The 144179-nt window shown below is 40.6% G+C and overlaps 2 protein-coding genes, 1 long non-coding RNA gene and 1 pseudogene across 5 annotated transcripts; 1 reads left to right on the top strand and 3 right to left on the bottom strand.

Moving 5' to 3' along the window:
* Positions 1-11544: 11544 nt before the first annotated feature.
* LOC120884243 (uncharacterized) lies at positions 11545-13071 on the bottom strand. Its single transcript, XR_005726580.2, has 2 exons — positions 12959-13071; positions 11545-11815 (listed from the first exon to the last, which is right to left on the bottom strand). It is a non-coding gene; the product is annotated as an uncharacterized LOC120884243 (long non-coding RNA).
* A 21871-nt stretch (positions 13072-34942) lies between these two features.
* Positions 34943-112341, bottom strand: LOC110599559 (uncharacterized). The gene is made up of 5 exons (XM_078041103.1): positions 111899-112341; positions 107643-107818; positions 36808-36903; positions 35463-35891; positions 34943-35221 (listed from the first exon to the last, which is right to left on the bottom strand). The coding sequence occupies exons 1-4, from the start codon at positions 112339-112341 to the stop codon at positions 35767-35769; spliced, it is 840 nt and encodes a 279-aa protein (XP_077897229.1). The 3' UTR covers positions 34943-35221; positions 35463-35766.
* On the top strand, positions 35886-57827 carry LOC120884239 (uncharacterized). 3 transcript variants are annotated; one of them, XM_078043001.1, is made up of 9 exons: positions 35886-41797; positions 42333-42406; positions 47318-47545; positions 53023-53238; positions 54131-54352; positions 55710-55908; positions 56896-57017; positions 57244-57338; positions 57579-57827. In XM_078043001.1, the coding sequence occupies exons 6-9, from the start codon at positions 55783-55785 to the stop codon at positions 57797-57799; spliced, it is 564 nt and encodes a 187-aa protein (XP_077899127.1). In that variant the 5' UTR covers positions 35886-41797; positions 42333-42406; positions 47318-47545; positions 53023-53238; positions 54131-54352; positions 55710-55782; the 3' UTR covers positions 57800-57827. The 3 variants fall into 3 exon arrangements, with proteins under 3 accessions (XP_077899127.1, XP_077899126.1, XP_077899125.1); XM_078043000.1 differs by having other exon boundaries at positions 55710-57017; XM_078042999.1 differs by having other exon boundaries at positions 54131-57017.
* On the bottom strand, positions 43084-54403 carry LOC144376198 (UBX domain-containing protein 2A pseudogene; annotated as a pseudogene).
* Positions 112342-144179: the final 31838 nt, after the last annotated feature.

Below are 144179 nucleotides of genomic sequence, written 5' to 3'. Positions count from 1 at the left end.
TGATACCAATTCATGTCTTCATACATGTACTTTGAATAATGATGTCCGTCACATTTTACCATTCTTGCCAATCCCCTGCCTCCTCCCTTTCCCTCCTACCCCTCTGCCCTATCTAGAATTCATCTATTCCTCCCATATTTCCCTTCCACACCCACTATGTGTCAGCCTCCTTATATCAGAGAAAATATTCAACATTTGTTTTTTGGGGATTGGCTAACTTCACTTAGCATTATCTTCTCCAATGACATCCATTTACCTGCAAAGGCCATGATTTTCTTTTTTGTTGCTGAGTAAAATTTCATTGTGTATATATGCCATATTTTTTTATCCATTCATCCACTGGAGGGCATCTAGGTTGGCTCCACAGTTTAGCTATTGTGAATTGTGCTGCTATAAACATTGATGTGGCTGTGTCCCTGTAGTATGCTGTTTTTAAGTCCTTTGGGTGTAGTCCGAGGAGAGGGATAGCTGGGTCAAATCATGACTCCATGTCCAGATTTCCAAGGAATCTCCATACTGCTTTCCATATTGGTTTCGCCAATTTGTAGTTCCACCAGCAGTGTATGAGTGCACTTTTTCCCTCATATCCTGCCAACACTTATCATTTGCCTTCATAATAGCTGCCATTCTGACTGGAGTGAGATGATCTTAGAGTAGTTTTGATTTGCATTTCTCTAATTGCTAGAGATGATGAACATTTTTCATATATTTGTTGACTGATTGTGTATCCTCTTCTGAGAAGTGTCTGTTCAGGTCCTTGGCCATTTGTTGATTGGGTTATTTGTTTTTTCGGTGTTTAGCTTTTTGCATTCATACCCTAGAGATTAGTGCTCTTTCTGATGTGTTAGGAGTAAAGATTTGCTCCCAGGAGTTAGGCTCTCTGTTCGCCTCACAGATTATTATTATTATTTTTTTTGTTGAGAAGACATTTTTAGTTTGATTCCATCCCATTTATTGATTCTTGGTTTTAATTCTTGTGCTATAGGAGTCTTATTAAGGAAGTTGGGGCCTAATCCCACATGATGAAGATTAGGGCCTACTTTTTCTTCTGTTAGATGCTGAGTCTCTGGTTTAATTCCTGGGTCCTTGATCCAGTTTGAGTTGAATTTTGTGCATGGTGAGAGATAGGGGTTTAATTTTATTTTGTTGCATATGGATTTCCAGTTTTCCTAGCACCATTTGTTGAAGAGAGGCTGTCTTTTCTCCTATGTATGTTTTTGGCACCTTTCTCTAATATAACTATATTTATGTGGGTTAGTTTCTGTGTCCTCTATTTTTTACCATTGGTCTACCAGTCTATTTTGGTGCCAATAACATGCTGTTTTTGTTACCATTGTTCTGTAGTATAGTTTCAGGTCTGGTATAGTGATGCCACCTCCTTCAGTCTTTCTGCTAAGGATTGTTTTAGCTATTCTGAATCTCTTATTTTTCCAGATGAATTTCATGACTGGCGTTTCTATTTCTATGCAGAATGTCATCAGGATTTCGATCAGAATTTCATTAAGTCTGTATAGTGCTTTTGGTGGTATGGTCATTTTGTTAATACTAATTCTGCCTATCCAAGAGCAAGGTAGACCTTTCCGTATTCTAAGGTCTTCTTTGATTCCTTTCTTTAAGGTTCTGTAGTTTTCATTGTATAGATCTTTTACCTCTTTTGTTAAGTTGATTCCATGTATCTTGTTTTTTTGAGGTTATTGTGAATGGGATAGTTTTCCTCATTCCCTTCTCAGAGGCTTTGTCACTGATATGAAGAAATGCCTTTAATTTATGGGTGTTGGTTTTATATCCTGCTACTTTGCTGAATTCATTTAGTAGTTCTAGAAGTTTTCTGGTAGATTTTTTTGGGTCTTCTAGGTATATAATCATATCATCAGCAAATAGTGCCAATTTAAGTTCTTTCCCTATACATATCCATTGATAGCTCTCCTCTGTCTACATGCTCTGGCTAGTGTTTCAAGAACTTTGTTGAATAAAAGTGGTGAAAGAGGGCATCCCTGTCTTGTTCATGTTTTCAGAGGGAATGCCTTCAATTTTTCTCCATTTAGAATGATGTTGGCCTGAGGCTTAGTGTAGATTGCCTTTACGATGTTGAGATATGTTCCTTTTACCCCTCATTTTTTCTAATGATTCGAACACAAAGGGGTGCTGTATTTTGTCAAATGCTTTTTCTGCATCTATTGTGATGATCATATGATTCTTATCTTTAAGACCATTGATGAGATTAGTTACATTTTTTGATTTCAGTATGTTGAACCAACCTTGCATCCCTGGATGAATCCCACTTGATCATGGTGCATAATTTTTTGATATGTTTTTGTATTCAATTTGCCAGAATTTTATTGAGAATTTTTGCATCTATGTTCATTAGAGATATTGGTCTGAAGTTTTCCTTCTTTGAAGTGTCTTTGCTTGGTTTTGGGATCAGGATGATATTGGACTCATAGAATGAGTTGGGAATTACTGTCTCTTTTTCTATTTCCTGAAATAAATTGAAGAGTATTGGTATTAGTTCTTCTTTGAAGATCTTGTAGAACTTGGCTGGTGTATCCATCTGGTTCTGGGCTTTTCTTTGTTGGTAGGCTTTTGATGGCTTCCTCTATTTCTTCACTTGATATTGTTCTGTTTAAGTTGTGTGTATCTTCCTGACTCAACCTGGGCAAATCGTATGACTTAAGGAATTATCGATGCCTTCAATGTCTTCTATTTTATTGGAGTGTAAGATTTCAAAATAATTTCTAATTATCTTCTGTATTTCTGTAGTGTCTGTTGTGACATTACCTAGTTCATCACATATGCTGGTAATTTGAGGTTACTCTCTCCTTCTTTTCGTTAGCATGGCTGAATATCTGTTAATTTTATTTATTTTTTCAAAGAACCAACTTTTTGTTTTGTTAATTTTTTAAAATTGTTTCTTTTGTTTCAATTTCATTGATTTCAGCTCTAATTTTAATTATTTCTTGACTTATGCTTTTGCTGCTGAATTGTTCTTTTTTTCCTAGGGCTTTGAGATGTAGTGTGAGGTCATTTATTTGTTGAGTTTTTCTTCTTTTAAGGAATGAACTCCATGCAATGAATTTTCTGTTAGTACTGCTTTCATATAGTTATAGATATTTCGATATGTTTTGTCTATGGTCTGATTTACCTCTAAGAATTTTTTAATCTCCTCCTTGATGTCTTGTGCAACCTATTGTTCATTCAGTAGCATATTGTTCAATGATGAATAAATTTTTATTTTTTATTTTGTCATTGATTTCCAATTTCATTACAGTATGATCTGATAAAATGCATGGTAGTATCTCTACTTTTTTGTATTTGCTAAGTGTTGCTTTGTGGCATTGTATATGGTCTGTTTTATAGAAGGATCCATGTGCTGCTGAGAAGAAAGTGTATCCGCTTGATGCAGGTTGAAGTATTCTATATATGTCAGTTAAGTCTAAGTTATTGATTGTGTTATTGATTTCTGTAGTTTCTTTATCCAGCTTTTTTTGGAAGATCTATCCAGTGGTGAGAGAGGTGTGTTAAAGTCACCCAAGAGTATTGTGTTGTGGTCAGTTTGACTCTTGAACTTGAGAAGAGTTTGTTTGAACATAGCTGGTATAGTGATCTGATCTGCCTTAGATGTGTGGAGGTAACTTTAGCCAAACTTTAGCCTAAAAATGTCCCTAGTATGCTTCTTCTGCTTCCCTGTAAGGGACCAAAAGTCAGTTTCTCCTTGACTAGAAATGCCAGATTTTCTGTTCTCACCTCTTGCCTTAGACCTCTCAAAATTATCTAAACAGCCTATTACCAAAAGGTTTACTCCCCCTGAGTTATGAGCAGGCTTTAGCACAAGATTCATCCTGTTTGTCACTGGAAAAAAAAAAAGAGAAAAACCTAAGAATGGCCACACAAAGAAGTGGACCTGCTCGACAGCAAATGGCTGATCTTAGTAAGGAACTTAATGTCATAGCTTTTGTTCCCAAAGTTAATAAAAAGTAAGTCTCTTCATTATAGACATCCAAACCTGTCCAACTATGGACTAAAAATGGTTAAAACGTCTTAGGCATGAGGTTTCTGCTCAGAATAGCAGTTTTCCCTGTTTTTTTTAAGACCTCAGCCAGACTTACATTAAAATACAAATAAAAAAGCCTGTAAGCTCAGTAGGAAACTGATCTGAGGCCCAAGGGGAGAAAAAAAGTAAAAGTGTCTTTTATCTGAACTCAAACTAGACTAACCAAAGAGTAAATTGTATGGTACTTTACTAATTACCAGCCAGCTATTTTTTTTTCTAAGACTCTTGCTTTTTCTTAAACTCTGTATTTTGTTTGAACTCATGATTTTGATCCTACAGACCTAAGTTAATGTTTTTCTGATCAGTTCTATTTTTATGGAGATTTCACCTGTGAAAAGCTATAAGGCCTTTACTATTGTGTTATGTGTTGTATGTCTGTATATGCATATGTTCATATATCATGCATGTGTGTATGTCCATATATCATGTACATGATATAAAAATTAACAAATATATAAGGAGTGCTCATAAAAAAGTTAAAAAATGGATCCAAATACCTTCAATTCACATGATTTAAATGGTTCAATTCAAGTTGGGTAAACAGATAAAGATGTCTTTAAAATTAAACTTACAAGTTTTTCTAGGTGTTCAAAAGATGTTGATGTCTGTAAAATGTCTGATATGCCTTGGTTCTAGGACTTTTCTTCAACAAGTAAAAAATGGCTAACACTGTTCAATACACTTGTCTGATATTTTGGTAAAATAAATAAAGTAAATTTGACATGAGATTACTCATTTATGAATACTTTTGTTAGATATCTGATTAATTTATAAGGTTAAAAAGCTAAATATTAAAAATACCATCAAGTACTCTTAATTCCTTAAATTCGATTGGGTAACATTATTGATGTTTTCATAAATTGGTAAATAAAAAAAGATTTAAAGTTGCCTTTGTCATCACTAGAAAATGTTACTAAAAATTTAAAATCCCAACAGGTTCTATATACCTAATCATTGTGTTTTCGTAAAATGGTAAACAGATGTAATTCTATATAAAAAAGGGATATTAAAAATTTTTATGTGCAAAGGCCCAAAAGTTATAAATGTTACAATTAAAAGTACTGTAAACAACAAAGTATTTCTTTCTATTAAAATAAAATAATTTGCCTAAATTCAAAACTTTCCAAGGATTGTTTCAAAATGTGGACAAAAAAGGTTAAAAATGAAAATAATTAAAATATTCTAGATATGAAGACCATATTTAATAAAAAATGTTTCTAGATAAAAAATCTTTATGTGGTAAAGTAAATAAGGGGATTTAAATAAGTGATAAATAAGTCTGTGTAAATTTGTTTTTACAATCAGTTATATGTTAAAAGGACAAAGATTTCTTAAGACATAAGTTTACCCAAAACATTGTATTTTATTAAGTTTTGTTTCTTTTGTCTAGAGCAAGTAACCTTAAAAAAATTAAATAACTAGTTAAACAAAAACTGTTATTTTAGAGCATTGTACTGTGATTTCTTTAAAAGCTAAAGTTGGTTAATATAAAAACATCAATATAATTATGGTGCTGTTACTCTTCCTTGTATATTAAATGTGTTCATATCTTCCAGGTAGACAAGTCTTTAAGATAAAAGCTTTAAAAGAACAATGGTGTTCTCCAAACTAAAGTTGTATGGTAATTTTAGGCTTAAAAATCATTGGGAATTTATTTATATCATTTAATGTTTTATAACTGGACCTGTTATCAATAAAATATGTAAAGTTTTATGTTACTTTTTACACTGGGTACACTTTAGTATTTAATCTATATAAAGATTAATATTGTAAAACACGAAATATTTTGCTACTTTTCCACAGAAGGTTAAAAGCTTTCAGCTTTTCTTTAATTCATATTTTAAATGTGATATCATATTGTGTTATATAATATTCAGGTAACCTCAAACAATTTATGTAAACTTTGTAAAATAATGTTTAAAAAACAAAGATCAGCTTTGTTTTTTTCTTTTTCAAAACTAGAACACTTTACTTAAGATTTATAAAGAGCCCTGCCTTACCTGAGATAAGGCTCTGTGTCCCATCTTACTATATGTCAGAATAACTCCACATGAGGCCAGATTTCAGTTCATTTAAAGTTGTGTTCAAAAGTTGTTTTTTGTCAAGATTACTAGGATCTCAGGGGATATAAATGTATATAACTCAGCCAATATTCAAGATAACCATTACACAAACTAAATGTGTTTTTACTCTTGTTAATTTCATTTTGTAGTTTCCTTATAAATGGTCTAAAAATTGCCTGTTAATGTTTTACAGAGGTATTGCTTTAAGAACATACAAGCTGGGTTAATTTAAGATAATAAACCATCACTTATAGGACAGATAGGATAATACAGACCCCAACTAATAAAAAAGATAAATGATTGTAAAGTTGTAGACATTAAAACCCAATACTTTTTAAAAAAATATTTATTTATGTATTTTAGTTTTAGGTGGATACAATATCTTCATTTTATTTTTATGTGGTGTTGAGGATCGAACCCAGTGCCTCATGCATGCTAGGTGAGTGCTCTACCACTGAGACACAGCCCCAGCCCTAGCCCAAAGCCCAGTACTTTTAAGACTGGTAAAACTGATTTCCTAGATGTTTAAGATCAAGACTTAAAAAAATTAAAATTAAATTAAAAAGGCCAAAAAACCCCAACCCAATATTTGGCCCTTGCCCTTTGAGTCAGTCTAAATCCAGGGAACAGGGGACTTCTGTAAAGAGCTTTGCAACTCTGGGCCACATAACTTCCTGATCAGGAAGATTAATGAGACCCCTAGAGAACAAAAAGCCAGTCAGTGCATTTGCTCTAAAGAGGAGGATCATTGGAGAAGGAAGACATCCCTGATGCTTCCAAGGGAAGCCACACGATCAGCAAGACCTGGACCCATCCCAGAGCAAATGGCACTAGCAGAACTAAAAGGCTGCTCTCAAGTTCCCCCAGGAGTGACTCCCATGGAAACTCAGCTGACTGTTAACAATAGATAGAAACAAAAGTCAGTTTGACTGCTTCATCTTAAATACTTAGCAAAAACAGTTAAAGCCAAGACACAGCCGTTCCTGGACATTTTAATAATAATAATAATATAACTTAAGGTATATTCCTTGTGTCAACTCCCCGAAATAAGTAAGACTAGTTGGAAGATGTACCTGTGTCAAAGATTCTCAGGCAGAAATGCCTGATAACTATCAAAAATATTATCAAGAGAAACTGCCAGAGTAAAAAGTTTTTAGTTAATTTAAGGCCTACAGATATTCCTAACTTACACAGGTAGGCTTGATGTTTGCTAGTACAGTTATCCAGCCTTAAGTAACAAAATTAAAGGTTTCTCTATTAGACACAGAGGTCATACTAGTAAAAAATTTTGTAAGATCAGATGACATTAAATTATTAACTATATCTTATGGGAAAGGACATCTGTAACATTAAAAGTTAAATGTTATGTTTACATTCCTGATAACTGGGGATGTTAAAGCCTGGTGAAGAAACTTCCATTATACAGCTGCTGCAACATTTATTCAGTACTCATGGTTTTTGTTTCTCTCATTGAAGCACCCATTCCCAGATGACTTTACAACCTGTTCTTCCCCAACCAGACTTCAAACTGAACTGACTTCTAAAAAGGAACTCATGTCCCTCATGTTGCCCCCCCCATCTCAAAAGAAGCAAAAATGAGCACTGCCCCTCTTCTTACAACAATGGAGCCAAAAATAGATAGACAGTCAATATAAATGGGTAAATTAAGTAGGTCAGATCAGGGAGACTGGTTTTGGGTGAGTTCAAAAAGTTGGAGACTGTTACCTGAGGGATTAAAATTCTCTTAGCACTCTTCCCCTACCCTATCAAAGATTTGAAAGGGACACATAAGAAAAGGGGAGACTAATAAACCCAGCCTAATTCCCTCTTAAGATTGGGAGCCATCTTACCACAAAGGGAAATTTTGTCAAAATTTTGTTATCTGTAAGTTCTCAAACCCGCTTTGTGTAACTTTCTGTGCTATAACGCTGTGCTCCAAGAGAGCTGTGGGGCTGTCTTTTGTTCCCGCAGTTTTTGTTGGGAGATTATTAGGTTGCAGTAATTTGATTTCAATTGGAGTTGGTGGTCTTTTCTTTGCATCGTGGTCTAACAGATGCTTCCTGTCTGCTTTCTTGGTTTCATGCCACAGAGCAGCCCAAAATGGTAAGACTGGTAAAATTGATTGGCTAGATGTTTAAGAACAAGACCTAAAAAAATTAAAATTAAATTTAAAAGGCCAAAGTAAAACCCCCACCCAATATTTGGCTCCTCTATTCCATCATCTTGGATCCAACTAATGTATTTTTTAAACCACCAGAATTAAAGACCTCTGAAGAAGTCTGAGTGTGCTTGTGTATTTTTGCTGACAATCCAGGAGCTCTGCACTCTCATGTCATTTTCTCATGTGGCCACCAGGGGGTAGTGCCTGACTTCCTGCCTTCATGACACTGCCCATTGGAGAAGGTTTGCAATTTTTGTCATCTACAGAACACATTTAATAGTGTAGATCATTTGTTTAACATATACTTACTTGATTTTATTCTTCATTATGATTTGGAAGCTGATGAAAATTCTCTACAAGAAACAAACACATGGTTATCCACTAGTTGGAAGATGTACCTGTGTCACATGAAGACATGAAAAATGATGGGTCCACCCCACATCTCTGTCGCATCTCCCTTCTTTCTCCATCCATCATGTACCAACATCCATGTAAAACATCTCGTCACAGTTAGATGTTGAGTATCACACATTTCTTCTGTCGTGTTATTCTTTTTTTATGATGGGAATCTTCAGTGCAATGTGATCTATCCTCAGAGACGGAATGTAACAGAAATGATGAGGTCTTACCATGGGTCCTCTGCAAGAGTTCTCATTGGATCTTTGTCAAATGGTAGATCTCATGGTTAGCATGGTTGAGGTGTGGCACACACTGTCCACTATCCCCAAAGCTCTGAACTTTCTTTTCCCTGGGAAAGTTTTACTAAAATCCTTTATGTTCTGAAAGAACGTCAGGTCAGAATAATGAGATTGGTGATAACTATTTGAGAGAGAGAGAGAGAGAAAGTTATGATTTTAATCACTTTTTATACAAGAGTTTATCACTCTCCATTGTATTATGATCCTTGGTGTCCCTTTCAGACAGTGACCTCAGAGCAGAGTCTATGCCTTAGTTCTAATTTTATCTCAAGAGTAGTTGCTGAATACTGATGAATGAATACACTTACTTGAGATCCATGGTCTGACAGGTTGGAGAACCTTATTTGAATTTGGTTAGTGAAATTATCCTGTGGGATACTCTAATGGTGGATATGTGTTTCTTACACATTTGTCCAAACCCATATAATATTAAGATCGAGTCCTATGTAAAAGAATTTACACTAGAGATAGTGGTTTTTCCATTCACCAATTATAATAAATACATCAAATTTGGTGAGAGGTGTTGATAATGGGCCAATTGTGTATATGTGGGGTAGCTGGTTTATGGGATATCTTTTTGCCTTCTGCTCAGTTTTACTATGATCCCAAAACTTTTCTAAGAAAGAAAATCTATTTAAAAAGATCCTATGGCACAACTAAATTTAAAAGCTAGATGAATAAAACATAAACATCATAAGGAAGCTAAAATTAGAATTACCAAGTTGTAGTAATAAAGAACAAAACTGAAATTGCAAAAAAAAAAATACTTCCAAGACAGTGGACACGTCTGAGAAGGGGCCCCCAAAATGCAGAGAAAACATGTAACAGAGAAAAGAATGTGAAAGGAGGTTATAGATGCACAGCAGATACACTCCTCCTTCTCCTCCTCCATCCAGTGATAAATATGCATCACATATAAGGATGTCATTTCAGCAGAACTCTGCAACAAAAACCATGCTGAGAAATACACTAGAAAACACTCCTAAACTGGGTAAAGCAAAACTATGCTTTTATCATTATTTTGATTTCCTCTGTTCACCTTCATTTAGTGTGAACTTTTTGATCATGCCAACATCTTAGTGTAAACAAAACTCATTGGGGGGTTGAGGTAGGGTTCAGTGACAGAGTTCTTGCCTCTCATTGCAAAGCCCTGGGTTGGCTTCCTGGTACTTCATAGATAGATAGATAGAATTTCATTGTACCTTGGTTTTCTCTTGTGATATATAACAAATTAAAGTAAAAAAATGAAAACAAAGTAAGCTAAATAAAAAAGCAGCAAGATGATTGAAAGCATGGGGAAAGGCACTGGTGGTGAAGAAATCTGTGATCTTGTAACAGGGCCCTTTGCTGTAACAGGGGTCTACTTCATACACTTTGAATATAACCTTGCTGCTCAAACACAGGTGGCTTATTTTAAAATTGACATGTTTTTCCCCTTCCTCTTCTCCCTTATCCCCTCCCGAGAAAAGGGGAAGCAAGAGGAATGTTCTTTATGTCCTAAGCTGAGTTATCTTCCCTTCCTTCCATTCAATGAATAAGGAAACTGGAGACCTACTAATTGCTCTTCCAATGATAGAAGTTAAACATTAATTACTTCCACAGAGAGAGATAACTTGGAGAACAGCCCTTGTATCCCCCTTTAAAAGCCCTCTATTCCTCCTTTGGCATGAGTCTTCTTTCTCTTGCTAGCAAAACAATAAAACTTCTTTTTCCCTTTTCTTGAAACTTAGTCTTCATTATTGAATGAAATTCAGAGAAGAGGATTGAGTTTCCTTGTCACCAACATGAGTGACCATTTTCAGTTGAGGAAACTGAAGTCTCAGAGAATTGCTGGTATCTGTAGGAGCTCATTTCTGTAAGAGGAGAGACAGGATGCTGACCCTGGTCCTACTGGGTCAGCCTTGTGCCTGTTCTTTTCATTGCAACAATCATTTGAAGGAAAACAATCATTCTGTTTCATTACACTGCTGAAAAGCTTGTATCCAACTACAGCAAAGATTCTTCTTTTTTATTTTGAGACAGGATCTCTCTGAGTTGCTTTGGGCCTCAGTAAGTTGCTGAGGCTGGCTTTGAACTCATGATCCTCCTGCCTCAGCCTCTAGAGGTACTGGGATTACAGGTGTGTGCCACCATGCCTGGCCCTTTATTATTATTATTTTAAATTTTGAGACAAGGTCTGGCTAAATTTCCCTGGCTGGTCTCAAACTTTTGATCCCCCTGCTTTAATTTACCAACCAGCTGGGATTTTAGTCTGGACCACATGCCATTTCTTTGTGTTTTGAAGGCATTTCCTAGGGAACTTTACTTTTTACTTGGAGACTTGGACCTGTCTCGGATGTTCCCTTCTAGCAGAAATTAAACTTGGTTTGTCCCTTCCAATATTATATGGACAAACTGAAATATGATGCAATGATGTGATAAATCCACAGTAGGCAAACCACAGGATAGAATAATGAGTGGTTGCTGGGGATGGGGAGAAAGTGTGGGGGAGGGGTGAGACTGGGGGACATGTTCTGGAATCAGTGGTGATGGCTGTACAACAGCAAAAATGCAATTAACTACTGAAAAACATTTCAAAATAAGTACAATATTCACTTTTATTCAAAATTAATAGTAAAAACAAAATCCAACAATGAAAATAGGAAAACTAGTGAAACAGTAAGGGAGCACAGGGGCCTCCCTTGGGCATTAGCAGGTCCAAGGTGGCGCTCAGGAGCTGGCATTGGCTATGGGGCCACTAGGAGCTCTAGAGCTGGAGGTGATAGTGAAGGAGTTTGGGGTCCTGGCTCTCCCTCTGGGGCTTGAGGTGAGGATGGATGTGCCACAAGTCCCAGAGGTGACCCTGCAGTTGCAAGAAGAGAAACAATCACCAAATGACCATCTTCTTTTCAGGGGCAAATTATTTCTCACTGCCTTTCAGAGGAAACTCTATATACAAAGCCACCACTGGAATTACAAACAGAGCAAACCTAGAGAGTTTGTTCTGTTTGTAATTATCCTGCCCCTTTCAGCTTCTGGAAGCTCTGCTCTGCATACCCAGCTCCATCTCATTTCCAGTGCTCACAGACCCCAACCCCAGTCCTCCTTCCCTTAAAACTCAGTGGGTTTCAGGGGCTTCCACAGGGCCCTGAGTAGGGACCTCAGTGTTCCAGGTGGAGCCGGGGGTGTTGGACTTCACCCAGATTAACACATTGGGGAAGGGCCACCTGGACCTGGTCCACAGGGTTTACTACAGGAGCCGGTGATGGAGGAGGTGGTACTGAAGTAGGACAGAAGAGGACCTAAGGAATGTTCAGAAAGCAGGTTTATTGACTGCAGAATTCAGAGGTGGTTCTCGCCTAAGCATTCTTCCTCTAAAAAATGAGTATATATATATATTTATACCCAGGGTGTGGGGGGAGGGGATTAGGAGGTTCATACAACAAGTGTGTTTCATTCTGCCCTCTAGACTAATATGGGTTTCACAAGTTTTTTTCTGCAAACCTAGCATTTATGAACAAAGGGGGAGCTACAAACCACAATGTCTTCTGCAGATTTTGCTGATAGCTGATGTCCTATGAAAAAACTCTGATAAAAAGAGGAATTATATGCCACAAATACAGTGGGGGTTTCTGCTTAATGATGGTAAGGGTCCTCTGGGTGGGGGTCCCTGGCCTGCTTCATTGCTGGGCAAAGGAGGGTCAGCACCTGAGTGAGAGGCCTGGCCTTGTTTCCCATGCTGCCCTTGAAGGGTGACCCTGCATGGCTGAGCTCCTGGGCCTGCTTCCCCTGCCTGTCAAGAGGTCAGGCCCATCATATGCCAACCCCAACATGGCACCCTTGACCCAGATAGCTCTGGTCACTGAAGAGATGCTGATAAAATGTCCCAATGGGTGGAAGTCCTGGATCAATGGTATAATCACCTCATCCTTCTTCAGGGAAGCTTGACACTGTCTGCTCCTTCCCCACCTGACCTCCCAACCCCAGGAGGAAAGGGAAGGGGTACCTTCTGTGTGCGTTGCTCTCACTGTCTCAGGCTGGTGCTCCATAAATATGTGATTAAGGAGGAAACAATGGGAGTCTGTCATGCCAGCCTTCCCTGGGTCTTCTAGCTCACATAATGGCATCTGCCAGGTCTCCTTTTACCTTGTCCCACTGATATGTGTGCATGTCAACAGGAAGCCAGGAGGGTGCCCTAGCTGCTGTAATGAAGGGGTCTGTGAAGATCCCACCTCGGTCCCAAAGAGTAGAAGAGCTGAGGAAAGCCCTGATCATGGGACCTTCCCTGAACTCTCCCCTTCCTCCCTGGCTCTGCTCTGGCCTGAGAAGTCGCGCGCATCCGCGCTCCACGCCCACAATTTTGAATGGGGAGCAAAAGGAACTGCTATTGGTCCAGCCGGTGGGGCTGAGCGCTGATTGGCTGAGGCTGGCAACGGACCTGCACGCGCGCAGAGAGCCGTTGAGGACTCGCTGTGTGGCAGTTCCCCAGCCCTGGGCTCAGTCAGCGCCTTGTCAGCACCTGGTGAGCACCACAGGAGCGCCCTGGAGCCAGGTGCTGCTGTCCAGCCCCAGTGAGTGCCAGAGGTCTTGCAGGAGGCTGGGGAGGGGACCCTCCCTCTTAGTGCCTGGTCACTCAGGCTTGCCCAATTCACCTCTTGTCCCCGTCGGGTCTGGCTCCTCCTCTGTCCTCAGAGTCAGGTTCCTCAGTCCAGGGTTTCCTGAATTCTCCTGAAACACCCTCACTGATCCGTTGCACCCTGATTTCAGGCCTCTGGGTTCTGTTTTGAGTTGATGGTTTTCTATTTAGACTACCCCGGCCCCAGCCCCTGAGCATTTCCAGAGAAATGATTTACCAGTGGATCTACTTCTTTGAAGGCAGAACTGGGGATCTAGGGTCCTCAGCACCTTCTGTGACATCCTTCCTTTTCCCCATATCCTGAGAAGCCTCTCCAGAGACTCTTAGAAACAGAAGGGGCAAAGCGTAGCGTGGCCCTGCGGTGTCCCATCTATCTTCGTGACTTTGCAGATCTGAACATGTCATCTCTGTGAGAACATTGTCCCCACACCTTGTGCATGAGTTAACAATATCAAGCTTGGTTCTCATGATCACAGTGGCTGGACCCCACTGGATGTGTGCCGGGTAGTGCAGGGTCAGTCCATACACAGAGCAATCTTTCCAGTGGGAATAGCCACTGCACCCTTGAGGGGAGTTGCTGGCCTGCAGAGGAGAGCTCCTCTGGGGGCCTTTCCTGGCTCTGGCTCCTCTCTCTTGACAGCCTGGTGCACCAAGTGGGGGCTTGTTCTCATCTCCCTCTGTGGACCTGCTCTAGCCCTTGATCCATGGCTCTGACCAAGAACTTTTTCTCTGAAATGAACCTTTTTTTAATGTGGCCAAGGCTGCTTCTCACTTGTTAGGTTCAGCTCAGTTCTTACTACATTGAATAACTGTATTCCTCAATTTCCCTGGCAAAATTCATCATCCTGCATTGAAATCTCATTCTGATTTCATACATCCTGTGCAGCCCTGCAGACAAAACCAAAACCAAACCAAAGAACATGACTGTGTTTAACACCACTTTGGTGTAGTCCTCATAGCAGTCAGGAAAATAGCAGGGGGACACAGGGATCACTTTTGGTAAGGAGCCTTACAAAGATTTAGAGCTTGAGGGACATTTTAAGGAGAGAGGGGCTCTTTTTAAAGAGTGGACACTGTCAGGAAGCAGAGAATTCTATTGGTGGTAGTCTTACATCTTATCCAGAAAAGGGAAGACTGGAGGGAGGTGAATATTAATTGGGAGTGAAGCAGCAGTCCCTTAAGTTCACCAGATAGGGAATGTTTAGTCACATCTGTGAATTAATCTATGTTCACCTTTCATCTGTGTTCAGATGAAAGGTGAACATAGAGAATAGACTTCATTTTTGGTCCTGATTACTCATTTCACATTGAATTTGGTGCATGTTGATGCTCCATGAATTGCTTAGGCTTCACTAGGATTTCAGGGCCAGGCTGTGAGTGTCAAACCTGGTCCTGGCAACAGTAGGCCCCACTGATAGGCCAACTGCTGGAGGTCCAGGCTGCTTTCTTCTTTCTCACAGGATCTCAGGGGCAGGTCCTGAAAGATGCCTCCTAGGAGGCATACCAATACATCTTTTTCAGTTATAAGGATTGTCAATACTTCCAAACAGGAAAAGGATAAATGAACAAAAATAATAACCAAATGTGTCTGTCAGTCAATCAATGTTCCCAAGTCCAGTGGATCAGTAAGAAACAACTGTGCCTGACACTGAAAGTAGAGGAGTCCAATGCCAGTTTCCTCCCATTCTTTTTCAGAGCTGCAGCAGTGAGACACCTTCAGTCCTCAGATGTTCAAGACTTGTAGCTTCTTGATAGTGCACCAAAGATGCCAGTCTGGGAGTGGACTGAAGCCATCCAGCTCCTGGGGTAAGTTAGCAGTGGAAATCTCATGAGTTGTTAGAAGTCTCACAGAACACAAGTGGCAGGTAAGGCCAGAACAGGGGCTTCCAGAAAAATGTAACTTGAAATAGTAAGGTGCAGTTGAGAAGAACCCAGCATTCCCCTTGGCCTCCTCCTTGCCTTAGCAAAGAATGAGCTTCCTGAGCTGAGGTTCATCATGAGGGCTTGGCCAGGGCTTGGATCTGTGATGGCAGAGAGCTGATGGAGGGTTATTCCAAGTTGAATATTCTGAGAGGAGGAATCACAACCCTCTTTCTTTTCCTTATTTTCTTAGGCTTGTTCACATACTCAGATCTCTTGCCTGAGGCAGAGTGTCTCCAGGTACCTCATGGGACCTCCAGAAAAAGGAGACATGTTTCCTCTTACTCTCAAAGGCACTGCAGATTTCTGGCTGCAGGTTCTGGTGCTTTTATGATGAATTTTGCAACTGTAGAAAAGTCAGGGCTCAACCCTGTCTCTCCAACTCACCACCAAAAATTTGATCTCCCAAGATGAAACCTTGGAACTGGGTCAAAATGTAAGCAGAGGTTAATAGTTAAGGTGCAAAACTGTCTTGAATAGGGGGAACATTAGTCAGCCCTAGACATTTAGCAGCACTGATTCTGGTTTTTGCTTTGGAGGTGCTGAGAATGGAACCCAGGGCCATGCACATGATAGCTAAGCATTCCAGCACACAGCAACAGTACTTCTGTCTTTAAAATTCATGTGGAATTGTTAGACTTAGTGTGTTAGTAATCTGATTTTCATTTCAAACTTAATTTGATTTGTTTGCATGCAAATCTATGCATGAGTAGAAGTAGATATCATTGATATCATAGTACTGAGAAAATGAAAGATCTTTGGGGCTAATTATTGTTTCAGTGTTACATTTGTTACATAGATATGTATAAATAAATTACTATATTTCATAGTAAATTAACAAATACTAAACTTCTAAATACATGCTTGTTGTATTTAAAGTAGGATTTGCTGTAGACTAGTCTATCCACCAAGAGAAATCAAGGGAACTTCTGTATTTAGGATAAACACACCAGATTCTAAATTGTTGTTTGTGTTCTAACAACAGCAACAACAACAAAATGAAGAAATAATGACTTTAAGCAAACTACTGCAGGGCTAGACATAGGTCCTGGTGCGTTCCTCTCTTTGAGAAGTTCCTAAGGCATAATAGAAAACAGTATAATTTTTTTTCAAAAACTTGAAAGAACGACTACCATATAATTGATCTAGCAACCCCCCCATTTGTTTGTGGATGAATAAAGAATATGTGAAGAGTGTGTGTGTGTGTGTGTGTGTGTGTGTGTGTGTGTGTGTGTGTATGTGTGTATGATGGGGGTGGGTATTGAGAGAGTAATAAGAATATTATTCATTCTTTATTTTTCCTTTATAGTGGGGATTTATCCCAAAGGCATTTAACCCATTAGCCACTTCCTCAGCTCTTATTAAATATTTTATTTAGAGACAAAGACTCCCTAAGTCATTTAGCATCTTGCTAAGTTGCTGAGGCTGGCTTTGAATTCATGATCCTCCTGCCTCAGCCTTCAAAGCTTATGGGATTATAAGAGTGAGCAAGCACACTTGGTTATTATTGAATCTTAAAAAAGAAAATCCTCTCTTTGTAACAGCATGGATTCCTGAGGACAACATGCTAGTGAGATCAGCAGACACAGAAAGAGAGATACTGTTTGAGCTCACTTCTGTGTGAACCTAAAAGGGTCAAACTCATAGAAGCAGAGAGTCCATGGTGGGCATGAGGGCTATTGAGAGGGGAAAAGGGATAGGTGATGTTGGTTAAGGTTATAAAGATTATACATGACGGAGAATTTCTAAAGATCTAATGAATAGCATGGTGAATACAATTAATAATATGGGCTCTTTAAAATTTGCTAAGGGGTTAGATCTTAGGTATTCTCAACACACACACACACACACACACACACACACACACACACTCAGAAGAAAATGGTGACTGAGTTGATAGATCTAAGTTTATTAGTTTGTGGTGATCATTTCAAAGTGTATCCAAACATCATGTTTTGTACATCAATGTGTACAAATTTAATTTCACAGTTACACCTCAACAACAGTGTTAACAAAAACAGTAGCCAAGAGTCTGAATGGTGTGGACACCTGTGCTGGAGGAGGGAACAAGGTCAGTCATTCTCAGGGGATGCACCCAAAGAGCCATTCAGCTGGAGGACAGTGCCTTCTCACTGCTGAGAAGCAATCTGTCTCTTTAGGAGGTCTTGGGGATTGTTTCTAGGGAATATCACCACTCTCTAGATCAAAAAGCACTGGTGGATTTGCAGCAGGAATTACCTCACTGCTGCCCACAAAGCTCCTATCATCAGCATGAAAGGTTTATGTTTAAGTAGGATCAAAGCTATAGCTACTTGTTTTCCTTATTAATTGTTGTGTGTTTGAAGATTTTAAGTTAGTAAATTATAATTTCCTCTACTGTTCACAGTAGGTCTCTATTTAATCCTTCCATAGATAAATAGCTTTTGACAAATCCAACACCTGAGGTTGGCCTGCTGGATGCATAAGGAAATACAAAGGAACAAGAGTTAAATATAAAGTGCTTTGGTTATTGATACTTGTCATGTCTTCAGTGGAAGAAAGGGATGGACCAAGCTTATATGATGACCCATGCAAACTCTAGCCTTTAACTGAGAACCCCTACCAAAGGAGAGTGTGGGGAAAGATGCTCACAGTGGGCCGTTTCTCTTCCAGAAAACTTTATATGAAACTCTTAGCTTCAGAATCCTTTCCAAAGGGGAAACTATGCTGAAACTTCACAGACAGAAGAAGGCTAGGCAAATTCCCAAGAGAATAAGCAAGGACAGAGGAGACTCAAGGGGCTTATCTCAGCAGGCTTTAAACAATTCTTAATAAATGGGATGAACAAATCAGATATTGATGGAGTAAATACCAAAGCTTAGTACAAGACTCCCAGAAGTTGTGTGGCCTCATAAGATATCCCAGAGTGTCCCAAGAAATAATCTACTTTGTCCATCCTAGTTGATTTGAATCCAGAAAACTTAACCCTAAGTCTCCTGGGAAAATAGTCCCACAAATCTGATCAGCAGAAGGCCTAATACAAAGGAAAAAGTCTCTTATATACACAAAAGAATGAAAAACGGTCCAAAGATTGAGAATAGATATTTCTGGGACTCTTTCACACAGGATCCACATGACCCATGTTACCAAACCCACTGAGGAATAACTAATTAGAATATAGTTAGCTTGAGAGGATAGAGATCTGCAAGGCTTGATAGAATTAAAGGAAAGTTGTGGATGAAAACAAATGTTTTAAATTCTTCATGAAAATATTGTGTTTCATTGAACAGTGTTTTATGGAGCTGGATACTGTTTGAGGAATGTTTTTCTTAACTAGTATGTACAACAGAAGCTGCTAAGTGTGCAAACTTATTTAAAATTTTTCATTCTAATTTCTTATAAATGACAGCAGAATGCATTACAATTCAAGTTACACATATAGAGCACATTTTTTCATATTTATGGTTGTATACAAAGTATATTCACACCATTCATGTCTTCATACATGTATTTAGGGTAATGATGTCCATCTCATTCCACTGTCTTTTCGACCCCTGTGCCTTCTCCCTTTCCTTCCTACTCCTTTGCCCTATCTAGAGTTCATCTAATCCTCCCATGTTCCCCTTCCTAACCCTGACATTAATCAGCCTCCCTATGTCAGAGAAAATATTTGGCATTTGTTTTTTGGGATGTGCTAAATTCACTTAGCATTATAATCTCCAATTTCATTCATTTGACTCCAAATGCCAGGATTTTGTTCTCTTACTGATGAGTAATATCCCATTGGATATATATACCACATTTTCTTTGTCCATTCATCTACTGAAGGCTGTCTGGGATTATCCCACAATTTAGCTATTGTGAATTGTGCTGCTATAAACATTGATGTGGCTTTGTTCATGTAATATGCAGTTTTCAAGTCCTTTGGGTATAGACCAAGGACTGGGATAGCTGGGTCAAATGGTGGTTCCATTCCTAGTTTTCCAAGTAATCTCTATATTGCTTTCCAGATTGGCTGCACCAATTTGATCTCCCACGAGCGATGTATGAGTGCCTTTTCCCTCACATCCTCGCCAACACTTATTGTTGTTTGTATTCTTAATAGCTGCCATTCTGACTGGAGTGAGATAAAATATTATAGTAGTTTTGATTTGCATTTCTCTAATTGCTAGAGATGCTGAACTTTTTTGTATTCTTATTGATTGATTGTCTATACTCTTCTAAGAATTGTCTGTTCAGTTCCTTGGGCCATTTACTGTTTGGGTTATTTGTTTTTTCCGTGTTTAGCTTTTAGAGTTCTTTAAGTATCCTAGAGATTAGAGCTCTATCTTATGTGTGTGGTAAAGATTTTCTCCCAAGATATAGGCTCTGTATTCACCTCACTGATTTATTTCTTTTGCTGAGAAGTACCTTTTTAGTTTCAATTCATCCAATTTTTGATTCTTGATTTTAATTCTTGTGCTATAGGAGTGTTATTAAGGAAGTCAGGGCCTAATCCAACATGATAGAGATTTGGGTCTACTTTTTCTTCTGTTAGATGCAGGTTTCTGGCTTAATTCCTAGGTCCTTGACCCACTTTGAGTTGAGTTTTGAGCATGGTGAGAGATGGGGGTTTAATTTCATTTTGTTGCATATGGATTTCCAGTTTTTCCAGCATCATTTGTTGAAGAGGCTATCTTTCCTCCAATGTATTTTTTGGCACCTTTCTCTAATATAAGAAAATTATGTGGGTTAGTTTCTGTATCCTCTATTTTTTTTTTTTTACCATTGGTCTACCAGTCTATTTTGGTGCCAATACCATGCTGCTTTTGTTACTGTTGCTCTGAAGTATAGTTTCAGGTCTGGTATAGTGATGCCACCTGCATCACTCTTCTTGCTAAGGTGCTTTAACTATTCTAGGTCTCTTATTTTTCCAGATGAATTTCATGACTGCTTTTTCAATTTCTATGGGGAATGCCATTGGGAGTTTGATTGGAATTGCATTAAGTTTGTAAAGTGCTTTTGGTAGTATGGTCATTTTGACAATATTAATTCTGGCTATCCAGGAAGAAGGAAGATCTTTCTGTCTTCTAAGGTCTTATTTAATTTTTTTTGTAAGCATTCTGTAATTTTCATTGTAGAGGTTGATTGCCAAGTATTTTAAAATTTTGAGGCTATTGTAAATGGTATAGTTTTCCTCATTTCCCTTTCAGAGGATTTGTCACAAATGTACAGAAATCCCTTTGAGTTATGGGTGTTTATTTTGTATCCTGCTATTTTGCCTAATTCATTTATTAATTCTAGAAGTTTTCTGGTGGAATTTTTGGATCTTCTAGGTATAGAATCATATTGTTGAGAAATAGAGCTAATTTGAGTTCTGTATCCCTTAATTTCTTTGGTATGTCTAATTGTTCTGGCCAGAGTTTAAAGAACTATGTTAAATAGAAGTGGTGGAAGAGGGCATCCTTTTCTTCTTCCAGTTTTTAGAACAAATGCTTTCAATTTTTCTGCATTTAGAATGATGCTGGCCTGGAGCTTAGCAAAGATAGCTTTCATGATTTTAAGGTATGTTCCTGTTATCTCTAGAAATGTGCAATATTAATTAGATGTTCTAAATTTGTTTGATTTTTTAATAATCTCTATATCCTGATAAAGATGCTTATTTGCTTCTTTTATTTATTTGCTTATTTATTCTTTTATCTGTTTATGTAATTCATTTTCAATGTGTTCTAGGGCCTTTTGTTGTGTCTAGTCATTTCCCCACTTTTCCTCCAGCCAGGCCCCGCTCACCGGTGATGCTCACCACAATACTGGCTACACGCCTGGGAGCCCTATTTTCTTAAACGACTGGGCACACTCTCCCTGTTTGCCATTCCCTCAGACCCTAAGTTTGTGGAGCTTGGGGCTGAGAACCCTCAGCATATTTTGCTTGCTCTCGGTAGCCACACCCCTGTAGCTGGTGCAAGAGACCTCAGTTGTCAGCACTGGTGGGAGCAGTAGCTGGGGTCCCGCGCCACTGGTCCTGTGCCACTCCTAATTCCTTCGGTCTGACTATCGCGCTCACAGGAGAACTGGGAGGGGCCCTTGAGGTTTCCCTGCTGTGTAGAGAGGGAAGGCTAGGGGGTTACACACCTGCTGCTGCCGGTTTCAATGAAGTTATCTCCTCCCCCGCATTCTGGTGATGTCAGATCTCTGCGATGGTGGTATCCCATGCAAATGGCGACAGTTTGTTCCCTTTGCCGGGTGACCAATGCAACGGGTGGGTCCTGACTGGCTCTCCCAAGCCCCGTCTCAATCCTGTAGGCCACTGCCTATGAAGGCTCGGTTGGTATTAACCTCCGCAGGTTCAGAAGGGCCGACCAGTTGTTTCAGCGGGATCCTTTAGTACTGAGTCACAGCAGTTTGTTTGTGAGACGCAGGCGAACGGGAGCTTGAATTCAGATGATCTGGGCTCAGTGTGTGTTCTGAGAGGCACAGACTATTCGCCCCAGATCCACATCAGCTCAGCATTGCCTAGTGATCCTGAGCATACAGCATTTAGATGGTTTAAGACTCCCTATGCCCGAGCAGCTGAAGAGGTCAGAGACTTGATCTCTTCGTGCCCGCCACCATGTTGGATCTCTCATATATTTTCTCAAATGTTCTAAATTTGAACAAGATGATTGCTTGAGCCCACACAGGGAATGGGATTTAAAGAGCATAGGCTCAACGCTGGAGTACTGGAATGGACAGATCCTTTATAAGATTGTGCTGGGTACAGTGTAACCAGGTGCTTGCACAAAAACCTATGAGCACCTCCCAATGATAACTGATAGAACTTTGATCAAGAGAATTTTCATTCAAAGAACAAATTACTCCATTGCTATTAGTTGAAAATGCCCTTGTAACTGAAGAACAGAAAATATCCCTGAAACACAAAATATGCATGATGCCTTAGGTGATGTTGGAGAAATGCTGTAATGGGGAGGGCTGGTAATAAATGAAAAGCCTTGTGCAGAAACCTACTCTCAGGAGATGCAGAGTTAGTTGACATTCCTGAGCAGTTTGGTCTTTTCCCTAGGGCTGACTTCAGAGCAACCTGTGGAACTGCTGGATTCTATCCCCACTTGGACTCTTCCCTTTGAACAACTAATGATTGACAAAGAGGTGGTTGGTTTCTGGGTAGCTGTGGCAAGCATGCAGTGAAATCAAGAAAAGGTAAAAGCAGATCAACTTTGGGGGTTTAATTCCATGATGTTTGCTCTATATTTGGTTTTCATCCTGACTGATGGGAGTCTGGCTCCGTTGCCTGCCCTAATCGTGAGGCAGAGGGGCAAAGGAAAGCTGGTCTATTTAGGGAGTGCCTCTATGGGGCACAACCCATAGAAATCACTAGGAATATGAAAGGTGCATTGAAGTAGGAGTTGCCATTGTTTACCAGAAGACCCTCCGTCCAGGATTGGGATATAATTTGAATTGACAAGTAGGTTTTCCAGTGTGCTTGCTTGAGTTGGTCACCTGGGTGCAAGGTAGGGGGGGCTGTAGCAATACACAGATGGGCTGTCTCCAGACATGTTGAATTTGCACCCTGTGAGGTGCAAGGATACTATAAGAACTGTCCTGTCTGTGAGGGAGGGAAGAGGATTGTGCCTCTGGCTATGGGGCAGATTCCCAGAGAAGAAGGTCTTGCCTAGAGCTGGAAATTCTGTATCCCTGGGACACTATGGTCTGTACCCACAGAAAGAGAAACAGACTCTAGACTGGCTCATGTGGTCTTGAAAGGTGATGAGTTCCAAGATCTATAGTCCTCAGGCTGGTGTCTCAGGAGAACCAATGGTGGAATTCCAGCCTGATCCTAAAGGCCTGAACACAAGAAAGCCAATAGTGTAGTTGAGGTGTGAAGGTGGTTGGTTGATACCCAGGAAGTGATGTTCCAGTTCACATCTGAAGGCAGATAAAACCCACTGTCATGGCTCAAAGGCAGTTGGGCAGGAGCAGAGCAGTTCACCCTTACTCAGTGTTTTGCTCTATCTAAGCCTTCAACTGATTGGATGAGGCCACTCCTGATGGGCAGGACAACCTGCTTTTCTTGGTCTACTGATTCTCATGTTTCTTTCATCCAAAACAACTTTACAATAACACTCCAAATCAGGTTTTCTAAATATGTGAGACCCCTGTGGCCCACTTATGTTGACCCTTGAAGTAAACTGATAACAATCACTTATGCTTCAGTTAGTAATAAAAAACTGATACATGAACTGTTAGATGCTTCTCACTTCATGACAATAATACTTCAATGCGTTTCCAAAATGGTTAGAAATTACCCCATAAATTCATAAGCCCATTTATAATTAGGAACAACAAAAGAAATACAGAATTTATTTTGGTCATGAAGCCTAATTTTTCCCTAGTAAATATACAAGCTACTTAGATTAAATGAGATATAAAAATCTATAAACACATCCAAGTTGTATGTAAAAATTGATTAGAATGTGAACAGATACACAGTATATGTTACCTGATATATGACATTCATCAAATGCAAAAATATAGGGACAAGGAAAGGACCAGTGATTTCCAGGGATTAGGCTGAGGATTGAATCTGTGAGGCAAAGGATTTTTAGGGCTGTTAAACTATTTTGTAGGATACAATAATAATGGATACATATCATCGTACATTTGTCCAAACTCATTGAATGTAGGATAGCAAGAATAAAATGTTTGTTGTAAGAAACATCACTTTAGTGGGGGATGTGGACAACTGGGAGCCTGTGGTAGACAGGAGATATACAGGAAATCTCTTCCCAATTTTGATGTGCACCTAAAACTTCTCCAACAAATGAAGCCTATTAAAAACAGCAACAGTATTACCCTATGTGCATATATGATTACAGAACTGAACTGGTGTAGCTCTGTGTCATGTACAACTGGAAGAATGAGAAGTTTCACTCCATCCATGTATGATGTGTCAAAATGCATTCTACTGGGCTGGGGATATGGCTCAAGCGGTAGCATCCTCGCCTGGCATGCATGGGGCACTGGGTTCAATCCTTAACACCACATAAAAGTAAAGATGTTGTGTCCACTGAAAACTAAAAAATAAATATTAAAAAATTCTCTCTCTCTAAAAAAATGCATTCTACCATCATGTATAAAAATTAGAACAAATTTAAAAATAACATATTACATCCCCCCAAAGAGAAGAGAGCCATGTAAATTAAAATTCTATATAATAGATAGAAATGAGAGAATGCTTAATAGTTAGAGGACATGGACATATAGATTATTGAATATTATTAAATAATCAAAATATGTTTGAAACCAGATGCTAAATAACCATTAATAAGTACCCATTTTCATTTTTAACTGTATTGTATCCTAGCATTTCCAAGGCATATTTATAACAAATATCTGTCAATGCAATTAACAAGTAAATGAATATGAAGTTCCTGGAATGTTGATCCAGCACAACAAAACATCAGTTTTTAAGAAACTATATTATTTTTATAAAGAAAAGCTAATATGCAAATACATATCATATCCTTCATATGCATGCAAATTAAAACCTCTCTAGGAAAAAAATACTCTGAAATCTAACGTATTATGAAAGATTTAATTCACATCAAGATTTTTTTTTCTGTTTTTCAGTAGATGTTCTTAGTGGATTCAACAGCAAGACAGTGGAATTTGGGCTCTACTTTAGGGGCCAGAAGATTGTGACCTATGGAACTAAACATTGTCAGGACCACATAAGCACAATAAATTTTGTGGCAGACAAAAATCTCACCCTTGCATATGCAAGAGAAAAGGGACTTTCTATTTTCTATGGAAGCACTTCTTGCTCCATTGTACTTTTAACCTTTACATCAGGAGTTGTTAAAATGCCAACAAATGATGTGGAAGAAGAAATTTAATACATGTATATTGGGTCATTTATTTCAAAGCATACCTTGAGAGCTTATTTAAAGGAATTTGATAATTTATTCCACTTCAATGTATGGTTATAGTACAATAATTTATAGCATACAAATATTTACAAAGGGATTTGGTTCACATTTTGAAGTTTCAATGCTATTATTTGCTATTCCAATTTTTATGATGATATATAAGGAATAAATTAATCTATTAATGTTCTACCAAATTTCACTGAAGAATTTTGTTAGAGCCTAGCATTTTTAAAATATCACAACTCTGAATGCATACTGAGTAGGCATATAAATGAAGCAATTTCCAAATCTAGTGAACCAAAATTGTTTTTCAAAAGATCAACAAAAGTGAAAGTCCTTTATCTGGGTATATAATAAAAAGGAAGATTCAAATTACTAAAATCAGAGATGAAAGTGAGAACATTACTATTCACTTTACATTTGTAAAAAATTTTATCTGTGCACAATTGGGATGCTTGTAGTCATAGCTACTCAGGAATCTAAGGCAGACAGATAATTTGAACCTAGTAGGTCAGTGTCATCATGTTCAACATAGACCCTCACTCAAAAAACATACTGTTAGAGAAAAGTATGTGAAAGTTATTCCAATAAATTGAATAACTGGTAGTAAAATTGAAATTCCAAGAAGCATACCACCTTCTAAAGACGAAATCATGAGAAATCATAAAAAATGAGAATACACATAAAAATCACAAGGAGATTAAACTAGTAATCCAAAACAACTTTCCAATGAAAAGTTCTAGACCAGAATTTCAAATGAACCACATGGATGGTTCTGAACCAGATGACTTCACTAAAGAAGTCTATCAGGGTTGGGGTTGTGGCTCAGAGGCAGAGCAATCACCTAGCATGCATGAGGCACTAAGTTTGATCCTCAGCACCACATAAAGTAAAATAAATACATTGTGTCCACATATAACTAAAAAATATTTTAAAAACTATCAAATGTTTAAATAAGGACTGGGATTGTGGCTCAGTGGCAGAGTGCTTAGCTAGCATGTGTGAGGCACTGTGTTCTATCCTCAACACCACATAAAAATAAAAGTATTGTGTCCTATATAAAACTAATAAAATTATAAAAAATGTTTAAATAAGCATTACCAGCTTTATTTTCCAAAATTCAAAGAAGAAAAAAATACACCTTATGCATTCTGAGAGGCCAGCAATAACTTGGCCTCTTGACAAGAGAAGGAAATTCTAAATCATTATCCCTTATGAATCCTGGTGTAGAGATGTTTACAATGCTATCAAGTGCAATTCAGCAGCTTATTAAAGTGACTGTATAATGTGACCAAGTATAATTTATTCTAGGAACACAGGAATAGCTCAACATGTGACCATCAATCAGTATACGACATTAGCAGACTGAAGTAAAGGAAGCATTTGAAAAGATTCAACACTATCTTAAGAAGAAAAAAAATTACAGTTAACAGAGTTGGACTAGAAGGAAACTACCTCAACAGAGATATTACATGAAAAGCCACAGCTAACATCATATTTAATAGTAAAAGCTTGTTTGGTAAAATTGGCAAAATGTTCAGGACACATGCTTTCCCCTTCCATTCAATATAATAGTGAAAGTTCTGGGCCAGAAGCATAAGGAAAGAAAATGAAATTAAGGCATCCAAATGGGGAAGAAAGAAAGTATATCCTTTCACAGAAGACATAACACATATGTAGAAAATCCTGAAGATGTCACACAGAAAATTGTCAGAACATATAATTTTAGTAATAATTGTAGAATGTGAAGGTAACACCCCAAAGGAAATTGAGAACACAATTCCAAGGCATCACATTTGCTGATTTCAACTATGAAAAGCTAGGATATCAAGACAGCATGGGACTTGCATGAAAACAGGCACATAGTCCAGCAGAGCCAAGCTGAGAGCCCAGACTTCAACCCACACATGGGGTCAAGTCATGTTTGACAAGGGGGCCAGAAGTGCATGAGAGGGAAAGGACAGTCTCCTTAGTACATGGTGCTGCAGAGACTGGGCACCTACACACAGAAGGATGAAATTGGACCCTTATTTTATGTTCCATACACAGAAAGGATCTTGAAATGGAAAACAGACTTAAATGTAAGTCCTGAAACTCTCAGAAGAAAACCGAGGGGAAATCTCTTGATATGGGATTTAGCAATGATTTTTTGGACATGAGACCAACAGGATGGGCAACAGAAGAAAACTAAACAAGCAGGGCTACAAAAAGCAAAGGAATCCATCCATAAAATGAAAGGCCAATGTCCAAAGTGGGGGAAATATTTACAAAACACATCTGACAGGGGTTAAGATGACTCTAATAGTGGGGAAAAGGCCTGCCTTGGCGTTTTCCCAAAGGAAATGACAGGTTACCAACAGGTATGAAAAGGTGCTCAGCATCACTAATGGCTGGGAATGCAGATTCAAAACCAAAATGAGGTGTCACTGAGCACCTGTTAGGCTGGCTCTTGGCAAGAAGTCTAAAGAACAAGTGTTGGCATGGCTATGGATCAGTGGGGACCCTTGTACACTGTTGGTTCAGAATTTCACCTTTACAAGTGGAAAGAGTTCTGGAGGTGGACAGAGGTGGTTATTGAGCAATAATGTATTTAATATTATTGAACAGTACACTTAGAAATGGTAAAGATGGTCAAATTTTATGATACATGCCTTTCCCACAGTTTAAAAAATAAAAATTAAAAATTTATGTTGAATAAAAGTCTAGAATACAGATTTTATCCTGAAAGCTCTGCAGTTTTAGAGTTGATCCTGAGTATTTGGTTTTTGTATCAGAACATTATAACAGCTTGGTACTTGGCATCAGTGCTACCTAATGATTGCTGTTATTTTCATTATGCCAAAAGATCCCCATGTCTTCTGTACAGTGGTTGATTTGTTGGGTTTTAGCAACACCTCTTTCCTTCCCACGGAGTTAGTCTTTTGAGAGCCTCTTCTGTTACCTCCATATGCAGCCAGCTTGATGGGAGCCTTGAGAAGCCAGGAGACTTGGAAATCAGGGGCTGCCTGCAGCCCAGATGTTTGTAATGAGGGGAGTTTTATGTATATAAAATTATGTCATCTGCAAACAGGGATATTTAGACCTCCTTCATTTTTATTTTGATGCCTTATATTTTCTTGTCACCTCTTATTTCTATGGCTAGTACTTTCAGTAGAATATTGAATACACATATTCTTTTGTTCCTAATTTATAGGAAATAATTTCAGCTCTTCTCTAATTAGTGTGATGTTTCTTTGGTCATGGTCTCTGAACATTCTGTCTTCATGGTCCACTTTATTTTCAAGATACTTTGTCTATGAGACCTCAAATCTGTCTTCAAAGTGGTCTATAGTCTGCTGGTGGTGTTTTCCATTGAGTTTTTAATGTGCTTATTGAGTCTTTCACTTCCAGGATTTCCATTCAGCTTTTTTTTCAGAATCCCTCTTTATTCAAGTGAACCTTTACTACCCATATTTTCTCTTTATTTTCACTCATATCTTCTTTTAGCTTGTACAACATTTTAACTATGAACTCTCTAATTCTTCTGACATTTCCTCCACTGCAGTGTTGATGGGATCAATTGTTAAAATTATAGGCTTTTGGGATGCTTTGTTCCCTTGCCTTTTCATATTGTTTGTATGTCTATCCACCTGTTGTGATAGCTGTTGTTTTTTTAAAAAGGGACTACTTTGTGAGCTTCTTTCTTTTAAGAGCTCCGAGTTGAGTGAATATCCAGATATAGGTACTTTAAGTCAAAATGAGACTTTTGTTGATCTCAATATCAGCAAAAGTTTGAGAAATGCCACCGAATCCTGAATATTACAATCACTCAGAACCAAGCCTCCTGCTATTCAACCTTATGAGAAACACAATGATGACATTGTTGTCCGCAGTTCCTCAAATCCAGGTCTAAGCTGTAGTGAAGTTCTGGAATAGGTCAAGATTAGTTCTTCAATTTACTAAAATTGGTATAATCTTACATGAGGGCTAAAATTGGGGAAGAGGAAAGATTGGGGAAAGAAATGAGAGGGAGGAAGGAAGGAAAAGGAAGGAAGGAAGAAGAAGGAAGGAAGGAAAAAGAAGGAAAAGGAAGGAAGGAAGGAAGGATGATTTGGAAAGTATTTATGCTTGAGGTAGTAGCAGATAACTGAAGAAGATCACTATAAAGGGTAAGAAGAGCAGCTATAAACTAGAGCCTCTAAAATAAGGATATGAAGATTGATTTCAGTTAAACCAGTAGATAAAACACAGTCACATGTGTTGAATCTTGACTATTAGCATAACCACTATTATTCAAGTGAAAAAGTTATAAAATTCTTTTTGGATCTTGGTTTAGGTTTCATTGGGGTTTAGACCCAAATGAAAGATGTGCATCTTTGTCTGTGGGTCTCTCCATCGTTGCTGGGGCACAGGAGCCACTTCCCTTTTGCTGTGAACCTCCCACCAGCTGCCACCACCTGGCAATCAGTTAAGTTATATCACTGGATATTCAGACAGCTTCCCTCTGGTATGGACTATCAAGGGGATGGTCCCTGGGCTTCTTAACAGTGCTTCCCCTCAATGTCATGGTTGGTGCTGCTGTGGTCCTCAGGGATCCATTTTCCTCTGCTCAGGGCCACAGTTGCTTTGCTGCTTTGTCATTGTCTGGGTCAGTGGATGCTGCACAGAGATTTTTTTTTTTTTGTTCTTGTTGCTGTATTGTTTTGTTTTGTTTTTTTTCTCCCTGCCTTTGCCTGGGTTGCAGAGTGGTGGGCTAGGTGCACTTCCCAGCACAGGCCACTCAGCCCCACCCACTCTTTTGTGGGGAGGGGAGGAAGAGGGAGTTTCAGTGATTTGGGGGCTACTAATGGTTCCTCTAGAACTTCTTTCTTGCTCTATTCCTATGAGGTCCCACTACAGGGGACTTCCCTCTGGTTTCATTTGCAGCTGTCTGGACATAGGAAGATGTCCTGTCATGAGATGGCTGTGAAGCCCTGGCTCAGCTTTCCTTTCACAATTTGGTTTTAATCTTTGATATGTTATAAGGACCCTGCTGTTCCCATAACACTTAAATTTTTATCTGCCTTTCCAAATGTTTTTAGTGGGTGAGTTTAAGTAAATTTCTACTCCCTCTCTCTTTCTATTGCCCCTTACCCCTTACCCCTCACCCCACCCTAGTCTGGCTTTGGGTTCAGGGAACTGTGTGCTGATTTTCTACTGTGATAACCAGTCTGCAAATCTCTCCAGGTCTTAAGACTTTGTTATACTGAGTCTTAGAACATTTAAGTTTTCACCTATCTCTCAATTCTGGTTTTCCTTCACTGCCTCCTTTCTGTTCATTGAGACTGGAAATCATTGGTTTGCCCTCTTCTACCATCTTCCCAGTCTCTTTATTGATTTTCTTTTAATTGGTGCAATATAGTTATATATAAAATTGGACTGCATTGAGATATATCCACACATGCAAATGGTATAATCTGATCAAATTTATTCCCTAGTTCTTCCCATTTTCCTCTTGTCCTCTCTCACCCTTGATTTTCTATTTTTACTTTCCCTTCTATTTTTGGAAGATCCCCTCTTCTTATTTCTTGTCCCACCCTAATTTCCGTTTATGAGAGAAGGTATTTGGCCCTGACTTTGAGTCTGACTTATTTTACTTGGCATGATGTTCTCCTGTTCCATTTATTTACCAGAAAATGACATAATTTCATTTTTCTTTATGGCTGAATTTCTACCCTTTATCCATTTGTCTATTGGTGGGCACTTGGCTGGTTCTGTAACTTGGCTATTGTGCTGTTGTAAACATTGGTATGCAACTGTAATATGTAACTGTAGTATGCTGATTTTGTATTTTTATGTAACTACCAAGAAGTGGGAAAGCTGGGCCGTACGGTGGTTCCATTTAGAGGAATCACCATACCGCTTTCCAAAGTGGTCGTACTAATTTGCAGTCCCCTCAACAATGTATAAACATGCTTTTTCTTCCACATCTTCAATAATTATCCTTATTTGTATTTTTGATGATTGCCATTCTAATTGTGGTAGTATGAAATCTCAGTGTAGTTTTGACTTTTATCTCCCTAATTATACTAAGGATGTTGAACATATTTTCATAAATGTGGTGGCCATTTGAATTTCTTCTTTTGTAAAATGTCCCTTTAGATATTTTGCCCATTTACTAAGTGGGTTATCAGGTGGGGTTCTTTTTTTAGTTCTTTATATATTGTGGTGATTAATCCTCTGTTGAAAGAGTATCTGGCAAACATATTCTCCCATTCTGTAGGCTGTCTTCACACTCTTAATTTTTTTTGTTACTGTGAAGAAGCTTTGTAATTTAATGCTGTCACATGTATTGGTTCTTGCTTTTATTTCTTGAGTTTTCAGGGTCATATTAAGTAAGTCAGTGCTCTTGCCAGTGTGTTGGAATGGTGCCCCCATGTTTTCTTGTATCACTTTTGCTGTTTCTGGACCAGTTCCTAAGTCTTTGATCCACTTTGAGTTTATTTTTATGCAGAGTAAAAGTCAAGGATGTAGTTTCACTCTTCTACATATGGCTGTTCAGTTTTCCCCACAGCATTTGCTAAAGGGACTGTTGTTTCTACAGTGTGTGCTTTTGGCACCTTGGTCAGGAATCAGATTTATGTGGATTGGTCTCTGTGATTTTAATCCATTTTTAGTTTACTTTTATGTACTGCTTAAGATACAGGTCCACTTCACTCCTTTGCATGTAAATATCCTCTTTTCCCAGCACCATACGTGGATGAGAGAGTCACTTCCCTATCGATTGTTTTGGTGTCTTTTCAGTAATTGACTCTGTGTGCATGGGTTTATATCTGAGCCCTCTCCTGTGTTCCATATTCATGTGGTATTCTCTCTTCTCTTCTTTGTGTCAGCTTTCATGTTGATGTCTGACTACATTTAGAGTCTTACAATATACTTGTAATCACATGCTGTAATGCCCCTCATTTGTCCTTTTTTCTCAGGAGGAAAAAACTATGACCATTTTTGGTGCCATGTGAATTAAAGGATTTTCTTTTCATATCAAAAAGAATTGCCTTTGACAGATTAACAGAAATGTCACTGAATCTCTTGTTTTGAGTAGCCTGGACATTTTAACAACATTTATTCTTCTAATCCATATGCACACTATACCTTTTTATCCATATATGCCTTCAGTTTTTCTCATCATTGTTTTATAATTTTTAAAAAATATTAGTTATTGATGGGTCTTTATTTATTTATATGTGGTGCTGAGACTTGAACCCAGTGCCTCGCACATGTTAGGCAAGTGCTCACTGAGCCACAACCCCAGCCCAGAGTTTTATAATTTTTATGTTAAGTGGTAGTACTAATTCACTTTCTTTGAATACATTTGTGTCACTTTGTTTCTAAGTATTTTGTTTCTTTTGCTGCCATTGTAAATGGAATATTATTATTTGGGTCTTTTTTTGACAGTTGATTATTAAGGATATGAAAATGCATCTGATTTATTCTGGTGGATCATGTCTCCTGAACTTTGGCTGAAATTAGTTCTAACAGATTTATTGGAGAAGGTTGTAGCATCTTCTATGAAATGGTCTTGTCCTCTGCCAACAGAGGAGGCCCTTCCTTCTTCTTTCCTGGTTAGGGTTCCTGTGATTTCTTTTTCCTCCCTGATTCTGCTGGCTGCCAAATGATTCTGAGAGGAGTCCCCATGGCCACATCTCCTAAGGGATCTGCCCAGGCCTCTGTATTCTCACCAGGGCTGTTCAGCACCAGCCTGAAAACCTGCCCACTCAATGGGGACAAACAGCATCTCAGTAGTATATGTGTTGACATTCAGATATTCAGACCATCTTAAACAGTTATTATGGGTAGTAATTCCCCTTTGAATTGTGAGAATTTGTCCTTTGTTCCACTAGAAAAATGATCAACTCATGGGGTTCTATGTGTCTCTGGGATAGTAACCATTTATCAGCCTAGACTTTTTAGGAACACTTTGCTAGTTGTGATTTGTCTTTCTAAGTATCTATGGTCTTCTTGTTTTTCCATAAGGAGTCAGTCATTTCCTTTGTGACTTGTGACCCTTCAGTCAGAAAAAAAAACCTTTCAACTTCAATGTTATGAAAGTCTTTCCTAAGAATTTTTCTTTTTGCATATAAATGTAGATCTGCTGGATGTGTGGCATATAACTATATCCAAATGACATAGGAGGCTGAGGATTGAAAGTTGGAGACCAGTTTCCTGAACTTGGGGAGATCCTCTGGAAATTAGTGAGACTGCATCTCAGAAAACAAAAGGACTGTGAATGTGGCACTGTGTTAATATCTCTCTGGGTTCAATACTAGTACTTATTAAACAAAGAAATAAAACAAAAATAAATAATACAAAAATGGAAAAAATCTTAGATCTCTATGGGATTTACCATTCAATGGAAATTCAAGCATAAACAGTCCCTAAACATATTATGTGGTCAAACAGAAGTCAGACTGCACTGATGTGAAAAACCCAGAAGAGGAAAATCACAGGGAGAGAATGATGAGTGTTCCCTGGAGACTAGCAGGAGGGAGGAGGGGAGGGAGTGGGTATGGATATCAGATACAGGACAACCAGATGCACCTAAAGACACTAAGCTGAATGTTTTTAAAAACAATCTTAATTTTTAAAATAAAATAGTTTGAATAATAATAATAATTATATATATATATATAAGTGAAGAAAATAAAAGGGTGGAGAGGGAAATGGCAACTCTGGTATTGGAACAGGTGTAAGGGGGTGTGCAGTGGGTAATGCTGGCTATGGGGCCACTAGGAGCCACAGGCCTGAAGCTGCTGTTGAAGGTGTTTCTGACCCTGGTGCTCTCTCAGGTGGTTCAGGTGGTTATGGAAGTTGAGCTGGGGTTTCTTTTCTTTTCTTAACTTACTTATCATTACAGACTACTGTGACACATAAGGTTTAAGTGCTTTATTATTTTGTTGGCTTGTTATTACCATAAATGATGTCTCTGCATACTGTTTTGTTCAGCACTGGTGTTGAGATTTACCTCCCTCATGACATGGAGCTGGACGTTGTTGCTTTTCCCTGCTGGATGTGATACCTAGTGTAACTGGTACAAAGGGGTTTTTCTTTTCTCCAGGCATTTTGTTTTCTTCTTCTTTTTTTCTACTTATCTACTTCCAAACAACACTGCTTTGAGCAAATGGGTTTAAATTTAGGGTAGCCTCAGCAATGGAGCAAGAGCCTGTCTCAAAATAAAAAAGGAAAAGGACCATGGATGTAGCTCAGTGGTAAAGTGCTGCTGGTTTCAAGCCCAGTAACAAAAAACAAACAAACAAAAAGAAACCCCAAACAAACAAAACAACAACAAAAAAGCAGACCTGAATGGCATTTACCCATCTAAGAAACTTAAATAGTCCCTTCCAACGTTATGTGGCCCAGGAGAAATTAGACTGCACTGGTTTGAAAAATGCAGGCTAGGCATATCACAGGACTAGAAAGCTGAGGTGTGGCTGAGGACAACAACAAAAATGGGGAGGGAGTGGTCATGGATACCAAATTCAGGAAAATGTGGTAATTAGTGCACAGTTTAGAGAATGCACTTAATGCCAATAAATTGAATATTTTAAAAAATGAATAAAATCTTTAATTTTAAAAGAAGCTAATTATACTAGAAACATAAACATAGAAAATAAAAATAAGGAATAAATAAATGGCAGGGGAGAGGAAGGGAGACTCTGGGTTGGTCTCAGTAAGTGGTGCTGGCTGAGGGGTCAGCAGGGCTTGTTGGTCTGGAGGTGCCATTGCAGGTGTTTTAGCACCAGCTCTCTCTCAGGTAGTGGACGTGGTGAAACTTGAGCTGGAGTTTCCACAAGCAGCAGAGGTTGCCCTGCAGCTGCAAGAGGAGTACAGATCAAGAGACTATCCCTGTTCCTTCCAGGGATAATATATTTCCCACTGCCTTTTACACAGTTCCACACACAAACCACCCTGGCAGTGCTCCTAGAATGCACACAGACAGTGACAGCCCTTCTGCTCATTGCTCCTGCCCCGCCCATTCCGGGATGATATGCTCTGTATGACCATCCCTGTCCCACTGTAACACACTCATATTCCCCCACCTCAGTTTTTCTTACCTTCTGCTGATCCTCCGTGGACTCCAGGTTTTTCTCTCAATGCTGGGCCTGGTGGCCTTGGTCCTCCATGTTGGGCCCTGTCATAGTGACTTGGCTGTGGATACTACCAAGTGGATAGTGAGGCAAGTCAAGGAGTGAGGGTACCACCCAAAAAGTAAGGGAGGGAAGCAGTATGAGAGGCCTGGCTTTTCTTACCATGATGTTGGTTTTATTGGCACCTCACTGTTCAGAGAAGCAGGCTGAAGCACAGAGAGGTTCAGTTCCAGGACTTAGCTTTATGTGACCCTGTCACCCTGGGCAGGGCCTACCTTCCCAATATTAGGTCCATCTCCTGTTGGGTGGAGGAACTCGATGGTGGAGGCCAAAGAGGATGAATCATAGAGGAAGGCAAGCTCCAGGGTCTCCCACCAGGCTCCCCAGGGAATATGCCTGGAACACACATACCGTGCAGGTATCATAAACCTTTGGAGCCACCTGTGCCTTCTTGGTTGGGACATAGAGGAAACATAAGAGTCAGTGCCAAACTGACTCACCAGAAGTGTCTGGGGATGGAGTTTAGTGCAATATCCAAAGCACATAGAGTCTTGTCCCACAGAGGGACAGGAGAGCCCCAGTAGAAGAATGGCTGGAGTTCAAAGTGGGATTGCCAAGGGGATAGTTAGAAACACAGCAGCTTCAGGTGGAAGCTCCATGCAATAAGAGCATTGTCCTATATGTCCCACCAGCACATCACCTTCTGGAGGTGAGAAAACAGGATCATCCCAGACAGGAGGGTGCCTGTGTGATGACAGCCAAGACTTCATTCTCTGTGGTGCTGTTGAAATGGCTTCAGGAGGAATGAGGTCCAGGTCCTAGAGACCTGAAAGTCTGAATGACTGTCGAAACCAGGTCCCCCTGGAAGGTGGTGAGGCCCTGGGACCCCAGCACCTGCTTTCACAGTCTGGGGTGTGTTTTTTGAGACACAAGTACCAGAGAAATGGACCAATTGGCCCATGTTCCTGGTGTTTTGGGTAAATGCAGCCCTACTAATCCTGATGATGTGTAAGACTTTGAGAGTTTGTGAAAGGACAGTCAGGTCACTATCACCTGGACACCTGGGTCTATAGGAGTTTTAATTAGTTGGATGACAGAATGCAAATTGAATTGAAGTGTAATAGTGTTTGTGTCCAAGGCTAAGGTTGCAGAGGGTGCGGATGGGTGAGGAGTTGGTGCTCAGATTCCCCATGGTGTAGGATTATGCCCTACATCTCCCGGCCCTACCAGGAAAGTGGTCCTGGTGGTGTCTGTGCTCTAAGTCTGTTCTGCTATAGCTCTGTCAGTGAAGTCCCCTGTGTCCCATACTTACCCTGAGGCCCAGCTCCTGCCCAGTGGTGCTTGGCCCTGGCTCTTCCTCTCTTGATATAGAACTTATGCTGCAGCTCCAGCGCTTGTGGAGGATAATCTGTGGAAAGCATGGAAGACAGTGCCTGGTAGCTGGCAGAGAGCCCCAGCTCCTGCTGGCCTCCATTTCTTCCCCTTGTGACCTTCTGAACCCAGACCTCATACAGACTCTTTGTTCCAGGCTTTTATCCTGGGAGGACAGTATATGACCCTGGGGGCCCAGGATGTACCCTGGACACTCACATACCCCACCTCCAACCCTGTCCTGGGAGTGACCATGACAGGACACCAGGCTCACAATCTCTCTACCCCAGCTACTCCTGCCTTAGACCTCTTCCCCCATACTGAGTGGGAAGGTAGTGGGGCTCTACAGGGCCACTCATAGTGATGGTTTCTCCTGGACATATCTCACCAAGGCTACCAGGTTTGGGCCTTTAGCTACTTTGAGGAGTATCACTTGGAGGAGTATCACCAGAGCAGCACTGAGAGTGTGATTGAAAGCAAATAGCCATGTCTTGGGGTCCCTGACTTGACCCCTCCTCCAGATATGCTGACATTTCTCCCTCTGGGTGACTATTGGCCCTCCTCCAGCCCCATGACACTTCCATATGTGTACACAGCCAACCTCAACATGTCCCCACATCCCTTGACAGGCCTGGGTGCAGCCAGGGTCCCAGCTCTGAGGAGACCCAGCTAGGTTTCAACCCAGCTCCTCCTCCTGTCCTCACTTGTGACCTTGGAGAAGTCATCATGTCTCTAAGGCTTGTTCTGCCTTCCCCTGCCCAGTGGCATCATCTTAGCATCTGCTTCCTAGCAGCACCATCATAACACTTAGAAGCCACGTTGTCACATCTCTGTAATGCACAAAAGTAGAGATAAAATGTGAAAACAGGTGGGACTTCATATAGAGTAGAGCTAAAAACAAGCCTAGCCTCTTGCCTTGTGACCTTGAAAATGCCATTTTCCTTCCTGGCAGCCTTTCTTCATCTGCATCTTGAGGGGGTTGAAATGAAATTAATGGGAATATCCTCCCCTCCCAGAGCCACCCACCTTGTTTTCTTTGGGATGACTGAGTAAGCAGATCCCTGGGCACCTTAGAGACTTCCCAACAGTGAAATTCTGGCCCTTTCCCAAAACCTTTCCATTCTCAGAGTTGAGTCATGGTACTTGGAGATGGGCTTTCTCTGTTCCATAGAAGTGCTGTCTCCAGCCTCTTTCTTCTTTCTTCTTCTGGTCTCATTGAGTGATCCCAGGTGTGCATAATCACCAGCCACAACTCTGCTTTGTTTTGAACCAGGTTCTCACAGTGTTGCTGAGGTTAACTTTGAACTTGCAATCTTCCTCAGCCTCCCAAGATGCTGATATTATAGCTGTGTACCACCATGGCTGGCATCTTTGTCCTTTTCTGTGTCACCTCCTGGGACCTCCATTTTCTCTGCCCTACACTCTGATCTTCACATGTGGTTTCTGTGTATAAATCTCTGGGTTTGTATCTATTGAGAGGCTGAAAATAAATATTATTACATGGCAAAGGCAGGCAGGTGTCCCTAGGATCATGGATGTTTTTTTTTCCAAAGGAAATCCTATGGGAGATGGATGAATCCTGAGCTAGGAAGTCATGATCCTGCCTTTTCCTCTGGAGTCTGCCTTTGTCCTGTTCTTTGGGCCAGTCCCTCCCTGACACTGGGCCTTGGTTTCCCAAATGTGCAGTGAATGGTTAGAGAGGAACTTACACATAGTCCCTTCTGGTAGATGCTACATAGTTTTCCAGGCCGGGTAGGGTTGGTCAGGGTGGTGCTTCAGGGTTCCATGTTACTGTCTGCACAGGATGGGTGCAGATGTACTCTGCTTGGTGCAGCCTGGCCTTGTGTTCATAGCATGTGTGTGTTATCATTGGCACAGGCATAGAAACAGTGCCTCACAATACATGCCCAGGTCTCCCATCCTTCCTCAAATGTGTGGTCCTTTTGTCCCATCTCCCCAAAGCCAGAGAGTATTATCAGCTTCTCTCAGCTGCATGGATGTGGGGGCAGGGCTGAATCCCCAAAGTATCTGTGAGGTGCTGTGTCTATTAGAGGTGGGCTTGAATGGGAGCCTGGTGAAGGCACCAGATCCACAGAAATAGACATGGCATTCTTGGCCCTGCCTCCTGATCAGACAGGAATATATATGTTCTAGAGGAGGGAAGGGTCTGGCCTGAGTTCATGCAGTGAAGAAGCAGGGGCTTCAGTTGCAATTAGATTTGCCCATCCACTACAGAAATACCACCATCATAGGAGGACAGAAGATACGGAGAGAGGGATAGTTCTTCTTTCTCTATAAAAGAATTGGAGGTGGTGCTCAATGTTGACCTGGATGGCACCTGTGCAGTCAACTCACTGTCTTTCTGCCCCAGGCTCTCTGGAGCTGATTTCCATCTCTGAGTCTGTCCCTGGCCCTAGATGCTGAATTTCAGAAGATTTTTAAGGGAAAGGGAAAGAGAGTGCCACACAGCTTGGTTGGCTCCATGCAAGCTGATCCCCTCATCCTCACATTCCTTCTGCTCTTGTCTCATCAGCTTTATCAGGTGACTCTTAGCTGCAAGAGCGGTGAGGAATGACAACCTTTTAGTTAGAGAGTAACTTGCCCTAGAAACCAGTCTTAGTTCTGAAGAAATGGCCAAAGTGAAAACATGTTCAAGAGCAGACTCTTTCCTTCGCTAAACCCCAAGATAAAGGGGTGAAAGAGAGTCTTCTGGGGGTCTAGGCAGGGGTTTGTGTGTTATAAAACCAGGCCTATTACAAAACCATGCCTTCCTCACAGTGTGATTTTCCCAGAATCTGCAAGTTGCTCAAAAGAGAGTTTATTCATAAGATGGCCAAGGTTGGTAGGGAGAGACTGCAGATTCAAAACCACCTCCCTGAGGTTTAGGGGCATTAATGTGACAAGAAAGTCAATGAAAGGTAATTTGAGGAAAGGGATTCAGTTGTCTGTGTGAATAGGCAATCTACAAAGCACTTTTGGGAGTTCAAAAAATGTTCACAGTAGCATGATCTGAGGGTGGAGTTTTTGGCCTTTTGACTTCAAAAGCTTGCCATAGGACTTCTGTGCAGGCCCAAGTGAAAGAATTGGGGTTTTCAGCTGCTTTGATCTAAAAAATACACTGCCAGTTTTTGAAAAGCAACTTAAGCACACATTAACTTTGTGACCTGCAAGTTGAACAGTTATAGCAAAGATACTGGGATTGTAATATTTTTATTTATAGGAGGTATAGAATTGGGGATACAAAGAGATATCTAAAAGCATGTGAAGTCAGAGTACTCATTAGATTTTTCTTCAGGTTCATTGGAAGAGCAGAGATGAAAGATGCAATAGACCAGGGAAAGGGCTGGGCAAATTAGCAAGGAAACAAACAAATAGTAACTTGTGAGGCAATGACCAAGGCAAAGTACATAGTTAAGCAAAAGGAAATGGAAAGAATATCTCCCTTTGCACAGAGAGAGTGTCAGCATGCTATGTAAAAATGAATGCCAGCCACGTTTTATTTACAAAAAAAATGTATGTGAACCAACATGGTGAATAAGAGCTGGCAGTAATTAAGTTTTCAGAGAGTTACAAATTAAAGCAAGGCAGGCTGGGCAATATCACCATCAGACAGGTGGACTCTACAGTCCCAACATGTGGTGTGATGCAGTGGTGGAAAGCAAAGCTGCAGCAGACGTAAAGCAGTGAGGAGCCTGCATGGAGTAAGCCAGATGATGGCCAAATTCCCAAAGCCAAAGCTGTTAGAAAGGTCAGGAAGTTCAACACACACACACACACACACACACACACACACACACACACACACACACCACATTGATAGGGAGGTGTTTCAATTTGTTTCTCTAAGAATTAGATCAAATTAAAAGAAAATAAATACCTTGGATTTAGTAAGTAGATTGTTACTTGAATAAACAGAAAACAACATGTTATTTGCATGTTCATGGAACCACTGAAAAAATTAATTATATATTTGGCCACAAACATACCTTAACAGGACACAGCGAATTAGAGGAAAAAGCTCTGTTTTGACAAAGATCTAATAGAATTAGTATAAATAATAACATGACCAGTAAATTTTCATTTAGAATTCAAGAAACACTCATCTCAAAAACATATGGATTAAAGAGGACTGACTGTCGAGGCAGATTTAAAATCTGTTGAGAAAGCTCTGAAAGAAAAGCCGTTTGTTCTCAAACTCCTGGGACATAAAACAAAACTGTATTTAGTGGACAAAGTAGACTTACATGAATTTTATATTGAAATAGCAAGACAAATTAAGAGGACCTACATGGTTTAAGTACCAAAGGAAACTGGGAGGAGGTAACTGATCAAAACAAAATGAATGACCTGGAAAACCAGCATGTATTTATATTCATATTTTAGCAGAAACCTGAGCAAAATCTCCCCATGGGTTCATTCAACAGCAAAAACTTACTCATCACAAGTTGCACTTTCCTTGCAAAGGAAGAAGGAGTAGCAGACATATAGGAGATGACGCATGGGAAGGAAGACCTAAGTACAGATCCAGATCATGGATGGGTAAGACTCCAGTTCCCCCAGGCAGGAAAGGATATTTAAAGACATACCAGACAGTATCATGCACCTGCCCAGCCGTCTGCACCCATGACAGCCTAGCAGGACCAGCCTTGGTGGAAAGCCATGTGGCAGTACCCAGGAAAATGAAAAATGCAAATATTCCCCAGAAACTCTTACTTGAACTTATTGGTGTTTTTATTTTTATGTGTGTTTTTGGAGCATTATGTCAAAAACTGGCAGCACATTGCTATATGAGCAAGAAGCATTGTGGTCATGTCCATCTTGCACATTATTAATGTTGATATCAGCCAGGAGAAGGAATGGAGTCAAGTTGAGGAGCTGCCTTGAAGGGACTGTCCCCCTCACCTTGGAGTAGGAACAGAAGATTCAGAAAAGTGAGTGTGATAAGACTCCATTTGTTGTATTTTTCCCCTGGCATCTGCTGATCCATTGGCATTATTGGCGTTGTTAATTTTCCATCACTGTTAGAAATACCTGGGATAGATCAACTTACAAAGAAAGAAAGTTATTTTGGTTCATTATTTCAGAGGTTTCAGTCCATGTTCAGTTGGCCCTGAGAATTTTGCAGTCCATCATGGCAGGAACAAGGACAGAGGAAGCTGCTGACATTCTGATAGCCAGGAAGCCAAGGGGAAGGAGGCAGGAGTCATAATATCCCCTTCCTTTGCATGCTCCTACTGACCTGTTTCCAGTAAGGACTCCCTGGGAGTGAGTCCACCAAGTCCAGATAGTACCTCAGACTGAAAGAGTTAAAAACTTGAGTCTTTGGGGGCACTTATCATAGGCTTGGCACTGTCTACAGTGGCATCCATAGACCACCATGAGAGGAACATGACCTGCTAGACCCCTTTTCCATCCTCATGAGAATATAAAATATGTATGATTTTATCTATTTTTTGAATATTATAGAAGCAGTGAGAAAAATACCAGAAAACATGGAGGAATATTCATGAGATGCTGATGCTGAGGAAGGAACACATCAAGTAAGTATGAAAAACGCTTGAGCTAAAATGTCTATGTCTTTTCTGCTTCTGTGCTAATTGACATCTAGGTGATTGTGGAAGAGAAATAAATGTTTCATTTTTTTAGTGCATGTTTCTTTGAGTTATGAGGATGCAGTTGGTTATTGTGATCCAGGGTGAGGCTGCTCCACCCCAGGGAGATCAGTGACAAACAAAGTATGCTGTGTTCTGACCTGCTTGGCTGTCCCTGTCCCACTCCCAAGGATCATGGGCTAGTGGGTTGAGGGGTCTCCAGCTGGATGTGGCCAGGCAGACCTCGGGTGGGTTCTGCCTGGATTAGGTTGGCTGGGCATTCCTGCTGCCAGGTGGCTGGTGCCTAACTCGTGGACATGTGCACTTTGCCACACCCTTCCCAGCAGGCTGACTCTGTTGAGACAGTCCTGGCACTGCCTACTCCCTGCTTTCGGCCCCAATAGGCTGCCCATAATCTCTTCTATAATTTGTTCTTTTTAGGTATAAATGTCAGGAGAGTGTATTTTTAGATACCATCCATACCTGAAGCATAACTTATTCTAATTAGGATCCTTTTCTTTTGGTTATACATGATGTGGAGCTACACATCATATATAAGGAGAGGAAAGTTATGCCTAATTCATTGCACTGGCTTTCCTATTTCCATTCCCTTCCCTTTCTTCTCCTTTGTCAAACTGAATGAACTTCTTTACTTCCCATCTGCACCCTGCCTTGTGGTTTAGCATCCACATATCAGAGAGAATATCCAGCCTTGGTTGTTGGGATTGACTTATTTCACTTGGCATGACAGTCTCCAGTTCCATCCATTTACCAGCAAGTGCCATAATTTCATTCCTCTTTATGGTTGAAGAATATCCATTGTGTATACAGACCACATTTTCTTTATCCATTCATCTGTTGAGGGGCAGCTAGGTTGGTTCCATAGCTTGGCTATTGTAAATTTAGCTGGTGTAATTATTGATGTGATTTTTGAAGGTGGATTCTGTCTCCTGAATCTTGACTGAACTTGTTAATTAGTCCTGACAATTTTTAGTTGAGGTTGTAGCATTTTCTGTGAATAGAACTTATCATCTGCCAACAGAGACAACTTTTTCTTCCTGGTTTGGATGCCTATCGTTTCTTTTTCCTGACTGACTCCTCCAGCTGGAACATCTAGCACTATTTGGAATTGATGTCATTGAATTGTGGGCATCCTCACCTTTGTCCTGATCTTAAAGGAAAAGCTTTCATTTTTCCATCAGTTTCATCTGTTTGACCTTTGTTATCTTGTGCTACATCCCTTTTTTTGCCAGATTTTTGGAGGATATTCATCATAAAGAATGTTGAATCTTTTCAGAATAATTTTTCTATACCTACTGACATAATATGATTTAATCATTTATTTGGTCATTGTGGTTTATCTCATTAAATTGTGTTTTTTGAAGCATTTTTGCATCCCTGGGATAAATCCCCTTGATCCTAGTATATGATTAATTGAATGTGCTATGAGTTAGTTTATTTGTATTTTGTTATTTATATGTATGGAGATGACAGATATTGGCTTGTAGGTACTGCTGTTGTTTTGTACTAACTGCATTTGTCTTTGGCATCAAGTTTGGAAGTGCTTACTGCAGTTCAGTTCCTCTAAGATTTTAAAGAGTACCCTTCTCTTTTTTTCAATGATTAAAGCAGATAATATATTTGTTTATACCATATTAATATTCTTAATGATATAGATACTTAACATATTGTATGTTGATGAACTGTTTTTTAAAAATATTTTTAGATGTAGATGAACACACAATATCTTTATTTATTTTTATGTGGTGCTGAGGATCAAACTCAGTGCCTCACACATGTTAGGTGAATGCTCTGCCACTGAGCCACAACCTCAGCCCTGATGAAAATATTTTTGAAAGTATATTTTTTTGAGTAGCCTTCTGGAAAAAGTACACTAAATATAGCTTCTAGTCATGTTACTTCCTTAACTTGAAATTATTTAAAACTCTTTTCTTCAGAAGAGGGTTAAATAGCACTCATACCAAAAGTCTAGTGAATCTGACATGTTCTTTCTCCCATTTTTGCATGTTCACTTACAACCATCATTTTGCTGCAAAATTTTTACTGTGTCTCTCAAAAATCAATACTATGAAAATTCTGAAAGGTTTGGCAATTTTTTTGAGTCTCTGAATAATCACAGCATTCTGTAAATCTGCTTCTTCCACTGTGAGTGTCTCATCTCGCAAGTTGAAGAAAGTGCTGTTGCCAGGGAAAAGTGAGGACTTCTTTGAGATCCTTGGTATTTTTCAATGAAGTCTCTTATGTGGCTCATCCTATGAGATGTATTGAATTTCTGAACAATCCTTTTCCCATTGGCTAAGTAAGATATGTGTATTATCGATAGGCTCCAAGTTGTTCAGTGACACGGTAGACAGATTATTTTTATTTTCAACTTCAATACTCTTTGCTTTAGAAACAAATTTTGGTGTGGCACTTCCCACAGTCTGTGACCCTGTCCTGAGAAGGGCTGGAACACAGGCTTAGTAGACACACAAAGTTCAGTTTTCTTATCTTAAACATCCACCTCTTCTTTATCAAAAATTCCTTGTAATTCTGATGGTAATTCCCCTTTTTTGATCGATTCAGAAACTGCTGACTTGCACCATCAGAATAACTTCTAAAATCATCATTGACTGTGAATCCATTTTTCCATAATTTTATTCTTATCATCTTATTATCTACTTCTGTTCAGTGGGGGACAAGCATTTGGCACTAACCTTCTGAGCTTCCTCAAAAAGGCTATCAACAAAATATTCACAATTTTTTGTTGATTATCACTAAGAGGTTGATTGTTGGATCCTGTTTCAGAAACCCACTTCTCTTTTATACTTTCAAGATTATCTTCTTCTTTCATTCTCTTTGTGTTACTTTAATTCCAGCAACTGGGGAGGCTGAGGCAGAAGGATCACAAATTCAAGGCTCACCTTGGCAATTTAACAAGACTCTCTGAGCCTGGGTCATGGCCGGGTCCTTAATTGCCCCCAACTCGGGGGCACCACCCCTGCCCCTAGGCTGGAACCCCTCCGGGCCACGCTTAGCTGCCCCAACAACCTTTCAGACTCTGTGGCCCCACCACACCAATGTAGCCCTACTCCCTTGGTGTCCGAGGGGTGCCTTGTGGGTGCCAGAGCCAGCTCTGTGCAGACTGAAGAGTGTACTGTGGTGTGGGGCCAAGGGTATCCTTCTTAATTTTTCCTTAAGTGCTTGATAAAATTTACCAGTGAAGCCATGTGGTTTTGGACTTTTCTTTTTGGAGAGTTTTTTGATTATTAATTAATGTCTTTATTCATTATTGGTCTGTATACCTGTTCTCTTTTTTTAATGATTCAGTCATGATAGAGGTGTCTAAAGGAAACATTTTGCCCTTCAATACCTATCGTCAAATTCCTATGCCTAGGAAAATTTTCATCTGTTTCGATCTCTTTCAATTGACATATTCTGAGGATTTCATATAGATGCAAACATATAAAATATTTTTGGCATAATTTTTTCAGATTGGAAGAAGTTTTAAGGCAGGGGTATATCCCTGGTGGAGTAGCACAGGGGTGGTTTGAGGTTGTGCCTTTCATTTCAAGCATAAGGCTCTGAACTTGTAGCAGCTTCCATGAGCAACTGATATGCTTTGTAAAGTCCTCTCTTGCTCACAAAGGCTGAATGTGTCCTGCTGTTGCAGCTGAGAACTGCACCTGGCTTCTTCCCATTCAAGGTGGTCTCTGATTCCTGACCTTCCCATGAAGGAACTTCCCTGAGTGAAAAGGGGCTCCATGGATGGAATCATTGCCACTAAGCTGGGACCAATTCCTGTAATTTTCTTTAATTCATGAAGATCCAGGTTGCTTTTCTGTGAAGCTGAATTATGGAGCTGGAGGGGCTGATACAGTTGTTCCCTGACCCTTGGTTCCTTACCAGGGACCACAGTGGCCTCCAGAACTGTGTGATCTAATCTTAACTTACCTCTGCCCTTCTGTTCTGCCAGCCCTGCCTTCCTCATGAAGGCGCCAACTCCACAAAGAGACTTGAGTTGTGAAAACTGTGGCCAAGATACTAAAACATGCACAATTTACTAGTCTTATAACATTATAGTGTCCTTTATTACCATGTTGTTATAATTATTATAACAATAGTAAAGAATACACCGACCTGCACAGGATGGAGAGAACAGGAATGATGAATATCTCATGGGGAGGGCATAGTTACATGACAGGAAGACTGTGTCTTTCATATTCTTAGTTCATGTTGAATTCTGCACTTTCTTCTTTTGTATTGTTTCATTTTTTGCTGCTGGTGATTGAATCTAAAGGTACTGTACCAAAGAGACAAACCTCCAGCACATTTTCTTTGTAATTTTTGAGTCAGGGTCTCACTGAGTTGCTTTTGGCCTAGCTACTGTGCTGGGGCTGGCCCTGAACCAGCCATCATCTTGCCTTAGCCTCTGGAGTTGCTGGGATCACAGGTGTGCAACACCAATACAGGCCTGCAGTTTACTCTTAAGAAATATTACTTTTTTTTTAGTAAATGCCCTTAACAATGAAACTCCAGAGTTTACTTTGTGTGTGTGTAGAAAGGGATAAAATTTCATAAATGCAGTTTTATATGATTGAATATTATTTTATAATAAAATTATTTATCAATTAATTAAGAAAAAATTCCCCACTTCTTGCCCATGAGAGCATCATTGATGACTGGGCAGATCACTCAAGGTCCCTCTCATGAGTCTCTCTGTGGCCCTTTCAGTCTGTCTCACATTCTCCTACACAGGTTCATTTACATATATTTCTGGGGATGTTTAAATTATAGAAACATCCTTTTAAAACTGGTGATCTCAGTACAGACATCATGAATGCATCATTTTTTTTTCAGGTAACAGATTCCTTGCCCCTTTGCCTGTGGGCACAGGCAGACCCACCTCAGCAGCTGCACAGGTTTCTCTGCAGCAGATTTCTCCACCAAAGACTTCCACATGGGTGATAGTGGGGGCTTCAGTTCCTTGCTGTTCCAATGTCTTCTGTGAAGGAGTCTTCCAAAGAAGTCTTGAAAAATGGTGCCAAGTCCATAGGTGGAATTAATCCCCAGCATTAGCCATGCTAGGTAAAGGTATACTCTTGTAGAAATTTGTTGGTTGTTGACAAAGAGTTCTGTGTCCATGGCCCCATCTCCCAGGGGATGCCTCCCACATATTCACCAGTGCTGGCCATGAACCAGTCAGTGTGAAGGAGGCAAATGCTACCTCAGTATCGTGTGTTTTGTATGGGTTCACTGGGAGGTTGAATGTGTCTGACATTCTCTGCCCAATATGGTGATTTCATTTTGAATTCTAGGAGTTTGTCTTTTGTCCTAGAAGGAAAGTTTACTCAGGAGGTTTGGGTATCCCTAGGAGCAGTAGTCATTTCCTTTGTGGCACCTGACACTTATGTCACAGAAAAGATGTTCCCAGCCCAATGTTATTAAAATATTTACTGTGGGGCTTTACTTTTTACATATAACTTTGACATATCTGGTTTTTCGACTTCTAACCAAACAAAAATGTAATCAACACCTTCAATATTATTTGGCCAATAGAAATCTTAGTGCACTGATGTGAAACAAACAAACAAAAAATCCGGGATAAGAATCTCACAGAAAGATGACCAGAGGAAGGGAGAGGGACTTCCTATGGGTAGAGGATGAGGAAATGTCTCTGCACCTAGACGGGTGATGGCTGTATGACATGAAAATGTACTTCACTGCACTGAACTAAGCATTTCAAAATGAGTAAAATGTTAAATTTTGATTAAAATTAAAACAAACTACTAAAATAAAAAGGAAAACAAGTAAAATGGTAAGAGAGCGGAAGGGTCACTCTGAGAGAATGTTCAAGTAGCTCAGAAACTGGCACTAGCTGTGGATCCACTTGGAGCTCCAGTCCTGGTGCTGCTCCAGAAGTTTCTGCCCTGACTCTCTCTCTGATGGTCAAGGTGGTAATGGGACTGGAGCTTAAGCTTAAGGGGCTTTACCTAAGGTTTTCTCTAATAATTCCAATATTATTGATCTTGAGTTATCCATCCAGGAGGTAACCGTACCAGCATTTCCATACCCACTCTGCCTATTTGTTTCTCCGTAGTAGATAATGAGACCTATAATCCAGGCAGTCCCTTCTGTTTTGCTCTTGCTAATGAAACTATTGTAGATAACTCTAAGAAGTCCTATGTTGGGCTATTTCTCACTGACCTTAGAGTGATAGTTAATGCCACCTATAGCCATAGACACCCCATGGCAAATGCAAGAAACCCTTGCTGCCAACATACCCAATAACACTTTTTGGAAAGCCCCCCCTCAGGTAATGATGTCATCCCATAGAATCAATGTGTCACTGCCGTACCTTGTCTCCTTGATAAGAGGAATTTCTCTGGGGAAGAACAACATCTATGGGTCCTGGTAACCACCATCGTTGCTACAGCGACTGTGCTGCTCCATAGTATCCAGACTGCTCAGACTCAAACAATTTGTCTACTGCCATGGCAGAAGCCTTTGCCATTTAAAAATGACTTAAATAAACTCTCCTGAGCCGCTATTGTAGTCATTTAGCAAGAACTAGGCCTCCACCAGGAACAACTAGATTTTCTGTTTATGTTGCAAAGGCTCATTTGTGACCCTGAATTCCATAGTATTTGTGTCACCAATATGCTGTGTCTAAAAATGTAACCTTACACTTCTCCAAATTTTCTCAGTATATTAAGAGTTCTTGGGAGGCAAACTATATTATGACTATGCATAATAACCTTACTAAGGCAATTGCCAAAATCAATGAGACTAAGGTGTCTATCTTGACAACCTCTTCTTCTAGGGATTGACTGAACATTGGAAAAATGTTAATATTAATCTGATAGCCAAATTAACTAATCCTCATAATGCTATTACCCTGGTATTACTGTTTATAATAGTGATAATATTTTCTTGTGTTGTGAGATGCTTATGTACCCATGTAAAGGTCACTGAACAACAACAACAACAACAACAAAACAGCAATGCTAGGCTGAAGTCATTGCAGCATACTCAGGGGGGAGATGTGGGGACAAGTGCATGGACTACTGTATACGTGGCATACACTAAAAGGGTGTCTGAGTGGCAGGCAACTCCCCTGGTGCTAGGCACGTGAGTGGCAAACCACTTACCCTGAAGGCACAGCCCTGGGCATGAGGCCATGGGTTGCAGTCCCTGTGCTTGCTCCACAGCCCACTCCTCAATTGGTTGCTGCAAGGGTAATTAGCAGAAATTGCATTGGTGGCTGCTTGTAACCTGTTTAGCTACTGCCTGAGTATATATACATGGTAACTGCAATAAAATCAGATTTGCTTCCTGCTTGGTCTCCAGAGGTCTTGATTAGTGACTCTGTAGCCACACTCTTTCTCTACCCTGTTCTGTGGACCTCCTTGCTGGATGAGAGCTCACACAGGGAGGCTGAGGCAGGAGGATAATGAGTTCCAGGACAGCCTGAAACATTCAGCAAGATCCTGTCTTAAAAGAATAAAAATTGAAAAGAACTGGGATGTAGCTCAATGGTAAATCACCCATGGTTTCAATTCCCAATAGCACACTCATGCAAAAAAATCATATAGAATTATAATTTGTACATCATAAAATGTTATCATTTTACATGGAACATTGCCATGCTTTATGAGAAATAGAATTTTTCCATAATTGTGAAAAGTTCTCTCCCTCATTTTCACAGGTCCCAGGCAAACCATCGATTGGCTTTCTGTCACTATACACTGATTTTAATTTTACTTTTATGAGAATCTCACAGAAAGGGTCTCATACAGTTTTTCAGTCTTTCCTGTCTCACACAATCTTTCATGTATTATGTCACTCTATTTTCTTTGAATGCTGGTGATCAAATCCCAGGCCTTGAGCTTTCTATGCAAGCACCTACCACTGAACAACATCCCCAATCCAGTCCTCACACAAATGTTTCTCAGAAGCACCCACAATCAGGATTTCATTTTATGAATATATCACACTTTGTTTATTCATTCCCTGATCAAGGGACATTTTAAATACTTGAAAATCACACAAGAGACATATGTGCTATTTTCAATCGTGGAGACTATGTTTAAAGCTGCTATGAACATACACATATAAGCTTCATGATGCACGTTTTCTTTTCTCTTGGATAAGAACGTAAAAGAGGGATTGCTGGGTCTTAATGTTTGTATGATTTTATAGGAAACCAAGACACTGCTTTACAAAACATTGAACCATTTTAGATCCCTGCTAGCCATGTATGAGGAGTCCCCCCACAGCCTCACCAACAGGATTGTCAGTGTTTGTGGCAGTCAGCTATCTGTCACTGTCATAAAATACCTGAGACATAAAGATCACCGAGATAGAACTTGAAAGAAGAAAGATTTGTTTTGGCTCAAGGTTTCAAAGGTTTCAGTGCATAGCTGCTTGGCCCTATTGCTTGGGCCTGTGACAACACAGCATGTCACAGTGGGAGGACATGGTCAGGAAGCAGTTCACCTCACAGCAGCCAGGAATCCAAATGACAGACAGGAAGGGCTGGTTTCCCAATGTCCATTTTTAGGGCACACTCCTGATAACCTAACCCAACCTAACCTCCTCCCACTAGGGCTCATACACTGAAGATCCCATTCCTCCAGTAGCACCAGGGATTGGGGACCAAGGCTTTGACACATGGGCCATCAGGGGAGGCTTCAGGTCCAAACTACAGCAGTCTAATTCTTAAGCATTCTGTTGCTCAATTGTGTGTCATTGTGTTTTAAATTTACATTTGTCTTAAGACTACTGACCCTGAGCATCTTTTTATGACACTCATATATCTTATTTATGTTGGTTTGTCTCTGTGTCTTCTATTTTTGTACCATTGGTCTACATGTCTATTTTGGTGCTAACACCATGCCATTTTTGTTACTATTGCTCTGTAATATAGTTTAAGGGTCTTATATTGTGGTGGCTCCTGCTTGAGTTTTCTTGCTAATGATTGCTTTGTCTACCCTGGGTATCTTATTTTTCAATAGTGAATGTCATGATATATTTTTTTCATCATTAATTTTAGTAATTTGTGTTTTCCCACTTCTTCCCTTCATTAGCATGGTTAAGGATTTATTAGTTTCATTCATACTGTCAAGGAACCAACTTTTCATTTTGTCTTTTTTTTTTTGCAATTGTTTCTTTTGTTTCAATTTCATAGATTTCAATTCTGATTTTAATTATTTCCTGTCTTCTATTTTTGGTGTTGATTTCTTCTTTTTCTAGGGCTTTGAGATGTAATGTTAGGTCATTTATTTGTTGATTTTTTTATTCTTTTAGGGAATTGCCACAGTCTGGCTGGGCACAAAATAACCAAGCCACCACGAGGCACTTGTAGGTTCAAAATAGGAACTCCTTTATTCTCCGAACTCCTGCGAAGGCCACCCACGGGGTCCTTCCAGGAAAACCCACCAACTGGAAATACCTCCTCCAGCACTTCCCCAACCAACTCGAACTCTCCAGGAATCCCTGTGAGAACTCCAAAGTAGCTCCAGAACTCCAAAGCAGCACATGAACTCCAAAGGAGCAGGGCCAACACGGACTGCAGGGGTCTAATATACAATTGAATACACACCTTAACATAACCATCTTCATCTCAATGGCTGGCATCACCTCTCAACCACTTCCTTCTGGAAAAAATGCCATGCCTCATTCTAACTTGGCTGTGGCTCTCAGCATCTCCCCACTTCTGTTTAATTAAACACCAAGCATGTGGTTTAGGGACTGTGCCTGTCTTAGGTTGTCCAATTCCACATATGGTCCTTACCCATCATCCGATGAGGTGACCTCAAGGCATCAGCCTCCTGTCTTAGGTTGGTACCATTGCAATTGGATCATACCCGTCAATGACTACTGGTTCAGCATACAGCCATACTTGTGGATAGGCCAGTGGAGGAGGTGAGGTTCTTTGCCTCACCTCTGTTGGCCCCCAAATTTGGCCTTTGCAACAGTGGGGGTGTGAGGTTCTTTGCCTCACCTCTGTTGGCCCCCAAATTTGGCCTTTGTACCAGTGTGTGTGGGGGGTGACGTTCTTTGCCTCACCTCTGTTGGCCCCCAAATTTGGCCATGGTACCAGTGGGGGGGTGAGATCTTTGCCTCACCTCTGTTGGCCCCCAAGTATTAGCTGAACGAAAATCACTAGCAGAAGGGAGGAGGATACAGAAATGCCATGACACCAAGGCAATTGACGGCTCCTTTGGGAAAATTGTACCACCGATGACACCATCAGCAAAGATACGCCAGCACTACAACAATTCACTGCACCAACAGATAGTTCACAATGCATACAAGTGATACATAGTCCAGGCAAGTTCTGGACCAGATGCACGCGCGTGCGTGTGCGCGTGCACACACACACACACAAAAACTAAAAATGGATTAAAGACACAGAAACAGATCCACATAAATCTGATTTATGACAAAGGTGCCAAAAGCACACATTGGAAAAACAAGAGTCTCTTTATAATTGGGGCTGGGAAAATTCAATAGCAATGTGTACAAGGATGAAAATAAATCCCTATCTTTCACTTTCCTAGGAATTAGAACAGAAACACCAAATTGCTACAGGAATGTGGAAAAGATTCCAACACATTGGAAGGGGTACTGACTTCCTTGATAAGATCCTTAAAACTCATGAAATAAAAGTGAGAACAAGTGTGAAAGCATCAAAGTAAAAAGATTCTGTACAGGAGAGAAAACAGTGAAAAGAGAGCCGACAGAATCAGAGAAAATGTAAGATACCCTTCCACAAGGTATGAATAATCAGAAATATTATATAAATATTGTACACTAACAATCGGAAAACCTTAATGAGCCAAATAAATGGGCAAAAAAAAAATCTAAAAGGAGATTTCTTACAAGAAAAAAAATAGAATGGCCAACTAACATGATGCTGAGTATTCTGCAGTGGAGGAGCAAATCGACTCCAACTGAGGCCACAGCATCTACTTAACTCACCATGTGGACTCAGGCCAGACCCTTCCCTCCTCTAAGACATACCTAATCCTGTTTGATCAGGAGGCAGGACCAAGAGTGTCACAGACATTTGTGTGGATCTGGTTCCTTCGCCAGACTCCCATCTAAGCCCACTTCTATTAGTCACGGCACCTCACATTCGCTTTGGGGATCCACTCCTCCCCCCACACCCATGCAGTGAAGAGAGGCTTACACTTTCTGACTCTGGGGAGATGAGACAAAAAGGATCTCACATTGGAAGGATGAGAGACCCAGGAGTGTGTTGTGTGGCACTGTCTCCATGCCTGTGACAATGGTAGAATATACATGCTGGGAACACAAGGCAAGCTGCATCAAGCAGGGCACACCTGCACCTACGCTGGGAAGACAGTAACCTGGGACTCTGCAGCCACCCTTTGCAACCCTGCCCAGCCTGGGAAACTATGCAGCAGAAGGCCTATGTGTCACTTCCTCTCTAACCCTTCACTGCACAAGTGGGAAACTGAGGCCCAGTGTCACATAGGGACTGGCCCAGAAAATAGGACAAGGATAGAATCCAGAAGAAAAGGCAGAGTCCTCACTTTGTAGCTCAGGCCTAAGTCATCTCCCATAGTGTTTCCTTTGGATAAAGAACTTCTGTGATCCTGGGGACTCCTGCCTGCTTTTACCATGTGACAATATTTTTTTCAGCCTCCAAATAGGTACAAAAAAGAGGCATACACGTGAAGATCAGAGAGTAGGATAGAGAAAATGGAGGCCCCAGGAGGTGACATGGAAAAGGAGAGGCCAGGCATGGTGGTGCACATCTGTGATACCAGCAGCTTGGGAGGCTGAGGAAGGAGGATCAGAAGTTCAAAGTTAACCTCAGCAACACTGTGACAACCTGCCTCAAAATAAAACACAGAAAACCAGGTTGGTGATGAGGCTTGGGGGTTAATCGCCCCTGGGATCACTCCCTGAGACCAAAAAACAAAAAGAAGAAAGAGGAGAGAGACAGCACTTCCATGGAATAAGGGCAGCCTGTCTCCATGTACCCTGACTGGGATGCAGAGAATGGAAAGGGGGAAAAGGCCAGAATTTCATTGTTGGGGGTCCCTAAGGTGCCTAGGCTTGTGCTTACTCTCAGTCATGCCAAAGAGAACAAGGTAACAAGGTGGGTGGCTCTGGGAGGTGAGGATATCCCCACTAATTGCATTTCAACCCCCTCAAGATGCAGATGGAGAAAGAAGGCCAGGAAGGAAAATGGCATTTTCAGTCATGAGGCGAGAGACAATGCCTGTTCTTAGCTCTACTCTATGTGACAGTTTACCTGTTTCCATATTTTACCTCTACTTTTGTGCATTATAGACATGTGACAACCTGGTTTGTGTCATCTCACACATGTCTGGTGACTTTGCTAGGAAGTAGATTCTAGGATGACGCCCCTGTGCAGGGGAACACTGGTTAAGCCTTACAGGCATGATGACTTGTCCACAGACCCATGAGAGGACAGGAGGAGGAGCTGGGTTGAAACCTAGCTGTGTCTCCTCAGAGCTGGGCCCTGGCTGCACCCTGGCCTGTCAAGGGATGTGGGGCCAGTGTTCGGGTTGGCTGTGTACACACATAAAAAGTCATGGGGCTGGAGGAGAGCCAACAGAGGGACACACATGGGCTTATGTGGAGGATGGGTTAGGCCAGGAACCCCCAAGACATGGCCTCCCTTCCTTGGTCATAGAGCCAAACAGAACTTGGAACCCAGTAACCAGGCACCCACATTCTAGCAACCGCCTCCTCCCAGCTCATTTGGTGAAGAACTTTGAAAGCCAAAACATGTTTTCCTGCTTCCCCTGTGGAGGCCTACCCTTTAGGAGGCCCCGCCGCCAGAGCTCCCCCTAGGGCTGCACGGCCCTTCCCCAGACCCAATCCACTGGACACCCGAGAGAAGGAACTTTTGGAAACGACTGCGATGATGCTTTAGATCCTCCTGCAAGTGCCTCGCTGGTCGTACACCTCCAATTGGCACTCCTGCAAGTGGGAGGAGGAGCTTTAGGTCCACACCTGATAGCCCTGGTGAGGTACATCCAGGAGAGACCATCACTGTGAGTAGCCCTGCAGAGCCCCACCACCTTGCTCCTCAGTAGGGGAGAACAGGGACCTGAGGCAGGAATAGGTGGTGGGAGATTGTAAGCCTCCTGTCCTATCATGGTCACCCCCAGGACAGGGATAAAGGTGGGCAATGAAAGTGTCCACAGTACATCCTGGGCACCCAGTGTCATTTTCTGTCCTACAGGGTAGAAGCCTGAGACACAGGATCTGTATGAGGTCGAGGGAGCAGAAGGTCACAAGAGATACAAACACCCTGAATGGAGGCGAGCAGGGGCTGGGGCTCCCGGCCAGCTACCAGGCACTGTCTTCCATTCTTTCCACAGTTTATCCTCAACAAGGAATATCAAGAGCCATGCACCACTGGGCAGGAGCTGGGCCTCAGGGTGAGTGCGGGAGGGGACTGTACGTGCAGGGTACAGAGCAGAATAAAAGTGAATAAGAGGAAAGACACCACCAGGACCACCTTCCTGGTAGGGTTGGGAGGTGGAGGGCAGGGTCCCCATCGTGGGGAATCTGAACAACAAATGCTCACCCATCCTCCCCACCCTCTATGCCTGTCTCATTCTTGGACTCATCCAAGGTCACTGTTCCCATAATTTTGACATCATCAGAACAATGACATGGACATTATTTCATTTCAATTCTCTGATGATTTGTACTCTGCCATCCAACTGACTATAACTCCAACACCCAGGTGTCTAGGTGACAATGGCCTGACGGTCCTTCCACACACTCTCCAAGTCTTACACAGGATCAGGATTACTAGGGCTGCGTTTAGCTGAAACATCACAAGGATCCTGCCAATTGGTCCATTTCTCTGGTACTTGTGTCTCAAGGAACACAGACTGGGAAAGCAGGATCTGGGCCCCCAGGACCTCACCACCTTCCAGGGGGACCCAGGTTCCACAGCCATTCAGCCTTTCAGGGCTGTGGGACCTGGACCTCATTCCCTCCTGGGGCCATTTCAACAGCACCACAGACAATGATGTCCTGGGTGTCCTCATACAGGGACCCTCCTGTCTGGGGTGAGTCTGTTTTCCCATCTCCAGAAGGTGATGTGCTGGTGGGACTCAGAGGATAAGCTCCTAATGCAGGGAGCTGCCACCTCTGCTCAGCTAACAAACTGGCCTGAAGCTGCTGTGTTTCTAACTATCCCCTCAGGAATTCCACTGTGAGCTCTGCCAGCCATTGCTCTGATGGGGCTCTCCTGTCCCTCTGTGGGACAAGCCCCTATGAGCTTTGGCTATTGCACTGGACTCCATCCCCAGACACTTCTGGTGGTCAGTTTGGCACTGACTCTGTTTCCTCAATGTCCCAACCAAGAAGGTGGCTACAGAGGGGAGGATACCAGCATTGGATATGTGTTCCAGGCGTACTCCCTGGGGGACCTGGAGGACACCCTGGAGCCCATCTTCTTCTTTGACTCATCCTCTTCGGCCTCAAACATCTCGAGTTCCTCCACCCAACAAGAGATGGGCCAAATGTTGGGAAGGTAAGCCCTGCCCAGGGTGACAGGGTCACATACAGCTGTGAGTCCTCGAACTGGCCCTGGGCCTCTCTGAGCTTCAGCCCTCTCCTCTGAACTGTGGGGTGCCAAGATCACTGACCTCATGGTAGGAAAGGCCAGGACTCTCATACTGCTGGACCCATCTGTCTTGGGTGGTCTCCTGCCTCTCTCACTTGCATTTGCCTCACTACCCACTTGGTAATGTCTACAGCCAGGTCACTGTCACAGGCCCCGAGGAGGAGGACAAAGGACACCAGGTCCCAGCCTTGACAGGAAACCTGGAGCCCATGGAGGAACAGGCGGAAGGTGAGGAGGACTGAGGTGGGGTATGAGTATGTCAGAATGGGACAGGGATGGACAAGCAGAGCATACTGCACAGGAACTGGGGCGGGGCAGGAACAACCAGAGGCAGAGCTGTCATTGTCTGTGTGCATTCTGGGAACGCTGCCTGGGGTTGGGTTTGTGTGTGGAATTGTGTGAAAGGCAGTAGGGAATATTCTGTCCCTGGACCTAACATGGATAGTCTGTGGACTTTTACTCCTCTAGCCGCTCTGGTGCTTGTGGAAGCTCCAATTCGAGGTCCACCATCTCCACCATCTGATAGAGAACTGGAGCTGGACAAACCTGCAGTGGATGATCAGGGTCAACACCCCCTGCTGGCCCTTCAGTCAGCACTGCATCTAGAGAGGAATCCAGAGCCTCTGTTCTTCTCCCAGATCATTTGGTTGTTTGTTTTTATAATCTGTGTTTATTATTCTATTATTTAGAATTAAAGATTTATTTTCATTGTTAAAAGATGCAGTCATTTGTCATCAAGTGCCTTCTCTAAACTGTGCACTAGTCACCACTATGCAGTTCCAGAACATCTTCTGGAATTCGGTATCCATGACCACTGCCTCCCCACCCTCCTGCTAGTCCCTAGCGACCCCTTAGCTTCTAGTCCTGTGATATGCTGAGTCTGCATTTTTTAAACCAGTGCAGTCTGATTTCTTCTGGGCTGTGTAAAGTTGGCAGGGACTAATTATGTTTCCTTAGAAAGGAAAATGTCATAGAGATCTGTGTTTTATTATGTTTTTTTTTTTTTTAAGTTTTGTTACTGGGCTTGAGTCCAGAGGCACATTACCACTGAGCTACATCCATGGTCTTTTCCTTTTTCATTTTGAGTCTGCCTCTTGTTTGTTTGCTGTGGCTTCCCTAAATCTAAACCCTTTGCCTCAAAGCAGTGTTATTTGCAAATAAAAGTACTACTACTACTACTACTACTACTACTACTACTACTATTGACTACTACTACTAATAATGTCCAATGCCCGGAGAAAAGATAAATCTGCTTTGTAACAGGGAACACATCCAGCAGGCAAAACCAAAAATGTCCAGCTCCCTGTCATTAGAGTTTGTGATTCTCCACACCAGTGCTGAACAAGAGAGTATGTGGAGACATCATTTATACTAACATCAACAAGCCAAGTAAAATAATAAAGCACTTAGAAACATACACACTTGCAGTAGATCCTAAACATAAGATAAGCTTTATCTTGCATTACCAACCCACTTAAGAGAGAGCTCCAGGTTGAGAAACAGACCTGTGGCTCCCAGTGGGGGCACAGCCTGGACCCCACCCATTGAGCACCCCCGTTGCACCTGCTCCCATCCCAGAACTGCCCTTTACTTCTCCTATTATTTTTTTCTTTTTTGTATTTTTATTGAAACTAATTTATTTTAAAATGTAAGACTTTTTTAAAAAATGTTCAGCTAATTGGCTTTAAGTGCATTACACTGTCCTGTGTCTGGTACCCACACCCACCCATACCTGCTCTCCCTCCTGCTTGTCTCCAGGGACCACCCTCCCTCTGATCTTTCTCTTCTGGCTTTCTCATGTCATTATAGTCGGACTTTTGTGTTTGTCCACACAATATTGGCAGGGACTGTTAATTAATTTTCTTTGAATGGTAAATCCCATATAGATCCAAGATTTTTAGTTTTTTTTTTAAAATTAGTATTAGAAATTGAACCCAGGGGCACTTAGTGAGTGCCTCATCTCCAGTTTTTTTTTTCTTTATGAGATGGAGTCTCACTGAGTTCCTGAGGAGCTTCCTAGGTTGGGGAAACTGACCTCCAACTTTAAATCCTCCTTCCTCAGCCTCCTAAATCACTGGGATATTGTTATGTGCTACTCATCTAGCAGGTCTAAGTGTATATGTAAAAAGAAAGCTTCTTAGAAAATACTTTGATAACATTTAAGTTGAAAGCATTTTTTTTTCTGACTCAAGGGTCAGAATTCATAAAGGAAATGACTGCCTCTTGATAGAAAAACAAAAAGAACACAGATACTTAGAAAGACAAATTACAACTAGCAAAGTGTTCCTTAAACAACCAGAGACATGAAAAATTGTGCTCTGTATATGTTTTAAGAATTTAATGCATTCTGCTGTGAAATATAAATAAAACTTAAAATAAAATTGGACCCTCCCCCCAAAAAAACCTAGAGTGATACAAGATTAACATCCCAGGGATACGTAAAACTTCATGAGAAATTCATTTTTCTAGGGGGACAAAGAACAAATTCCTGCAATTCAAAAGGGAATCACTGCACATAGTAACTGTGAACCTTTGAATGTTGACACACCATGGTCAACACACTACTGAGAGTTTGTTTGTTTGTCCCCATTGATGGGCAGGTTTTAAGGCTCGTGCTGAACAGCCCTGGTGAGAATACAGGAGACAGAGGCCTGGGCAGATCCCCTGGGAGATGTGACCAGGGATACTCCTCAGAAACATTTGGCAGCACCCTTCCAAGTTCTTAGCATGTGTCCCTTCCTTCATCCAGCATGTTGAAAGCTAGGTACTTATCCTGCCAGCACTGTTGGAAATGGCCAGAACTGGAGTCATGTACAGGGGATGGATGGCCACATCTGCTCCCCATGTACCAAGGAACACTGTGGCTGATGAGGAGGGTCTGTCTGTGCCCACAAGGACAGAAGTCAAGGAAGCTGTTACATGAACTCATTGGTGTGTTCAGGGTGTCTCTATAGAGGATCTCATTTGATAAAGGACACATCAATGATATAAATCTGCAGTAAATGCAAGTGAGAACTGCTGTGGCTTTTTGCCACAGGATTTGGTACAGGACTAATGGTACCAGGAGACACACTGAGTATTATGGCCTGGCCTCCCACAGCGATTGCTCAATGTGTGGATCCATCCCTGGAACAGCACAGAAGGGCCAGTTCAGGTTCATAGAAAGGAATTATGGTGGGGCTGTGCTTAGCTTTCTCTTTCCTATCTGAGAAGGAGCATTCTTAATACAACTTGGATGAGCTTTGAATAGGCCAGACTGTAAAGTTACTGTAATATTAGCAAAACCTATAGGTACAGGGCAATATACCTCATTTCCATAGACAGAAAAATCCTTAATTCTGGTAGAATAAATTCAACAGAACATGATTAAATCATACACTAGGACCAAATGAGATTTATCCCAGTTGCAAAAATGTTTCAAAGCACAAAAATAATTCAATGTGGTCAACTGTACTGACAGAATGAAAGATAAAATCATATTATCTCATTAGGTGTAGAACGATGATTCTGAAAAAAATCAACACTCTTTCATGATGGATGGCCTACAAAAATTAGGTAAAAAGGAATGCACCACAAGACAAAAAAGGGCACACAGGATCTATCACATCAAATGTTGTATGTAGTGGCCGAAAAATGGAAAGCTTTTCCTTAAGATCATGACCAAGGTGAGGCTGCCCACCCTGCAGCAATGTCTGTTCCATGTAGTGCTGAAGACCCCAGACAGAGGAATCTGAGAGGAAAAAGAAACCACAGGAATCCAAACCAGGAAGGGCCGCCTCTGTTGGCAGAGGACAAGTCCTCTTCATAGAGAAATGCTACACTCTTTTCCAATGAAAACTGTTAGAACTAATTAACAAGTTCATTCAAGGTTCAGGAGACAAAACCCACCTGAGAAACTCAGATGCATTTCTATATCCTTAATAATCATCTATCAAAAAACCCCCAAATAGTAATATTCTTTTTACAATTGCACCAAAAAGAACTAAATACTTCGGAACAAATTGAGCCAAATGAATTCAAAGAAAGCAAATTTACATGTATGATACAAATTATAAAACACTGATGAGAAAAACTGAAGACACACATGCATATAAAGATATAGTGTGCTTATGGATTAGAAGAATAAAGATAGTTAAGATGTCCAGGCTACCCAAAAGCAAGAGATTCAGTGACGTTCCTGTCAATCTATCAATGGGAATTTTACTAGATATTGAAAGAAAATTCTTTAATTCATATGACACCACAAAAGGTAATAAATAGCCATCTCCTCCTGAGAAAAGAAGAACAAAGAAGAGGTATTACAGTAATTATTTTCAAATATACTGTAAGACTCTCAGAATCCACTCAGATACTGACATGAAAACTGACACAAAGAAGAGAGTAGAGAATACCACATGACTATGGAACACAAGAGAAAACTCAGATACAAACCCATGCACACATAGTCAATCACCAAAAGGCACCAAGAACTGACAATAGGGAAGGTAGAGTCTCATCAACTTATGGTGCTGGGAAAGCGGATATTTACATGCAAAGGAATGAAGCTGGACCTGTACAGTACATAAAAGTGAACTAGAAATGGATTAAAGGCACAGAGGCAAATCCACATTCAAAAGAGCTGGCTGCAACATTAAGCTAAGAAAATGGCAAACAGTTCATGCAACACACGACATGAGTTTCTCAGGGCCTCTAGGGTCCTCTTCCACGCTCGAAGGAAGGAGAGCACGAGGAACCCCTCTATTTATTAGGAAAAGACATTCAATAGAATATTCCAACCAAATAAGGTAGGGGATAGAATTTCAGAAGCGGGGTTGCCCAATCCCTTTGGGTAATGCTCAAGCCCAGAGCTGAAGCACTTCCTTGCAGAGCGAAGGTAAGGCCCACTTTGCTTCGCACAGTGTGTGGCTTGCGATGCCAGTTCAATACCTTCATTATTCAAGGCTGAGGGGATGTCCTTTGCTCCTGCGCAGGGTGGCCACCAACACTGAGATTTCATACTACCACAGCCAGAATGGCAATTATCAAGAATATAAATAAGGATAATTGTTGAGGATGTGGGAGAAAAAGTATGTTAATACTTTGTTGATGGCACTGCCAACTAGTACTACCAATTTGGAAAGCAGTGTAGAGATGACTCTAAATGGAACCACATATGATCCAGCTCTCCCACTTCTTGGTAATTATATAAAAAATCCCAAATCAGTATTCTATAGCACAATAGCCAAGTTATGAAACCAGTCTAGGTGCTGACCAATAGGATGAATGGATTAAGAACATGTGATATATATATATATATACATACACACAATGGAGTTCTACTCGGCCATAAAGAAAAATGAAATTATTTCATTTGCTGGTAAATCAGTGGAACTGGAGAACATCATGCCAAGTTATATAAGTCAGACTAAGAAAGCAAGGATCAAATGCCTTCTCTCATAAATGTAAGTTAGGGAGACAAAAGGGAATAAAGTTGGGGGATCTTCCATAAAATAGAAGGGATAGGAGTAGAAATAGGAAATAAAGGGTGAGGGAGGACAAGAGGCAAAGGGGAAGAATTTGGAGAATAAAGTTGATCAAATTATACTATGTGCATGTGTGAATATATCACAATGCAGTCCAATTTTATATGTAACTATAATGCATCAATTAAAAGAAAATCAATGAGAGACTGGGAAGATGGTAGAAGGGAGCAAGACAGCAATTCCCGATCTCCTCACCACACAGAAAGGAGGCAGTGAAGGAAAATCAGAATTGAGAGATGAGTGACAAAGGTTTAAAGACTCAGTATTACCAAGTCTTAGGTCTGGAAATACTGGATACCACAGTAGAAAATCAGCACACGTTTCCCTGATCTGGAACCCAGGCCAGGCTAGAGGAAGAGGTGGGGGGCAATAGAAAGAAAGACAGAGAGGGAGTAGACATTTACTTAAACTCACCCACTAAAAACATTTGGAAAGGCAGATAAAAATTTAAGTGTGATGGGAATAGCAGGGCCCTTATAACAGATCAAAGGTTAAAATCAAATTGTGAAAGGAAAGCTGAGCCAGGGGTTCACAGCCATCTCATGACAGGACATCTTCCTATGTCCAGACAGCTGCAAATGAAACCAGAGGGAAGTCCCCTGGAGTGAGACCTCATAGAAATAGAGCCAGAAAGAAGTTCTAGAGGAACCACTAGTAGATCCCAAATCACTGAAACTCCCTCCCCCAGAAAAGGGGGGTTGGGCAGAGTGGAGTTTGCTGGGAAGTGTGCTTAGCCCACCCACCTCTCTGCAACCCAGGCAAAGGCAGAGAAAAAAACAACAAAACAGCAACAAGAACAAAAAAACTCTCTGCAGCATTCGCTGACCCAGATAGTGACAAAGCAGCAAAGCCACTGTGGCCCTGAGCAGAGGAAAATGGATCCCTGAGGACCACAGCAGCACCAACCACTGACATAGAGGGGAAGCTCTGTGAGAAGTATAGAGACTGTCCTCTCAATTGTGGGTCAAACCAGAGGGAAGCTCCCTGAGATTCCAGTGACATAAGAGATTTGGTTGCCAGGTGGTAGTAGCTATGGTAGAAGGCTGCTAGGACAAGTTCCCTGAATATCCCAGGAAACTTAAGCAGTAGGCACCTGCAAACATAGCCCGAGGGAGGTTAGTTAAGGTGGAAAATTGTATGATCTAAGAAAACAGGGAAAGTCTGCTCCGGGCCTGGCCTGGCTCCCAGCCTGACCAGTGATCACAACTGTGAAGGAGAGGGCATTGTTTAGTCACTGGCTGGACCTTGTATCAGTCAGAGTCAACACAGGGAATCAGTGCCCTCCTTTATACCTGGAAACTTGAACCCAGATGAGCCACCTGAGTCCCTTTACTTCAATAACCCAGAGGGCAGCACTGGCCAGGGGCACCTACAGAAAATCCACATTCATGAAAAGGATCCTGTGTTGGGGAGCTAAGTAGATGGTGACCCACGGCAATCAGTGGGACACTCCAGCCTGCCTCCTGAATTCCTGCACACAACAGAAACAACTAGAACACAACACTCCACCCTCCAAGCAGGCAGCTTCAGACCCCCGAGCTGATAAACCAGAACTGGCCAGTGGGAGGTTCACAGCAAACAGGGAAGTGGCTCTGTGCCCCAGCATCGATGGAGGGACCCACAGCCAAAGGAGGATGCACATCTTTCATTTGGGTCTAAACCCCAATGAAACCCAAACCGAGATCCAACAAGTATTTTCTTCACCTTGGCATGATTTACTATAAATAACTCTAATTTCAACCTGGAACATATAAATAATGTCAATTGAATGACCTTTTGTGGTCCCATTGAATTAAAGTGTTTTCTTTCTACATCAAGTAAAAATGCCATTGATAGTGACAGGAATGTCAATGAATCATAATGAATTATAGTGAGCCACTTCAATTATAGTGGTTACATTAATAGCCAAGATTGTACTTCCCACACATTTGAATATATTTAATCTAATGGTTTAACTGAAATAGATCTTCCTGTACTTGTTTTCCTAGCTCTAGTTTGTACTTGGCCCTATCACCTCTATATTCATCCTCTTGTGTTATCTGCCTCGATTTCAAATACCCATCATCCATCTACTCCTCCTTTCCACCTCGGTATAAATTTTCCTTCCTTCCTTCCTTCCTTTTCTCCCCCCTCCTTCCCTTTCATTTCCTTCCTTCTTTTCTTCTCCTTTCTTCTTTTCTGTCTTTCTCCCTTTCCTTTTGTGCCCAATCTTTCCTCTTCCCCACTTTTAGCCCTCATTTAAGGTTATAGCAATTTTAGTAAATTGAAGAACTAATTTTGACCTATTCCAGAGCTTCACTACCGCTTAGACCTGGATTTGAGGAACTGTGGACAACAATGTCAACAAGTTTGTGTTTCTCATAAGGTTGAATAGCAGGAGGCTTGGTTCTGAGTGGTTATAGTAAACAGGGTTCAGTGGCATTTCTCACAGTGGTGCTGATATTGGGATCAACAAAAGTCACACATTGATCTGAAGTATCAATATCTGGATATTCACCCAACCCAGGGCTCTTAAGAGAAAGAAGCTTTTATAGTAGTTCCTATTTTTAAAATGACAATGATCCCAATATATAGATGAGTAGACATAAAAACAATATGAAAAAGCAAGGGAACAAACCATCTTAAAGGCCCACAAAGCTTTAACAACTGATCCCATCAACACTGCAGTGGATAAAATGTCAGAAGAATTTAGAAAGTTCATAGTTAAAACGTTCTATGAGCTAAAAGAAGATGTAAGGAGGGAAATTAAAGAAAAAATACAGGAAGTAAAAAATCATTTCAATAAAACAATAGAGGTTTTAAAAAAAACCTGAATGGAAATCCTGGAAAGACTCAATCAGCCAAATAAAAAATTCAATGGAAAACATTACCAATAAATAAGACCACTCTGAAGACAGATTTTGAGGCCTCAAAGACAAAGTAAATAAATCTTGAAAACAAAGTTGACCATGAAGAGAGGATGTTCAGAGACCATGACCAGAATATTCAAGATACCTAGGATAACATCAAGAGGTCAAAGTTAAGAATTATTGGGGTAGATGAAGGCTCGAAACAAAAGCTAATGGGATGTAGTCTTTTCAATGAAATAATATTAGAATATTTTTCCAAACTTTGAGAATGAGATAGAAATTCAAATACAAGAATTTGTTTTTAGGACTCAAAAATTTAAAAATCACAATAGATCCACTCTAAGACACATTATAATGAAAATGCCTAACATATAGAATAAGGATAAAATTTGAAAAGCTACAAGAAAAAAATACTGGTCACACAGAGAGGTAAATTGTATGGTTTAGATGTGAGGTGTCCCCCAGAAGCTCATATGTCAGACAATGCAAGAAGGTTCAGAGAGGGAAATGTTTGGGTTGTAAGAGTCTTAACCCAAACAGTGAATTAACCCTCTGATGGGATTAACTGAGTGGTAACTGGAGGCAGGTGTTGTGTGGCTGGAGGGGGTGGGTCATGGGGTCATGGCTTTGGGGTATATATTTTGTATCTAGTGAGTGGAGTCTCTGATTCCTGATCGTCATGTGAACCACTTCCCTCTGCCTCACTCTTCTGCCATGATGTTCTGCCTTACTTCAAGACTCAAGGAATGGAACTGGCCTTCTGTAGACTAAGAACTCTGAAATGTGAGCCCCCAAACAAACTTTTCCTCTTCTACAACTGTGCTGATCAGATCTTTCAGTCACAGCAGCAAAAATGAGCTGATGAACATATAAACCAATCTGGATTTCCACTGGTTTCTCAAACGAGACCTGAAAAGCCAGAAGGGACTGCAATAATATATATCCATCTGTGAAAAACAATGGATGCCAACCAAGAACATTATACCCAGCAAAACTAAGCTTCAGAATTGAAGATAAAATAAAAACCTTTCATTGTAAACAGAAGCTAAAAGAATCCATAACCAGAAAGCCTGTTCTACAAAACATACTCAATTAAATAGCTCATGAGAAGAATGAAAAATAAAAATGAAAACCATTTGAGGGAGAATTACACTAGAAGAATGGTCAATTAAAGGAGAATAAGTCTAACTTAAACATTAGAAATAAATCATAATTGCAGGAAAATAATCATCTCTGTACTAACATTAAATGTAAATGGTCTAAACTCTTTAATCACAAGACATATGTTGGCAGATTGGATTAAAAATAAGATCCTAAAAAATTCTATTTGTAGGAGACTCACCTCAAAGGTGACTAAACAATACACCTAACAATCAGGAGTAACCATTCTCATATTGGATGAAGTGGACCTTGAGCAAAAACTAATCAGAAGAGACATGGAAGGTCACTTCATATTGCATAAAGGAATTATACAACACCAAGATATAATGATTGTAAATATTTGTGTCCCAAACAATGGTGCATTTATTTACATAAAACAAATCCTTCTCAATATTAAGAATCAAACAGACCACAATATAATAATATTCAGTGACTTTAAAATATCTCTCTCACCACTGGATAGATCAGCCAGACATAAAATAAAGATTCTACAGAACTAAAAAATACAGTTAATAATATGGAACTCAAAGACTTCATTCATCAACAACTGAATTCACTTTCTCATTAGCAGCATATGGAATATTTTCTAATACAGATAATATTTTAGGTCACAAAGCAAATCTTAGCAAATACAAAGAAAATTGGATGGATTAGATAATAATGGAATTAAATTAGAAATCAATGATAACATAAAAAGAAAACAGAAACCACTCTAATACCTGGAGGTTAAATAACACAATTTTAAATGATGAATGGATAGCAGAAGAAATCAGGGGAGAAATAAAAAGTTCTTTCAAGTAAATGAGAATAGTGATACAACATATTAAAATCTATGGGACTGTTTGAATATAGTTCTAAGAGGAAAGTTTATATGTCAAAAGAATAGAAAGACACCAAATAAATAATCTACCATTACATCTCAAGGCCCTAGAATAAAAAAGAACCAACACCCAAATCAGTAGAATACAGGAAGTAATTAAAATCAGAGCCCAAATCAATGACACTGAGAAAAAAAAAAGCAAAAGATCAATGAAACAAAGAGTTGCTTTTTTGAAAGGATAAACAAAATTGATAAACCAAAAAGCCAAAAGAAAGAGAGAAAGCACTCAGGTTAACAAAATTCAAGATGAAAAAGGAAATATCACCAGATACTACTGAAAGAACTAATGCCAATCTTTCTCAAATTATTCCTTGATATAAGAAAGGAGGGAACACTGCCAATTCATTCTATGAAGCCATTATTACCCTGATATCATAACCAGAATGAGACATATCAAGGAAAGAAAACTTCATGGCAATATCCATGATGAAAACAGATGCAAAAACTATAAAATATTGGCAAACCACATGTAAAATGACATTGAAAAAGATAGTGCACCATGATCAAGTGGGTTTCATCCCAGTGATGCAAGGTTGGTTCAATATACAGAAAGAAATAAATGTAATTCATACATAAACAGACTTAAGGACAAGAATCACATGATTACTTCAAAAGATGCAGAAAACATTTGACAAAACACAGCACCCATTCATGTTTAAAATACTAGAAAAATTAGGGATTTTAACTTTGTCATATACAGCCTCAACATTGTAAAGGCTATATATGACAAACCAAAGGCCAATGTCATTCTGAAATGAGAAAAACTGGAAGCATTTCCTCTAAAATCAGGAAGAAGACAAGGATGCCCACTTTTACGACTCCTATTCAACATACTCTAGCAAGAGTAGGAAATTAAAGGAATCTGAATGGGAAAAGAAGAGCTCAATTATCTCTGCTGATGACATGCTCATATATTTAGAAGACCCCAAAACACTCTACTAGAAGACTTCTAGATCTCATCAAAGAATTCTGGAAAGTAGCAGGATGCACTGTCAACATTGATACATCAATCATATTCCTGTACTCCAGTAACGAATCTGTTGAAAAAGAAATTAGGAAAACTATCCTATTTATAATAACCTTTAAAAATAAATCAAAATACTTGGGAATCAATCTAATAAAAGAAAGAGGTGAAAGATGTCTATAATGACAATTAGAGCACAATAAAGAAATTGAGGAAGACCTCAGCCGATGGAAAGACCTCCCATGTTTTTTGGATAGGCAGAATCATTTTGACAATCAATATTCTCAAAAGTGCTACGCAAATTCAACACAATCCCTATCGAAATTCCAAGATTCACAGAACTAGAAAAAGCAGTTCTGAAATTCATTAAGAAAAACAAGAGACCCACACAGCCAAAGCAATCCCTAACAAGAAAATCGACACAGGAAACATCACAATAACAGATCTCAAGTTATACTACAGAGCTACAATAATAAAAATAGCACAGGTCTGACATCAAAACAGCATGAAAATCAATGAAACAGAATAGAAGACACAGAGACAAGTCCATATAAATATGGTTATCTGATACTAAACTAGGTGCCAAAAACATGTTAAAGAAAAGATATCCTTTTTAACAAATGGTGTTAGGAAAACTGAAAACCCATATTTAGAAGAATAAAAAAATGAAATTTATTTATTTGTAAATAAATAAATTTATGCTCTATCTCTTACCCTACACAAAAGTCAATTTAAGACCTAGGAATTAGATCAGAAATGCTGCAACTTCTAGAAGAAAATGTAGCCCCAATTCTCCAACATGTTGGCTCAGGAACTCATGTCCTTAAAAAGACTCCTGAAGGGCAAAAAATAAAATAAAAAATCAGTAAATGGGATGGCATCAAATTTAAAAGGCTTCTGCACAGGAAAGGAACAACAGCATGAAGACAGAAGCTACAGAATGGTAGATCTTTGCCAACTACCCCTCAGACAGGCATTAATAGCCAGAACATACAAAGAAATTTTAAATGTTAACATAAAAAACCCACAAATAGCTCAGTCAATAAACAGGCAAAAGAACTAAATAGACACCTCTCAAAAGAAATACAAGGGTCAAAAAATATATGAAAAAGTTTTGACATCTTGTCAAAAGTTTTGACAAGCAATTATGGAAATGCAAATCAAAACTACATTTAGGGGCTGAGGTTGTAGTTCAGTGGTACAGCGCTTGCCTAGCACGTGTGAGGCACTGGGCTTGATCTTCGGCAACACATAAAAATAAATAAGTAACATAAAGGTATTATGTCCATCTATAACAAAAATAATATTTAAATATGTTTTTAAAAACCTACATTGAACCAGGTGTACACACCTGTAATCCCAGAGGCTTGGAAGGCTAAGTTGATAGCCTCAGCAACTTAGTGAGTCTCTAAGCAACTTAGTGAGACCGTGTGTCAAAATAAAAAGGGCTGAGGATGTGGTTCAGTGGTTAAAGGGCCCTGGGATGAAACCCTAGTACCAAAACATAAAATAAAAAAAAGCTACTACATTGAGATTTTATCACAGGCATGTATCAAAAATGTAAATAATAAGTGATACATGCCTGTAATCTCAGGGGCTAGATAGGCTAAGGTAAGATGATCTCAAGTACAAGGCCAGCCTTAGCAACTTAGCAATCTTTGGACAGCAGTTTGGATTCCTTAAAAAAAGAAATGAAATATGACCCAGCTTTCCCACTCCTGGGTATATAACCAAAATCTTTTAAAATTAGTATACTCCAGTGATGCAGCCATATCAAGGTTTACAATAGCACAAAAAATTTACAATAGCCAAGCTATAGAAACAATCTAGGTATGCTTCCACAGATGAATGGATAAGAATGGATAAGAAAAATGTATACACACACACACACACACACAAACACACACACACACACACACACATACATACATACAGTTGAGTATTATAATACTCAGTCATAAAGAAGAATGACATGGCATTTGGTAGTAAATAGATGAAACTGGAGAATAATCATGTTAGGCAAAATAACCTAGTCCCCAAAGTCAAAGTTTTAATGTTTTCTCTGATATGCAGAAGCTAATTCAAAAAAGTGAGGGAGATTAAAGAAAATTGAGAGAGAAAGGAAAAAAAATGGGAGAGGAAATTTCATTAAAATAGAGGAAAGATATACAGAATAGAGGAAAGCCACTGAGAGGTTTTGAGCAGTAAACCCCCACATCAAAACAGAAAAAGATTTCCAAAAGCTAATGTTCTACATCAGGGAACTGGAAAAAGAAGGACAAAATAAGCCCAAAGTTAATTAAAGGAAGAGAATAATAAATATCGGAGTAGAAATAAATAGGAACTATAGAAAAACCAGAAAAGATCAACAAAACTAAGAGCAAATCAGCAAATACTTAGCTAAAGAAAAAAAAGGAAGACTCACATAAATATAGTCAGAACCGACACCACAGAAATACTGAGGATCCTAAGAGACTACTGCGGAGAGACCACTACCATATGGCAGCAAGCTGGGTAATCTAGAAGATAGGGAAATATATACCTCGACGCATGCAATCTACCAAGATGGAATTATGAAGAAATGGAAAACCTTAGCCCAACAGTGAGGAAAGATGCTGAATTATCAGTGAAGAGTCTCCTAGGAAAGAGGAACTCAGGACTTGATGGAGTCTATGCTGAATCTATCAGTCCTTTAAAGAATTAAGGCCAGAGGCAGTAGCTCAATGGTAAAGTGTTTTCCTTAAATGTTTAAGGCCTAGGTTCAATTCCTAGGTCTGTACAAAACTGAAAATATAACACAGAGCATCAATTCTTTTCAACCTCTTTCAAAAAACTGAAGAAGAGGAAATCCTTATAAGCTCATCTTATGAGGACAAAACTATGCTATTTTTTCACAGATAGTTATTTAATTAAATTTTGAACATTTTGAGAAAATCACTTTACATGCAGTTATAAGAAAAAAATACACAATGATCCTGTCTCTCCTTTCCCTGGTTCTCCCCAAGGGGAACACCTCACAAAATTATGGTACTATATCATAACCAGGATACAGAACTTTTCTGCTCCATATTTCTCATATTGTCCGTTTACCACTATAACCATTTCCCTTCCACCTTTACTGATCTCCATTTCTGTCATCTAGTCATTCCAACAAAAGTGAAAACGGAATCAGTTATGCAACATTTTGGGACTGGCTTCTTTGACTCAGTATACTGCCCTTGGGATATATCTCTGCATTCATTCATTTATACTGCTGGGTAGCTATCAAAAGAGTTGTTTAATGCATTCTGTCCCAGATTATGATGGTTCATTTTAGGAATTTTCAACTTTCTGATGGTTGTTTTTGAAATCATATAACAACTAATAATGAAAAATAAAGAGGCAGATCCCTCTCTTCATATATAATCACACTGAAAGGGAATGATGCAAAGATACTCCAAAGATCTTCATCTTTCCCTTTGATATCACTGGCACATGTCCTCGTTTTATGAAATAAACACATAGAAAATAAGCCCAGAAACAATAGAATAAAAAAATAAAATGTTACCTATAATATTAACTAAGAAAACCATAACTTCAACATTCAGGCTATATAAAGAATCCTTCATGAGGAACCACTCCCAACTCTTAAATATTTGCACTCATTTCTTTTTTACATTTTATTTGTTCTTTTTATTATATATGACAGTAGAGTATATTTTGACATATTTATACAAACATGAAGTATGGAGGACAGAACTATTCTGGTACCAGAGCCACAAAAAGACATTACAAAAACAAACAAAAAACTATAGTTTTTTATACTGTAGACCAATATCCTTGATGAATACAGAGGCATAATTTCTCAACGCAATACTAGCAAACCTAATCCAATAGCACACCCAAGAGATCATCTACCACCATCAAATGAGATCCATCCCAAGGAGGCAATGATGGTTTTACGTATATAGATACATAAGGGTGATACACCACAATCACAGAATCAAAAAAACTTTAACTCCATTTAAATCATAGAAAACCATATGATTAAAGTCTACATGCCTTCATAATGAAAACCCTCACAAAAGTAGATAATAGGAAGAATGTGCTTCAACCCAATAAAGGCAATGGATGATAAGCTCAAAGTGACAGCACACTGACTGGAGAAGAGCCAAAATCATTTCCTGTAAGATCAGGAGAAGAAAATAGCACTCTTATTCAATATACTATTGGAAGTACTGGCCATAAAAAAAAGAGGTCAGACAAAAATGTAAGGGCATCCAAATAGGAAAGAAGGAGGTTAAAATATCCCTGTTTGCAGAATTAAAATTTTTATATACATAAAACTCCCCTCATTATAAACATCTGCAGCCCCTGATTTCCACGTCTCCTGGCTTCGCAAGGATCCCATCAAGCTGGCTGAAGATGGAAGTAATGGGAGCAGGTTCTCAAAAGACTAACTTCTGTGGGAAGGAAAGACAAGACCCCAATGTTACTAAAACCCAACAAATCAACCACAAAGTATAGAGGTCAGAAGAAGTGGAGATCTTTCAATATAATGAAAATAACAGCAACGATTAGATAGCATAGTTGCCAAGGTACCAAGCTGTTATGAATGTGAATAATGTGCTGATACAAAAACCAAACACTCAGGATCAACTCTAAAACTGCAGAGCTTTCCGGATCAAGTCTGTGTTCCATGACTTGATCCCATGTGTGGGTTGAAGTCTGGGTTCTCAGCTTGGCTCTGCTGGACTATATGTCTGGTTTCGTCCCAATCCCATGCTGTCTTGATATCCTAGCTTTTCATAGTTGAAATCAGCAAGTGTGATGCCTTGGAATTGTGTTCTCAATTTCCTTTGGGGTGTTACTTTCATATCCTGCAATTTTACTGAAATTATTAGTTCTAACGTCTTTTTGTGTGAAGTCTTCAACGTCTTCTACATATATGATATGTCCTCTGTGAAGGGAGATATTTTATTTCTTCCATTCCAATTAGGATGCATTTATTTCATTTTCTTGCCTTATGTTTCTGGCCAGAACTTTCAATATTATATTGAATGGAAGGGGAAAGCATGCATCCTGAACTTGTTGGCATTTTTTCCAAACAAGCTTTCAAGCTGTCACCAAGAAGTATGATGTTAGCTGTGAATTTTCATGCAATATCTTTGTTGAGGTAGTTTCCTTCTAGTCCAATTTTGTTAACTGTTATTCTTTTGCCTTCATAAGATGGTGCTGAATCTTTTTAGATACTTCTTCTGCTTTAGCAGAGATGATCATATTCCCCCTCTACTTCAGTCTGCTAATGTGGTATACTGATTGATGGTCACATATTGAACTGCACTTGCTAGTTCTGTGAGCATTCTGCACCAGGATTCATAAAGGATAATGATCTAGAATTTTCTTCTCCTGTCAAGTCTGTGTCTGGCTTTGGTACCCAGTTATTGCTGGCCTCCCAGAATGCATAAGGTGTGTTCTCACTTCTTTGGATTTTGGAAAAGTTAGAAAAAGAAAGCTGGCAATGCTTATTTAAACATTTGATAGACTTCTCTAGTGAAATCATCTATTTCAGAACCATCCATCTGGTTCATTTTTGGTGTTCTGACTCAGAACTTTTTATTGGAAAGTTGTTTTGGATCACTGATTTAACTTCCTTGTGAGTTTTATGTGTATTCTAGTTTTTTAGGATTTCTCAAGATTTAGTCTTTAGAAAGTGGTGTGTTTCTTGGAATTTCACATTTACTACCAGTCATTCAATTTTTTGGCATATACTTTTTCAGAGTTTTCTCTAATGATACATTTTTTTTTGAGTCAGGGTCTCAATATGTTGAACATGATGACATTAAACTCCTGGGCTCAAGTGATCTGTCTTAGATTTCCTGAGTATCTACGACTACAACCATCCCCACTGTGCACAGCTAAATGTTTTATGAATGTAAAATAGATAGTAATATTCTTACTTTCATTCTGATTTTAGTAATCTGAGTTTTCCTTTTTTATACGTCCAGATAAAGGACTTTCAATTTTGTTGATCTTTTTGAAAAACCAATTTTGGTGCACTGGATTTGGAAGTTGCTTCATTTATATACATACTCACTATGCACTTAAGAGACATGAGATTTTTTTTTCTTTATTGGTTGTTCAAAACATTACAAAGCTCTTGACATATCATATTTCATACATTAGATTCAAGTGGGTTATGAACTCCCATTTTAACCCCAAATACAGATTGCAGAATCACATCAGTTATACATCCACATTTTTATATAATGCCATATTAGTGAATGTTGTATTCTGAGACATGAGATTTTAAAAATATTAGGCTCCAACAAAATTCTACTATGAAATTTGGCAGAATATTAACAGACTGATTTGTTCTTATATGTCATCATAAAAAATGGAATAGCAAATCATAGCATGGAATCTTCAAAATACAAATCAAAGCCCTTTGTAAACATTTATGGGCTAGAGATTGCGGTACTATAGCTACACATTGAAATGGAATAAATTATCAATTGCTTTAAATCTGCTCTCCAGGTATGCTTTGAAATGAATGACTCAATATATATTTATTGGATTTCTTCTTTCACATCATTTGTTGACATTTTAACAATTCCTGATGAAAAGGTTAAAAGCACAATGCACAATGGAGCAAGCAGTGCTTCCACAGAAAATGGAAAGTTCCTTTTCTCTTTGAGATGCAGGGTGAGATTTTTGTCTGCTATAAAATTTGTTGTGCCTATGTGGTCATGACAACAGGCCACAATCTTCTGGGCCCTAAAATAGAGCCCAAATTCCACTGTCTTGCTATTGAACCCACTAAGAAAAAGCAGAAAAGGGGCTCTGATGTGTAATAAAAATTTCATTGAATGTTGGAGTTCACACTCTTTTTCCTATAGAGGATGATTTGCATGAATCTGAAATATATTATATGCATTTGCAAATTAGCTTTATCTTTATTCAAATAATATAGTTTTTAAAAACTAATGCGTTTGACCTTTATTACGCTAGATCAACTTTCCACAAATTTCATATTCATTTACTTGTTAATTGAATTGATATTCATTCCCTAAGAGTGCCCTGGAAATGCTGGGTTACAATATAGTTAAAAATGACAATGGGAACACCAGGTGTGGTAGTACATATTTGTAATCCCAGAAGCTCAGGAGGTTGAGGCAGGAGGATGGAGAGTTTGAGCCAGCCTCAGCAAAACAGAGATGCTAAGTTACTCAGTGAGACCCTGACTCTGAATAAAATACAAAATAGGGCTGGGGAAGTGGCTCAGGGGTTGAATAAACCTGAGTTTAATTCCCATTACCCACCTCCCCCCAAAAAATCATAAAAATGAGAAAAGGTACTTGTTAATGGTTATTTAGTATTTGGCTTCTAACATATTTTGATTCTCATTATTTAATAACATGCAATGATCTATATATTCATGTCTTCTAACATTAAGCATTATCTCATTTCTATCTATTATAAAGAATTTTAATTTACCTTGCTCACATTTCTGTATGGGGATGTAATATATTGTTTTTAATTTTTTATTTATTCTAAATAGTTACACATAACGGTAGAATGCATTTTGACACATCATACATACATGGACTAAAACTTCTTATTCCTCTGGTTGTACCTGACCAGAGTTACACTAGACATGTACTCATATATGCACATAGGGTAATAATGTTGCTGTTTTTAACAGACTTCATTTGTTGAAGAAGTTATAGGTACACAACAAAATTGGGTAGAGATTTCCCATATATCTCCTGGACACAATAGGTTCCTGGTTATCAACATCCCCCACTAAAGTGATATATTTTTTACAATGGATAAGCACACATTGACTATTTTTTATCATCCAATGCATATGCATATATCTAACATATATAAATATATATCTGATATATATATATATCATATATATATATACACACAGTTTTTAGTTGTAGATGAGCAATACCTTTATTTATTTATTTATTTTGATGTGGTGCTGAGGATCAAACCCAGTGCCTCACACTTTCAAGGCAAGGGCTCTGCCACTGAGTCACAATCCCAGCCCCCAATGCCTATATTTTATATTAGATTTTATTTTTGCTATCCAACATTCAATGGGTATGATGATATGTATCCATTATCATTGTATCCTACAAAATAGTTTAACTGCCCTAAAAATCCTGTGCCTCACAGATTTATTCCTCCCCCTGCCCAATCCCTGGAAACCACTGATCCTTTCCTTGTCCCCATACTTTTGCCTTTGACAGAATGTCATATATCAGGCAACATATACCATGTATCTGTTCACATTTTTACATACAGCTTGGATGTATTTGGAGATTTTTATATCACATTTAATCCAAGTACCTTGTGAATTAACTAGTGAAAATTAGACTTCATGACTGATAAAATTCTGTATTTCTTTTGTTGTTCCTAATTTTACATTGATTTATGAATTTATGAGGTAATTTCTAACCGTTTTGTAAATAATGAAGTACTATTGTCAAGAAGATGAGAAACATTTAACAGCTCATGTATCAGTTTTTTATACTAACTGAAGCATAAGTGATTGTTATCAGTTTACTTCAAGGGTTAACGTCAGTGGGCCACAGGGGTCTCACATATTCAGAAAATTTGATTTGGGGTGTGATTGTGAAGTTGTTTTGGAAGAGAGAAATATGTGACTCAGTAGACTAAGTAAAGCAGATTGTCCTGCCCATCAGGAGTGGCCTCATCCAATCAGTTGAAGGCTTGGATAGAGCAAAACACTGAGTAAGGGTGAACTGCTCTGCTCCTGCCCAACTGCCTTTGAGCCATGACAGTGGGTTTTATCTGCCTTCAGTTGTGAACTGGAACATCACTTCCTGGGTATCAACCAACTACCTTCTCATCTCATCCACACTATTGGCTTTCTTGTGTTCAGGCCTTTAGGACAGGCTGGAATTCCATTATAGGCTCTCCTGAGACACCAGATTGCTGAAGACAGATCTTGGGACTCATCATCTTTCAAGATCACATGAACCAGTCCAGAGTCTGTTTCCCTTCCTACAGGTACAGACCATAGTGTCCCAGGGATACAGAATTGCCAGCTCTGGGCAAGGCCTTCTCTTCTGGGAATATGCCCCATAGCCAGAGGCACCATCCTCCTCCCTCCCTCACAGACAGGACAGTTCTTACAGGCACCTTGCACCTCACAGGGTGCAAATTCAACATGTCTGGAGACAGCCCATCTGTGTGTTGCTACAGCCCCCTACCATGCACCCAGGTGACCAACTCAAGCAATCACAGTGGGAAACCTACTTGTCAATTCAAATTATGTCCCAATCCTGGACGGAGGGTCTTCTGGTAAACAATGGCAACTCCTACTTCAATGCACCTTTCATATTCCCTAGTGATTTCTATGGGTTGTGCCCCATAGAGGCACTCCCTAAATAGACCAGCTTTCCTTTGCCCCTCTACCTCAAGATTAGGGCAGGCGACTGAGCCTGCCTATGAGTCAGGATAAAAACCAAATGCAGAGCAAACATCATGGAATTCAACCCACAAAGTTGATCTGCTTTTACCTTTTCTTGATTTCACTGCGTGCATGCCGCAGACATCCAGAAACCAACCACCTCTTTGTCAATCACTAGCTGTTCAAAAGGAAGAGTCCAAGTGGGGATAGAATCCAGCAGTTCCACAGGTTGCTCTGAAGTCAGCCCTAGGGAAAAGACCAAACTGCTCAGGAATGTCAACTAACTCTGCGTCTCCTGAGAGTAGGTTTCTGCACAAGCCTTTTCATTTATTACCCGCCCTTCCCATTACAGCATTTCTCCAACATCACCTAAGGCATCATGCATATTTTGTATTTCAGGGATATTTTTTATTCTTCAGATACAGGGGCATTTTCAACTAATAGCAAGGGAGTAATTGCCCTTTGAATGAAAGCTCTCTTGGTCAAAGCCCTACCAGTCACCACTAGGAGGTGCTCACAGGTTTTTGCACAAGCCCCCATTTACACTTTTCCCAGCACTATGATATAAAGGTTCTGTCCATTCCAGTACTTCAGCTTCTAGCCTATGCTCTTTTTTAAAAAAATTAATTGATTTTACTTTTTTAAACACACGACAGCGGAATGCATTACAATTCTTATTACACTTATAGAGCACAATATTTCATATCTTTGTATATAAAGTATGTTCATACCAATTCATGTCTTTGTTCATGTACTTTGTTTTTTTGTATTACAATTCTTATTACACATATAGACTACAATTTTTCATATGTCTATTTTTATATAAAGTATGTTGACACCAAGTCGTGTCTTCAATACATGTACTTTGGATAATGATGTCCCTCACATTCCACCATCCTTACTAATCCCCTGCCTCCTCCCTAGCCCTCCCTCCCTCTGCCCTATCTAAAATTCATCTATTCCTCCCATGCTCCCCCTCCCTACCCCACTGTGAGTCAGCCTCCTTGTATTAGAGAAAACATTCGGCATTTGTTTTTTTTTTAAATTCATAAGTTTTTAATAGAAATCTCTTTTTTCTATGTATTCTTTTTTTAAATTTTTTTTATTGTTGGTCGTTCAAAACATTACATCTAACTTGATATATTTCACAGTTTGATTCAAAAGGGTTATGAACTCCCATTTTACCCCGTATACAGATTGCTGAATCACATCAGTTACGTCAATTACATTTCCATTGATTTACATATTGCCATTCTAGTGTCTGATGAATTCTGCTCTCTATCCTATTCTCTACTATCCCCCCTCCCCTCCCCTCCCCTCCCCTCTTCTCTCTCAACCCCCTCTACTGTAAAACATTTCTTCCACTTGTATTATTCTTCCCTTACCCCTCACTTCCTCTTGTATGTAATTTTGTATAACCCTGAGGATCACCTTCCCTTTCCATGCAATTTCCCTTCTCTCTCCCTTTCCCTCCCCCCTCTCATCCCTATTAATGTTAATCTTCTTCTCCTGCTCTTCGTCCTTACTGTGTCTTTAGTTACTCCCCTTATGTCAAAGAAGTCATTTGGCATTTGTTTTTTAAGGATTGGCTAGCTTCACTTAGCATAATCTGCTCTAATGCCATCCATTTCCCTCCAAATTCTATGATTTTGTCATTTCTTAATGCAGAGTAATACTCCATTGTGTATAAATGCCACATTTTTTTAATCCATTCATCTATTGAAGGGCATCTAGGTTGGTTCCACAATCTTGCTATCGTGAATTGTGCTGCTATGAACATCAATGTAGCAGTGTCCCTGTAGCATGCTCTTATTAGGTCTTTGGGGAATAGACCGAGAAGGGGAATAGCTAGGTCAAATGGTGGATCCATTCCCAGCTTTCCAAGAAATCTCCATACTGCTTTCCAAATTGGCTGCACCAATTTGCAGTCCCACCAACAATGAACCAGTGTACCCTTTTCCCCACATCCTCACCAGAACTTGTTGTTATTTGACTTCACAGTGGCTGCCAATCTTACTGGAGTGAGATGGTATCTTAGGGTGGTTTTGATTTGCATTTCTCTGACTGCTAGCGATGTTGAGCATTTTTTCATGTACTTATTGATTGATTGTATGTCCTCCTCTGAGAAGTGTCTGTTCAGGTCCTTGGCCCATTTGTTGATTGGGTTATTTGTTGTCTTTCTGTCTAATTTTTTGAGTTCTTTGTATACTCTGGATATTAGGGCTCTATCTGAAGTGTGAGGAGTAAAGATTTGTTCCCAGGATGTAGGCTCCCTATTTACCTCTCTTATTGTTTCTTTTGCTGAGAAAAAACTTTTTAGTTTGAGTAAGTCCCATTTGTTAATTCTAGTTGTTAACTCTTGCACTATGGGTGTCCTATTGAGGAATTTGGAGCCCGACCCCACGGTATGTAGATCATAGCCAACTTTTTCTTCTATCAGACGCCATGTCTCTGATTTGATATCAAGCTCCTTGATCCATTTTGAGTTAACTTTTGTGCATGGCGAGAGAAAGGGATTCAGTTTCATTTGGATGCAAATGGATTTCCAGTTTTCCTAGCACCATTTGTTGAAGATGCTATCCTTCCTCCATTGCATGCTTTTAGCCCCTTTATCAAATATAAGATAGTTGTACTTTTGTGGATTGGTTTCTGTGTCCTCTATTCTGTACCATTGGTCCACCCGCCTGTTTTGGTACCAGTACCATGCTGTTTTTGTTACTATTGCTCTGTAGTATAGTTTGAAGTCTGGTATCGCTATCCCACCTGATTCACACTTCCTGCTTAGCATTGTTTTTGCTATTCTGGGTCTTTTATTATTCCATATGAATTTCATGATTGTTTTATCTATTTCTACAAGAAATGCTGTTGGGATTTTGATTGGCATTGCATTGAACTTATAGAGAACTTTTGGTAATATCGCCATTTTGATGATGTTAGTTCGGCCTATCCATGAACAGGGTATATTTTTCCATCTTCTAAGGTCTTCTTCTATCTCTTTCTTTAGGGTTCTGTAGTTTTCATTGTATAAGTCTTTCACTTCTTTTGTTAGGTTGACTCCCAAGTATTTTATTTTTTGGGGGGATATTGTGAATGGAGTAGTTGTCCTCATTTCCATTTCAGAGGATTTGTCACTGACATACAGAAATGCATTTGATTTATGCGTGTTGATCTTATATCCTGCCACTTTGCTGAATTCATTTATTAGCTCCAATAGTTTCTTTGTAGACTCTTTTGGGTCAGCTAGGTAAAGAATCATGTCATCTGCAAATAGTGATAATTTGTCACGACCCCCCTTGCCCGCAAGGAAGACGCGACTCAGGAATCTTCTTTCAGCAGTTTATTCAGGCCCCTGATATTCTTTTAATGCTTCTTCTACTCTACTTCTACTACCCGGAATAATAATTGGATGCCCCTCCCAGCCTTAATAAAGCACCTCGAACCCCAATGCAAAGCTGCCACGTGTACCCTTCTCACAGGGTGCTAGAAAATGACACGCCAACTTTCTCTGATAAGGAGCTGGGAACACGCCAACTCTCTTTGATATGGAGTTGTCCTTCACAGACCACAACGGAGCCAGCGCCATCATGTAATGGCGACCACAGTCCGCAGGAACGGCTCACCACAGCTCCCCCTTTTTGTTTCACTAAGACAATACAGGCGAGAGTAGAGGTCCTATCCCACTGTGCAAAAGTGGCTGCATAGTATGGGCCAGCCCCAGGGGGCGCCTTCCCCAGACCTGACACCATATCAGCCGACGCCTTTTTTCGTGGGGCGGGGCGGAGACACGTCAAACCCGCATGCAATAGGACATGCTCCCCTTGAGGTCCCTCTTCTCAATGGATCACTCAAGTGCAGTGCCTTGCCTCGCATCCTGTATCGTGACGATGGTGAGTAAGAGGGAATAGCTGAGGTTGAACTGTGGCCATGCAGAAGTACAACTACAAACAAGTTGGCAGCACCCTGAAAGAAAGGCACGGACTTTAAAGTGATAGATAAAGACCAGTGTGGAAACCCTTCTGCGTGCAATGGCAACAAGACCTGCAGAGTGCAAGGGCTTTCTGACACTAAGAGAATAACGAGGAAAGACATGTCAATCCCAGTGCAATGTTATAATAACTTGGGGTGCAATGACCATGTCAAAAGTTTAGTGCTTAAGATGCGCAAGCCAGACCTGTGGCGAGTTGCCAGTTTCTAAAGCAGCAAGAGCTTGTATGATCATAGCCTTATCTTGAGCACTACGAGCCTTAAGGCGACAGAGAAACCACAAACAGAGGAACATACCAAAACAACACAGTGCACCAAAAATGCCTACTCCCACCCACTCTTTAAAAAAGGAAAAAGCAGAAGATATCCAATTGGTGAATTGACCCAGAGTCACGGGATCGACACGGGTACTATTCAAGACAGCTATCTGGGTTAGTTGAGACTGGATCATGTCTTCCGCTTCCATGGACCAATTTCCGGCCAGATATCCACCAATGATGCGGGAAGCATTCCTGGAATCATTAAATCTGACAGAGGTTATACATAAATGTGCACGTTGGTCAATGCAGCCTAAAAGTACTAGGTCAGCCAATTCTTCTACCTGAGCTTGAAGAAAATCTATTCTTTGGTTGGTAGCTAAGATCCCTGACAAAATATGTTGATTAATCGCATTTTGCGATTCAAGTATAGTGGACGTTTGTTGAACAACTTGATTAATAGTAGCAGCAGTTTGTACTTGACTGGCCATGGCTACTCCGGCCGTAACTGCTGCAGCAGCAGATGCCGCCACGGCTGTCACTATAGCTGCCGTGATTCCAAAATCTCTGCGGACTCTAAGTAGCTCTACAATAGGAAATTTATCTGGATCCGCAGTGACTGGGATTGGGACAAAAGTTGGAATTTTCATAATTACTGCTACAGTCCAAGAACCATTCCAACACTCAGATAAGAAACAGGTAATAATAGAACAATCCAGCATCCCCGATGAGGTGTGATTAGCTAAAAGGAACAGGAACGGGGATTGGATACAGACCATTGCAGGAGGCAATGTGGCATAATGTAACAGAGTTGAACGAAACAGATGTAAGCCTATTACCTCGTTCACTCTCCTTAGTAGTGCCAGAAACATTAGCCAGCCAACTTTTGGCTCCTAGTAATTGAGCCAATGCGGAAATATCGGCTGAAGCCCCCTTCTCATTGGAAATGAGCCATTGAAACCAAGACCAACCTGTTCCTGTAGAGGAGTTGGCATTGTTGTTAAAGTTATAAACATATCTCTTCAGAGGGGGGGAAAAGGAGAAACCTTTAGCAACTTGATGTTTCTCCCAAGAATGATCCTGACAAGGCGTAAATGTCGGGGGAAAACCAAAATTAGGGGTACAGTAAGGAGAGGCCTTGAAATGAGTGGCATAGCAAGTACTATTAGAAGAAGGAGGCATTGGGATCAATACCTCGGAGATAATAGCTAAAGTAGTTATGTTTAAAACAGAGCTAGTTGCGGGGGTCCCTGAGCCTGATTGCTTCCCTGAAACTACTTGGCTCAATACAGCACTAAGAATACTCCCTGAGACTCGACTGGACCGCAATGGGTCCTCCCAGTTAGTCAAATTTTTGGTCTTAAGGCTAATACAATTAGTGTTCCCAAGACTGAAACAAAAAACTCCTGTGAGATTAACTTGAGACTGATTAAAAATATTTTCCATGTCCCCTCTAGGAGAGGTACAAGGAGCAGACATCTCACATGAGGTAGAAAAAAGAGTGGGGAGGACACTAGAATTACTATGAACTGGCATTGGCATTGGCCATGCCCGTGCCACTGCCCACCACTGCATTGGTGCCATCTGTACCGTTGGCACCAGCATCAGAGCCAGAGCACTCATCAGAATGAAGCTCCTCATCATGGGACTGTTGTGGCACCTCCTGCTGCTGGTTAGTAGATCTCGAAACTCTTCTTGTCAGGCGTTCAGGGATCCACAGCGGCTCCGTGCGATCCTGGGGAAAAACACATACACATCCTCGTGCCCATGTCAGCACGGGGTCAGGGCCGTTCCATTGGCCCGTAAGAACATCCTTCCACTTAACATAGCCAGTCACAGAGGGCTGAGGGGACACATGTCTATCGGCCGCAGAGCGGCCATGAATATCCAAATTCAAAAAATTAATGGTAAAAAGAGCTAAGGACAGGCGTTCTTTAGGAGTGTGGTCAACTCCTATTCCCCCTTTTTGTTTTTCTAAGGTTTCTTTTAAGGTGCGGTGGGCACGTTCAACAATGCCTTGCCCTTGAGGATTGTAAGGCAACCCATGAGCAAGTTGTACTCCCATAGTAGAACAAAAAGATGTAAACTGTCTGCCCGTATAAGCAGGTCCATTATCAGTCTTAAGGGATGCAGGTGCACCCCATGCTGCCCATGCCTCTAAGCAATGAGTAATAACATTACATGCCTTTTCTCCCGATAAAGCAGAAGCATGAATAATTCCAGAGTATGTGTCAATAGAAACATGTACATATTTGAGGTTACCAAAGTCAGGCACGTGAGTTACGTCCATTTGCCAGACGACCAATGGCTTCAATCCTCGTGGGTTTACACCATAAGTAAGAGGATGAAGAAATGTGACACAATGGGGACATTGTAATACTATCTGACGAGCATCTGCTCTGGAGATGGAAAAACGTCTGCGCAGCGTTATAGCATTGACATGAAAGTTGTGATGAAACAATTTAGCTTCTTCTAAGGAGGAGGCCAAGCATACCAACTGGCTTCTAGTTGCCGAGTCAGCACAGGCATTACCCTGTGATAACGGGCCAGGAAGAGAGGTGTGAGCCCGAATGTGCATTGGATAGAAAGGGGCAGTACGGCTACGGATAAGCTGTTGAAGCTGATTAAAGTAAGCAGACACAGCATGGGTGTCACTAATAGCTCCTACAGCCTCCAGAATTTTGAGCGCCTGCACCACATAGATGGAGTCCGAAATGAGATTGAAAGGAAAAGAACACTGTTTAAAAACTTCAATGACAATTTGTAGTTCTACCCATTGTGGATTTCCAGGAGCAAATTGATGCTGGACAGGGGGAGAGTCATTAATCACATAAGCTCCCATTCCAGACTTAGAGCCATCAGTAAAAATATTAACAGCCCCTGGAATTGGAGTGGGTGAAGTTACTTTAGGGAAAATGATAGGATGCTCTTTAACAAAATGGAGTAATGGATGAGAAGGATAATGATTATCAATATCCCCTTGAAACGAGCAACATAGAATAGCCCAGTTGTCTAGAGTAGCACACAAAACATTAGTTTGAGCTTTAGAATAGGGTATGATAAGAGAAGAAGGTGCTTGTCCAAAAAATTGAATGCTCTGTTGAATCCCTCTAAGTGCTAACACTGCAACAGCATCAGGATAGTATTCTAAAGATTTTCCTGGGGATACATGTGGGTGGATCCATAGTAAAGGCCCATCTTGCCACAGTACTCCAGTAGGCTGCCGCATAGTGGCAAGCACACATAACTGGAAAGGTTTATCACTCTGGAGCCTGCATAGAGTGGCATGTTGTATAGCTTCTTCTACTTTTATAAGGGCCGCTCTGGCCTCTTTAGTGAGGGTACGAGGGGAAGTAAGATCTGGATCACCCTTAAGAATAGCATACAAAGGCTGGAGCACGATATTAGGAATATGTAAATAACCTCTTATCCAATTAATATCTCCCAACAGTTTTTGAAAATCATTTAGAGTTTGGAGATCTTGAGTTCTTATAGTAACTTTTTGTGGTTTTAACATGTCATATTTAATCGTCGCTCCCAAATACTGAATAGAATCCCCTGTTTGAACCTTCTCAGGTGCAATACGTAATCCATACTGAGCTAACAACTTCACCAAGTCTTTATAGGCCTCATTAACTGACTGCTGTAATTTGGCTGCCAATAATACATCATCCATATAATGAATAATCTTAATGGAAGGATATTGTTGTCTGAGAGGTGCGAGTGCCTTCCCTACATACATCTGGCAAATCGTAGGACTGTTAGACATTCCCTGTGGTAAAACAACCCACTCAAACCTTTGATCTGGTTCCTCGTGATTACACGAGGGAAGGGTGAAGGCAAAACGCTGTGAGTCTTTAGGATGCAAAGGAATAGAAAAGAAACAGTCTTTAATGTCAATAGCAATGATATGCCAGCCCTGAGGAACAGAGGAAAGCAGCGGCAGCCTGAAACACCCCCGCCATACGGAGGCGGATCGGGAGGCCGTCTGTTCTTGAGCCCTTGCTTATCTCTGTTCCCTGTACCTAAACTCCCTAACTGCCGGGACAGCGTCTCCAGCTCCTCCTCTTCATTATCTTCTACCTCTGACCCACTTTCGCATGGGGGTGTGCGCAGCACACTGAGATCTGGATACAGTCTCCTCCCGTTCTCCACGCCCCACACACTCCCCTCTTCCTGAGACACTTCGCTCTTTGTTGTTTCTGATTTTTCTTCATGCAATTGTTCTAAAACCTCCTGCCCTTTAACAAGCGCTTCTTGGCATCGGCCATCCGTAAGACAACTACGGACCATCTTCCAGAGGGGTATCACCCCGCCCTCTAGCATGCCCTGCTCACGAGCAAAGTCAAGGTCTTTGCCTAATTTATCCCAGCTGGGTGTAGTGAGGCTGCCTGAAAATGCAAACCACGGTGCAGCTGTATCTACCCTCTGTAAAAATTTCTCTAAGGTACTGCGTTTCACCTCCAGTCCCTTGGAACGTAAAAGGCCATCGAGGGCTAGAAGGAGTGGACTTGAAGTCACAGCACCCATAACGCAACACAAGAAAACACAGAAATCGAAAGTGAAAGTACACAAAAACAAAACAAAAATACACAGAAAACAAAAACGAAAATACAGAGTGCAATTGCTATGAGATGTAACGCCCTCTCTTTTTACAGAGGAGCAGGTACCTTTTAATGCTCCCTCTTTATGTATAGAGGAGCCTCCGCTTTTTAACAGCGGGTCCCACCTTACCTGGGACTTACCGGCGCGCCTCCCTGACTGCTGAAAGTTCTGGTTCCTGGGTGTTTCTTTGTTTCTTTTTTCCCGGGTCTCGGCACCACTTGTCACGACCCCCCTTGCCCGCAAGGAAGACGCGACTCAGGAATCTTCTTTCAGCAGTTTATTCAGGCCCCTGATATTCTTTTAATGCTTCTTCTACTCTACTTCTACTACCCGGAATAATAATTGGATGCCCCTCCCAGCCTTAATAAAGCACCTCGAACCCCAATGCAAAGCTGCCACGTGTACCCTTCTCACAGGGTGCTAGAAAATGACACGCCAACTTTCTCTGATAAGGAGCTGGGAACACGCCAACTCTCTTTGATATGGAGTTGTCCTTCACAGACCACAACGGAGCCAGCGCCATCATGTAATGGCGACCACAGTCCGCAGGAACGGCTCACCACAATAATTTAAGTTCTTCTTTTCCTTTTTATGCCTTTAATTTCTTTCGTCTGTCTAATTGCTCTGGCCAGTGTTTCGAGGACTATGTTGAACAGAAGTGGTGAGAGAGGGCATCCCTGTCTTGTACCAGATCTTAGAGGGAATGCCTTCAATTTTTCTCCATTCAGAATGATGCTGGCCTGTGGCTTATCATAGATTGCTTTTATAATGTTGAGGTATGATCCTGTTATCCCTAATTTTTCTAGAGTTTTGAACATAAAGGAATGCTGTACTTTGTCGAATGCTTTTTCTGCATCTATCGAGATGATCATATGGTTCTTATTTTTAAGTCTATTGATGTGGTTAATAACATTTATTGATTTCCGTATATTGAACCAGCCTTGCATCCCAGGGATGAATCCTACTTGATCATGGTGTATGATTTTTTTGATATGTTTTTTAATCCGATTCGCCAGAATTTTATTGAGGATTTTTGCATCTAGGTTCATTAGAGATATTGGTCTGTAGTTTTCTTTCTTTGAAGTGTCTTTGTCTGGTTTAGGTATCAGAGTGATATTGGCCTCGTAGAATGAATTTGGAAGTTCTCCCTCTTTTTCTATTTCTTGAAATAGTTTGAAAAGTATTGGTGTTAGTTCCTCTTTAAAGGTTTTGTAAAACTCTGCTGTATACCCATCCGGTCCTGGGCTTTTCTTAGTTGGTAGTCTTTTGATGGTTTCTTCTATTTCCTCTATTGTTATTGATCTGTTTAGGTTGTCTATATCCTCCTGACTCAATCTAGGCAGATCATAAGACTTAAGAAATTTATCTATGCCTTCACTATCATCTATTTTATTGGAGTATAAGGATTCAAAATAATTTCTGATTATGTTCTGTATTTCTGAAGTGTCTGTTGTGATATTACCTTTTTCATCCCGTATGCTAGTAATTTGGGTTCTCTCTCTTCTTCTCTTCGTTAGCATGGCTAAGGGTCTGTCGATTTTATTTATTTTTTCAAAGAACCAACTTTTAGTTTTGTCAATTTTTTAAATTGTTTCTTTTGTTTCGATTTCATTAATTTCAGCTCTGATTTTAATTATTTCTTGCCTTCTACTTCTTTTGCTGTTGTTTTGCTCTTCTTTTTCTAGGATTTTGAGATGAAGTATGAGATCGTTTATTTGTTGGTTTTTTCTTTTTTTAAGGAATGAACTCCAAGCAATGAATTTTCCTCTTAGAACTGCTTTCAATGTGTCCCATAGATTCCGATATGTTGTGTCTGTGTTTTCATTTAACTCTAAGAAGTTTTTAATTTTCTCCTTGATGTCTTCTAAAACCCATTGATCATTCAGTAACCTATTGTTCATTCTCCAAGTGATGCTTGATTTTTCCTTCCTTCTTTTATCATTGATTTTCAGTTTCATTCCATTATGATCACATAAGATGCATGGTATTATCTCTACTCCTTTATATTGTCTAAGAGTTGCCCTGTGACATAATATATGGTCTATTTTTGAGAAGGTTCCATGTGCTGCTGAGAAAAAAGTGTAGCTACTTGATGTTGGGTGGTATAGTCTATATATATCAATTAAGTCTAGGTTATTAATTGTGTTATTGAGTTCTATAGTTTCCTTATTTAACTTTTGTTTGGAAGATCTGTCCAGTGGTGAGAGAGGTGTGTTGAAGTCTCCCATGATTATTGTATGGTGGTCTATTAGACTCTTGAACTTGAGAAGAGTTTGCTTGATGAACATAGCTGCACCATTATTTGGAGCATATATATTTATGATTGTTATGTCTTGTTGGTGTATGGTTCCCTTGAGCAGTATGACGTGTCCTTCTTTATCCCTTTTGATTAACTTTGGCTTGAAATCTATTTTATTAGATATGAGTATGGACACTCCTGCTTGTTTCCGCAGTCCATATGAATGGTATGATTTTTCCCAACCTTTCACTTTCAGTCTATGTATATCTTATTTCTATCAGATGTGTCTCCTGTAGGCAGCATATTGTTGGGTCTTGTTTTGTGATCCATTCTACTAGCCTGTGTCTCTTAATTGGTGAGGTTAAGCCACTAACATTTAGGGTTATTATTGAGATATGGTTTGTTCTTCCAGCTATATTTGTTTATTAATGTTACTAGACCTGATTTGTTTTCCTCTTTGATTGCTTTCCCCCCTTTACTGTCCTACCTCCCACTGTTGGTTTTCAATGTTATTTTCCATTTCCTCTTCCTGTAATGTTTTGCCAAGGATTTTTTGAAGAGATGGTTTTCTAGCTGCGAATTCTTTTAACTTTTGTTTATCGTGGAAGGTTTTAATTTCATCTTCCATCCTGAAGCTTAATTTCGCCGGATACACGATTCTTGGTTGGAACCCATTTTCTTTCAGTGTTTGAAATATGTTATTCCAGGATCTTCTAGCTTTCAGAGTCTGTGTTGAGAGATCAGCTGTTATCCTGATTGGTTTACCCCTAAATGTAATCTGCTTCCTTTCTCTTGTAGCTTTTAAAATTCTCTCCTTATAATGTATGTTGGACATCTTCATTATAATGTGTCTAGGTGTGGATCTCTTATGATTTTGCACATTCGGCGTCCTGTAGGCTTCTAGGATTTGGGATTCTGTCTCATTCTTCAAGTCTGGGAAGTTTTCTCGTATTATTTCACTGAATAAATTTATTCCTTTGGTTTGGAGCTCTGTGCCTTCCTGTATCCCAATGACTCTTAAGTTTGGTCTTTTAACATTATCCCATAATTCCTGGATGTTCTGCTCATGGTTTCTTAGCAGTCTTGCTGAGCTGTCTATGTTCTTTTCCAGTTGAAATACTTTGTCTTCATTGTCTGATGTTCTATCTTCTAAGTGATCTACTCTGCTGGTAGTATTCTCAATTGAGTTTTTAAGTTGGTTTATTGCTTCCTGCATTTCTAGAATTTCTATTTGTTTGTTTTTTATTACCTCTATCTCTCTGTGAAATTGATCTTTTACTTCCTGGATTTGTTTATGTAGTTCCTTGTCAACATGATCTTTCATTGTCTGATTTTGCTGTCGCATGTCTTCCATGAGACTCCAGATCATCTGTAGCATGTATATCCTGAACTCTCTCTCTGACATTCCCTCTGTTGCAGCTATTACCTCTTCTAAAGTTGAGTTGACCTGTATTGCTTGTGGTCCTTTCTTTCCTTGTCTTTTCATACTGCTTGCGTTTCTTTCTGCTTGGTGAAACTGTTGTGTTTATGAAATTTTCCCCCTAATTATTTATATTGCTCTTGTATAGTTGAAAAATCTCCCTTGCAGGGCGGGTAGTGGCTGTGCTCCTCCTCTAATTGGGGTGATCTGTCTACCGCGCTGGCGGGCCGCTAGGCTTGCTCTGCCGGTTGTTTGCAGGTCTGCCCACCCTGCGGGTGCGGGTGGCGGCTCTATTTGATTTTTTGGTGTTTAGCTTTTTGAGTTCTTTATATACCCTAGTGATTAGTGCTCTATCTGATGTGTGAGTGGTAAAAATTTGCTCCCAAGATGTAGGCTCTCTATTCACCACACTGATTGTTTCTTTTGCTGGGAAGATACTTTTTAGTTTGAATCCACCCCATTTAGTGATTCTTGATTTTAATTTTTGAGCTATAGAAGTCTTATTAAGGAAGTCAGGGACTAATCCAACATGATGAAGATTAGGGCCTACTTTTTTCTCCTATTAGACACAGGGTCTCTGGCTTAATTCTTAAGTCCTTGATCCACTTTGAGTTTTGTGCATGGTGAGACAGAGGTTTAATTTCATTTTGTTGCATATGGATTTCCAGTTTTCCCAGCACCATTTGGCGAAGAGGCTATCTTTTCTCCAGTGCATGTTTTTGGCACCTTTGTCTAATATAAGATAACTGTAATTTTGTGGGTTAATCTCTGTGTCCTCTATTCTGTACCATTGGTCTACCACTCTGTTTTGGTGCCAATACCATGCTGTTTTTGTTACTATTGCTCTGTAGTATAGTGTCAGGTGTGGTATAGTGATGCCGCTTGCTTCGCTCTTCCTGCTAAGGATTGCTTTAGCTATTCTGGGTCTCTTATTTTTTCAGATGAATTTCATGATTCCTTTTTCTATTTCTATGAGGAATGCCATTGGGATTTTCATCAGAATTGCATTAAATCTGTATAGGGCTTTTGGTATGGTGCTTTTGGTAGTATGGTCATTTTGATAATAATAATTCTGCCTCTCCAAGAGCAAGGTAGATCTTTCCATCTTCTAAGGTCTTCTTTGATTTCTTTCTTTAGGGTTCTGAGGTTTTCAATGTATAGATCTCTCACCTTTTTCTTTAAGTTGATTTTCAAATATTTTATTTTTTTTTTGAGGCTATTGTAAATGGGGTAGTTTTCCTCATTTCCCTTTTAGAGGATTTGTCACTGGTATACAGAAATTATACCGAAATACCTTTGATTTATGGGTGTTGATTTTATATTCTGCTACTTTGCTAAATTCATTTACTAGTTCTAGAAGTTTTCTGTTGGAACTTTCAGGGTATTCTAGGTATAGAATAATATTATCAGAAAATCATGCTAATTTAAGTTCTTCTTTTCCTGTATGTATCCCTTTAATTTCTTTCGTCTGCCTAGTTGCTCTGGCCAGTGTTTCAAAAGCCATGTTGAATAAAAGTGGTGAAAGAGCGCATCTCTGTCTTGTTCCAGTTTTTAGAGGAAATGCCTTTAATTTTTCTCCATTTAGAATGATGTTGGCCTGAGGCTTAGCATAGATAGCCTTTACGATGTTGAGATATGTTCCCGTTATCCCTAGTTTTTCTAGTGTTTTGAACATGTAAAGGTGCTGTATTTAGTCAAATGCCTTTTCTCCATCTATTGAAATGATCCATTACTGAAACTGTTGAAAATGAAAAGGAAAAAGCAAACCTTAAAGGGAACTGGAGTGAAACAGAATTATACACAGAAAAATAAAGATAAACAACAGTAGATTTCTCATCAGGAAGTATGACAACAAGAGGCTGATGGAACACCATCTTTACTGAAAAACAACAACAAAATCAACCAACCTTTAAAAATAAAGATGAAATAGGGATTCTTTTTTTTTCTTTGCGACACTCAAAAGCTAACAAACTATATTATACTGCAAAAACCATTAAAGAAAGTACTTCAGGCAAAAAGGAGCGTCATGGATGGAAATTTGAATCTATTTAAATAAGAGTGTTGAAGTCCTATTGTCCTATTGTCACAGGAGTGTGAGGAGCTGAAGCTCCAAACCTCAGTTCTTGTGTCCTGGTAGAAGAAAGTTTAAGGTCAGGCACAAAATGTCTAGCAAGAGAATTTCACTGTGAGTATCAGTAAAGTAAGGATCAAGCAAAGACCACTCTCAAGAGAAAAAGAGAGGATCATCTCTGAGCAAAGAATGTCAAAGAAAATGATGCCACTTCCTGATTTATTAATATTTGGTGTTTACCAGGAGACCTCAGTGACACCTTCTGCTGTCTTTATCATTCAGATGTTTAACTCCTCTTTCATGTCTGTCAGGGGAGTTTTGACTTTAGTAGGTCCTCCCCAGAACATACATGATGACCATCTTATTCCAGAGGGGCTTCATTACAAATTAATCTTATGTTGATGCAAGTGTTCTGGTTATACCTAGTTTTTCTAGTGTTTTGAGCATGAATGGTGCTGTATTTTGTCAAATGCTTTTTCTGAGTCTATTGAGATAATGATGTTATTGAGATAACTGATATGATGAATTATATTTATTGATTTCCCTATGTTGAACCAATCTTGTATCCCTGAGATTGTGGTGCACTATCTTTTTGATATATTTTTGTATTCAATTTGCCAGAATTTTATTGAGAATTTTTGCATCTATGTCATAAGAGATATTGGTCTCAAGTTTTCTTTCTTTGATGTGTCTTTGCCTGGTCTGGGAATCAGGGTGATATTGGCCTCATAGAATATAAAAAAGCAGCTTAAAAATCATTTCAGGAAAAAAGAAAAAACTGAAAGAGCACAATAACACAATTTGATCTATCCAGGCACCCTGGACACGACAGTTACAATGTTTCTTCGGGATCCTTGCACAGGACTCTTGATTTTTCTTTTCACCCCACCCCAACCCTCACCAATTCAGTAGCCTTTGTCTCTAAGATCCTGCCAAAGTTAATCCTCTTTGCTTTAGGTGAGGTCAAAAGGTGCTTTCACAGATTCTGGAATTTCCTCAAAGGGCAATAAAAGGTCAACCATCCCTGTGAATGTCACACACCTGGGTGGAGGCCCAGGCAGAGGCAATTTTCAGACTGTGACAAGGCACTCGACACTTAGGATGTAGTAAACACAGGTTGGTGGAGGGATGGACACACACACATTACATGAAAGCTGGGTGGGGCTCCAGCAGCAGCAATGTGCATGGTACCTAGCGGAGATGCTCCCACCTGCACCATGTGCAGGTCCACAGACAGCCCCAGCTGGAGCAAAAGAGGAGGCTGAACAAGAACAGGAGCAGGCACCCCAACCAAGCAGCAGCCACCTGAACTCTGTCTAGAAAACTTGCTCAGGGTCTCCTTGATTGGGGAAGAAAATTTATTGACCAACTAACTGCTCTGCATGATGACCACAGTCAAAATTGTATATTTCATTGCTAAGGGATTTAAATGTTCTCACCACAAAGACCAAAAGGTAAGTTAGGGAGGCAGTGGGTATGTAAATGAACTGAATCATTTGCAATGTATTCATGTCAAAAAAACAATCCCACAAAACCAAGGCCAAATGTTTTCTCTAATATGTGGATGCTAATTCACAATAAGGTGTGTGTGGGGGGCACTAGAGAAAAATAGCATTACCTTAGATTAGGTAAAGAGAAGTGATGAGAGGGGGAGGGCACAGGATGTGGGGATAGGAAAGCTAGTAGAATGAAACAGACATTATTACTGTATGTATATATGACCAACATGACATGTACACTCAGAAAAATAAGAAATTATATCCCATCTATATATATCAAAGTGCATAAATGTATTCTTTCATGTATAACTAATTAAAACAAATAATAAAAACACACTGTGCCCCATAAATGTAACTAAATTATTGTCAACTAAAAACTAAGTAAATACATTGAAGGAAAAGAATAATTACCTAATCCTCTAGTACTAAAATACTCAAATTCTAAAGGAATACATTTATCAGCATATTGGCAGTCGTCTCATTTTGTAAACTAACATAAAAATTTGAAACAACACAAATATGGTATGATTAGAGGTGATTCTATTTTTTTTCTTTTAAATTAACTCCTAGGCAAAAGAAATTGAGGTTTATAAAAGAGAAATAACCTTGCCTCAGGGTCACTGTACAAAATGAAATGAGAAAATGGCTGAAAACACAAGAATAGGGATTAGGAATTCACTCATGAAGAAATTGGAACCCTGAAACGCTACTTTGAAGAAACATAAACATCTATTATTTGATCCAGTAACGAAAGCATATATGCATACAAGGATTTGTACAAAAATAATTACAACAGCTTTATTTGTAAAGGTCAAAATCTAAGACACACAAATGTCCACCAGCAGATGAATGGAGAATCAATCTGTGGTACATACAAAGGACACCACACACGAAACTGAAATTCATTACACTGAATGAATAAGCCCTACAAGAAGCACACACTGAATGACTACAGGGCCAGAACATAAACCAGATGAGTGGTTGCAAGGGATAGGAGGACAGAAAGTGATGACAAGTGGCCACAAGGAAACTTAAGGGGATATAAACGTGAGTTCATTATTAAGCATGTATGAGTTCATTTTCATCACTCAGGTGATGGTTTCCAAGGTGTTTATATATACAAAAATTTAAATATTTTTATACTTTAAATATGTGCAATACATGTTATGTCAATTATGCTCAACTGCCTAAAAAGAAATTACCTCATGTAACCCCTACCCTTCCACCATCCACAGCTCTAACCAGACAGACATTTTTGCATATTGAAGTGTAACACTGATAAACTCAAATGAGTAGTCTCAAGTAAATGAAGATCAAACTTCAAAAAAGAGCAAAATTCAAAACTCCAAATGACAGAAAGGAGGATTCTAACCAGGGCTCTTCCATCTTCTACAGGATTTACTTTATCAAGAGAACCCCTAAGATTCCAGGGATGTGTGAACACACGTGCGTTCACACTTATACACATACACAAGCATACTGCCACCACAGTGGCATTCAACAGTGGGGATGGACCCTGGGAAGTAACAAAGGAAAAGGAGAAAGACACTGAAGGCAGTACCTCCAGGGGACATGGCTAGCCCATATCCAGACAGCATAACCAGCATGGAAGGAGGAGAGATGACAGGATTTCAGGGCTGGGAAATCCCTAAGGAAAACAAGGGGTATGCCTGTTCCTGGCTCCTCTACCCACCAACCTTTCTCTAAAAATTCTGATTATTGTGGAGGGGATTCATGAGAAGCCACAGTTTCCTTCCTGACATAACATGGAGTTTGTAGTTGTTCACTCCAAGGATCAAAGGCTCACCAACCTCTAGTCCCTGGTGCACACAGGTTCTTTCAAAATGCTGTCTACCTCCTGCAAGTCCTTCAGAGCCACACAAAGACTGGGTAAGGACACAAGGTGGCAGAACACTGACCCACTCAAACTTTGAAGGCTCAAGGACCTCCTTGTTGGAGTCTCAGACTCTGTTGTGGAAGTGGGATAAATTGATGGATGAGACACCAAGCATACAATCTATAATATAAAAATCCTAAGAGGAAAACTAGGGGAAATGTCGCGACCCCTTGCCTGCAAGGAAGACGCAACTCGGGAATCTTCTTTCAGTGGTTTATTCAGGCCCTTGATATTTCTTCTACTAATCCCTCGGATGCCCCTCCCAGCCTTAATAAAGCATCTCAAGCCCCAATGCGAAGCTGCCACATGGAACTTTCTCATAGGGTGCTGAAAAACCGTGCACCAACTCTCCCAAATAAGGAGTTGTTTGTCACATACACAGCGGAGTCAGCACCATCTTGTAATGGCGACCATAGTCTGCATAAACGGTAGAGGCGGCTCACCACAGGGAAAGTTCCATAATATAGCTCTTAGCAATGACTTTATGACTGTGACTCTGAAAGCACATGCAGGAGAGCAAGAATAATCAAGTGACAGGACATCACACTGACAAGTTTCTGCACAGCAAGGAAAACAAGCAACAAAATGAGAAGGTCAAATAGAGGGAGAGACATTGCAAAGCATATACTTGATGGTGGCTAACACCAGAAATATGTAAGCAACTTATACAGTTGAATAACAGATTAAATGTAGAGAAGTTACAATAGTTAATAATAATGTAGTGTGCAACTGACATGGCTAAAAGAGAATGTCTGCCATTTTCCTAACACACACACACACACACAAATTGGTAGGTATTTGAGGGGATGTGTACATAAATTAGACTGATTATGTAATCATTTCACAATGTATATGGATAACATATACCGTCTTATTAAACATATACCATCTTTCCCAAAGTAAAGGAAAATTTGAAAGACAAATAGGTACACCTGCTTATTTCAGGATAGCAAAATAAGATAATCACAGTTTTCAGAATTATCAGCTAATCTATGTTAACTTCTCTTATTTAAGTATATACCTTATTTCTCATCTTCAAGAAGATCAGGATTTTGACTACACCTCAGGAAAAGGATAGAATTAACCAAGCATGCTCATTTTATGAAAAACATAATTATTTCAGGTCATTTTACTTTAAAACAAAAAATTTGGTGAAAATAGTACCACTAAAATATAGACATACATTTTAGTATGATGGTGAAAACCTGTAATCCCAGTGACTCAAGAGACTGAGATAGGAGAATCACATGTTCAAAGTCAACCTGAGCAACTTAGTGAGACCTTTCTCAAAAAGAAGAGAGAGAGAGAGAGAAAGAGAGAAAGAGAGAGAGAGAGAGAGAGAGAGAGAGAGAGAGAGAGAGAGAGAGAAACAACCATTTCTTTTTGTGCTTGTCAGTGTAAATGCTGTTTTGTAAATTATACCTGTCATTTAGCTTTACCTCCATAGATTCTAATATTTTGAAAGTCCTATCTTCTGACATGGACATTAGGATCTTTATTTTAATGACACTCCTACTTAGACACTCCTACCCTGGGTCCAGCTGCACTCATGATAGAGAAAGGCATTCTCAACTTTCTGCTAGTCTACATGTAGGACAACAGATCTAGATTCCAACCTTCAATTAATTAAAAAATATTTAAGCCTGGGCTGTTCAAAGCACAGCCAAGATGGGTATAGAATGCGGTTTCTCAGACTGGAAACAGAAACTTTATCAGAAAGCTCAGTATGATTCCTTTCTATGGGCCTGGCCTCACCCAAACTGCTGAACCAACTGAGAAATCCACCAAGGAAGGGCAGGCCCCAGCACTCAGCCTCCTACCTGATTCCATGGTCCTGTATCAAAACCTATGTTATGCAGCAAAAGAAGGTCAATGAGAGACGATTATAACAGTGAACACCCACATCAAAACAGATCTAAGATGACAAAAAGCTAATGCAACACATCAAAGAACTAGAAAAAGAACAAACTAACCCAAAAGTTATAAAGGAAGGACATAATGAATATCAGAGCAGAAATAAATAAAATAAAAATTATGGAAACAATAGAAGAAGATCAACAAAACTAAAAGCAAGTGTTTAAGAAAAAGTCAGCAAACATTCAGCTAGGTGAAGAGAAAAAAGGGAGACTTAAATGAAACCAGAAATAGAAAAAGGGACACTGGACTGACATAACAGAAAAACAGAGAATCATGAGAAACTCCTGTGAAGAGTCCACTAGTACACTCCAGGAAGTTTGGTAATCTAGCAGGATACATACAATGCAATCTACTGAGATGGAATTATGAAGAAATGGAAAACTCAGTGTAATGCTGAGTTAAGATGCTGAATAAACAATGAAGAGTCTCCTAGTAAAGAAGAGGTCAAGACTTGATGGCTTCTGTGCTGAATTCTATCAAACATTTAAAGATGTATTCAGGGTGAAGGCAGTAGCTCAGTGGTAATGTGCTTGCCTTGCCTGGCTTAGGCCTAAGTTCAATCCCTATGCCTGAAAAAACAAAACAACAACAACAACAAAAAACAACAGAAAACAAACAAAGAGCACCAATTTACCAATTCTTCTCAAATTCTTCTAAAATACTGAAGAGGGAATCCTTCCAAACCCATGAGCACAGCACTATTCATATGCCATAGGCATGCAGAGTCACTACAAAGCAAAAAAATAACCCCCCCCCAAAAAACAACAAAAAAACACACAAACAAACAAAACTACAAAAGACCTAATATACTTGATGAACACAGATGCATAAATATTCAACAAAATGCTACCGAACCTAATCCAATAGCACACCAAAGAGATCATTCACCACCATCAAATGAGATTCATCCTAAGGAGGCAACGATGTTTCAACATGTGTAAGTCCATAAAGGTATTTGGTGCAGTAAAGGAATCCAAATTAAAAATCACAACTCCATTTAAATCATTACAGAAAACCATTGGGTAAAATTCTATATCCCTTTATAATGAAAACCTTCAAAAATTAGAAATCAAAGAAATGTGCCTCAACAAAATAAAGGCAATGGGTGACAGACCTCAAACAACATCACACTGAATGGAGAAGAGCTGAAATCATTTCCTGTAAGATCAGGAAACAAGACAACACTGTTGTTCAATATACTATTAGAAGTATTGGTCACACAAAGAGGTGAGAATAAAAGAAATGGTGTCCAAATAGGAAAGGAAGAGATCTAATTACCCCCTGTTTGCAGATGCCATGATTTTATATATATATATATATATATATAAAACCCACATTACAAACATCTGGGATGCAGGTAGCCCCTGATTTCCATGTCTCCTGGTTTCTCTAGGCTCCCATCAAACTGGCTGCACATGGAGGTAATGGACCAACAGCTCCTAGAGGCCCCCTCAGCCAGCTACACCCGTGAAGCACACCTTTACAACTGTTCCCACCCCAGAGCTGCCCGTAACCTGCCCTGCCATGGCTTCTTTGCTTCTTCTTATTTTATGTATATATTTTGTTAAATTTAGCTTTTTGGAAAAAAAATAATTCATTTTTAAAAGATTCAGTTTATTGGCATTGAGTTTATTCTCAAAACTCTGCACTAGTCACCACTATGTTGTTCCAGAACATTTTCCTGAATTAAGTATCCATAACCACTCCCTCTCCCCTGGCCCCTTAGTCCCCAGCAACCCCTGATCATTCCAGCCCTGGGATATGCCTAGTCTGCATTTTTCAAATCAGTGCTGTCTCTTTTCTCTTAGGTCACATAATTTTGGAAATTTCCTTAATAAAGTAAATGCCACACAGATCAAAGTTTTTTATTTTTTAAATGTTTATTGTTTAGATACTGATGGTTGAACCCAAGGCACTTTACCACTGAACTATACCCCTCATCATTTTCCTTTTGAATTTTGAGATAGGGTCTTGTCAGTTCCTGAGGATGTCTCTTGAGTTGCTAGGGTTTTCCTCAAACCTACAATCACCTTGCTTAAAGCAGTGTTATTTGGAAATTTTTTTTTAAAAAAAACCCTCTATATTCAATGCCTGAGAACAGATAAATGAGATGCCTAACAGTTACACCAGGGAAACTCATACAACAGTGAAAAATAATAATATCCAGCTCCATGTCACTGAGCAGGTTAATCTCAATAACACTACTGAACAAGAGTACACAGAGAAATCATTTATGGTAATATCACAAATAAGCCAAACAAAAAACAAAGCACTAGGAAATACATTCTCACCACAGACTGTAAAGAATAGTGAGGACAAAAATGGACACTTTTCAGGATAGTGACAACCTCTATGAGAAGAATGCGGTTAGAGAAAGCCCAGGGAAGGCTTCCAGGGCACCTGTCCCAAGACCAACTTATTGTACTTAATATACTAAGCATACACATTGTCAGGTTTAATTGATAATATCCAACAACTTATCCACAAGATTTATAAAATCATATCTCACTATAGGCCATTGTCCTCATTCTTCGAAATTAATAGAACCTGGGTCCAGTGTGGAGGTACTTCATGCTTTTTTTCATATCATAGGACTCGAAAATGATCCACAGAGGGGAGGGGGTTGTGACTCAGCAGTAAAGCACTTGCCTAGCATGTGCAAGGCCCTGGGTTTGATCCTCAGCACCACATAAAAATAAATAAATAAAAGGTATTGTGTCCAGTAACAATTAAAAAAAATAAAAATATTTTTAAAAATGATCGACAGACATAAGGTAAACAACTGAAAAATCATTTTAGAAGACCTATTTTAAGGAAAAAAAGCCTTTTTTCCTACTTGTGCTTTTGTTCCTTCTCTCTCCAATGGACTGGCTTCTATAGAAAATAATGCCATATGAAATTCTGTCATCCAAAGTCCAATTTGAAGTACTCTATCCCTGACTCACCAGTTAATTCATGCTAAACGTAATTCACTGTACAGACTCGGGGCTGCCCTCTTTGTTTGGCTCAGGGAGCTTCAGTTTCTTAAAATGTTACCTTTTAATATGTACAAATAGGTAGCCTCTCAACTAGATACATTTCTGTTAATAAGTGACTTAGTTCTTTGAATAAGAGGCAGCCAACAACCTCAAGGTATATTCACCAGTATTTTATTTTATTTTATTAAAGAGAAAGTGAGAGAGGGGGAGGGGGAGAGAAAGAGAGAGAGAGAGAGAGAAAGAGAGAGAGAGAGAGAGAGAGAGAGAGAGAGAGAGAGACAGACAGAGAGAGAGAGAGAGAGAGAATTTTAATATTTACTTTTTAGTTATCGGTGGACACAACATCTTTGTTTGTATGTAGTGCTGAGGATCGAACCCGGGCCACACACATGCCAGGCGAGCGCCTACTGCTTGAGCTACATCCCCAGCCCCTTCACCAGTATTTTAACTGGCAGATTTAAAGACCCACAAGTGCTTGCCCATCTGGCAGGGAAGGAGGTGCTAATTAATATTCCCCAGATATGGATGGCTTTTCTAAAGAAATATGACTGGCAGTCACTGGCTGCAATGAGGAGGGGAGGGGAAATAAACTGAAAATAAATAAGAGTTGGCAGGACAATCTTAAAATCAGTACATGGAAGAGCAAGAAGGGATTCCAGGGGTACCACCAACATCTGACTGGGAACTCCTGGGACTTGATCAGAACCATCCTCAGAAGCAGGACCAAGGACAGGTATGAGATCCCACCTACCTCTTAGCTGGGGATGGAGACTTGGCCACAATGATTGCATTCCTATGATCTGGGGTATGTGATAGACAAGAGGTGGAGGATTACCACCATGTCTCTAAAAGGTCACGCTGACAGTCAGTGAAGAGGAATGCTCCAAGACTCAGAACTGTCCTCTGATTCCTTGGAAGTTTTGCAAAAAGAGAAGTTCAAAACAAAAGTCTCCTTTGGAAATAGAAGGAATGCTTAACTAGGAAGAAAGTATTACTAAGGTGTGAGACACACAGATTCCTTTTAAGAAAAAAATAGGATAATCAGTGATTAGCTCACATCTCTAATGTGAACAAATAACTGATACAAAGATGGTTCTATAAAGTAAACAGAAAATCCTCTCATGATTCCAGTTACATGAAATTTCACAGTATAATGAGGAGAGTCACCCAATTCGAATCCAAGTTAACTGTCAAATTCCAAATTAGTGTGGTACACAGATGACTATTTCAACATGCTGTGGCTTCCACATGCTAAAGAAACAAATTTCTGAAAGGGCAATCATCCTTGTACTACTTTTTAAAAAGCCCTGAAATAAAAAGCAAACAAACACATCCAATTAAAGTATCAGCTGCTGCTTTGGAATCTTTTTCTTTGGAGGAGAGAGGGTAAGGTTTCCTGAGTGCTATACCATTGATCTGTCCCCAGCCACTTTTTCAATTTTGTATTTTAAAATAGTTCTAAGTCACCAAGATGAACTAGAACTTGGAATCCTCCTGCCTCAGTCTCCCAAATTGCTGGGTTTACGGGCATGTATCATGGTACCCGACCTAGAATCTTTTAATGTTGAAAACTGAAGTAATAAGTACTAGTGATGATTAGAGTCAAAGATGTACCCACTTTCAAGGTCTGAGCACATGGAAGATAAACTGTTTTGAAGCTGAGCTGAAGTTTGTTTCTGACTTAAACTTGACAGAATTGTTAAATTACATTCTTAAAATTTAACCACTTCATTACATTATGTTATTTCCTTCAAGTATATTCCCCCCACTTTTTAAAAATAATACTGGAGATTGAACTCAGAGGAGTTTTACCATTGAGTTAATCCCAGCCCTCTTCATTTTTAATTTTGAGACAGGGTCTCACTAAGTTGCCCAAGCTGGTCATGAATCTGTGATCCTCCTATCTCTGTCTCCAAAGTTGCTGGGATTACAGCAGGAACCACATTGTGCCTGGCTTCAACTGTTGTGTTTCCTCACAATTATACCCATCAATTTTAATATCAATTGAACTAATACCTAGCACAATGTAGGATGCCTACCATATGAGAAACTTTGCAAACAAACAAAAAACTGATTCAAAGAAGGATACACGGAAAAACAGGAAAGCCGACCTCATCCCGTGCTCCCAGGCAGGAAGGCAGCAGAACATATTTTCATTTAGACACTTCTTTATTTTTCTGAAATTCTTTTGAAATGGTCTCATGTATTTCCTTGTCTCATCAAACATTATCAAATAGCAAAAACCCACCCCAGTAAGATATGACAACCAAAGAAATAATAAATAAAACAAATAAAAGGACTCTAATCAAATTAGTGTGGTACACAGTGGTACACTCTCTTCTGAGGTTATGAAAGGAAATCATACAGATAAAGGAGGAACAGTTATAATGAAAAAGAACAAGAAATTTAGGAGGAAGAAGTCATTATGGTCTAAATGAGAAACTCAGTAGCTGGTTAAATGATAGTAATAAACCAGCGTAAGAAAAAAACCTGAGATGACTAAGCCCAGGCGTTTTCTGAGTATGTTATATATAAGGCTGCAAAAGAAAGAAAGCAAAAAACAGAAAAGTCATAGCCAAGGATGGTGGTGCACACCTGTGGTCACAGTTACCCAGGAGGATGAGAAAGATTACTTGTTTGAGCTCAGGGTTGGAGACCAACCTGGGCAACAAAGCAAGATCCTTTCTCCCAATAAATAAACAAATAATTAAAAATGGAGGAAACAGAAAGAAAAAGATATTATATTATCTTCTGAATTGGCATTTTAATTTTTTATGTGTATCACATGAAATTACATAAGCAGATACTGTAGATTTTTCTCTTTCCAAAGTTCTTGAGTCATTTTCACTATAAAGTGCCTAAACTGATAGAGGTAGGAGGATCATGACCAGCTTAGATAACTTGGAGTGTAGGGAGGCCCTCAATTCTTACCAGAAAAAAGCTCCTGAGATCTATAAACTGTTGTCTTTTAAGTATAGTACATGGCAGTTATTTGGAAAAGTTACTAAGTGAGAAATAATTCATGCGAAACAAATAGTTCCTAAAACAAAATAGCTAAGTACAATATAAACCAAAATTTAAAAGGCTTCTTAAATTAAAAGCCACAAAAGTGCTCAAAGAATAACAAATGTGACTAATAAAATTACACAAGTCAGATTTACCCAGTACATTAACAAAATAAAGGCATTCCCAGCAAAAAAACATGCACGCGCACACACACACACATACACACACAATATTAGAATTAATAAAGGAGAAAAACATAGAATTATTTTCAAACAGAAAAAGCACTTGACAAATCCAATACCTTTTCATGGCAGAAAGACTCAGAAAACCAGGAAATGAAGAACATTTGCCCAATATGAAAAAAGGATATTTGTGAAAAACCCATGGCCAACATCAGACTTAATGGTGAAAGAGTGAAAGTTTTTGCCCTTAAGTTCAGGTCTGAAGCAAGGATGATACTTTCACTACTTGTGTTTAACACTGCACTGAAAGGTCTGCCCAGAAATATCAGGCATCAAAAAAATTCACATTGGAAAGAAAGAGGTCAAACTAATTCCATATGAATGTGACCTGTTCTTACATGCAGGAAACATTAAGAATACAAACACACACAAACCCACAACAGACTACTACAGCTAAAAAATAATATTGCATAATTGCAGGGTACAAGAGCAATATGCAAATATCAGTAATGTTCCTATATTCCACCAATGGACATTCCAACAAACAAACAAAATTCTATTTACAGTAATATCAAAAAGTAACATACCTAGGAATAAACTGAACTTAGGTTAGACAGTGAAAGACGTGTACACTAAAGAAATTAATATCTAAATACATGGAAAGGAATCTTGTATTCATAGGTTGAAGACTAAGATGGCAATACTGTCCAAAGTGACCACAGATTTAATACAACCCCTATCAAAATTCCAAAATTCACACCTTGTTTGCATAAACAGAAAAGCTCATTTTCAAATTTATATGGAGTTGTAAGCTTCAAAGAGCCAAAAAATCTTGAAAAAGAACAAAACTGGAGAATTCATAATTCCCAACTTGATTTAAAACTTGCCAAGATAAATATACAGACCAACTTAAAAGTCCAGAGGTAGACCATTCATCTATCTATGTCAATTGATTTCGACCACAAGGTGCTAAAGCCATTCAATGGGGGGAAGAATAATTTCTAATAAATGGTGCTGGACAATTAGATATCCACATAAAGAGAATGAGGTTGGTCCCTTATCTCAATACATAATACAATGTATAACTCAAACTAGATTAGACTTACAGGGAAGAGCTAGAACTGTGATATGTTTAGAAAACAGAGACCACCAGCATGAGCAACAGTGAAGCTTCATCTCAAACAAACAAACAAACAAACAGTCCTGGGATTGACCCTAGTATTGGGGAAAAAAAGACAAAGAAATAGGTCAAAGGGCTGGGGTTGTGGCTCAGTGGTAGAGTGCTTGCCTAGCATGTGTGAGGCACTGGGCTCAAATCTCAGCACCATATACAAATAAATAAAATGAAGGTCCATTGACAACTAAAAAATGTTTAAAAAGAAATAGATCAATAATAAACAATAGCTACCCTGAATTTTTCAAAATTATAACTTTTTGTGCATCAAGGGACACTATCAAGAAAGTGAGACAATCTGCAAAATGGGAGAAATATTTGAAAATCATCTACCCAATAGAATCTGGAATTCATTATCTATCCATCTATCTACCTATCTTCTACCTATCAGTGTGTGTATGTGTGAGTTCACTCCTGGGACAATAATAAGGTAACTCAATTAATAAATGGGCAAAGGATTCCAACAGACATTTATCCAAAGATGATATGCAAATGGTCAGTTGAATGTCTTTACTTGTTAGGGAATGCAATCCAAAATTACAATGAGATAACACTTCACACCCACCAGATGGCTATAACCAAAAATTACCAGAGAATAAGTGTTGGTAAGAATGTTGAGAAACCAGAACCATCACACACTTCTAGCTAACTGAAAGAATCCCTAAAAAAGAATAAATTCTATAATTCCATTTATATGAAATCTATAGAGCAGGCAAATCCCTGGAGACAGGAAGCAGATTAGTGGTTTCAGGCAATGGGGACAGAGGGGTGGGTGAGAGGAACGGGAAGTCGTTACTTAATGGGTTTAGGATGTTCTGGGGTGATGAAGAAGTTCTGGGACTAGACACAGATAGGGGCTGCTCAACATTGTGAATTAACTAAATGCTACTGAGTTTTTATGTTTAAATTGTTGATTTTATGTTGTGTGAATTTCACTTTGTGAGATAAATACTTAATAAGTTTGCTTCCAACATTCCCCAAACACAGCTAAAAGATGGATATGTTACAAACTGACAAATCTAAGTGAAACGAATACCAACAAATCAAGACTGAAACAAAGAATGCCTACATCTCAGTTAAGAACCACACAAATGAAACCACTATTAAATAGACAAAGGGATGTAACACATTTTCAATGAGGAGGGAAAATATCTGAAGTTATGTTCAACCTCACTAGTCATCAGATCCATCCATCAAAACAACAGGATACCATATCACAGGCATTCAACTAACAAGAGTTTAAAATTTGGTAGCGTAAGCATTGAAGCAAAGATGGATCCCCAGGATATCAATCTCATTGCTAGTGTGAATATAAGTTGGCACAACTGCTCTGCAAAAATCAAACTTTCACACACCATGCAATTTTGCAATCTCACTAAGATACACAGTGGCTTGTGTACCACTGGAGACATACTGAATGTGTTCACAGGAGAGCTATTATGATAGGGAATGCCTAGAAACAACTGAAACGGACATAGAGAAATAGGCTGAGATCCAGCTGCACAAAGAGCACTTCTCAGTAGTCAAATGGATAACTGCACGTACAACAACAGGGATGAGTTCCAGTTGTGTACATACTTCTTACTATATAACACCAAGTGAAACACTCAAAAGATTACAGTTTTTTCCTTGGCAAGTTAAAAATGTAAACATACATATATAATTGAGCATTAAATATATGAATTGAACGTACCTAAAAAGGAAATTAAAGGAAAAATGACAGGAGATCCAAGACAGTAGGTCGACAGTAGTTCCCTGCATGGAAGGAGGCAGTGGTATGGGATGGAGGCAGATCATGTGAACAGATGTAACTACTGGGATGGTTCTACTAGCAGGTTCAGAATGACTTCAAAACAACTTTAATGTCATAGTAAAATGTCATTTCAATATAAATTTGAACAAAGTGTTTAGGAAAAAATGAAAACAAAAGTCATTCTCATTACCTCCATGGTTATGGAGTTGGAAACAGAATTCTCTGCAGAATTTCTCATTTTACTAGTCCCCCAATTCTATCCCTTCCCTGTAGCTTGCTTTGTGTGATTTTAGATACCCATGGTCCAAAAAGATTATATGGAAAATTCCAATAAACAATTAATAAATTTTAAAGTGCACATCATTCTGAGTAGCATAATCTCATGATACCCTGCTTTGTCCTATTTAGGAGGTACATCATCCCATTATCTAGTGTATCTATGCTACAAATGTTATCCACCTGAAGTCACTTAGTAGCCATCTCAGTTGTGAGATCTGCTGCCCCAGTACTGCAGTGCACCTACAGAGTTTACTAGCACTCACTGTTTCAGGTATCACTGGGGGTCATGGCACATCTCTCTTGTGGAGAAGGACGGACTGCACAAACTAGTGGGGTTTAAAAGCAGCATCACTGTTTTCCTTCTGTTCAGCATTCTCATTTGCTTAAGAGAATGCCTTGAAATGATTTCTGTAAAAATAAGCCCCCCAGGCTCCCAGTCAGTTGTCAAGGATCTGCCTTTCTTACCGGCTTTGCACATCATGGAAGCCAAGAATTTAGATGATGGAGCCTCTTCCTCATCTTGCACTGCTTGCTGTAAGGAAAGCAGGAGATCACGCTGATAATGCTCTTGGCAGGAGAGCTCTTCCAGGTGTACACCATAATCAGGAGCTCCACGATGGAGGTGTTCACATCCCTGTAACCTAGGCACAGAAAATCCCATTGAGAGGTGTGAGACTTAAGATTTCCCTCCTGACCTGGGGGTGTAGCTCACTAGTAGAGCATGCTTCACATGCTTGAGGCCCTGGGTTCCATCCCCAACACCAAAATAACAAAAATAACATTATTATCTCCCTGTTCTAAGACTTGAGGTGTAAAACACAGAAACCAGTGATGTCTTCTCTTCTCATATCTCCATGAGCTCTCCCCACATTTCTTCTCAACTGATGACTCTAGTTTCTTTTCCTCCTTGAGACCAGTGTTGTCAGCAGGAAATAGGCAATGAGGATTAGAGTCAATTTTGGAGTATTTCTAGTGTCCAAATTTCCTCTCTGATTAATGGTGGAGCACAGGCCAACTTGCAGAATACAGATGCACCTGGTGGTAGGATCCCATGGAAGCTGTCTTCTGACAGAGTACTGGTCTCAGAGATTTCTCAAACATTATACTACTCCCCACCCACTCCTGGCTCCAGCAATCGTCCCTCCCTGCTTGCACCATCATCTGTCACACTCCTCTGCTCATACTCATCAGCTTGAAAATATTCAGGTCCTTCTTCCATTAAAAATTATGATTCATAACCACCTTCTCTGAAGCCCCAACTCTTTGCTCCCCTTTGTACATCTCAGGATAGGTGTCTACCCTCACTGTCTCTGACTCAGACATTTTCATTCTCTCCCAAACACATTCCAAAGAAGCTCTGGTCCCCCAAACAACCCCCAAACTGTTCTCACCAAGGTCGATGGCCTCTAAGTGGTTAAATGCACCAGTCAACACTCAATCCTAATTCTTGTCCCCTAAGCAGCATCTTCTGCAGCTGTTCACCCCTGTCCCTTCATAAGGTTAATGCGCACCACTTCCAGGGCACCCCTCTCTGGTCTCCCCATGCCTTCCTTGTTTCTTCTGCTGGTTTCCCTTTGCCTGACCTCCACCTAAGACTTTCTTTTGTCTTTTCCTGTCTCCCCTCATCCCTTGAGCTTCTCATCTGATTTCATGGCTTTGTAAATGTTGGTGACTCTCACATTCCTACCCCCAGCCATGCACCTCTGAACTAGGATCTCAAAGTCCCACTGCTGCTTGATGGTTCCACTGGAATGTGTATCAAGGCATCTCAGGACTTAACCTACCCTAAACGGAACTGTTCTTTTTCCCCCCAAAAAAACTTGCTTCACTAAAAAAACCTGTGCCAGCTCACTTACTGGCAACAATCTTCCTCTGAGTAACTCAGGACAGAAACCTTAGAGCCACTTCTTAGAGCTCTCTTCTTTTCTAGATGGAAAAGCTCTTCTCTTTTCTGCATCTTACCATTGCCCCTTATCTGGGTCATGCCACCCCATTAGGTGACCATGGCCTGCCCCTCCTGGAATATCCCTGAAGTCCATGCTCCATGCAGAGAAACCTGCCCTTCGAGTGAAGTTAGACTACACAGGCCTCTGCTCAAGACCATGAGACAACCTCCTCTTCTGCCCATGGCCAAAGCCCAAGGTCTCACAGTGGCTCCCACGCTCCTTTATTATGATCAGTCCTTTATTATGATCAGTCCCTGTCCTTCCCCTGGCTCCATGCCCCCTTCTCAGCCTGGTCACACTCTATTCTGATCAGTCCTCCTACTGCTGCTCATTGCCACAAAATGCCTAAATCTAGGTGGTTCTATTAGACTCAATCCCACCCCTCCTACAGTTTTTGTTCCAACATCATTTTCACCACAAGGCTTACTCTACCCCTCTACCCTCTCACTATCATCCCTTCTGATTTCTGGCCATACCACTTTATTTTTTCCATAGTGCTTACCACTTTCAATATACTGGATAACTTATTTATCATGTTCTCTGTATGTCTCCCTCCACTAGAATATTAACCCCACAAGACAAGGATCTTTACTGAATCAACAATTAAGGCACCTCACATATCACAGACATTCAACAAATATTGGTTCATGAGCAAATGAGTTGGGTTCTTATTATCAAATGACAAGTCTGATATCTGGTGAATTAAAACATACTTTCACAGGCTGGGGCTGTAGTGCAGGGGAAGAGCACTTGCCCTGCATGTTTGAGGCACTGGATTCAATTCCTAACACTACCTAAAAACAAACAAATAAAATAAAGGCATTTAAAAAAACATACTTTCACAAAAGCATTCTGTGCAGAAGGACGAGTAGAGGAACTGACAGTGAGTACAAAGTCACTCTAAGTACCAGGAGCAACAAGGAACTGGGCTTCCATCACTCAACTCAAGTGATGAAACTTGCTTGAATCACAGGAAAAAATCAGTAAATGGATTTTTCTTCATCTAAAATCTTCTAGTAACTGCCACTGGAGTCTGTACTAAAATGAAGAAAGGGGCTGGGGCTGCAGCTCAGGGGTACAGTGCTCTCCTACAATGCATGAGGCTCTGGGCTCACCCCTAAGACTCTAAAAAATCAATCAATAAAGAAAATGAGGTAGAGGCTGTATCTGCCACCAGAAAATCTCCATGTGATTTCAGAAAGAGACGATGACATCCAGGCTTGTCATAAAGTGGATGAGACTGAGGACCTGACTTAACACAAATTGTGGCACTCATGGGACAATGTAAAGCTGAGGCAGAAAGATTTGGAGAATATTTAGTGGTCTTGAACTGGGGGAATAAAAAGCTGACAAAGGCAGGGACAGATGATGACAGTATTGAAATAAACAAAAATATGCAAAGAAAGAGAAATGGAAGTTCTTGAAAATGGGAAGGATTAACACAGTCATCCTTCTTGGGTCCTGAATTCTAATTCAACTGGAACTCAGCTCCCACTTCTCTCCTGGACAATACACACAGCCTCCAGTATTTATCCAACAAAGACACAAATTGTCTCTGAGGTGGGGCTCTAGACACTCAGGACCCAGAGCAGCCTAAGCCATCTATGCCTGTACCTCCCTCCCTGATGCTGCAGCGGGGTATAGGACAGGTGGGTCCTCCACTAGTACCCTGGCACAGGACAGGCCTGGGAAGAGGAGAGCAGCACAGGACACCAAGACTTGTTGCCCTCATGCCCAGCTCCGCTGAGAACCTGAAGGTCCGTTGCAGAAGAGGAAGCAAGGGCACCTGATTAAGGCCAGCCACAACTACACTCTCACTGTCTCATAGCACATACACTCTCCCTGGTTTGGGAAGCAATGACATTTCCTTGCCACTCCTCTTTCTGGAGCACATAAGAGTTTTGTGACACCATCCTGATGAAGCAAAAATCAGGAGATATTAAAAGTCTAGGTGAAAGTATGTGTGTTCCAAAACTAAATTCCTGAAAATTTTGGTTTTTCTTCCCTTACTTTGCTGTTTATCATAGACATATATCTGTTATTAAATTTGTTAGGCAACAATTTTCAGACTCTGAGCTAAAAGTCAATAAGGTGGGTAAATTATTTTTATTTGGGTATTTAAATTCTTTTTTAAAAAATTAAGAGCTCATCCTTCCTATTGCCCCAAAGCCCCATTCCACATTTTCATATTCCTTACACACCTTAATTACCCAAATTGAGTCAACATTAAAATAAGAAAATTAAACCCTTATCATCAATATACCATATTTAGGGGTAAAACATTGTAAAGCAGAACAGTAGCTTAAAAAGCACATCTGGGGTCTGGGGTTGTAGCTCAGCGCTATAGCACCTGTCTAGTACGTGTGAGGTCCTGGGTTGAATCCTCAGCACTACATAAAGCTAAATAAAATAAGGTATTGTGTCCATCTACAACTAATATTTTTTAAAAAAAACAAAACCCCTCAACCTCTGCGGGGTTGAGTACGGGGTGGAATAAAACCACTCTTTTGTAGGTAAACCTCCGCGACTAGCAAAAACTCAGGGCTGCGGGTACATTAGGGATGGGAGATGAGATCCCCCGCTGGCTGGGGACCTGCTCTCTGAAGGGCTCTGTCTCAGGTCTCAGGATAAGGAGTTGGCTCCCCCCAGGCGCCTAGAGGGGGCGGGGGACCCCGGGGCCACGCGGTAGGTCCTGTCCCCGCCGCCCACTCGAGAAGGAAGGAGGGAGAGAGCGGGGGCTCCCTGGGGACGCGAGGCTGGAGTCTCCCTCGGTACCTGCAGCCTCCCCCGAGGGTCCCGGACCCTGCGAGCCGCCGCGCTGCCCCACCCTGCCCCTGCTGGTAACGCCAGAGCCCGCCAACCCGCACCGCCAGAGAGCGTGCCCAGGACCCAAACACCTGCTCCACGCGCAGCCGCAGCACCTGAGGGCCCCGGATGGCGGGGGGCGGGGCCAGAGGACGCACGCGTCTCGGGCTTCGGGCGTGGCCTACCCCAGGGGGAGGAGCGGGTCTGAGGGTCCAAGGTCTAGGGGTGGGGCCAGGTAGCGCGACTCGCAGGGAAGAAAGTGGGGACAAGAGCTGGGACCTCACTCCAGGCGGCGGTGAGGCTGGCGGGCCTGGTGGCGGTGGCCCTCCCGGTGGCCAAGCCCCGGGCCTGGGTGATGAGGAGGAGCGGCAAGGGCTGGCCAGTGTGGAGCCCGCGGGCCTCCGGGCACCCATGCAGTCTGGGGGCGGGGCCTCCCCCTCCCCACCCCAACCCCCACCTGCTAATCCAGCGCTGGTAAATGCCTGGAGGTCCTCCTGGGCTCAGCGGGCATCTGGTCCCAGTTGCTGGATGAACAAGGAGTATGGGAAGCTGATTAAGACCCCACGGATGGACAACGTGGTGCTGCGCCGGCCCTTCTATCTGGCTGACGAGGGGATCCTGTGTCTGATGGCCACCACCTCATCCTGTCCTCACCTCAGGACAACACAGAGGAGCTGTGGAACCTAGTACAACCAGAATGGAAATCAGTATGGAGATTTCTCGAAAGACTAGGATTGGACCCAACATATGATCCTGCTGTAGCACGCTTCAGTATCTATCCAAAAGAATTAAAATTAGCATAGTCTAAAGATATCTATATGCCTCTGTTTATACAGCATGATTTGCAATAACCATGTGGTGGAACCAGCCTGGATGTCCATCAGTGGATAAACGGATAAAGAAAATGTGGTATATATACTCAGTGGAGTTTTACTCAGCCATAAAGAGGAATGGAATTATGCTATTTATAGACATCATGTTAAGTGAAAATAAGCCAGACTCAGAAAGCCAAGGGTCATATGTTTTCTCTTTTGTGTAGAAGGTAGAGAGGAAAAAAGAAGAGAGATCATATGACAACAGAAAGTAGAGGGAGGGGGTCGGGGTAGGGAGAAGGAAAGGGACAAGAGAAGTAGTGGGGAATGAAGTTGATACAGTTGTGTTTCGTGCCTGTATGAATATATCACAATGAATCCCACTATTGTGTACAATTATTATGCACCAATAAACTTTTAAAAATAAAAAAAATCGTGCTGTCGACAATCAATTTGTAGGATTGCTGGATATCATCATGATAAAACATGATTTTCCAATTATTGGATTGGATAGTCCTGGAATGGAGGAACGTTTTAGATATAGCCAGAACTACTGAGGCATTGTGTACTTTGGACTCTGATGTATCCTTTATTCTATGGGCCCATATTTGAGGTGATAGAGGAGGGCTGGAGTTCCTTTGCTTCCTTCCTGAGCAAGAGTGTGAACTCTACTCTTCAGCTACCAGTGAATGAAGACTAAGCTATGGCAATAAGGAATTTGCTATCTGCCCTTGCTATCTGACCAATTGTCATAGTGCCCAAATCCATTGATGATGCAGCTCTTCCAAAGGTACCTATATTGGACACACAGGGTACATTCCATATTCAGCTATTCTCATTTTTTAAAAAATGAAATGGTAATTATGCAAAATGGTCAGTCACTCACTGGCACAAATGGGAGAAGGTACAAGGAAGATGAGACACTGATAAATGCTACCCTCAGGGCAGAAAACATGACTACATCATTGACACTTGTAGTCTGAATGTGGCTCAGCAAGCTAGAGCCAAAGGAGGTGACTTTGAACAGGAAGCCCATTACCCCCAGTGGAGGCAATTTCATAAGTTCATTGAGAGGTATCACAGCCTAACCAAACTTGTGGAAGTTTGTGATGACCAAACATATAACATGGACCAATGGCTCAGTAAGTTGGAGGCCTCCAACTGGCTGACTCGTGGCAAAGAGATTCTGACCACTGCCTGTCTAGCCACTCAGTGCATCCACAGGGAGGGAGCATCAGTCCTGATTCATGGAGCAGAAGGAACTGACTCTATCCTGCAGGCAGCCTCCCTGGCTCAGTTCATTTTGGAACCACAGAGACAGATTGCCTGAGGTTTCAAGGCTCCAGACAGAAAGAGAGTGGCTTCAGGCTGTTCACTCCTTCCAACACCACTGTGCACAGTCTGCCTATTGCAGTAGCAAGCAGAAGTGGCCAGCACCTGTAGTTCTTCTCTTTTTGGGGGGGCTGTGTGTGGCTACTCTGTGAGTTCCCTTGTTCTTTAGGGTTTAAGGAGTATTTCCTCGTCATGCTCTTTGAGCATGCATATGCCTCCCAGTTTGGAACATTTATGGGCAAAAACGAAAGTGAAAGATATAATTTCAATTCCAGCAGAAAACAGTATCTCTGTGGTCCAGGGTCAAAAGGCCCAGTGAGCTGAGAATTTTCCTAGGATGGAACCCATTCTCTAAGTACTTGGATCAAGTATATGAGGAAATGGTGAACATCACTGAGTACAACAGGGAGTTACAAGCAGAGGTCAACATCCTGAGGACGCAGTTGGTGGAACTGGAAACAGAGGATGAGCTGCAGGAGAGTTCCTGAAACCCCCCAGCATCCTAAAGACCTTCAGGGCAGAGTCCTCCTCTCTTTCTCTTGCTGTAGTTCACTTGTACTCCATATTCTTAAACTTAAGGATTTGGACATGGGATCAGTCTGATCTCATACTCAGCACTGTAGAAATGTTACCCACTATGATCACAATTTTATGTGGCATAGTAGGCCTTTCCTTTGGAAGCAGGAAGGAGATGCCAGTCATTTTATTTTACATGGAATTGGTGACCTATTTAATGGCATTTATGTCACATATCATTTCTCCAAAACTCCCCTCCTTGTACCGCTTCCAAACAGATCTCCAGAGCAGGTCAAGACATGATTAGATCACTCTATGGAGTATTTGGTGGATTAACAAAAGGGTCAGGCTTTTAAGCACTCTTGGTATAGAAATTTAAAATTAAATTGGTTAATAAACCAAAAATTCTGTTAATATGCCTTTTCCATCTTTGCAATGTAAAATAATCATTCTCTTTAAGACAATTTTGGACTAACAAAGTTGAATTCATTCTCATTCTGGATTGTCAAGAAAGGAAAATTGGAATCCTTGTTCAAGGCACCTTCTTTCAGCAAAGGTGGTAGGAATGGTCCTCTCATATTTACATGAAGAATTAAATTTATTTAAAGGGTAGACACTAAAAATATGTGCAATATGGAATTCAAGTAGGAATTTGTTATTAAGAGAGAACTGTTACTATTGAATTTGTTTTTCAGGTTTTGACCATGCATATAAAATGTATCAAATGCTGGATGTAAAATTAAATCATCATTTAGAATAAGGTTAATTTGTTAAAATTAAGCTAGGAATATGGTTTCTTTCCTTAAACCAGAGATGCACTGCACTCTTCAGAAGTTCTGATTGCACTGATTTATATTTGTGTGTTTTTAAGTATTCTAAGCATTTACTAAGACTGTGGTTATTAAAACTTTCACGGTGGCTAGAGCCATTTGCAAGTTTATCTTGACTCCACTGATGCATTCATTATGTGCTAGAAAAATATATTTTAACTGGAGGTGGAGATTTTTAAATATGATGCAGCTCTGTTCAAACTTCAGAAGCAGTTCTGAGTGTCTGAGTGTTAAGAACAGCACCGGCTGTGCTTGAGCTCTGCCATCTTGTCTGTAACTGTAGCTCTACATGTCTGGGATGCAGCACTGCCCAGGTGTGTTTCTATCTTATGGCACTGCTCATTTTAACACAGACCATCCATTCTAGTTTTCCTTAAAAGGAAAGTTGGAGAGTAATCTTAAGACTATTTTGGCGCCATCTGTATGTAATGGTTTCAGTGTGTAACAGAGCATTGGACCCTGCTGCAGAGTTATGTATTGAGGTAAAAACATAACTTTCAAAAATGTACTCTAGAAAAATTTATGACCTCATTCAGGAGCCTTAGAAAATAGTAGATGTTTTCTTTCTCAAATTTCCCAAATTTACTCTCTTTTTTTTTAACCTTCCACAGACTTGTGCAAAAAGCTAGGTAACAGCCAAGAGTGAAATTCTTTTGGTAAATTTTCCTTCCTTCTTCTCTAAGCTGTTTTATTCTTGGCTTATTTTCTTGACTGTAGTTATGGGTCCTGTTCCATTGACACCTTCACAAAAGACTAAGGGAAGGAGCTTTAGAGGCCTTCTCCCTTGCTGTCCATGTCTCCATGTGCTATGAAATGTTTTGAAAAAGAAGAAACAGCCTCGCTTTCTGGTGGATCCTCAGAATTCCTTGTGTTGGTTCCTTGACCTGTTTGTTTTCCCTTATTTTTGTCTCAAGGCTACATATGAAAAAAGAGCCTGTTTCTTTTCAACTAATGGGCTGATAAGGAGAACTATCTGGAGATTTCGGTGATGGTTCTTTAGAAGCAACTTCCACTGCGTATGCTGATCAGCTGCAGGGCTTCCACAGGTGGAAACCTGGAAGGGAGTTGTTGTTAGGCTTGGTCATGGGAAACTCATGAGCCATCAGTTGACACCTGTCTTCTGATGTGTGAGCCAGAGACAGTAATAGGCTAGTATTCCAGTTTCTTTTTGTTTCTCCTTTGAGACTGCAGTCATCACTGTTTTGACAAGTTTGTGGGATTTTTGTTTTTATTTTTTGGGGGGGTACAGAGGATCATCTCAGAGGTACGTGACCACTGAGCAACTTCTCCAGCCCTATTTTTTATTTATTTAGAGTCAGTGTCTCAGTGAGTTGCATAGTGCCTTGCTTTTGCTGAAGCTGACTTTGAACTTGAGATCCTCCTGCCTCAGCCTCCCAAGCCACTGGGATTACAGACAAGTTTCTGTTTTAATGTTAATTTATAAGTAGGAATTAACCAAACCTGAAATCTGTTTGCAAGTAGTAAAAATAAACTTCAGTATCAGTGTACTTTCAAAAGGTTCACTTAATAATATAAATATTAGTTTCCCCAAACTTGGGAACCCTGTTGAGAACAAGTGCATAGGGCTGGGGTCATAGCTCAGTGGTAGAGCACTTGCCTAGCATGTGTGAGGCACTGGGTTCGATTCTCAGCACCACATATAGATAAATAAATAAAATAAAGGTCATTGACAAATGAAAATTTTTTAAAAAATATGTGCATTGTCACTATTGTTTGAAAAACGGTTTCTAGCAATACTATTAAGTTACCTCTCTTGGGTGAGGAGAATAAATAACAATGGATACACCCATGAAAAAATACTTGTTGGCCAAAGGGCTGTGGCGCTCCGCAGGCCAGTACCCAGTTTCAGAATGGTCACCGTGTGCTGCAGTCTGGCTGGGCACAAATTACGAGCCACTCAAGAAGGAACAAACTTTATTTCCGACTCACACTAATGCCTCCCATGCAGTCCTTCCAGGCACCCCACTCCAACCGGAACTCCCTCCACCAGAACTCCACCCACCAATTCGAACTCTCCAGGAATTCCCACAAGAGCTCAACCGGAACTCAACGGGAACTCTGTGAGAACTCAAAAGTATACACATCTTAGCTTAATTATCATCATCTTAATGGCTTGCTGGTGTCACTTCTCAATCATTACTTCTGGCAAAATGCCAGGGGCCATTCAGACTCTGAGGGGGCTCTCAGCATCTCCCCGCTTTTGTTTAATTAAACACCAAGCATGTGGCTTAGGGACCGTGCCTGTCTTAGGTTGTCCAATACTACATATGGTCCTTACCCATCATTGGATGAGCTGACCTCAAGGCGTCAGCCTCTTGTCTTAAGTTGGTACCATTGCAATTGGATCTTACCCATCACTGACTACCGGTCCAGCATACAGCCATACTTGTGGATAGGCCTTTGCACCAGTGGGGGGGTGAGGGTTCTTTGCCTCACCTCTGTTGGCCCCCAAATTTGGCCTTTGCACCAGTGGGGGAGTGAGGTTCTTCGCCTCACCTCTGTTGGTCCCCAAATTTGGCCTTTGCAAGCAGAAGGGAGGAGGATGCAAAATGCCACGACACCAAGCTAAATGACGGTTCCTTTTGAAAAAATTGTACCACTGATGACACCATCAGCAAAGATACCCCAGCACTACCACAATTCGCTGCACCAATAGATAGTTCAAAATGCATACAAATTATACATAGTCCAGGCAAGTTCTGCAAACAATTCAAAGCAGAGGAATCTATTAATATGTACATTTCCTCTCAAAGTAAATCGACTCCTTGATTGAGCATCACTTGTTGATGCATCAGTTTATACAGTTTGTTGTGATAGCTCTCCAGAAGCTGTAGTTTGGTTTTATCTTTGTCTTCACTGGCACTGGGATGAAGATAGAAATTCTGGCAATGATGGCTAAAAAAAATATGTAACATACCAGCAGGCACTAAGAAAACAATTTTCTGAACAATTTACACTATCCTGAACAGAATTATTAAATATAATGAAAAGGAAAGGTGAAAGTAAACAAACAGATCTGTTAACCTCCTTTTTTGTTCACATTTTAAAACAATCCTCAATAGCTGTTTACCTAATTTAAATTAAACCATTTAAATCACATGAATAATAAAAAAAAATTTGGATCCATTTTTTCATGAGCACTCCTCATATATGATATATGGACACATGCACATACAGACATGCAACAAAAAATACAAGAGTGCATATACAACACATAATAGTAAAGGCCTTGTAGCTTTTTACAGGTGAAATCCCCATTGCAATGCTCAAAAACTCCACAGTCAAAAAATAAAACTGATCAGAAAAACATTAACCTATGTCTGTATGAGCTCAAAAAACAAAACAAAACTTAATGATGTGGGAAAGGGCAATAATAGAAATTGAAAAAAGCATCCTGGTTACCACCTGGGTTTGACTCTTATTTGGATATCCCATCCTCTTTCCTGTAACTTGCATATGGATCTGAAGGTATTCCCATAAGCAAGCCCCAAGGTTTCTTACATTTGAAATAGGCTTTAATGGTGTTCATTATTCATTAGCCTCCTGGTGTGGGAGAACCACTGTCACAGATGTAATAGACAAACTGGAGTTCTGGATATCAGCTGTTATGGATTTGAGCCAAATCATCTTCTGTTTGGTCTGTAGAAATAGCTTTAGTTAGTCTCTCTGGAATCCAAATCAGCTGCTGTTCTTCCTGTGGAAACACACAAACAGACCCCCGAATCCAGACAATCACTGGGTCAGGACCTTTTCATTGTCCTGTTAGAATATGCTTCCAAAGTACCTTGGGCTTATGTACATTTTTTGGACACATGTGCCTTTCTGCAGCACTAAGCCCTGATGAATCCAAATTTAAAAAGTTTAGAGTAAAAAGTGTTATTTTAAGTTTATCTTTGGGGGACATATACCACTTCCCAATTCCCTCTTTTTGCTTTAATAAGTACATTTTAATAGTTTGATGAGCTCTTTCAACTATGCCTTGTCCTTGTGGATTGTATGGGATTCCTGTTATATGAGTAATGCCAAATGATGAGCAAAATTGTTTAAAAGAAGTAGAAGTATAGCCAGGGCCATTATCTGTTTTTAACTGTTTTAAAACACCCACAGTGGCAAAATTTTGTAAGCAATGAGCTATAATATCTTTAGTTTTTTCTGCGGCATGAAGGGAGCCCATCAAAAATCTGGAAGAAGTATCAACTGTAACATGCAAATATTTTAATTTTCCAAATTCTGGCAAGTGTGTGACATCCATCTGCCAAATATGGTTAGGTATCAGTCCTCTAGGATTGACTCCAAGATTAACTTGTGGTAAAAAGATCACACAATTTTGACATTGTTTTATTTTTTGTCTAGCTTGTTCCTTAGTTAATTTAAAATGCTTTTGTAAAGTATTAGCATTGACATGGAACCTTTTATGAAAATTTGTAGCTTCTTCTAGTGTAGAGAAAATATGTATGTCAGGTGTAGTTTTATCTGCTAAATCATTGCCCAAACTAAGGGCTCCAGGCAATCCTGTATGTGCCCTGATATGTCCTATAAAGAATGGATCTTTTCTGTCCCAGATTAGACTTTGTATAGTGGAAAACAAAAAGAAAACAGTAGAAGAAGGGGAAATCCTACCAGCATCTTCAAGGGATACTATAGCATTAACTATATACTGACTATCGGAAAATAAATACAGAATCTTTAAACATCACAAAAGCTTGTAATACTGCATTAAGCTCTACCTTTTGAGCTGATTGTGTTCTAAAAATGTAAAAGTTTGATCAGGGGTAACTACTGCTGCTATACCATTATTTGACCCATCTTGATCAGGGGTAACTACTGCTGCTGTACATTATTTGACCCATCAGTGAATATATTTGGAGCATTCATGATAGGTTTTTTTTTTTTGGTCATTTTTGGAAAAACTACAGGATGAGAAGACCAAAAAGACAATAAAGGATTAGATGGTACGTGGTTATCAAAAGAAACATTAGATTTACACATGATTATTGCACAAGTATTTAACTCATTAGCTAACTCATCAATTTAATCCATAGTATATGGAGTAATAATTTTATTGGGAGAAATTCCAAACACTCCCTTTGCTGCTTTTATTCCTTTGAGTATTAATTGTTCTACAGCCTCAGGATATCTAGTAAGAATAATGTTAGGATAATTAGATGTATCCATAATAATAAACCTTCTTGCCAAAATACTCCTGTAGAAAAATTTTGTGTTGGTAGTACAATAAATAAAGGCAAACTTATATCAATTCTATCCAAATGCATATTTTCCATATATGTTTCAATGATTTTTAATGCCTTTCTTGCTTCAGGTGGTAACATGTGGGGTGAATTTGGATCTGATAGGCCTTTAGGATATCAAATAAAGGTCCCAACTCTCCTGTTGGTATGCCTAGATAAGGCCTTATCCAATTTGTCTCCTAATAACTTTTGAAAGTCATTGATTTGAGTTGATCTACTCGTATTTGAATTTTTGGTGGATGGACCATGGTTGAGGATAACAGAAATCCTAAATAATTGGAAAATTTAATTGTACTTTATCTATTGCTACATCTAGATTATAATTTTTTAATAAATTTGTAAATGTGGCATAACATTCTAGCAATGTGCTTTTATCTTTGTGTGCTAATAATCCATCATCCATATAGTGAAATATTTGTAATTCAGGATTTTGATTTCTAAGTGTCTGGATTGCTTTGTTAACATAAATTTAAATTGGGCTGTTAGCCATCCCTTGAGGGAGTACTTTCCATTCATATCTCTGATCGGGACCTTCATGATTCAGTGAAGGGATAGTAAATGCAAAACGTGGACTATCCTCAGGATGAATTGGAATTGAAAAAAAAAACAATCTTTAATATCTATAACTAAAACATACCAGGTTTTTGGCAAAGCAGACAATTGAGAAATCCCCAATTGAGCAAGTCCCCATAATAACCATCTCATTATTAATGGCTCTTAAATCTTGCAATAATCTCCATTTACCAGATCTTTTTGATGACAAAAATGGGAGTATTATAAGAAGATACAGAAGGATGTATATGTCCTTCTGCTAATTGTTGTTTGACCAGGTCATGGGCTGCTTGTATCTTTTCTTTAGTCAGGGGCCACTGAGGAACCCATACTGGTCTTTCTGATTTCCAAGTAATTTTTGTCTCAGTGGCCCTTTCTGAAAATCCAACCCATGTCTGTCTGTTCCTTAATCTAATTGTATTGGTGCTGCTATACCTTGTTGTTTTTCTAATCTTTTTTCTTTCCTAAAACCTTGTCTAACCCTAATAGTGGGTGCATTTTGATTGATGTTATTTGTTAATGTTAGTCCTAATTGATCTAGGACATTTCATCCCCATAAATTTGCAGGGAGATGATCCAATACATATGGTTGTATAGTTCCTTCACATCTTTCAGGATCCTTCCAATCTAATACCATTGCACTTCTATGGGGATTAGTCGCCACTCCTAGGCCTCGAAGTGTTTGTAATGGCCAATGTTTTGGCCTTTCTTGATGAGAGATGATGCTAAGGTATGCACCTGTATCCATTAGTCCATTGAATTCATGTCCTTGAATATCTAGCTTTAGCATGGGGTGAAAATCTAAATTTAAAGAAAGCATAGCCCAATCTACACCTGTGGAGCCTAATCCCTTGGAACCTCTTTCTACAGTATGACTGGAAAATTTATCATGTAGGCTGGCTATTATTAGTAACTGTGCTATTCTAATTCCTGGTGAAATTACTGATATACCCTTTGGAGAACTGGCTATAATTTTTATTTCACCTTCATAATTGGGATCAATTACCCTAGGACTTATAAGTCCTTTTAGAGTAGAAGAGCTGTGTCCCAATAATAAGCCTACTGTTCCTTTGGGAAGAGGTCATTTTACCCCTGTGGGAATGATTTGAACTCCCATCTCTTGAGTTAGTACTGTTCTGGCGGAGGCGCAGATGTCCAACCCTGCACTCCCTCTGGTTTGTCTGATGAGGGATCTAGTGGACAATATGTCCTGGGCACTACCCTGATGGGATTGCTGGGTTCCTCCAGTGCTCCATATATTTGTGGTTTGGGACCCTGGAGCATTGCCCCCCCTCTCCATTTTTTGGCAATGGAGCCTGATGCCTTTCTTCACGATATTGTGGATAAACACCAGGTTCTTGTTCATTTTTTGATAATGGAGTACCCTCTATGGTGGTTTGAGAATGGCATTCATTAGCCCAATGTCTCCCTCTACGGCATCATTGGCAAATTCTCAGTATTCTACTCCTTTGATACCTAGTTTTGTTAAACCCTCTTCCTATGGGGCAATTCCTTTTAAAATGTCCTGTTTGTTCACAATTGTATCATGTTCTTGGCCTGGCATCTAAAGCCTGTTTTACTGTAGCTGCCACGACTTGCCCTTGTTCATTAATGTCTCTGGCATCTAAAACCTATTGTACTGCAGCTGCCACGACTTGCCCTTGTTCATTAATGTCTCTACATAATTTAATACATGTGTTTCAATGTTCATGTTTCCATGGTCTAATGACTTCTCTGCATCAACAATTCCTTGCTCATGAGCCAGTTGTTTTATTAATGGCATTGCTTGTTCTGTATTCCCCAAAACTCTAGTAGCTGTTTGAATAAGCCTATCTACAAATTCAGCATAAGGTTCATTAGCTCCTTGTATTACCTTAGATAATTGACCTTGTAAACCTCCATGTCCTTGTAACGTCTTCCATGCCCTAACCACATCTACAGCAATTTGTATGTATATGCCAGGATCAAGTGGCTCCTGAATTGTGTCCAGCCAGACTGCGGCAGCAGAGGGATACTGGGCAAGCCTCAGAGACACAGTGACTTGTCCAAGGTCATATGAGAGGACAAGAGGAGGAGCTGGGTTGAAACCTAACTGTGTATCCTCAGAGCTGGGACCCTGGCTGCACTGAGGCCTGTCAAGGGATGTGGGTTGGCTGTGTACACACATGAAAATGTCATGGGGCTGGAGGAGAGCCAAAAGAGGGACAAACATGGGTTTATCTGGAGGATGGGTTAGGCCAGGAACCCCAAGACATGGCCTCTCCCTTCCTTGGTCATGGAACCCAGTAACCAGGAACCTACATTCTAGCAACAGCCTCCTCCCAGCTCATTTGCCGAAATCCTTTGGATGAAAAAGCATATTTTCCTGCTTCTCCTATGGAGGCTGACTCCTTAGAAGGCCCCGTCGCCAGAGCTCCCCCCATGGCTGCACGGTCCCTTCCCCAGACCCAATCCACTGGACACCCCAAAGAACAAAATTTTGGAAACAACTGTGATGTTGCTTCAGATCCTGCTGCCAGTCCCCTGCTGGTGGTACTCCTACAAGTGGCACTCCTACAAGTGGGAGGAGTAGTTAAGGTCCACACATGATAGCCCTGGTGAGGTATATCCAGGAGAGAACATCACTGTGAGTAGCCCTGCAGAGCCCCACTACCTTGCTCCTCAGTAGGGGAGAACAGGGACCTGAGGCAGGAATAGGTGGTGGGAGACTGTAAGCCTCCTGTCCTATCATGGTCACCCCCAGGACAGGGCTAAATATGGGGAATGAATGTGTCCAGGGTACATCCTGGGCACCCAGTGTCATTTCCAGTCCTCTCAGGGTAAAATCCTGAGACACAGCGTCTGTATGAGGTCGGGGGAGCAGAAGGTCACATGGGGCAGAAATACCCTGAATGGAGGCCAGCAGGGACTGGGGCTCCTGGCCAGCTACCAGGCACTATCTTCCACTCTTTCCACAGTTTATCCTCAACAAGAGATGGAACTGCAGCTTCAGCTCCAAATCCATGTGCAGAGAGGAATATCCAGAGCCAAGCACCACTGGGCAGGAGCTGGGCCTCAGGGTGAGTGCGGGACCGAGGGGACTCCACCTGCAGAGAACAGAGCAGAATAAAAATGAATAAGAGCAAAGACACCACCAGGACCACCTTCCTGGTAGGATTGTCAGGTGGAGGGGCAGAGTCCCCACTGTGAGGAATCTGAACAACAAATCCTCACCCATCCTCCTCACCCTCTCTGCCTGCCTCGTTCATGGACTCATCCAAGGTCACTGTTCCCATATTTGTGAAAACATCAGAACAGTAATGTGGACATTATTTCATTTTAATTCTCTGATGATTTGTACTCTGTCTTCCAACTGACTATAATTCCTACACCCAGGCGTCCAGGTGACAATGGCCTGATGGTCCTTCCACACACTCTCCAAGTCTTACACAGCATCAGGATTACTAGGGATGAGTTTAGCTGAAACACTACAAGGCGCATGCCAATTGGTCCATTTTTCTGGTACTTGTGTCTCAAGGAACACAGAGTGTGAAAGCAGGATCTGGGCTCCCAGGACCTCACCACCTTCCAGGGGGACCCAGGTTCCACAGCCATTCAGCCTTTCACGGCTGTGGGACCTGGACCTTAATCCATCCTGGATCCATTTCAACAGCACCACAGAGAATGATGTCCTGGGTGTCCTCACACAGGGACCCTCCAGAAGGTGATGTGCTGGTGGGACTCAGGGGATAAGCTCCTAATGCACAGAGCTGCCACCTCTGCTCAGCTAACAAACTGGCCTGAAGCTGGTATGTTTCTAACTATCCCCTCGGCAATTCCACTGTGAACTCTCTCAGCCATTGCTCTGATGGGGCTCTCCTGTCCCTTTGTGGGACAAGCCCCTATTTGCTTTGGCTATTGCACTGGACTCCATCCCCAGACACTTCTGGTGGATCATTTTGGCACTGACTCTGTTTCCTCAATGTCCCAACCAAGAAGGTGGCTACAGAGGGGATGATACCAGCATTGGATATGTGTTCCAGGCATACTCCCTGGGGGACCTGGAGGACACCCTGGAGCCCGCCTTCTCCTATGATTCTTTCTCTTAGTCCTCAAACATCTCGAGTTCCTCCATCCAAGAGGAGATGAGCCAAATGTTGGGAAGGTAAGCCCTGCCCAGAGTGACAGGGTCACATACAGCTGTGAGTCCTGATACTTGCCCTGGGGCTCTCTGAGCTTCAGCCCTGTCCTCTGAACTGTGGGGTGCCAAGATCACTGACCTCATGGTAGGAAAAGCCAGGACTCTCATAATGTTCCCCCCCATCCCTCTTGGCTGGTCTCCTCACTCCCTCACTTGCATTTGCCTCACTACCCACTTGGAAATGTCCACAGCCAGGTCACTGTCACAGGCCCCGAGGAGGAGGACCAAGGACAACAGGTCCCAGCCTTGATAGAAAACCTTGAGCCCAAGAGGAACAGACTGAAGGTGAGGAGGACTGAAGTGGGGTTATGAGTATGTCAGAATGGGACAGGGATGGACAAGCAGAGCATACTGCACAGGAACTGGGGCAGGGCAGTTACAACCAGAGGCAGAGCTGTCATTGTCTGTGTGCATTCTGGGAACACTGCCTGGTGTTGGGTTTGTGAGTGGAATTGTATGAAAGGCAGTAGGGAATATTCTGTCCCTGGACCTAACATGGATAGTCTGTGGACCTTTACTCCTCTAGCAGCTCTGGTGCTTGTGGAACCTCCCGTTCGAGGTCCACCACCTCCACCATCTGATAGAGAACTGGAGCTGGATGAACCTTCAGTGGATGATCAAGGCCAGCACCCCCTGCTGGCCCTTCAGTCTGCACAGTATCCTGAGAGGATCCCTGAGCCTCTGTTCTCCCAGGCAATTGTTTGTTTGTTTTTATTGTATGTGTTTATTATTTTAGTATTGTTTAAAATTAAAGATTTGTTTTCATGATTAGAAGACTCAGTTATTTGCCATCAAGTGCCTTCTCTAAACTGTGCAATAATCACCAGTATGGAGTTCCAGAACATTTTCCGGAATTTGGTATCCATGACCAATGCCTCCCCACCCTCCCGCTAGTCCCCAGCAACCCCTTAACTTTCTAGTCCTGCGATATGCCAAGTCTACATTTTTCAAACCAGTGCAATCTAATTTCTTCTGGTCTGTGTAATGTTGGAAGGGACTAATTATGTTTCCTTAGAAGGGCAAATGCCATACAGGTCTGAAAGGTTAATAAAATAGGTACTTGTCACTCTGTTTTTCTGTATGCTTAACAGAACACTGTTGAAATCTTAAGAACTGTTTGCTAATCTTGTTCCCAGAATGTGCTGTCCCCAACTGCCAAACTGCAGAATGCTCTCCCTCACTGGGTTGCAGGCAAACTGCCCACTCGCCCTGACCTGTCAATGAACTTCCCTCCCTGCCCTCTCCAAGAAAAGTATACAAGCTCTGCTTGAGCTGTTCTCAGGGCTCTCTCTCTTTGCTCTATTCAAGTGAGCTCTGAGCCCCAGCATGCTGGACCCCTAATAAACACTTTGCTGTTGCATGAGACAGTCTCTTGGTGGTCTCTTCCTCTGACGCTCGTCCGACCTTTACAGGTCAATGTTTTTTATGTTTTCATTTTTATTTTTTGGTACTTGGCTTGAATCCAGGGGCACTTTACCACTGAGCTACATACATGGTCTTTTCCTTTTTTATTTTGAAATAGGGTCTTGCTCCATTGCTGAGCCTGGCCTAAACTTAAACCTTTTTGCTCAAACAGTGTTATTTAGAAACAGAAAACATTATATATATATATATATATATATATATATATATATATATATATATAAACTCTTAACTTCAATGGCTAGAGAAAAGATAAATTTGCTTAGTATAGGGAACACATCCCACAGGAGAAAACAACAATGTCTAGCTCCATGTCATCAGGCAGGCAAGTCTCAACACTAGTGAAGAGTACACATATTTTATGGTAATATCAACAATAAGCCAAGAAGAATAATGAAGCACTTAGAAACATACATACAGTAGTCTGTACAGACACATAAGTTAGGATAAAGGAAGAGATAAGAAACCCCAGCTCAACTTCCATTACCACCTCCACCACCTGAGAGAGCACCAGGTCAGAACCACCTTCAACAGCAGCTTCATGCCTGTACCTCCTAGTGGCCCCACCTCTGCACCACCTACTGTGCTCCCCCTTGCACCTGTTTCTGCCCCAGAGCTGCCTTTCCCCTCTCCTCTTTCATGTTTTTCTTTTTGTATTTTTGTTGAAACTACAAGATTTTAAAATTTAAGACTATTTTTTTAAAAAAAACATCAGCTTATTGGCTTAACTGCATCCCTTGTCCTTTATCTGGTACCCGTACCCACTCCCTCCCCTTCTCCCTCCTGCTAGTCTCCAGGTAACAGTCATTATTCTCTCCTGGGTGTTTGCCTCCTCTGAGTTTTTCACATCACTGCAGTCCAGCTTCTGTTTGACCATATAGTAGTGGAAGGGACTGTTTACACTTGAATTTTCTTTGAACAGTAAATCCCATGTAGAACTAAGTTGTTTAGGATTTGTATTATTTGCTTATTTTTGTTTTATTTGTTTTGTTTGTTTTGTATTATTTAAGTACTAGGGATTAAACTCAGGGGCACTTTAACACTATGTTAAGCAAAAATCCTTAACAAAATACTGGTCTCACTGAAAATACTGCTGAACAGCCCTGGTGAGAAGACAGGAGATAGAGGCCTGGGTAGATCCCCTGAGAGATGTGGCCACGGATACTCCTCAGAATCATTTGGCAGCACCCTTCTAAGTCCTTAGCATGTGTCCCTTTCTTCATCCGCATGTCCAAAACTAGGTACTTATGCTGCCAGCATTGTTGGAAATGGCCAGAACTGGAGCCCTCAGTAACTTCCATGTAGAGGGGGTAGATGGCCACATCTGCTCCCTACCCACCAAGGAACCCTGCGGCTGCTGAGGTGGGTCTATCTGTGCCACAAGGAGAGAAGTCAAGGAAGCTGTTACATGAACACATTGGTGTGTTCAGGGTGTCTCTATAGAGGATCTCATTTGATAGAGGACACATCAAAGATGTAAATCTGCAATGAATGCAAGTGAGAACTGCTGTGGCTTTTTCCCCACAGGATTTGGTCCAGGACTAATGGAACCAGGTGACTGGCTGAGTGCTAAGGCCTAGCCTCCTACAGTGATTGGTCAATGTATGGGTTTATCCCTGGAGCAGCAAGGAAGAATAGGTTCAGGTTCACAGAAAAGAATTAGGGTGGGACTTCTGCTCAGCTTTCTCATTCCTGTCTGAGAAGCAGCATTCTAAACACAACTTGGATGACCTTCAAATAGGTCAGACTGTAAAGTTTCTATAATATTACAAAAACCACAACAAAAACGACAGATACAGACCGATATACCTCATGTCTGCAGCCACAAAAATCCTTAACAAAATACTGGTCGAGCAAATTCAACAGAACATTCACTAAATTATATACTAGGACCAAGTGAGATTCATCCCAGAATGTCACGTTCCTCATGACTAAAACATTCAGGGTCACTCCAGGGGAACTGGGCTGCACCAAATCATCACACAAGAGAGAAAGATACCTTTTTCTTTGGGGTCCTGTGACAGCTCTTCTGACCTTAAGGGTCTGCAGGAAAAGAGAGAGAGAGAGAGAGCATGTGCTGAATTAACCTTTTTATTAAGGAGAAGCCATTCAAATAAGGCAAAGTGTCAGGTTTCAGGGGGGTGAGTCTAGCTTCCTGATGTCTGCTGTCAGCAGGTTGACTGACATCTAGGAAGGCCACACCCAAGGGCAGAGCAAGAGAAGGGGACACTCAAAGGGTGATTTCATGGAACATTCTATCCCAAACAGGGAAAAGGGGTAGTATTAGAAAGCAATAGGTGAGTATAGCTCAGCTCCATTGGTGACTGCCTAAGTCTGAAAACAGGCCCTCAACTTCCTGGACTGGGACCATGTGAAATGCAGTGACCTGTCAAAGTCTCTTGCTTCAGGATGGAAGGCATGAATCATTCAGAGTGGCTCCCCACATATTCCGTCTTTCTTAATATTTAAAGGCAATTGGGAATTATATCTATTAGTCACTGGATTCTTTGTCCAAGTTCATTATGATCTACTATTGAAACACAAAGAAATTTGTAGAAAACATATCATTTCAATAACACAATCAACTTGGAAGATCCAGGTTATTATTATTACTTTGCCAAACTCTCATCAGAAGATTCTTAATCTTTTCCCAATTTTATTGGGAGGTAATGCATTTGGCCATAGTAACACAGACATTTTTATTTGGCATGGCATTTAAGCCTTTCCACAAACCATAGAGCAGAGGGCTCTTTCACAATATTTATTACATTGTCTTTTAGAGCATTTTAACTTAGCCCCATCCTTCCATCAGCACTTATATGACTATGAAGGATCTCTGAAGTAACTGAAGTCAAATACTAAGAAAGTCTATCTGTTGTAAGTTCCACCAGGCGACCAGGACACTGGTTTCATTAAAGAGGTTCGTGGCATAGAAGTTAACTAGTGAGATAAAAATAAAACACACAGACTCAATTACCTTTTTCTATGACTAGGTCCAAGACGCTCTCACCTCTCTGGCTCACACCTTGAACCACCCAGTGGGGCAGCAAGGCTTACTCAGGGCTCGCAGGAGAGAGAGAGAGAACATGCCAGGGAGTGGCCTTTTATTGGGGAACAAGAAATTCAGGGGAAAATTCCATCCAATGAAGGTCAAGGGGGGCAGCATTCCAAGGTCAAGGTCAGTGATTGGCCTCAGGGTCAGTGGTCAGTCACATCTCCACATGGACAGGCTCTCGCACCTGGAGAGGGTGGGCGAAGCTCTGAAACAGTTTGGCCAGAACGCCTCACACCCAATCCGGGAGGTGCCCAATCACGTGCGAGAATGGCTACCCACAGTGTTTTAAGATATAGCCATAAAGGCTGTAACTGTGGAAGCTAGGAATAATATTTAAAGTAGTCACTTCAAGGATGATGAGACCAGCAGCTTGCCTAGGTCTGGCTAATTGACATGCACCTGTTTCAAAGTCTGTACATTAACTTCAGCATATTATAGCTCTGAAATATTAGCTGGCAATAACTAGTGATTCAATAAAATAAGTTGTATTCTTACAAGCTACAGGATATTCATCATCTTTTCTCTTAATTCTCACATTTAAGGAGTCTATTAGGTTATCAGTAATGTAAATATTCTGAAGGTAGAAGTCAAACATCAAAACATCCTTTTAGGTGTCATCTTTCTGAGGGTTAGAGTTTCTAAGAATTACAGCATCCTCATGTTAATTGTTCTTGTCCATTTTAGGAGACTAACCTAATATAGCCATTATTTCTAGACATCTTGTGTTGTATTGACAAGACATTTGCATAATCCATCCACTTAGAAAAGGTGTCAACTTCTATTGTAGAATGATTAAGACAATAATACATTGGTGGATATTTTATGTAAATAACTTGCCTGTATAGGAAAATTCTGTTTTAATAATCTTCATGACAATTGTCCAGATAGGTAGTCTAATTTCTAAGGACAGGCACAATTGGCTGGTTTAGGTTTCTTATACACTGTCTTCTTCTCAAAAGATACTCCCAGACAGCCTGTTTACCATAGCATCAACATATAGGTATAATTGACCATTATAGTCAGTATAATTAATCAAGTTTCACGGGTGAACTTTGCAGTCCACACTGCAAGATACATTAAAGGTGGACCTCAGAAATGGGTCCACACAAGTCTTTTCATAATTTTTACTTACCTGACAAACTCGGAAGCTGTATGGCTAGAAACTCTGCAGTTGGAAATTTACCTTCCTGTGTCAGGTTTGTCAGTAATTTTCATGATGACTGGTTTAAAGTCTACTTTGAAATCTGATTTAATTTACTGAATCAAGTTTAACAACAATGAGACTCTCAATATTACAATTAAGAAAAAAATTTTAAAATATTTTGTAAGATCCAGTGTGTGCCTCTCGGGTCCTGTCCCCTCCCTCCCTTTTTTAATTTAACAAAATTGGGTAAAGGCTTGGTGTAAGCCATTGTATCATCAGTTTAAGTTATAGATAATAGTAAAAGTATTTAAATGTTAAGAAAAGATTTACCTTTTATTGATTATTGCAATTTTTCAATATTCAAAATTTTTCAATTTTTATGGATTATTGTAAATTTTCAAATAGATTACTTGATTCATCCTAACAATTTAGAAAGAACCCTCAATCTCTTTTTGAGAGAAGGTCTCAAAATATCTCTATATTTCAGAATATTGTCCTTTAAATAGGTGTCTCTTAATTTCTTTTAAAAAATATGATTAAGGTTACTTCCCAATGTAGGGAATAATGTATAACTCCTACCATATTTTTATGGATAATAGGTCCAGTCAGAGAACTTATATAATAACAATGAATTTCCAACAAGGTTTGCAACCTCTATTGTTCAAAACTAACACACAACTTCAATTTGGAGAACCTCAGTCCTAATAAAATGATTTCTCAAAACTCATAATTATCCAACAAACAAAAGTAATATGTAAGAGCCAACAGTGTCTTTGATTAATTTGATTGATTAACCAAATTTAGCATCCAAGGGGAATTGTCAAAATTGAGATCTAAGTCAGCAGTTAATATATTTAGTGTTTAATCAAGGATATGAATTTATTCACCAAAATTAATCCTTGGCTTAAATAGTAAGAATCATTAGACAGTAAAGACCTTCCTTAAGTAAGTTAAACTTAACATTTTAATAGGTCTTTATCATATCAAAATATGGAAAAATCTTAGCTCATATCAGCACAGTAAAATCAGAAAAATAGCCTGGAATATCCTTGAATTAATCAGTTAAAAGTTTTGTAGTAAGTCCAGTACACATAAATCTCTTTTTAAATTGTTTTAACTTTCTATATTATCTGTCTTGATAATGATATAAAGATTTTCCTTTTTAGGAAAATACTTTTATCATTAAAATCCACAATATAACGACCTTTTCTTACCCAAAGATGATTCCTTTGTTTTTCTTAGGACCTCCAATGTTTGCTTCCTCTCTGGTGAAGCATCATTGTTTCCTTTTAGAATTTTTCCTGGATATACTTTGAAATAATTTCTGAAAACCTTAGAATCTAACCAATTATTGTACCTTGATAAAAAATGTCTCAATGAAAATATAGTTAAAGATATTTCTGTAGACAGAGTCGTATCTGTTATCATCTTATAAATGTTTGTACAATAACCTTGAGAATTAGAGATAACTTGAAGGTTGCATTTTTTTTTCTTGAAAGCAAATTTATAGTAAAATATATTTATCTCAAATATCTGTAACTAAAAGAGCATGAGAGAAATGCATGTATAAATGGTACAAAGTATGGGTTTTCTGTTGAAGAAAACAATTAGATAAATATAAATTAACTAAACATTTAGACATGTTAATTATTTTATGGATTAATAACTATAGGTTATCTAAACACCTGAAAAAGATATATTAAGAATAAGGGCATAACTTATAATTGTATTAACTTTATGTAACCACATGGTTCTTAAGATATTTGGATCTATTTCAATTTAATTTTTAACTAGGAGTGCACTCTTATATGTGATGTCATGTGATGTAGCTGAAATAAGATCCTTGTGTATAAATTTGTTTTTGTAATTACATTGTTAGAAATGAAAAGAATAAGGATTATTTTTTTGTCTATTACAGGAACATTGCTGGCTTTTGTTCCTGTGGCAAGCAAATGCATCCTCATAATCTCCAAAATTAAAGCAAAATATAAAAAAAAGCATATGTTTGATATCTCTTATCAATAGAACATTATTTAGTAACACAACCATAGAGAAAAGTCAGGTTATTTAACTTAAAAATAACTTAAATTTAGGGCTGCAATGTATAGGAATTAGATTTTGCCTGAAAAAGATATCTTTTGTTAGCATTTACAGATGGGCATTCTTAAAAATGCAGGCTCTGGGTAGCTCCTGGAAGCAGGTCTGAAACAGGAAGTATAGGTTAGTGGCTGGAAGGAGAGACCAGAAGTCCTGTCTGAGTGACAGTGGAAGGACCATTGGGAAGCCCATGAAAACGAGGGAGGCAGGACAAGAAAGCCAACTCCTCCAGCCAGGTTCCTCTGGTTACCATGGTGATGGAAACAGCATGGAGCCCACTGCCCATTATCCCTTATCCCTTATGGGGCAAAGGCCTGGAGCTTCCCTAGCCATTTGCATTTTATTTGATTTGTCTGCATTCCCACCACCTGGGCAGGATCCTACAGCAGTTAGCAGCTTGCCTTGTCTTTGGGACCTGAGCTTGCAATTTGTGTTCTCCTTTTCCTTGAAGCACCTGGGACTTTAAAAGTGAGTTTTAGAGGCAGACACAAGTGTTACTATCAGATCTTAAGGCAGTTTGCATTTGGCATCCAGGTCAGATTGTTTAAGGGTTAAAACACTGCTTGTGGTGGGGCTAGTTATAGACTCCATAGGGAACAGTGGTTAAGGTCTTTTGTCCACAGAGGCTGAGTTACAGTCAGTCTGACCCAGAGGACAAGAATGTAATAAAGAGGTTCAGTACAAAAACAATAGAAATATAAAAGTTACTTCTCTACAGGTAAACAATCTATGTATTAAGTCTCATCACAATTTTTCCCCTTTTTCTCACTCTCCAAGCCCAGACTTCTAGTACATAAACCCAAAAAATCTTTACCTAATATTTCAAAATATAAAGATTCACAAAAACAATCTGAAAAAGCCCACAAAAGCGCTTTTCCCATGGGAGAGGACTCAACAACATATCCCATTAATCATCTTAATAATTCTTTATATTTATTTAGGGCTTCTAGAATTATGAATTTTTTTCTTTCTAAAGACAATATATTCCCAAATATTAAAAAGTTTAACGTCACAGATTTTTCTTCTAATTCACTTACTTTCTATGATTCGGCCTACAATATTAGCAATCCTAAGCATACTTAAATTCTGGAGAGAAATTCTAAACCCATTAAATTTCTAAAAATCACCCTGGAGTCCCTGTTTGGGTGCCAATTGTCACATTCCTATTGACTAAAACACTCAGGGACACTCCAGGGGAACTGGGCTTCACAAAATCATCACACAAGAGACAGAGATACCTTTTTCTTTGGGGTCCTGTGATGGCTCTTCTGACCTTAAGGGTCTGCAAAAAGAGAGAGAGAGAGAGAGAGAGAGAGAGAGAGAGAGAGAATGCCCATGTGCTGAATGAACCCTTTTATTAAGGAAAAGCCATTCAAATGAGGCAAGGGGTCAGGTTTCAGGGGGTTGAGTCTAGCTTCTTGATATCTGCTGTCAGCAGGTTGAATGACATCTAGGAAGGCCACACCCAAAGGCAGAGCAAGAGAAGGGGACACACAAAGGGTGATTTCATGGAACATTCTATCCCAAACAGGGAAATGGGGTAGTATTACAAAGCAATAGGTGAGTGTAGCTAAACTCCCTGGGTGACATGCTTACATCTGAAGACAGGCCCTCAACTTCCTGGATCAGGACAATGTCCAGGTCACTATGAAGTGCAGTGACCTGTCAAAGCCTCCTGCTTCAGAATGGAAGGCACAAATTATTCACAGTGGCTCCCCACACCAGAGTCCAAGAATGCTGCAAAACACATAAACAAATCAATATGATAAACCATATGAACAGAATGAAAGATAAAATCATATTATCTGAATAAGAGTAGAAAAATGATTCTGAAAAAAAAATCAACAATATTTCATGATTCATGACTTCCAAAAATTAGGTAAAAAGGAATGCACCACAAGACAATAAAGGTCACACAGGATCTGCCACCTCAAATGTTGTATGCAGAGGCTGAAAAACGGAAAGCTTTTCTTTAAGATCATGACCAAGGTGAGACTGCCTACCCTGCAGCAATGTCTGTTCCATGTAGTGCTGAAGACCCCCAGACAGAGGAATCTGTGAGGAAAGAGAAACCACAGGAATCCAAACCAGGAAGGAACATGGAAGGGCCACCTCTGTTGGCAGAGGACAAGTCCTCTTCATAGAAAACGCTACACTCTTTTCCAAAGAAAACTGTTAGAACTACTTAACAAGCTCAGTCAAGGTTCAGGAGACAAAACCCACCTGAGAAAATCAGATGCATTTCCATGTCCTTAATAATCGTCTACCAGAAAAAAATATTCTATTTATAATAGCACCCAAAGGAACAAAATACTTAGTAACAAAATGAGCCAAATTATTCAAAGAAAGCAAACTGATCTGCAGAGTGAAAATTAGTAAACACTGATGAAAGAAAATGAACACATACACGGATGGATAGATACAGTGTGCTTTTGGACGGAAGAATAAATATTGTTAAAATGTCCAGGTTACCCACAGCAAGAGATTCAGTGACATTTCTGTCGATCTAGCAATGACTATCTTCCTTGGTATAGAAAGAAAATTCTTTAATTCAATAAGACAAAAGGTCATGAATAGTCATCTCGTCCGGACAAAAAAGGACAAACAAGAGGCATCATACTAAGTGATTACGAGTATATTGCAGGACTCTAATAAATCCACTCAGATACTGACATGAAAGATGACACAAAGAAGACAACAGAGGATACCATAGGAATATGGAACACAGGAGAGAGCTCAGATACAAACCCAGGCATTACTGAAAAGGCACCAAGACCCTACATGTACAGTGCTGGTAAAACAGGATATTCACTTGCAAAGGAATGAAGCTGGACCTGTATCTTACACAGTACATAAAACTGAACTGGGGTTGGGACATAGCTGAGTTGGTAGAGTGCTTGCCTCGCATGCATGAGGCCCTGGGTTCAATTTCTAGCACCAGATGCACACGCGTGCGTGTACGCACATACACACACAAACTAAAAATGGATTAAAGACACAGAAACAGATCCACATAAATCTGATTTATGACAAAGGTGCCAAAAGCACACATTGGAAAAACAAGAGTCTCTTTATAAATAGGGCAGGGAAACTTCAATAGCAATGTGTAGAAGGATGAAAATGAATCCCTATCTTTCACTTGTCCTAGGAATTAGACCAGAAACACCAAATTGCTACAGGAATGTGGAAAAGATTCCAACACATTGGAAGGGGTACTGACTTCCTTGATAAGATCCTTAAAACTCATGAAATAAAAGTGAGAACAAGTGTGAAAGCATCAAAGTAAAAAGATTCTGTACAGGAGAGAAAACAATTAAGAGTATAAAAGAGAGCCTACAGAATCAGAGAAAATGTATGTCAGATACCCTTCCAACGGTATGAATAATCAGAAATATTATATAAATATTATACACTAACAATCGGAAAACCTTAATGAGCCAAATAAATGGAAAAAAAAATCTAAAGGGAGATTTCTTACAAGAAAAAAATCAAATGGCCAACTAACATGATGCTGGGTATTCTGCAGTGCGGGAGCAAATCGACTCCAACTGAGGCCACAGCATCTACTTAACTCACCGTGTGAACTCAGGCCAGACCCTTCCCTCCTCTAGGGCATACCTAATTCTGTCTGATCAGGAGGCAGGACCAAGAGTGTCACAGATGTTTGTGTGGATCTGGTGCCTTCACCAGACTCCCATCCAAGCCCACTTCTATTAGTCACGGCACCTCACATTCGCTTAGGGGATCCACTCCTCCCCCCACACCCATGCAGTGAAGAGACGCTAATTACACTTTCTGACTCTGGGGAGATGAGAGAAAAGGATCTCACATTTGAAGAAGGATGGCAGACCCAGGTATGTGGTGCCTGGCACTGTTTCCATGCCTGTGCCAATGGTAGCGTACACATGCTGGGAATGCAAGGCCAGGCTGCACCAAGCAGGGTACACCTGCACCTACCCTGGGAAAACAGTAACCTGGGACTCTGCAGCACCACCCTTTGCAACCCTGCCCAGCCTGGGAAACTATGCAGCAGAAGGCCTATGTGTCACTTCCTCTCTAACCCTTCACTGGACAAGTGGGAAACTGAGGCCCAGTATCACATAGGGACTGGCCCAGACAATAGGACAAGGACAGACTCCAGAGGAAAAGGCAGAGTCCTCACTTCCTAGCTCAGGCTTCAGTCATCTCCCATAGTGTTTCCTTTGGATTAAGAACTTCTATGATCCTGGGGACACCTGCCTGCCTTTGCCATGTGACAGTATTTTTTTCAGCCTCCCAATAGGTACAAAAACAGAGAGGCATACACGTGGAGATCAGAGAGTAGGTTAGAGAAAATGGAGGCCCCAGGAGGTGACATGGAAAAGGAGAGGCCAGGCATGGTGGTGCACGTCTGTGATACCAGCAGCTCGGGAGGCTGAGGAAGGAGGATCAGAAGTTCAAAGTTAACCTCAGCAATACTGTGACAACCTGCCTCAAAATAAAACACAGAAAACCAGGTTGGTGATGTGGCTTGGGGGTTAATCGCCCCTGGGATCACTCCCTGAGACCAAAAAACAAAAGAAGAAAGAGGAGAGAGACAGCACTTCCATGGAATAAGGGCAGCCCGTCTCCATGTACCCTGACTGGGACGCAGAGAATGGAAAGGGGGAAAAGCCAGAATTTCATTGTTGGGGGTCCCTAAGGTGCCCAGGGATGTGCTTACTCTCAGTCATCCCAAAGAGAACAAGGTAACAAGGTGGGTGGCTCTGGGAGGTGAGGATATCCCCACTAATTGCATTTCAACCCCCTCAAGATGCAGATGGAGAAAGAAGGCCAGGAAGGAAAATGGCATTTTCAAAGTCATGAGGTGGGAGACAATGCCTGTTCTTACCTCTACTCTATGTGACAGTTTACCTGTTTCCATATTTTACCTCTACTTTTGTGCATTATAGACATGTGACAACCTGGTTTGTGTCATCTCACACATGTCTGGTGACTTTGCTAGGAAGTAGATTCTAGGATGACGCCCCTGTGCAGGGGAACACTGGTTAAGCCTTAGAGACATGATGACTTGTCTACAGTCCCATGAGAGGACAGGAGGAGGAGCTGGGTTGAAACCTAGCTGTGTCTCCTCAGAGCTGGGACCCTGGCTGCACCCAGGCCTGTAAAGGGATGTGGGGCCAGTGTTGGGGTTGGCTGTGTACACACATAAAAAGTCATGGGGCTGGAGGAGAGCCAACAGAGGGACACACATGGGCTTATGTGGAGGATGGGTTAGGCCAGGAACCCCCAAGACATGGCCTCCCTTCCTTGGTCATAGAGCCAAACAGAACTTGGAACCCAGTAACCAGGCACCCACATTCTAGCAACCGCCTCCTCCCAGCTCATTTGGTGAAATACTTTGAAAGCCAAAACATGTTTTCCTGCTTCCCCTGTGGAGGCCTACCCTTTAGGAGGCCAGGCCGCCAGAGCTCCCCCTAGGGCTGCACGGCCCCTTCCCCAGACCCAATCCACTGGACACCCCAAAAAGGAACTTTTGGAAAAGTCTGCGATGTTGTTTTCGATCCTGCTGCCAGTGCCTCGATGGTGGTACTCTTCCAATGGGCACTCCCCCAAGTGGGAGGAGGAGCTTTAGATCCATACCTCATAGCCCTGGTGAGGTACATCCAGGAGAGAACATCACCGTGAGTAGCCCTGCAGAGCCCCACCACCTTGCTCCTCAGTAGGGGAGAACAGGGACCTGAGGCAGGAATAGGTGGTGGGAGATTGTAAGCCTCCTGTCCTATCATGGTCACCCCCAGGACAGGGATAAAGGTGGGTAATGAAAGTGTCCACGGTACATCCTGGGCACCCAGTGTCATTTCCAGTCCTACAGGGTAGAAGCCTGAGATACAGGATCTTTATGAGGTCGGGGGAGCAGAAGGTCACAAGAGATACAAACACCCTGAATGGAGGCGAGCAGGGACTGGGGCTCCCGGCCAGCTACCAGGCACTGTCTTCCATTCTTTCCACAGTTTACCCTCAACAAGCATTGGAGCTGCAGCTTCAGCTCTAACTCCATGTGCAGTGAGGAATATCCAGAGCCAAGCACCAGTAGGCAGGAGCTGGGCCTCAGGGTAAGGGTGGAACAGAGGGGACTCTACTGGCAGCAGACAGAGCAGAATAAAAGTGAATAAGAGCAAAGACACCACCAGGACCACCTTCCTGGTAGGATTGTCAGGTGGAGGGGCAGAGTCCCCACTGTGAGGAATCTGAACAACAAATCCTCACCCATCCTCCTCACCCTCTCTGCCTGCCTCTTTCATGGACTCATCCAAGGTCACTGTTCCCATAATTTCGACAACATCAGAACAATGACATGGACATTATTTCATTTTGATTCTCTGATGATTTGTACTCTGCCATCCAACTGACTATAACTCCAACACCCAGGTGTCTAGGTGACAATGGCCTGACGGTCCTTCCACACACTCTCCAAGTCTTACACAGCATCAGGATTACTAGGGCTGCCTTTAGCTGAAACATCACAAGGATCCTGCCAATTGGTCCATTTCTCTGGTACTTGTGTCTCAAGGAACACGGACTGGGAAAGCAGGATCTGGGCCCCCAGGACCTCACCACCTTCCAGGGGGACCCAGGTTCCACAGCCATTCAGCCTTTCAGGGCTGTGGGACCTGGACCTCATTCCCTCCTGGGGCCATTTCAACAGCACCACAGACAATGATGTCCTGGGTGTCCTCACACAGGGACCCTCCTGTGTGGGATCAGCCTGTTTTCCCATCTCCAGAAGGTGATGTGCTGGTGGGACTCAGGGGATAAGCTCCTAATGCAGGGAGCTGCCACCTCTGCTCAGCTAACAAACCGGCCTGAAACTGCTGTGTTTCTAACTATCCCCTCGGCAATTCCACTGTGAACTCTGCCAGCCATTGCTCTGATGGGGCTCTCCTGTCCTTCTGTGGGACAAGCCCCTATGTGCTTTTGAAATAGCACTGGACTCCATCCCCAGACACTTCTGGTGGATCATTTTGGCACTGACTCTGTTTCCTCAATGTCCCAACCACGAAGGTGGCTACAGAGGGGAGGATACCAGCATTGGATATGTGTTCCAGGCATACTCCCTGGGGGACCTGGAGGACACCCTGGAGCCCATCTTCTTCTTTGAATCATCCTCTTAGGCCTCAAACATCTCGAGTTCCTTTACCCAACAAGAGATGGGCCAAATGTTGGGAAGGTAAGCCCTGCCCAGGGTGACAGGGTCACATACAGCTGTGAGTCCTCGAACTGGCCCTGGGCCTCTCTGAGCTTCAGCCCTATCCTCTGAACTGTGGGGTGCCAAGGTCACTGGCCTCATGGTAGGAAAGGCCAGGACTCTCATACTGCTGCCCCCATCCCTCTAGGGTGGTCTCCTCCCTCTCTCACTTGCATTTGCCTCACTACCCACTTGGTAATGTCCACAGCCAGGTCACTGTCACAGGCCCCGAGGAGGAGGACCAAGGACACCAGGTCCCAGCCTTGACAGAAAACCTGGAGCCCATGGAGGAACAGGCCGAAGGTGAGGAGGACTGAGGTGGGGTATGAGTATGTCAGAATGGGACAGGGAGGGACAAGCAGAGCATACTGCACAGGAACTGGGGCGGGGCAGGAACAACCAGAGGCAGAGCTGTCATTGTCTGTGTGCATTCTGGGAACGCTGCCTGGTGTTGGGTTTGTGTGTGGAATTGTGTGAAAGGCAGTAGGGAATATTCTGTCCCTGGACCTAACATGGATAGTCTGTGGACCTTTACTCCTCTAGCAGCTCTGGTGCTTGTGGAAGCTCCAATTCGAGGTCCACCATCTCCACCATCTGATAGAGAACTGGAACTGGACAAACCTGCAGTCGACGATCAGAACTGGAACTGGACAAACCTGCAGTCGACGATCAAGGCCAGCACCCCCTGCTGGCCCTTCAGTCAGCACTGCATCTAGAGAGGAACCCAGAGCCTCTGTTCTTCTCCCAGATCATTTGGTTATTCGTTTTTATTATCTGCGTTTATTATTGTATTATTTAGAATTAAAGATTTATTTTCATTGTTAAAAGACGCAGTCCTTTGTCATCAAGTGCCTTCTCTAAACTGTGCACTAGTCACCACTATGCAGTTCCAGAACATCTTCCGGAATTCGGTATCCATGACCACTGCCTCCCCACCCTCCTGCTAGTCCCCAGCGACCCCTTAGCTTCTAGTCCTGTGATATGCTGAGTCTGCATTTTTTAAACCAGTGCAGTCTGATTTCTTCTGGGCTGTGTAAAGTTGGCAGGGACTAATTATGTTTCCTTAGAAGGGCAAATGCCATAGAGATCTATGCTTTCTATGTTTTTTATTTTTACTTTTTGTTACTGGGCTTGAGCCCAGGGGCACATTACCACTGAGCTACATCCATGGTCTTTTCCTTTTTCATTTTGAGTCTACCTCTTTGGTTTGCTGTGGCTGCCCTAAACTTAAACCCTTTGCCTCAAAGCAGTGTTATTTGCAAATAAAAGTACTACTACTACTACTACTACTACTACTACTACTACTACTACTACTGACTACTACTACTACTAATGTCCAGCCTGGAGAAAAGATAAATCTGCTTTGTAACAGGGAACACATCCAGCAGGCAAAACCAAAAATGTCCAGCTCCCTGTCATTAGAGGTTGTGATTCTCTACACCAGTACTGAACAAGAGAGTATGTGGAGACATTATTTATACTAACATCAACAAGCTAAATAGAATAATAAAGCACTTAGAAACATACACACTTGAAGTAGATCCTAAACATAAGATAAAGGAAAAGATACGAAAGTCCAGCTCATCTTGCATTACCAACCCACTTGAAAGAGAGCTCCAGGTTGAGAAACAGACCTGTGGCTCCCAGTGGGCACATAGCCTGGACCACCCATTGAGCACCCCTGTCGCACCTGCTCCCATCCCAGAAATGCCCTTTACTTCTCCTATTATTTTTTCTTTTTTTGTATTTTTATTGAAACTAATTTATTTTAAAATGTAAGACTTTTTAAAAAAATGTTCAGCTAATTGGCTTTAAGTGCATTACACTGTCCTGTGTCTGGTACCCACACCCACCCACACCTGCTCTCCCTCCTGCTTGTCTCCAGGGACCACCCTCCCTCTGATCTTTCTCTTCTGGCTTTTTCAAGTCATTGTAGTCGGACTTTTGTGTTTGTCCACACAATATTGGCAGGGACTGTTAATTTTCTTTGAATGGTAAATCCCATATAGATCCAAGATTTTTAGGTGTTTTTTTTTTAATGAGTATTAGAAATTGAACCCAGGGGCACTTATTGAGTGCCTCATCTCCAGTTTTTTTTCTTTATGAGATGGAGTCTCACTAAGTTCCTGAGGAACTCCCTAGGTTGGGGAAACTGACCTCCAACTTTAATTCTTCCTTTTTCAGCCTCCTAAATCACTGAAATATTGTTATGTGCTACTCATCTAGCAGGTCTAAGTGTATAGGTAAAAAGAAAACTTCTTAGAAAATACTTTCATAACATTTAAGTTGAAAGCATTTTTTTTTTCTGACTCAAGGGTCAGAAGTCAAAAAGGAAATGACTGACTCCTGATCGAAAACCAAAAAGAATACAGATACTTAGAAAGACAAATTACAACTAGCAAAGTGTTCCTTAAACAACCAGAGACATGAAAAATTGTGCTCTGTATATGTAATAAGAATTTAATGCATTCTGCTGTAAAATATAAATAAAACTTAAAATTGGACCCTCCCCACAAAAAACCTAGACTGATATAAGATTAACATCCCAGGGACACATAAAACTTCATAAGAAAATCATTTTTCTAAGGGGACAAAGAATAAATTCCTGCAATTCAAAAGGGAATCACTGCACATATTAACTGTGAAACTTTGAATGTTGACACACCATGGTCAACACACTACTGAGAGTTTGTATGTTTGTCCCCCTTGATGGGCAGGTTTTAAGGCTTGTGCTGAACAGCTCTGGTGAGAATACAGGAGACAGAGGCCTGGAAAGATCCCCTGGGTGATGTGACCACGGATACTCCTCACAATCATATTGCAGCACCCTTCCAAGTCCTTAGCATGTGTTCCTTCCTTCATCCAGCATGTCGAAAGCTAGGTACTTATCCTGCCAGGACTGTTGGAAATGGCCAGAACTGGAGCCTTCAGTAACTTCCATGTAGAGGGGGTGGATGGCCACATCTGCTCCCCACCCTCCAAGGAACGCTGTGGCTGCTGAGGTGGGTCTGTCTGTGCCCACAAGGAGAGAAGTCAAGGAAGCTGTTACATGAAGAAACACATTGGTGTGTTCAGGATGTCTCTATAGAGGACCTCATTTGATAAAGAACACATCAGTGATATAAATCTGCATGTGCACATAGATGTAATGAGTGCAAGTGAGAACTGCTTTGGCTTTTTCCCACAGGATTTGCTGCAGGACTAATGGTACCAGGAGACAGATTGAGTATTATGGCCTGGCCTCCCACAGCGATTGCTCAATGTGTGGGTCCATCCCTGGAACAGCACAGAAGGGCCAGTTAAGGTTCATAGAAAGGAATTATGGTGGGGCTGTGCTTAGCTTTCTCTTTCCTGTCTGAGAAGGAGCATTCTTAATACAACTTGGATGAGCTTTGAATGGGCCAGACTGTAAGGTGACTGTATTAGTACAGAAACCACAGCAAAACCTATAGGTACAGGGCAATATACCTCTTGTCCATAGACAAAAAAATCTTTAATACTGGTAGAATAAATTGAACAGAACATGATTAAATCATACACTAGGACCAAATGAGATTTATCCCAGTTGCAAAAATGTTTCAAAGCACAAAAATAATTCAATGTGGTCAACTATACTGACAGAATGAAAGATAAAATCATTATCTCAACAGAAGTAGAAAAATGATTCTCAAAAAAATCAACACTTTTTTTTTATGATGGACGTCCTCCAAAAATTAGGTAAAAAGAAATGCACCACAAGACAATAAAGGTCACACAGGATCTGCCACCTCAAATGTTGTATGCAGTGGCTGAAAAATGGAAAGCTTTTCTTTA

The sequence above is a fragment of the Ictidomys tridecemlineatus genome, chromosome 3 (genome assembly GCF_052094955.1).
Source record: "Ictidomys tridecemlineatus isolate mIctTri1 chromosome 3, mIctTri1.hap1, whole genome shotgun sequence".
NCBI classification, from domain to species: Eukaryota; Metazoa; Chordata; class Mammalia; order Rodentia; family Sciuridae; genus Ictidomys; species Ictidomys tridecemlineatus.
The sequence above is the reverse complement of the archived record's forward strand: the minus strand, read 5'-3'. Positions and strand labels throughout refer to the sequence as shown.

Coding starts and splice junctions, on each gene's coding strand:
- LOC120884239 (XM_078043000.1), top strand. CDS start 56,722: ATGGGGCTCTCCTGTCCCTCTGTGGGACAAGCCCCTATGAGCTTTGGC. Junction 57,018..57,243: donor ATGGGCCAAATGTTGGGAAG/GTAAGCCCTGCC, acceptor TAATGTCTACAG/CCAGGTCACTGTCACAGGCC. Junction 57,339..57,578: donor CATGGAGGAACAGGCGGAAG/GTGAGGAGGACT, acceptor TTACTCCTCTAG/CCGCTCTGGTGCTTGTGGAA.
- LOC110599559 (XM_078041103.1), bottom strand. CDS start 112,341: ATGGGTGCCCGGAGGCCCGCGGGCTCCACACTGGCCAGCCCTTGCCGC. Junction 107,819..111,898: donor ACCCTCGGGGGAGGCTGCAG/GTACCGAGGGAG, acceptor TTCTGTGCCTAG/GTTACAGGGATGTGAACACC. Junction 36,904..107,642: donor TTCCATGATGTGCAAAGCCG/GTAAGAAAGGCA, acceptor TGCTTTCCACAG/ATTATCCTCCACAAGCGCTG.